The sequence below is a fragment of the Leptopilina boulardi genome, unplaced genomic scaffold (assembly GCF_019393585.1).
Source record: "Leptopilina boulardi isolate dan_hultmark-lab unplaced genomic scaffold, ZJU_Lbou_2.1 LbouV2_341, whole genome shotgun sequence".
Lineage (NCBI taxonomy): Eukaryota > Metazoa > Arthropoda > Insecta > Hymenoptera > Figitidae > Leptopilina > Leptopilina boulardi.
Genome location: NW_026137909.1, coordinates 5,615,966 through 5,760,144, shown reverse-complemented (window position 1 = coordinate 5,760,144; position 144,179 = coordinate 5,615,966). Strand labels below are relative to the sequence as shown.

Sequence of the window (144,179 nt, the reverse complement as noted above, 5' to 3'; positions counted from 1 at the left end):
AACATTGCAGTTAAAGCTTTAATAAATGTTTACTAAACTTTCAGTGCTGTGTGGGTGATGAGGGCTAAATAGCCGAAACATGTAGTAATAACGTTATGTCAATCAATAAATAAACATCTTAACTGTAAAAGGCCTCTAAACATTATTAACAATAAATAATTATGTTAATAACGAATCCGAGAACGAATCAATCATGTAATTAATGTTAAAACATATAATGAATGTTAAAATTATGATCAATATGTAAAATTATAATTTTCTTAAATTATATAAAAATGTTATATTCTTGATAGTTAATGTTGTGAAAGACGATCTACAAACACGGAAATCAATATACGGGAGTCACTACTACTAAGAAGAGGGCCATAAATGTTTTTCGTATCTGTGAGGTACCAATTTTTAATCGAATCCATAGAGGAGAGCTGGTACAGACGAGAGATATACATAGGAAAATATTTCTATATAAAGGGAAACCTTTCACATTAAAGGCAGTCCCAAATTAAACGCATGGAGTTCATCTTAGCGAGTGTCAAATACAGTTTTATGACATATACATCGAAGATACACAAGTGTTATCATAGTTTACAAGTTAAAATATTACATATTCAGAAGTTTTCGTCAATTACTGTCCAGCCTAAAATATATCAGTGTCAATGCGGTAATAAAAATTTTACGACTTAGAAAATATAATCTTAGGAGACCCGGTGTTCGAAAAAGGAAAAACTAATTAAAGAATCATCACACAGCTTATTTAAAGGTAAATAATATGAACATTTAAAAATAAGGATTGTTTGACTGTCTTTCTCTATACAACTTATTGATTATTATTAAAGAATAAACCATTGTTTATACTATTGTTTAAATAAATAATCTTTTATTTATATATCAGTCATTTAATACCTCCGCCCAATTTAGTTTATTTAACTAAGTTAAATTGAGGAATTAGAGAAGGGAATAATTATAAGTTAAGAGTAGATAAAATAAATAATAATTAAAAAATTTTAAAATAATTATGACATAACATCATATTCACTTCAAAATTTAGAAAAAATTAAAATTTTCAAAAGGACGAAAGACAAGATTTAAATTTTTAATTTATTAATGATATTTTAATGATGAGATCGATTCTAAAGGAAACGATTCTTAAATCAAATAATAGGGATTCACTGTCCGAATTTACATGATGACGATGATCAAAGCCTCGTTTGAGTTTTACACTTAAAATTTTGAAATATTTCACCAAAATAGAATGACACTAACTCGACGAACACCAGGATGAGAATGAAAGTAAAATGACCGACGAGTCAAACTCGAAAGAGTCGCTAATCAGCGCCCTCTTTTCTCGGAGTCATTTAGATCAAATAATAATATTCAATACAATCCGCAATCGATAATAATCGATACGTGACCGTCAGTAACGCAGATTCTTGAACTATCCGATGTTGAATTGATTGATGTGACTCTCGCAGCATCGAAACTTTCCTAAAAATTAAGTAAATATTTACTTTTAATATTTGAAATATTTAATTGCAATGTTTTTTGAAGTTATGTAAAGATTTAAATGTCCCAGTTGAATAAATGTTTAGCGCGAAACTTTTCTGAACATTTAAATGAAATTTTCGCCTAATTATAATTATAAATGTCCATAGGAAAATGTCTGCCAGTAGTATTTTAACAGATTCTCAACGTATAAACACTAAATTCTGATGTTACGTCCAAAAACTTAACATAATAAATTTTACATTTTTCAGTCTAGACTCACGTCCACTAACTTGGGAATACTTTAATTCAAATATTTCTTTACTTACCAAAGCTCAACTGAATCTTTTCCAGAAATTCAATTCTTCTTAAAGAAAATTCCCTTCAACTTGTATCCTCTTTTTATTTAAGAAATTCAATAGTATGTCGTCTCAGGTAGATGTGCTGCAAATCAAAGAAATGAAGAGGGTTTCCTTTATACTTCAAAATTGTCTCGTTCGAGGAAGTCAATTTTGATATCGTTGCAGATTAATAAAATAAATATACATTAATTTAGATTTGTAAGAGGAGGAGGATGCTTATAATTTTTAAATTATTACCTTGTTAGTAACACATGAATGATTATCACATACATCAAACTGATAATGTCATAGAGATAATATAAATAGAGTGGAGATGGTCTGTATAGAGGCGTCCGTTTGATAGAAAGAGAACGCGATTTTAGCACCAGTAGGTGTCTCTCTTGCGCTGGTGCTTATTGAAGGACAGATACTGGTGTTAAATCTTTCTTCTCTTTCCAACCCATTCTGTTTATGTCAGGACACTTCCCTCTTACGCAGCCGCCTATACCTTGTCTACTCTATTTATATTATCTCTATGGATAATGTCAAATATGCTAACTGAAGTCTCCAGTGTGTGTGTGTCGATAATCAATATCGTCGGTTTGGCGAGTAACTTGCGTTGTGAGCGCAAGACGGGAGAGGGCACTTTACAGGTTGTAAACAATCGCCGGATCAGCTTGTCTTCCTGGTATTCTTGAATAATTAGGACACACATCCGATTATACAATGCGGTCAGTTGACTAGTGGCCTGTCCATAAGTAAATGTAAGTGAGACAGCGACAATTCTATATTACACATTTTCATTAGCACTAAAAATAACTGCAATTAAAATTCATAAAAAAAATAAATAATTTACAATTAAAAAAAAATAGGAAAATTGAAAACTTTATAAAGCATTCTAACTTTTTGGAAAAATACACCTTAGAGAGACATTTTGAAGACGGTTTTAGTGTGTATATCTGATAAAACAGGTAGTGCAAGATTAAAGCGAAAGAAGGAGGAACGTCAGACAGGAAATTCCAGGCAAGTTTGTGAGTGAGAGTGCTAGCTAGCCAACAGAAGTCGGTCGAGGAAATAAAGCGTTTGTCTCAGCGGCGGATTTAACGCTTTGCCGCCTCTAGGCTACGTTGAAGTGTCTTCCCCAGGAGAGTTAAAAAAAAAGGTGAAAAGGAAGAGCATTAAAGTGTTACTCGGAATATCGTTTATAAGATTTCGAGCGAATTCACTACTTAGCACTATACCACTTTATTTTTCTTTTTTAATATTTCCTCCCTTTCAAAATTGACTAAGTTTTTTTTTTAATCTCCCATCGAATTTAAATTAAAGAATGTTTATTGGAACAAAATGGAAATATTCTTTTTGGAATATATTGAGGACGCTAACAAATGATGATAAATTTTTGAATTTCCTATTACAGGCGACGATAAGTTATAATAAGATGATAACATCAAATACTGGAAAACGATGACTGTCAACACAAGGATGGATCATTGCTACGTAATAGGTCATGAACCCATTAACGTGGTAGGGTGCTGCCGTGCATGACAACTTCTGCAACTTGGAGCCCAACATCAATTAAGGTTCCTAATTGCCATTACCAACATCAAAGTGTTAATTAGTCTGGACCACGTGGCATTGCTTGCATTTGGGGTGACTATCGCCACCATTAAAAATAAGCACACAATTCCAATGATGAATGCCTTTAATCATATACGATACAAAATCACAATAAATTATGCCTTCAAATGAGATCAAACTTTTCCTATACAGATAAACAAAAAAAAAATTGCAATCATTAATACATTTATAATCTTTAAAAAAAATCCAATTTCAATTATACATTATTTCCATTTCAAAAATTTAATTTCAATTAGAAAATTCTAGACTTTTCCCTGTAATTAATAAACGCGCCTTTAATTTGAAGGGAAAAGAATGGAAGGCTTGATTAATTTTTCATAACGAGTTTTTAATGTTAACTTCATTGAATATGAAATTTTTTTATTACATAGCAATTATTAAGTTTTTTTTCCATCCCTTTTTTTTTGAACCGTTAGTTTCGCTTCGAATTTTGCCTAGTCGTAAAAGTTCCTTGGGAACATGAACGGCGCCGTCGGGTGCTTAAGCGTGGGGTAAGTGAATGTTGCTATTAAATTTCACTTCGTCTCGAAACTTGAATAAGGAAATTTCTATTTTCTATAGCCGCTGAAATAGCAAGGAGAAGGCACTTACAAGAAAGAGTGAGAGAGCCTTCGAAGAAACAGTAAAAGCGTTTCATATAAGCAAAAAAAAAAAAAATAACAGAAGCTATCGTGTTTCAAAAACCTAGTCGGAAAGAGTTATTATGGAAGAAAAACTTACTCTGTCACGTTAAACATTATCAATTCTTCTCGTTAAAAGTTAATCCCCGCCCGAAAAAAAAGAAAAAAGAAAGCCAACACCTGTTGCTTTGTCCTACTGTGATTGAATCGTTTATGAGAGAAACATGATAACCAGTTGTTTTTTCAACACCTGCTCGGTAAAGTGTGACTTTCGAGGTTAGTTGAGTGTATAGCGAAAGTGGAACTATTTTTTTTGATCCTTTTCATCGCGTCATTGAATTTTCACAAATGTTGATTGAAGTATTTATTTCTTTACACAGATTGTTTTTAGGTATTTCTCTATAGGCAAATTAAATTCGATTAGTAATCTTTAATAATGGATAAAAATTCTTAGGATCAATTTACCCTCACTATCGAGGGTAAATTCACTTCAGTAATCGCTAACGGTAATCTGTATCAGATTTTTATGTTGATTTCTAATATTTCTCGATATTTGTTTGGGATTACCAGATTTCTTTGCGATTACCAGGACCACCATGCGAATACCTGTAGGGATTACTACGCGATTACCTGAAATTTCTAGAGGGACTGCCAGCTTGATTTCCAGTCACTGCGTCTGTACTCATTCTATTGAAATTTAACTTCGGACGAGCTCGGTGGAAATAAGCTTTGATCGGCCTTTTCAATCTTAATATTTATTACTCGGGAAATATTCATATCAATAAAAATTATATATTAAATGGAAATATTATATTGATTACTATAGAAACATTAATATAAATATAATATATTTAATTTGAATATAAATATTAAATTAGTTTTTAACAGATACCCATTTAAGTAAATTTGAAAATTATATGATGTGATGTGATCGAGGATGTGATAATAATATTATATTATATTTGAATCTAATTTGTTATTAAAAATACAATTGTTACTTGTTTTTATAACACACAATCTTGTATTATTATAATTTTTATTAAACGAGATTACACAAATATATTGAAAAAATATATTCCATTGTTTTCATATAAAATTATAAGTTTCGCTTCATTATTTGTAAACTATATTACATAATATCGCCATTCTAAATATAAATGATACAATATATAATTCGAAATTAACATAAAAAGAAAATAAGATTTAATACAGATTTTGACAAGTATGTTTTGGTGTTTAGGCTGGCATCATCACACTAGACACTTCGTTCTATTAAAGTTAATGTTTTTTTTTTTTATTATAAGTAATTTGTCAAGTGACGCAATAGTACTCTTGTGCGTCCATTATTTTTTCAGCAGCTTCAAGAATAATATTAATTCCGTGAACAACTATAACAAATAAATACAGTGTTTTGTTTTTACAAAGCAATTTTACATATTCTCAACGTGGCTGAAAATTTTTCTAAAGGAGAAACAATTTCATGTTATGAGTCTTATTTTGTTTCATAAAAATTGTGCATATTTATAAATAAAAAATTTTATTTATATGGAAAATCTAAACAAGTTTGTTAATAATAATAGTAGATAATTTAATTAATTAATTTCAGCTGGAATTTTACTTTATATAATAAAATTATTATTACATTAATATTTATTCATAATTAATAATAAAGTCAGAGCATAAGATCGTATATTTAAATTAATTAAATTTTAATTTTGTTTTAAAATTATTAATGTTATAATTCCTTTGCGGTTTTACTGAAATGTGGTTTTCACATTTCTCTCATACGGAGTTTCATGAATGCCTTTCCACTTCTGTGCTTGTCTTACAGATAGAAACACATGCGTAAGACGAGCGTAGTTGAGTAAGGTATTCATTAAATTCCATGTATATATTCCCCAGGTGAAAAGATTTCACAGAAACCACTTCGTATATAGGAGCATGAGAAAAACTGACAATTTCCACAAATGGAAGAAAAAGAAGAAAGATATTTTTTCTTTTTTTTTTTGTCACATGGGTGATTCTTATTATTTTTTATAGATCATAAAGGAATTTCCTTTGGATGAATAAAGAAATTTTCTCTACTTTCGAGTGAATGAATGAATGAATTTCCAAAGTGTGAATATTTGCTTTATACAAATGGTTTTAACCAAAATGCCAGTAACTAATCTCTCAAACTCTGTTGAATGCGTATTCTGTAGGAGGACTTGATTTCCATTTCCACACACACCATATAGTTCTAAGAGTATTTCAATCGCAACTCGACCACTGAACAAACTGCAAACTACAAGCTCCATTTCAGAGCAACAATGACGGTTCTGAAATGAAGGTTCGGTAAGCATATGCAGATACTTTCAGTCATCGATAAACACTCGAGCTATCCACAAATACAATTCAATATATGCTGGACCATCGGACGATGAGAACATGTTTGTGTAATTCCTTAGTCTGCCACACATACGATTAGCTGTTAATCGATTTTCCACTCGTAAAGTCCTCGTAATCCTTCAAACAAAAGGGTGAAATAAAAAATAACTTCCTATCAAAAACATTCGAAAATTAGTTTTTTAAAATAATTTTTAAAAATTATAAAAACAAATCTTTTCGTAAATATTTAAAATTAAAATAGAAAATGAGATATTTTATGTTATATATAACTGCGAAAAATCTCATTTGCTGAAGTAGAGAGCATTAAATGTTAACTGTTTGAAATGGCTTTATGAAAAATGGTTTTTTATGCATTATATTCAGATGCATTACATTAGCATTTGCAAAACGATTAAGGCAAAGCCAATTATGGAACGCGTGCAACATTTATGTAGAAAATACATTACAGTTTATTGGGAAAAGCTCTAGATGTTTCAAGCTCGTTCAATTCACTTTATGGCGCTGAAGGTGTAAAACGGTAGAAGTGAAATAAGTTTTAGGTAACAGAACGCCTGATGTTTTACACTTATTTTTAACGACAAACAATTTACTCTATGTTGTGTTTAAGATTAACAAAGCAAATAAAAAAAAATATATCACAATTTCACTCTACTACTATATCATAATTGTGATATTAATATTTCTGATATAGAATTTTAAAATATTGAAATAATTATTGTAATACAAAATATGAATTTAAAAATATGGTATTAAGGTATATTGTTTATCAAGTGATGAACATGTTTATTATTTAGAAAAGCAATGAATGTATTTGTAGTTTAACCAAAAGCCTTTCACCTCGATGACTATAGTTTCCTGGTTGATTCGACGTAACAACGAAGCCTGGAATGGATACCTTTGTTCTCGCTGAACTGCAATAACGTACAGGAGGCAAGAGTCCGTCGAGCGCTCTGGCACGTGAACGATGTCCGAGATAATCTACTGATTGCCTTTGGATTTCGATTACATCCCTGACATGAGCCAACCGAGACCCTAAAGATTATATGCCCATGGTCTAAGCGAATGCCCTTAATATATACATTGTATAATACATATTTCTACATGTATACTGTTACGTATTTTTTGATTACTTTGTAACATCATCGCAAAATGAATAAAAATTCAAAAACCAATATAGTAACAGTAATTAGTACTGGATTCAAAGAACAAAAATTTTCATACCAATTGTCACTTCAGCGAGACATACTGTTAATGTATGTAACACGACATTTTGTATTTTATTTCCTTTAAATAATTAAATTATTTTATTAATAAATCAACTTGACAAAGTCGTCAGATTAATAGTCAATATAAAATAAATATCGGTTGTGATTTGTCCTTTTGTTTTGTTATGAAAAACTCTCGTGAGGTATTGGGAATTTTCTTCAAATATTCAAGAACACTAGGAAGACGAAAATGCTGTTTTGTTGATGATTTGTGAAAATACTAATGGAATCCTATGGATTTATCCCATTAATCAATTCAACATTGGATAATTCAGGAATCTGCATTACCGACTGCCACGTATCGGTTATCGATCGCGGATATTATATTGAATATTAATTAATTTTAATTATGAGAAGAGAGGGCGCTGATTAACGACGCTTTCGAGTTTGACTCGTCGGCCATTTTACTCTCATTCTCATCCTGGTGTTTGTCGAGTTAGTGTCATTCTCTTTTGGTAAAATATTTCAAAATTCAAAAGAGGCGATAATCGTCGTCATCATGTAAATTCGAACGGTTAGTCCCAATGATTTGATTTAAGGATCGTTTCCTTCAGAATCGATCTCATTAAAATATAATTTATAAATTAAAAATATAAATCTTGTCTTTCGGCCTTTTGCCAATTTTGTCATTTTTTTAAATTTTCAAGTGAATATAAATAGTGTAATTGATAAATTTCGTGTAATCCTCCCTCTTTGCGGTTTATTGTTGCTTCAAGGTAACAATTGAACTCCCGAGCTGGTTTTTCCTATGTAAAATTGTTAATTTTTTGGGTTATTTAACTATTTTCTTGTTTAGTTATTTTTCAAAAAATGGCTTTGCATCATATATTCTTTTCAGTAATTAATAAGATTCCTCTTGATTTGTTCTTTCCAAAAAGAGTAATTAATTCACAATCGATTTTTGCATCGGCATCTTATACGAATACTTCCCACGGATTATGCAAATCTACTAACATGATCAGAGATGGGTTATGTCGCTCACAGGATTATTCTCACCGTGTACGATAATCCTCTATACCGTTTTAGTCTAAACTACGTGTATTATGGTAAAGAATAGGTTCTCCTATATTTATTTTTTAAAAACGACAATTATTGATGAATTATAATTCTTTTATTTAAATGGGACTTTTAATTAATTTTACAGACCCAAGCAATTCGCAAAGACCAAAAACCCTTAATAAAGGGGAGACGGAAAAATTTTTTGCGAAAAAGGGAAATTGAAGCAGACTAAGAGGGACGAAAAAGACAGTAGGTTAGTGACAACATTTGATACAACAGCAAGTAAAATCGTATCAGACATATAAAAGCGTTAATCAAATAACTATTTGGAATTTAAATTTATTGCTAAAAGTAAAATAATCAAATTCTTTAATTATGTGGATTCTTTTTTGTGCTACCTCATTCTCATCTTGTTATTCGTCGAATTAAATTATAGTGTCGAAAATATCTAACTGATAAATTATAAAATAGAATCGGGAAATTGGTAGACGTTAAAGGAGATCGTTGGAGACTAGATTTTGTATCTCCCAAAATTATCAGTTGGAGTCGTTTCTTTCAAATTGAGTTCATTTTATTCTGAAATTCTATAATCGAATCTTGTTATTGGTCCTCTGGACGAGTTTCTATAAATTTTCCATCGTTGCAGTATATTCCAATAAATTGATTATTAATAAATTATAATTTGTGGTTTATTTCTTTTTCAACAAATTATAATTTCCATTCAACAGATTAATTATTTTCTTTTGGTGAGTTTTCAACAAAATTAATAAGGCTTCATGGATTTTAATAACAATTGAAATTTCCAATATGCAGATAACGTGTGAATTTTCATTATTAATAAAATATTCATTGAAATTATATAAACGTGAATTAAATTTAATGATAAATTAATTTAGAATTTAAAAATAAAATTTTAATATAATATTTTATAGGCTAATGTGAACAATTTCTAATAAATATCGCTGAAGAAAAAATATATCATTAGAACCTGAAGTCGTAAATCTAAGGTATTATGTTTTTCATCCAAAAAAAAACAGGAATATCATCCCTTATTCTCAGGAATCAGCAGTTGTAATCGTTCTCGACCTGCTTAGATGTAGTTTATTTCGCCCTGTTTAAGGTTCTACAAGCCTCTTGCACGATTTATCGTCTGTTAAGTGAGGCTGGGTTAACAACAAGACCACAGACTACACGATTTGTGTCCCCTTGCCGTAATCCCGTGATCCTCCGTGAATTCTCGCGCATTGCCTCGCTCTCTCTCTCGCGAAACCGATAACGCTTCTCCTGCATCCGCCGCTTAACAATTAACGCCAGACTTAAGTGGATTGCACACCATCCTTGCAATTGTACGCAATGCAAGCAAAATTTCTACACCTCATTTTCAATAATTTACTTTGCCAAAGTTCTCCCGCTATTGCATTTTGCTGAATAAGCCGGGTGTCTTAATTACAAATTTCCTCTCGTTTCTCCGAGAAATACATTTTTCACAATTCTTTAAGTATATTCAAATGAAAATAAAAAAAATTTGAATAAAATTAAAAAAATTGTTATAATAATCATAATAATAATAGTAATTATTATTATTATGATTATTATAAATTGTTATAATTTGATAAATAGAATATTCTTTTCCTCTTAAACTAAATACATTTTAAAATAATTAAAAAAAAAAAAATTCTTTATTGTTTTATGGAAAATTAAATTTTTTAGTACAGCCATTTGAGAATTTTTATCTCCGAGATAAAAATAATTATGAAAATGTATTAAAACAGCTTTAACAAAATTATTTTTTTTTTTTTTTTTTTTTACAAAAAACTTTCTCTCACAATTAGTTTACTCAAGTTTATAAAACTATATATGTAATATAAAAAGTATAAAAAATATATGTAATTAAAGAGGTAAAACAATTTTCTTTATTTTTATCTTCAAACATAATATACGTGATTTCAAAAATTAAATCCTGTTTTTACATATCAAAGAAACAAATATTTTGTTATTTACAGAAATTAAAATTTTATCTCTGAAATTGACAACTTATTCAAAAAAAAAAAAAACTGTTAAAATGAGAAACGAACATTTTTACCAAAGGAGAAAAAATATCCAATTATCGATCCGTTTACTTGAGTTAATCAGCTGTTTCGAAAAAGGGGATGATTTAATGTCCATTTTTCATCGTATTTCTCTCTCTCTTCATCTTTCGAGGAGGAAAAAAAGTGTCACGTTAATTAAATCTGTCTTTTCCACGTAAAAATCCACAACAAGCGTTACATACTTTTAATAAAGCTACTGGGCAACTTTTTATTATATTTAATAAACATCGCAAAAAAGTTTATAACTGTATATTATTTTTAGGGGAAAATTTGTAACAAGATTATTATTTATTTACAGGTAAAATTTTTAAATTTTCTATATAGAATCTATTGTCAGAAAAAAATGATTCGAAAAATATTTTTTAAAGTAAATAAGTGATGTGTTTGCAATAGCATTTATTACTTGGAGGATTTCAAGGCCATCCGTTTTTGTCAACAGATATTCAAAATTACAAATGGCGGATTCAATATGGCGGAAGAATTTTCCATTTATCGAATCACGTGAAAGGCAATATAAAATTGAAGGCAAAGCACTATAAGAGTCGTTGAGTAACTACAAAAATAATCGTACATTTGACTTTAGCAGTTTTGAATGTCAAATGAAGCGGGAAATTTAAATTTAGTTTCATTATTAATATTAAAAATATAAAATATAATATTTTTGAAATTTATTTACGTAATATTTTGATAGGACAATTTAAATTACATTCATTGATTTAAAAAGAAATAAAAGAAAAAATATTTTCTAACCTAAAAAATTTTCTAATACATGCAATGAATTTACAACCCTCACAACACAAGGATATTCAGGATATCCCTGGGACGTCCTGGGGATATCCATTTGCTTTTGGCGATTCGGATATCCCTAAGATATTCTCTGGATATCCATGGACATCTCTAAGATATCCCAGGGATATCCAAACCGCCGAAAACAAATCGATATCCCCAGGACGTCCCAAGGATATCCTGAATATCCTTTTGTTGTGAGGGAAAAATCGAATTATAAAATTGCTGCTTACTAACGATTTTTATCAATTTTGTCAATTTATGATTTTAATCTCACTTATTCCTTTACTTTTTGAATTTTGCCGGTATTTATTTAGAAAGATCGCTTTGTTTACTTTTCGTCGAAAATACAGAAGTACTCGTGTCACACGAAATGTCCCGATGTTGTCAAGTACTACTGGAGTCATAAAGAGACCATTAAAATTTAGAAAATAGTACCTTGCTATTCTGGAATTTTCAAGGTCAATAATTTTAAGTATGATAACCGATTTTCAAAATGGCAGATCCAATATGGCGGAGGAATTTTTCAAAATTGATCAAATTTTTAATGAAATTTGCTACTTAAGGGTAGCTGATTACGAATTTCACCAGATTTTCAAAATTCAAAATAGCGTGATTTTTTTAAATTTCTCTACTATTTAAAATTCTTATTCTATTTTTTTTTACTAAACAATAGTTCCTAACCTAGTTTTGTGAACCAATATATATATATATATCATGAATTTGACTGTTAATTCTGAATAAAATAAATACTGGAGAAAGTGTATTCTACTTTTGTCAAGAAGGATTAAAACCGTACACAGCACTGTTAATTTAGTCCCTGCTTGGAATACTGAGAATATAAAGCAGTCCAAGCTCGGCAAGAAGTATCTTATACCATAGCGAAGAGAAGGTTCTTTGTTTCGCTAATCTCAACGGTAGCCCACAGATAAAGTTGGGAGGACTTCTCTCTCTCTCTCTCTCTCTCCTCAGTTGAGCCACTTCAGTACTTGTGAACATTATGTCAAGGGACGAGAGCCAATGCGCTTTCAGTGTTTCTTCTTACAGTCGCCGCACTACTCTCACACAAGTTTGCGATCCCTCAAATCTCACTCATAATACATATGAAAAGGTTAATTTACCATTTCTCAACAGAATATATTCTTTTATAATATACTTTCTACCAAACAACTTTTGCGTTAATCTTTTTTTATTTTTATAGTCAGAAGGTGATTTTTGGAAATAATTGTAGTTTCCCTAACAAAAAAATTACACTTGTAATTACATGTGTAGATTTGGCCACGAGTAATTTACACGTGTAACAAATTCTTGAAATATAAAAAAGTTCCAAAGTATGAATTACACGTGTAATTACATGCGTAAAAGTTTACAAAATATTCAAGAAATATCAAAGTATCAATTACGCGTGTAATTACACGTATAACAAATTGTTGTAATTTAAAAAATATTTTAAGGCCAGGTCCAAGTGAGGCAGCGCCATCTACATTGATAATAAAATTTCGGAAAATTTTCAACAGCCTTTTCTCGAAAACAAGATGGTAAAATGCTTTTTCCTTTATAGATAATTGATTATTGGCAAGATATACACCAGCTAAAACTTTTTTTGAGTTAAAATAATAAAAAAAATTTCATGTCAATAAATTAAATATGAGCACTTTTTTCACAAAAACTGTAACAGTACTTTCTCAGAAATTACAATCAAAAATGCAATTTCCATTTGGAAAATTAATAAACGCTAAAAAATACACGACCTAAGATTTACCAATCACGAAAATAAGAAAAAAAAAATTTATTAAATATTTAACATATTGATACTGCTTTACTGATTGTGACAGCCCTTTGGTAGACTATGTATTTCAGGTGGTTAGCAACAGCGCCAATCTCCTCCTTTCGGCAAAACTGCGAAACGTCTGGTGACATATATAACCTGCCAAACGGCTGTCATAATGAGTAAAATATGTTATGTTAAAATACTTTTTTTTTGTTATTTTCGTGATTGGTAAATCTTAGGTCGTGTATTTTTTAGCGTTTATTAATTTTCCAAATGGAAATTGCATTTTTGATTGTAATTTCTGAGAAAGTACTGTTACAGTTTTTGTGAAAAAAGTGCTCATATTTAATTTATTGACATGAAATTTTTTTTATTATTTTAACTCAAAAAAAGTTTTAGCGGGTGTATATCTTGTTAATAATCAATTATCCATAAAGAAAAAAGCATTTTACCTTCTTGTTTTCAAGAAAAGGCTGTTAAAAATTTTCCAAAATTTTAGTTTCAATGTAGATGGCGCTGCCTCACTTGGACCTGACCTTAAATTAAAAATTATTATTTTCTTAACAAAATTTGATATTTTGTAGCATTTAACTTGTGTCGATCGACTCTGGATAAACTACTGTAATCAGCCAGGCTGACCATAAGTTTGCTGTACTACTTACTATAGGTCTCTCCACCGCGCGTGTCCCCGATATTCTATTGTATGTACATCAGGCGTATTATTGGTTTAATTGCTTCTACGAATTTCTTTTTTTAGACACAATTCAAAAACCCCTATTAAAAAGAGTTGAAAATAATAAATTAAAAAATTAATGAGAAAGAAATATTAAAATATAAATTTTAATGTGTAATGTTTTTTATATAATAGAAAATAATGTGTAAACATTTTCAACATATATATATATATATATATATATATGAGGCAAAATTCCTGAAATGTCCGAACAAAAAATTAAAAGTTCTCGAATTTAATCCATACTTTTCTAAAATGTTGTTATTGTTGGTGAAAGTCTAAAAATCAATTATTATTGAATTTAATAAAATAGTTTTTGAATTACAACGTTTTTAATTTTTGACTTTTGAAAAAAAAATTTTTTTTCAATGTACAATATTTATAAGTAGAATGCATAAAAGTTAACATATATATAATGATTTTTAAAGCTTTTTTGACGAGCTACACGCTGTTAATAAATTTTTTTTTTTTTAAATAACATTTGACCTTGAAATTCAAGGTCAAAATGTTAATTTACGTTTATCTCAAAATCGGATTTTTTAAAATTATTTTTAACTATCTCAATGGAAAGCTTGACTAATTTCCTACAAAACATGTAATTTTCAGAGTGGGATCTTTTAAAGTTTTTGAGATATTAATTAATTAATTAATTAATGTTTATAACAAATGAAATATTTTACAAACGAATAAAGTTACCGTAATTCTGAAGTTAGTAATTGAAAGTTAACGTAATTCCGCATCCAACGAGCCCTATATGAAGTATTTTGGATAAGTAGATTGTTAATAAACAATTAGTTAACATTGCAATTGTTTATTAACAATCTACTTATCCAAAATACTTCATATAGGGCTCGTTGGATGCGGAATTAGCTTAACTTTCAATTGGTAAGTTCAGAATTACCATAACTTTATTTGTTTGTAAGATATTTCATTTTTTATTGTTATTTAACTAAAATTGAACAAAAATACTTCATATAGGGCTTTTGGATGCTTGTTGTTAGTAAAAAATAAAATATTTTACAAACAAATAAAGTTATGGTAATTCTGAACTTACCAATTGAAAGTTAAGGGAATTCCACATCCAACGAGCCCTATATGAAGTATTTTGGATAAGTAGATTGTTAATAAACAATTGCAATGTTAACTAATTGTTTATTAACAATCTACTTATCCAAAATACTTCATATAGGGCTCGTTGGATGCGGAATTACGTTAACTTTCAATTACTAACTTCAGAATTACGGTAACTTTATTCGTTTGTAAAATATTTCATTTGTTATAAACATTAATTAATTAATTAATTAATATCTCAAAAACTTTAAAAGATCCCACTCTGAAAATTACATGTTTTGTAGGAAATTAGTCAAGCTTTCCATTGAGATAGTTAAAAATAATTTTAAAAAATCCGATTTTGAGATAAACGTAAATTAACATTTTGACCTTGAATTTCAAGGTCAAATGTTATTTAAAAAAAAAAAATTTTATTAACAGCGTGTAGCTCGTCAAAAAAGCTTTAAAAATCATTATATATATGTTAACTTTTATGCATTCTACTTATAAATATTGTACATTGAAAAAAAATTTTTTTTTCAAAAGTCAAAAATTAAAAACGTTGTAATTCAAAAACTATTTTATTAAATTCAATAATAATTGATTTTTAGACTTTCACCAACAATAACAACATTTTAGAAAAGTATGGATTAAATTCGAGAACTTTTAATTTTTTGTTCGGACATTTCAGGAATTTTGCCTCATATATACTCTAACTCAATTTAGTTTAATCAACCGATAGCGGCTTTCAATGTTCGGTGACAATGGTACAGTTTGTAAAAACTTACCAACCATGCTGTTTCAGTATTACACATACCCATTATTCCTGGAAATTGAACTGTAGTACATTCTACATACATTGTTCAGGAAGATACTACAGCCGATAATGACAAACAATTACTTTATGCAAAAAGGTTATATCATATAGCAAAACAAAATGTCAATAAAAAATTATAATATGTAAATTGAGATTAGAATTATTTCTTCGATTTTGAAAGAACTTAATTTTTATTTATACATCACTCTTATATAAATTTACATAAATTACTTATGCTCTTTTTTGTATCTTAGAAAAAAATTTTAATTACAGCTTCTTTACATTTTTATATTTAATTCTACATGGTTTTTTTTTTTTGTGAAATCTTTATGCCATGTTTAAGTATTATTTCCTTCTCTTTTTATACGGAAGTTTAAAGTATACTTTTTTGGATCCTTTTCACATTTTTTTTTAATAACCTTCATCTTTAGATTCTTTTTAATCTTCAACCCTCCTTGGTATTTTAATTTTCGTCAAAAAAAAAGAATATTCTTATACAGCTTACTTTCAAGCTAAGAATATTGAAGCCCATGGGCCGTTTAAAAAAAAATTTCAATTATAACCTAAATATTTCGAATTAAATCAGACAGAACGTAATTTGAATTTTATCTTAATAATTTAGAAAAAATAAATATATATATATATATAGTTAGAAATTTTAGAATTAGAGAATTTAGGAACTGAAAATCCAAAAATATCTTCTTATTATGATGAGATTTTAACAATATTATTTTTTAATTTAATTAAATGGATATAGAAACGATGGAAAATTAAAATAAAAACAAAAATGAATGATTATTTATTGCAAAAACGTATATTTAAACAAAAAAACAATTACTCTTGCCCATTCTAACCTCTGCGTTAAAAATATTGTTAAAACAGTGTACTATTGGTAATTTTACCTATAGCAATTTAAAAAATAAGGTTTTGTACCTTACCGACACTGGACATTAATTTAACGCGGGTTTTCCCATTTTTTCAATTTCAAAAGCAATCCAAAATTATTTAATTAAAAGGGGGAAAGGAAATTAAAAATGAGCACTGTACCCTCATAACAAAAGGAAATCCCTAGGATATCCATATCAATGGTCGATATCCTATAATGGTCCCCAGGATATCTTGGGATATCCCTAGGATATCCAAACCGCCGGTCTGTGGGACATCAACAGGACATCCATAAGATATCCACAGGATATCCCTAAGACATCCACAAAATATCTATTGGATATTATATCGCAGGATATCCATGGGATATCCTCATGATGTCCGTGGGATATTCTTAGGATATTCACAGGATACTTAATATCTCAACATATATTTTTAAAGGTTAAAATTGTTAAGCTACTATAATGAATAATAATATAATAAAAACAAAAATCTTATGAGCTTCTAATTTATTTTAAATGAAGATTTGAAACGTATTTTTCAAAGTTTTTAAATTAACTCATGCACTTAATGTATAATTAATATTAATAGTTATTCGTTATTTGCGGGGAAGAATTTATATTGTTTAAAGCCAATTTATTTTCTGACAATATTAAGCATATAAATAAAGGAATGAATCACGAATGAGAAAAAAATTAGTTAATAATTTTTCAAATTAAACAACTTTCTCGAAAAACAAGTTGCATTTTATTTTATTTATATAAAATTTAATTCACAGAATATTCTCACTCGTAGTCTCATAATGACTTTAAAAACAGTATCCTGAGAATATATTCTTGACATCCAGAAGATATACTGAGAATATCCTGAAAATATCTGTGGGATATCCTGACGATATCTATGGGATATCCTGATGATATCTATGGGATATCCTGATGATATCTATGGGATATCCTGATGATATCTATGGGATATCCTGATGATATCTGTGGGATATCCTATAGATATCTATGGGATATCTGGAGGACATTTATGAAAGTCTATAGAGATATCCAGAAGATATCCTGTGGATATCCTCAGATATCCATGGGATATCCAAACCGCCGACTTTTTGGATATCCTTAAGAGATCTTTTGATATCCATAGGACATCCCTAGGATATCTAAGGGATATTATCAATATATCCCAAGATATCTTGTGTTATTAGGGATATTATGATTAGTAATATTTTAATCCCAACAAAAACATCTTCGATGCAAAAAGTTACGCCAAGCAAAGATTATCTTGACCATCGAAACAATTCGTAAAATGAAAGTTAGACAAGTTTTTAGGATTATCATAAGTTTTAATTAATTTTTATTAATGTAAATAATTAAATTTAAAAATAGGAATTTATATAAATTGTGATTTTAAAATATGCGTGCAATGTAGAAAAAACAGAATAGTTTTGGTCCACATATGAAATAGAGTTAATAATTACCAAAATAATTAATTGAAATTAATTTTTTGATTAAGAAAAATTTCTATCGTAGGCGCAGTTATGAAAACTTGGTGTGAATTATTTATTTACCTATACCTATACCTATACCTATTTATTTCCGATAGGATTCCGACGGAGATCCGATTAATTTTTTAAAAAAATTTAGAGTCCTAATTCCGTCGGAATCCCATCGGAAATTCTTCGGAACTCCGATGGAATTACGACGAAATTACGTTGGATGTTCCGGCGGAATTCTGATAGAATCTCCAGGGGGCACTTTCCGGTGAATCTTTCCAAGTGGGTTTTTATTAATTTTTTCTTTTTCCAAATTAATAATTATTTCTTCTATATACTTATGTAAAAAAAAAGTAATAATTTGTTATTAAAAATTAAATTCATTATTTCAATCCGTTATCATTTGAACAGAAAATGTTTCCATCGTGATTTTTTTTTTTCGTTTTTAACAAATTCTTCAGCTTTAAAGGAAGAAATTTTTCTTTCTAGAATGTAATGTCATATATATCTGGGAAGCTATTTGTATTTCTCAGGTTTTAGCGGGTTTAAGATATCGACGTGAGCTTTCAGGACAAACTGCCTGGACATTCTTTCTCAAAAAAGAAGCTCAGATATACGTACGGGATGTGCAAGAGAGAGAGAGAGAGAGAGAGAGAGAGAGAGAGAGAGAGAGAGAGGTGCACGTGTGAACTATGGTAGAGTGGAACGGTGGAATGCAAATATGCGAACCACTTTTCGCTTCTTTACCTTGAACGTATCTTCAAAGTTCGCAGTAGATTAACAGCTTGTGTTACCATATAGGATAGACGAGAGAAAGAGTGATGACACACTTACAAAAAAAAAAAAAGGAAAACAAATTTCAAGAAGATCTGATTAGGTTTTAAATTAAATGTTGCTGGTAATATTTTAATTTTTTCCACAAAATTTTACGACTATTGCGAAAAATAAATATTTATTTAAAAAGAAAAATAGGACATGTACATCCAATGATTTTTTGTTGTTGAACAAGTTTCACTTTAATGAGAAATAGGACTTGAGGAGTTGAAATGAAGAAATTTTCAAAAGACTTGGCAGTAGATCTGATGATGAGAAATTAGTTTATTTATTTTGCGCTAAGAGCGAAATGCTTTTTAGAGAGATAGAGAGAGAGAGAGAGAGAGAGAGAGAGAGACTGAAGCTCCAAACGATGAGGAGTTCTCGAGTGTGGGGGAAAGTTGCGAAGACATGCCGATTGATCCAAGTTTAGTGGAAAGTTGGCAAGACGTACTACACGATCAGCGCGAATCCTCAGGTGATCAAATTTAAGGTTCTTTGTCCCTCGAGTCATGCTTTCGACAGTAAACTTAAGAATTTCATTATGTTGTGCAAAAAAAAAAAAAAAAAAAAAAACTAGATAAAAGCAAATTTATCTGTGCACGTGTTTCTTGAACTTAAAATGCCAAATGAACTTTTCCCTTAGATCAACAAATGCGTTCACTTATTCCCATTGAATGATGTGATTTACTTAACCCAACTGTAATTTAATTACCAAGTAAATTTACTTTTATTTAATTGAATTTTAGAACAAACTAATCGTATCTTTCTATACGGATTTGTCTTCAGCTTTTTTTTTTTGTTATTCGCTAAATAATATTTGATTTACATTAAAAAGCATTAAATTGTTAAAAGTAAAATATGTGTTTTTCATTTTGTTTAAACGTCTTTTTTTTATTATTTCCTTTCCGTTACCTTTATGCGTTCTATGCGTTTGAAACTTTTTTCACTGTTTTCTGTTTTTTTTTTTAGTTCTACAATTTTTTTTATCCGTGCTTATTTTTCCATTTTTTTTTTTTTTACTTTTTGCTCTTGTGTTGTTCTACTTCGTTGTTTTTAATTCATCTTTTAGTGAGTGACCTGGTTATTTTTATGCGAAACATATTAAATAAATAGGGGTATTATTTATATTTTGTTAGATATATATTTAGAGAATAAAGAAAACATTTTAGAGAAGAGAATTGGAAGTTATTTTTAATATATAGAGAAGAAAGCTTCAATTCTTAACCAAACATTAAGAAATGACGCTACAATAGTAATTACTGCAGTGAAGTGCAATCGGAGAATATATACGGCAATAAAGAAATTCTGCAATAACTTCCGCTTGCTCTTGAACAAATAGACTTGAAAGCAAAATATACCGTTATTATTATTATTATTTTTTTAAATCTGTTGTGTCTTAAGTTTCCTTCGATTTTAATGTGAATTTTATTGTTTGGAATAATACAAGAGAAAAGTTGAACTTCTCTTTAATTTTATTTTTTCCTCCGACAAGAAATTAACGGAAATTATTGTTTTTTTTGAAAATTTATTGGAAGCTTTCGAGTAATCGTTTAAATAATTATTTGAATTTACGAAATATACCAAACGTGGTATTGCTGAAGTCAGTGAATTACGCTTAAAGTGTTTAAATAGTTCTTTACTTGACTTCAGCAGTTTTGCATGGCAGTGACGTCACACAAGAGGTTCTCATTCCCCAACTACTGCTATAGAGGCCCTCTGCGCATTTCGAGAGACCCCTGAGAGTTGACAGTATCGGTAACTTCCGTGTTAAATTGTAATTTTTTATTAGCAATTATTAATTAAAAACTGAATTAATAATTAAAAACTGAATTAATAATTAAAAACTGAATTAATAATTAAAAACTGAATTAATATTTTGACAAATCATCAACAAAACAGTATTTTCGTTTACCTGGTGTCAAAATGTTAAAAAAATATATTCCGTTCAAATATTATACATGTTTTTTTCTTGCGTTGATAGTTGGTATATACTTTAAAGTAGAAAAATAACGATATTACTTCGAAGAAAAACCATTGCTGCATCGAATGGTCTGCGCGCCCTATTCTACGAAGAATTCGAGAGGGAAGTTATGAAGTTTTAAGTGTTGACTCTAAGGTACAAAGTACACTTGAGATTTATTACAACGGTACTTTTTAAAGCTGTGGGAGAGAGGAAAAAAAAACCGTATGGAAGAAATTACCCGCTACCTTTTGCTTCGTCGCTAAGCGAGCTTCGAGTTTATGTTACCTTTCAAAGTTAAATACAGAAAGAACCAGGGAGATAAAGCAAAGAAAAAAGAAATTCCAATATCAACAGGATCTATTTGTACCATAGAGGGAATTTATATATATATATATATATATTGACTTCACTTTTTTACCTTTACTTTGTTATGTCTTATTTGCTACAGAAAACATGATAAAACTTTATTCATATATTTTCATTCCTGCATTTATTAATTATACAAAATTTTTTATTGTAGATATATAATTTTTCCTAATAAATTTTCATCAGTATAAAAAAGAATGCAAATTGATAGCAAATTAATTGCATATTTAAATAATGGAAATTAACGATAACAGATTGTCATTTACTATTTGAATTTTGTGTTGCATTAATAACGATAAAATATATACATATTTGCTTTATTCATAAAGATGAATTTATTATTTTGAATTGTATTTCAATGCGGATGAATTGAGAATGAAAGTGTCAAACATAAATTTTCAAGAGTTGCTTTCGAGGCAAGACAAATGCAGAGCTGGTTCACTGGTTGCTTGCCACCCATCGCGCACTACTGAGAGGTAATTGAGCTTGTTTCCTAGGAAGCTGGGATTACGAGCTCGCCAGACCTTCGTGATTTGTCTTTCTTCAAAGTTTCGACTTATCGAATCAATAGTGAAGTCACGTAATGCCGCCTGCACACGTCTCTAGATTGCACTCAACCTCTAATAAAAGCAGCTGTTGTCGCTAACCAAAAAGTACACAATCTACACGTACCTCATGAGATGTCGAATGAGACAAAGAATAAATAAAGGCATACATTTCTTGTCAACCATTTTCAACCATCAAGTTTTTTTTTTGCTTTTTATATATATTGTGACAGAACTGTTCGAGATTTTGTTTGAATTATTGAAATTATTCAAACGATAACGTTGGTATCGACTCAATTGATACAAAATGCTATGGGAGAAACGGCCATCTTGGAGTTTAGTATAAGTAGAAATTGTGGCGTGCAAGTCAGTTGATTAGTGACAGTGTATTCTAACCCAAAGAGGCGAGCTGGTACCGCCGCGAAGAATACATAGGAAAATATACCTATATAAAGGGAGACTTTTCACTTTAAAGGCAGTCCCAAATTATACACACGGAGTTCGTCATAGCAAGTGTTAGATTCAGTTTCCAAAATTATCATATTTCTCAGTGGTTACGTGCGTTAATAAAAGTTTAACGACCAAGAAGATCCAATCTTAGGAGGTCAATACAACAGGTGCCAATAGAAGACTCCTCAATATAAACATATTAAAGGTAACCATACCAAATATTCAAACAAAGAATTATTTGATTGTACAAATTGTTAAGAACATTTTATATTCTTTAAAATAAATAATTTTTATATTATACTCATTCATTTAATAAACCTCTTCCCAACTTAGTTAATTTAACTAATTGTACGTTAAATAGAGGAAATTAGAATAGGGAACAATTATAAGTTCAGATTAGTAAAAAATAATATTTATGACATAACACTGTGATCAGCCGAAATTGATCTCGATCGATCGTGGTTTTCTGTTGTCAAGTGTTTTTTTCACTTATTTGTGAAATTGTCTTCATTTATACAATTTGATAAAATGTTGCAGCTATAAAATTATTTACATTTTTATGTAATTATACATATTTAATTAATTCATATTTCTTGATCGTTGCCAGCATGGTTTTGTCTGCTAATATTTTATCGCGCCATCTACAACTCACAATCTCATCAATACCGCGAAATTCAATTTGAATTTTAAACAATATTTTTAAAAATAAAACAATTTTTTCTCTAACATTCTGCTTTTTATACAATTTTTTAATTAACTAATTTGTAAATATTAATAATATTTATTTTATAATTTCAATAGTACAGAAATAGAATTGTGACAAATTGAAAATATTTTCATTTGTCAGTGTAAAAAAAAGAAAAATTTTTTTTTCCTGACTGGATATATTTTACATATTTTCAGTTTGTTTTATGTATGAGGAAGTATATTAACTAAGTAACCACACCCAGCTCACTCCCTAATAAAAAAAGCTTATGCTATGCTTTTAAGCTTTTCTTCCACAATTATATACTTTTATATACACATATATACGTGTGTGTGTGTGGCACTTCAGTTAGACTATCCATTATTTTAATTATATTTTTTAAAAAAATGAACCAAAGAGAAAATGGAACTTTGAAAACAGTTTCAGTTTCACGTACATATAAGCTCCAGGAAGACTATAAAGTGCAAAAAGTTTAAATTAAAATATCCTATTCTCACTTTACGCCTCAAAATGCATTCGACTTTTTTTTCCAGCCGCTTAATAGAAGTGCTTAATTGAAAAATGTTCTCTCTCAACATTATTAAAAACTTTTAACTTAATGTATATATAACTTTTTATTTTAACTAAAAGTTGAATTTATTCTGATATTTTCTTAAAGATTATTTAAATATAAATAAAAAAAAAAGGAATTCTTTTTTTTTGCCAAGTGAAATTCTCCCCCTGAGAGAAAAATGAAATGAGGCAGAAGGACGTCATCATTCCGAAAAAAATAGAAACCTTAATTATTTTTCTTTTCTCTAAAAAAAAAAAAAGAAATCACAACGTCTCTTTTTTCTGTCTGTTGCTCCCCCCTGTACTTTCCCAACGCCTTTTCTTTTCACGAAAATGGTTAATTACTCCAGGAAAAAAGCATTTCTTGTTTTTCCTTTTCACAATTTCGTACTTCTTTCTTTCTTTCCGACGCGAAAAATTTGGTACGAAAGTCTCTTTATCTTATCCCTTGTAAAACTTTCCACGCTGTATTTAATTAAGCACTTAATTTCCACCATTTCTCTTGAAAGTGGAGATTTCATAAAAATATACAGTGTGGCAGATTATTCTTCCTTTCAATTATACGAAAAAAAAATTTTTTTAAAAAAAGGTATTTGTAGCTTTTTAATTCTAAAATTAAAAATCAATTATTTCTTAGAATGTAAATTCAGAACTTCATAGTTAAGCATCGTAATCAGGGGGACAATAACGTAATTTTTTCCGGATTCCACATTCAAAATTTCATATTCCACATCCCGGATTCTACTTTCCAAATTCCGTATTTCAGATTCCACATTCCGGATCCCACTTTCAAAATTCCGTATTTCAGATTCCGCATTTCACATTCCGTATTTCGGATCCCACAAGCCGGATTCACTTTTCAAATTCCGTATTCCAGATTCCACTTTTCACATTCCAGAAGGTCAATTGCTTAACATTTTCTGGATCCCACATCACGTATTCCACATTCTAGATCCCACATTCCGTATCGCACTTTTAAAATTCCCTATTTCAGATTCCGGATTCCACTTTTCACATTCCGTTTTCTGGATTCCACTTTCAACATTTTGTATTCCGGATACCACATTTCACATTCCGTACTACGGATCCTACATTCTGGGTTTCACTTTTTACATTCCAGATTCCACATTCTGGATCCCACTTTCCGGATTCCACTTCCAAAATTCCGGATTACACATTCAACATTCCGAATGTGGAATCAGGAATGTAGAAAGTGGAGTACGGAATTTTGAAAGTAGAATCCGAAATGTAAAAAGTGGGATCCCGAATGTGGAACCCAGAATACGGAATGTGAAAAGTGGAATGTGGAATCCGGAAAAAATTACGTAATTGACCCCCAGATTTCGAATTCCACATTCCGGATCCCACTTTCAAAATACCGTATTTTATATTGCATATTCCGGATTCCACTTTTTACATTCCGAATTTCACATTTCGGATTCCACTTTCAAAATTCAGGATTCCACATCCCACATTCTAAAAGTGGAATGCGGAATGTGGAAAATAAAATTCGTAATGTGTGATGTTGGAGGTGGGATCCGGAATGTGGAATATAGGATCCGGAATTTGGAATCCGGAATGTAAAATGTGTAATTCGGAATGTGGAATCCGGAAGACGGAATTTTGAGAGTGGAATCCAGAATGTGGAGTATAAAATACAGAATTTTGAAAACAGGATCCGAAATGTAGAATTCAGAATGTGAAAAGTGGAATCCTCAATACGGAATTTGAAAAGTAGAATAAGGAATATGGAATCCGGAATTTTAAAAGTGGAAACCGAAATGTGGAAACCGAAATCTGAAAAATGGAATTCGGAATACGGATTTTGAAAAGTGGAATACGAAATTTTGAGTGTGGAATCCGGAATTTGTAAACCGGAATATGGAATCCGAATTGTGAAAAGAGGAATACGGAATGTGAAATTTGGGATCCGGAAAAAGTTACGTAATTGACCTCCACGGGGTCAATTACGTATCTTATTCCGTATTCCATATTCTAGATTCCACATTCTGGATCCCACTTTTCACACTTCGAATTCCGGATCCCACTTTTCACATTCCGGATTCCACTTACAAAATTCCGTATTCCAGGCCCTTTATTCTACATTCCATATTCCACTTTCTACATTCCGGATCCCACATTTAGGTTTCCACTTCCGAAATTCCGGATTCCACTTTCCATATTCCATTTTCAGACTCAGAATCAAAATCAATCAAAATCAGAAAATGTGGAATCCGAAATGTAAATAGAGGAATGTGAAAAATGGAATCCGGAACTGGAATGTGAAAAGTGGAATACGGAATTTTGAATGTGAAAAGTGAAATACGGAATGTGGGTTCCGAAATTCGGAATGTGGAATCTGAAATACGAAATTTTGAAAGTGGAATACGGAATGTGGTAAATAAAATTAAAATACCATTTTATGTATTGTCTTTTGTCAAGAAACAAAAAAGCTTTTCCACTCTATGAAAAAAGGAATCACAAATTTAAAAAATTAGTACATAATGCCTTAATTAGAGTAACTATTTGACAATCAGCGCACAGGTCAATAAATTCGAATGGCAGTTAAAACAGTCAAGCGGAAAATAAATCGCAGTGCATCGAGTTGTTTGCTCAATCAGTCGTCATAGAAGAATCAATTTTCAACTTTGCAAAAATTCCAAGAATTTCCTAATTAAAATCTTAATTTATTTTTTTTCAAAACCCATTCAGCAGTTAAATAAAAAAAAAATTCTTTCTTATGGCAAAGAATTTTTTTTTGTTAAAATGACATTTTTTCGATTAAAAAAAAAGGTTACATAAACACCATATAAAAAAAATGTTTCTGTGCAACGAAGCCTTCAAATTTTGTATATAACTTTTTTTTTCACGACATATCTTCTTTTTGTTTGTTTACCAAGTTTACAAAATGATTCTTCTCTTCGGGCGAAAGTATAGCGATGCTTCTTCCTATTCTGAAAATTGCCACTTTCTCTCGGTGGAAAACGTAAATAGAAATCTGCAAAAAGGATTGAAACGAGTAACGTTTTCTATTTTTCGTACATATTGTAGTATTCACGACAACAAAGACATATTTTTCCAAGTTTCTACTTATTTTCTTCAGTTATTACAATTTTACAAATATAAAATATGTAGTATAAACTCTGTATATATATATATACAATCTTGAAAATAACCGTGATATTTCGACAAAAAGTTATTATTATAGTTTAGAAAAATTTTTCCAATAACTGAAAACTTTCAAAAGCTTTAAAATTTTTCCTCTAAAAACTATTGGGACAGTTTAAGAACGAATTGAACAGAAAATAGGTGTATAGTAAAATAAAAGTTAAAAATTTGATATTTACTAGCGTTTTTAAAATATAAAAATTATTTCAGTTGTGGCAAACCATATAAGAATTAATTAGTTAAAATGGGTCCGACTTATACGGATGGCACAAAGTTAAGAATTCTTCCGGAATAACAATTATAACTATTAGTCATTAGTTATATGACGGTTGAGGAGACATATTTAAAAGAGAAATATAACCATTTCGAAAGGAATAAGTAAATTGGACTTATCTTGATTTCTCGATGTAAGAATCAAAATTGCGCTATGGTCCTTTATTATTTAATTAATATTATTTTATTTCAATCGAATAAATATTGCGCTGATATAATTTGAATATCCTTTATTTATTTTGATTTTCTTTTATAATCTGAATACTAATTGTTGTATTTGCGCAGAGACAACTATTAATATTATATCTTGGTTAACACCACTTAACTATGAGAACGCTATTCTCTCTCTGAATATAAATTTCCGGTGGCCGGATACATGTGCGTTTATCGTCTGCTAATTTTTCACGCGTACCACTCAAGCATATTTAAGTTGGTAGTAGCGCGGGAATACTATTCAAATTCAAATTATATATTATTTGGGAAAATCACCCGGAAGGGCAGCGAATAATATTTAAGTAACAAACTGGTTCGTTACACAGTGAAGTGAGGTATAAAAATTGTTATCACAATTCATATTTTAAAAAAATTGATATTTAATTTAATCGAATTTAATCTCTAGTAATAATTTTTTTTTTTGTAATAGTACATTTTTCTTATCTCATTCTTTTGTTACAATAAAATGTTTTTTTCTTTTTCTGAAGTAAAAAAGTTTATCATCTTTTTTACAACGGTCAAGTAACGACAGCTGCTTTTATCTAGTAAACATTACCTTTCGGAAGTATAAACATATCATTCGCGTTCGTAGCTCGATAACACTTAAAAAAAAGTCTTGTGAAGCCTCGATAAAGCGCCACGTGTAAAGAACTGCTCCTGTTTTAAAGGCTCGTTTCCACAGAGTTAGAATGAAAAGAAGAAAAAAAAGGGCAAAAAATAGTGGAAATGAGAGATTGCAAAAGCTTAAGATCAACACGTGATCTGGTTTTTTTCCCCAGGATTTTCTAAACATTTGGATCTCGAATTTCACATACTCGAGTGTGACTCAAGTTTTATGGTTTGCATTTTGTCCTTTACTCTATATAATATACTGTCTCTTTTTCGTAGTACGAGAATTGCAAGATAGATGCCACTTGCATTACAAATTTACTCAGAGTGGATGGAATCAGATCCATCCAACAAATCTCACAACTACTGGACAAAAGTGATTTTATCAAGCGACGTGATCAGAATATATTTTTATTTAAGTATTTAAATATGATGAAATAATGCAAATTTTTTTCACACTTTATTTCATCGTTATTAAATACCTTATATACTTTGGAAACATAGTTTTGAATTTTTTGCATTTTTCACTTCGTTCTACTTTACATGTAATTCTATAAATATTTATAATATTGTGAAGGAAGAATTTTTTTTATTATTCAGGCTGGGTTAATTAAAGGAAAATGATAAAATACTTATAAGAAAGAAAATTTATTTGTCTATAAAAGAAATATTAAATTGTTACTCCACAAAATCTAATTATAATTGTATATAATTAATTAATGTAATTAATTTTTCGTTTCATAATTATCAATTATCTCCCCACACTCTGAATAAATTAATACTTTTCGCTCATCGGGATCGTTAGCCCTATCTATCGGCAATTTTAATAAACTGATTGCCACGACAATATTTGTTAAATGAATGTTTACTTTGTAAGAATTAAATGTATATGGCACACTCACACTTGTTTGGCTGCCTGCAGGTTACCATGGCAACGCACGGGTGTGAATGAGATATTCAAATTTTCTGTCGCACTCATTCTCATGCGTTGACATGGTAACCTGCAGGCAGCCAAAAAGATGTGAGGGCACCTATATTTAACTTCAGCAGTTTTGAGTGGCAAATGAAGCGGGAAATTTAAATTTAGTTTTAATATTAATATTAAAAATATGAAAATTAAATCAATTTAATCATTTTTAATATTAATAATTATTTTAGCCAAAATACCACACAAAAAAGCTAAAACACAACATCTTAGACATTAGTCAATGATGAAAAAAAAAATTATATTTTACTTTAATTCTTATATTTTCCTTAATATATATTTGCGAATATATTTTTGAAATTTATTTACGTAATATTTTGACAGTAAAATTAAATTACATTCATTAAATTAAAAAGAAATAAAAGAAAAAATATTTTCTAACCTACAAAATTTTCTTATTCATGAATAAATTTACAAAAATCAAAATAATAAAATTGATATTTACGGACGATTATTATCAATTTTGTGACTTTTTGATTTTAATCTCACTTATTGTTTTACTTTTTGAACTTCGTTGGTATTTATTTAGAAAGATCGTTTTGTTTATTTTTAGCCGCAAATACTCGTGTCACACGAAATGTCCCGATGTTGTCAAGTACTGCTGGAGTCATAAAGCAACCATTAAAATTTAAATTCATTAAATTTTCCTTAATATTTATTTGCAAATATATTTTTTTAATTTCATTACGTAATATTTTGACAGGACGGTCGGGCCACCCTTACGGTTGGGCCAGTATCGTGTTTAAAGCCCTTTCATATTAGCGCCATCTACCATTGTATGCAAATACTTACTAGCGATGGTAATAAACTTTTCACGATACTTTTAGCAAGTCTTAGTGAAATGCTGCAATTTGTACAGACTTGTTTTGTAAAAGTGCGCTAAAGATTAAAAGGAAAACTGGTTTGTGGTATCCGAAAAAGTTAATTCAACAAAAGAAGAAAATGCAAACAATAAAGTAAGTTGACTAAGTTTGTTCGTTAGAGTGTTCTTTGAAAATGTGGTGCCTTATTTGATGTTTGTTTCATGCGTTTTTTGTCTGTGTAATAAAAAAGTAAAACGACGTGATAGTGATGGTTGGGCCAATAAATGTAGTGTTAGTTGGGCCACTTAAAATTTTGCAATTATGATACGTCCTGACATCATAAATTCATTTTTCGACGTAGCGATGTGTCAAAAACGTTTCTTTAAAGTAAATCAATGGATTTTAATGGAAAAATTTAAATATTATTAATTTTTGTCATTTTTCTTGAATTTTCAGACCAACTGCGAGAAGAAAGAGAAAAACTAACCGCGGGAATTTTGATTTGCTTTACGTAGTACAAGCATAAACTTTATTGCCCAAAAAATACTATTTTAACAAATGCTAGTTCACATAGACTGTGACGCCCTTAATTAGGGTAAAAATTGTTGCAGACAAATATTATACAGATTTAAGGATGAAAATAATACTATGTTTCTTCTGTGTCGGGACATTTTTAATCATTTTTCTTCATATAACATTGATTTTGTACGGTGGCCCAACCGTGAAGAGCTGGTCCGACCGTAACGACGAAATTTATTTTTTTTAAATGCCTATCTTCTTTGAAAATTTTCCCGTCTCCCTCCATTGAAGGATTTCGGCCTTGTGAATTGTTTGGGTCCCGTACAAAGTTAAATAAAAATAACAAAAATACAATATACTAAGTAATTTTACTAATTCCCTATAATTAACGAAATTATTTAAAATTTTAGTAAGAATTTATTACAATATTTCTAGTTATAAAAAAATTAATAACAGATATTTTTTTATATGAATTAAAGCGCCAAATGTGATTAATCAAAACTTTCCTAATCAACTTTTTTTTAAATCCGACGTTATTCCACATTCTGTAGGTTCACAATCCAAGAGTTGATATTTAAATTTTTGAACACAGTGTCGTATATATATTCATTGTGACGTCTTTTTTTCTGACTTTCTGAGCGCGTCAAGGATATAAATGCCTTGAGAGCATAATCAAGACTAAAAGGGGGAGTTAAAAAAAAAAAGTTGTCACATCGACTCAACCCATTTGGCACTATTTTTGAAACTTGACGTATTCTCATGTTTCTCGTATATATAATCAAGAATAGAAATAAATATTCTATATATATATATGAATCTTTTTTTTCTATTCGTTTTTACTTTTTCTGGGTCATAAAAAAAAGATAGTATCGATTCAACTCAATGTATACATATTCTCCGTATCTTTCTCTCCACGAAAAATATAAATTTTACGTCTCTATGCAAAATCAATGCTCCAATTACTGGAGAATGTTTACCATTTCACAAGATAAAAATTTCATTGCAAATAAAAATGAAAAAAAATTTTCTCTTCATGTCGGTTTTTATTTCGTTAATTCGTTTTTATATAAAATATTTGATTATCCTTGACAGATCACTAATTATTACATTGGATTGGAAAGAAAGACTTTTTTGATACAGAAAGTTTGTAGAATTCATATTTGTAAAAAAGATTGAATAAATGGAATTCTTTCTACAATTTAATTTGATGATATTTTGTTGATTGTAGAATCCATTTCGATTGATGGCGATAAATAATAGAAAATTGTGTAGTTTTATACGTTCGAGTGAGATATTTCTATTTCTAATCAGACTGTATAATTATTTAGTCTTTAATTAATCTTTAATTAAAGATAGAAACGTGCTATAAATTAATTTAGTTTAGTTGTCGTAACTCGACCCACTTGGGTACAAATAGTCACAATAGATGAATTCATTTAGAGTATTATATGTCTTTATTTGCGGAATCGTTTTTCCCATAAACTTACTGGTATTAAATAAAAGAAATTGTCAAATGAGATTCAAATTTAATTCTTATAGTTTATTTAATTAAAGACAATAAGAAAGAAAATTAAAACACGATACAAAAAAAAGAAGATTTTGCATAAATCATTTTAAAAGGAATCAATTCCTGAAAAATTACAAAGCTTTTAGTTCTGTTAGGTCAGAGTGCAATTGTTTGAGTGCAATCACTCTTCACACCGAATACATTTATAGCTTTGAAAATAAAATCGGACACGATGTTAACACCGTTTGGCGCTTTATAAATAAAAATAGACATAGTGGATTATTAGTAGTGCCAAATTACTTTCGTAACGGAATGGCAGTAAAGAGGTGATGAAATTGGGGATATTTTTCGAAGATTTGGTATTAATTCAATCAATTTGAAAAAAAGGAACCAGAATCTAATTTCTTAATTCCTTTGGAATATTCTTGCGGATTATTAAATGGATCGAGAATTATTAGAGAGGGTTATTTGGCATATATGATTCTAAGCATTGCTCTCCAGTTTCATGTGTACCTTGTAACGTTTGTAATTGTAAGAATCAATGTTTTAGCTCGCCGAGCCAGGGTTTGTTTTGATTCCAACAAAAATAATAACAGAATAATTACGGGTTAATTACAAACTGAAACAAATTATTTATTTACAACGGTATTTACAGGTGACGAAAATATACAGGCGTACAAATAAATCGCGGAAATCGGTTTCACACAACGATTGCGTCGGCATCTATCGCTAAACGTTGAGCCGCGGAATCGAGAATCGGCATCAATCTGATAACGTCGCTTATTTGAACCGCGCATTAACGAAATCGGCTTCAAACTCGCAGCGAGGAGCCGTGAAATCAATTGCAATACTGCCTAAAAATTCGCGATATTCTAGTGAACTACGAGTAAAACTTGTTCGTTCTAATTATACGAAGAGTAAAACTCTAAGTATATCTAAAAACGGTAAAAAGAACGGAAAATCTATTTCAAACTACGGGAATACAATATTTCTTTACTATACATTCGTTACGTTACTTTACATATTGATACGTTACTTACAATTCTTTACTATACGTTACTTTATATCGCGACACATTATTTTACAATTCGTTACTATACACTATATACATTAAATCCGATAAAATGTTCGACGGGTCAAACTCGACGAACGAGAGTAAAACTCCTAGTCAAGTGGGTAAAACCCACCCGGACTCCGTGTAGCACGAGAATGACGGTCCTCAGCGAGAGCGCAGCTTATATAGCCGATCGGTGGGCTGGGCGTACGCGAGTGAGCTTTGGCGATGCGGCCCGCGCGGCGAAATCGGGTACTACGTCTTTGTGCTCCGCGGTCGGTAACATGTTTATCGACGCACGATAATATTTAGTACAAATATTTACCGGACGATTTCTAACTATCATTAATTACATCCTCAAGGGCTAATTCTACTTCTTATTAATATTAATGACACTAATTACACTTTCCAAGTTGCTCGTAAAAAAATTTTCATAAAAATATAAATTCATAATGAAAATTATTTATTGTTTGTCCTACTATTTATCCGCAAAAAAAATATTTAAGTGTCAAGTTTGGAAATTGAATATAGTCGAGGTTTGTTGTTTATGAGCAGCAACAATCTCCGCTCGGAAGTCAATGTCGCTTTATAGTTGTATGTATATATATATATATATTTTGGTTGGCGTTTTGGCGTTTACTTGTCAACGGTAGAACTGAGTATACACCTGAGGCAATTTTGGGACGAGTGGATGCTTGAGATGGAACTTTGCTGCGTTATAATATGCCCTAATGGAATTATTGGATTATCCCGTGGACCACAGTCTGTTTCTGGAGAGAGAGAGAGCCGCGTGTGCTTCTATATATATATCCGAAGAGAAGTGTTGTAATTGCCTCAGCGCCAAATGCGTTAGTTGCTGCACAAACTGGTTAGTTTAACTAAGCACTGAATAAGACCAATCTGCGAGACCATTTAAGTGGTTGGGCGCTAAATATGAATTAACATTTTATTTTAATGTTCACTGTTCTAAAACAGCATTTACCAAAACTCCGAAACATTACAGATAGGGGAGACCGAGGAGGAAAGTAACAAAAATCAGTTTTTTTTATGCTAGCATTAAAGATATTTGTCGGATAAATTTGTCCAATATATTAAATGAAAGCTTGGACATTCACCTTTTAAATAAAATTTGAATTAAACATTTATAATAAATTGACAGTTCACAGTATAACTTTTACGCAAGCTCTTCATCTGTTACTTTCCTCCTCACCCCCGAGGAGGAAAGTAACAAGCTCCTAGGAGGAAAGTAACAGTATCAAATTATGTAAAATTCTTTAGACTAATGACTATTATTAATTAGAAATATTTTTATTAGGAACACATAAATGTTTAAGTACCCTTTATACTTATTTGGCACATATTTGGGACATATTTCGAACATTTTATGAATTTAGCTCATTTTTTTTCTTAAACATATTTTATGCTTACCTAGATCACAGGTTTTTCTTAAATAAATCTCTGTTATTCGTAAAATTAAATACGATTTGCTTCAATCATTAGTTAAAACATGGACAATATCGACAACTGGAGAAAAGTAGCGTGTTACTTTCCTCCTCGGTCGCTTTTTTCTTGTATGTCAACAAAAAAGTTAAAACTACACAAATGTTAAATTGTTTGTTTAAGCACAACTTAAAGACAGATAATAAGGCTACAAAATAACGAAAGGCACATTTTGAAAAACAATAAAATTAAAGAAATACGAGACTTTGAAAATTTGAACGAAAACTTACTTTTGACGTTTTTTCTTCACGTCACACCGGAATCAGACCTAACCTTTCCTGTCAGGCTCGGACACACTATGGAGGAGGAAGGGGGAACAGTGCCGTCTAAAAATATGTTTGAACCATGTCTATCCGATAATTTGTTTAAAAGTTATAAGCTTTGTTACTTTCCTCCTCTGTTACTTTCCTCCTCGGTCTCCCCTACTATTTCAATAACAGTATCAAAAGCTTACTTGTTGTTAGCTATCTTCAAATAGCATTAGTGCAGGTTGCCGCAAGTGCAATTCCAAATTTCTAACGACAAAATCAAAATTGATATAGGAATTAAATAATTAATATTTATTTCATTTGTAAAAATTTTTTTGTTAAAGTTTAATTTTCTTCTTCCATTATTGTATCGAATCAATTTTCATTTTTTTCAATCCAAATTTTTTATCATATAAAACAACATTCCTCAAATAGAAATACGTGTGGCCTCTTAAAAATTAAATAAATTTTCTTTTATTACTAATATTTATAGTTCCTAAAGTCTGTTAAAATCAACTAAAAATATTTTTATAACTTCTTGAGATTTATATATTTTTGCAATTTAATATTAAATTATTATTTACTGCTATAATATTATGAGTTTTAGTTATATAATTAATTTTCGGAAAATTTTATGACTCTATTTACTTTATAACCTTCCACTGTAAGCGTCAATACACCAAAAATTAATAACATTCTGACACGTAATGAAGTATAATAAATCAATATTGGAAAAATTTTAACATTGCTCTTGACTTTTAAATCTTTTTTTTTCTACATACAGTGGAAATATTAATTAGAATTATATATTTTTGAAATTATTATTTAAAATCAATATCAGGTTATTTAAATATTTTTATCTCTGTAAATTTGAAATTATTTAGTTAATTTAAAAGAGAAAATTAATTCACCGTTTGTTAAATTGAAAATATGTATATATAGTTATGATTTTATATTTAATTAGATTTTTAAAGGTTTTTAATTTATTAATTAATATTAAATAAAATTCAAATCCGATAATTTATTTCAAGGGCTAATGAATTCATAATATAAATTGGTATTTATGTTACTAATTTTAATTTACGTTTCTGTATATTTTAAATTTAAATTAATTACAATTAATATTATGGGTAAATAAATTTTGTTATTTAATGCATATTTCAAATAAAACGACCCCTTAAGATTATTATTATTTAAATAATATTCTAAAAGCCAATTGTAATTTTTTAAATTAATAGTTTCGAAATAAAATTTATAAAAAATTGTAACAAAAAAAAAACGTCACACTTTTGTCATAACCACATTTTTTGACATTCGTTTTATTTATTTCGAACAAAATTCTTTGGTTAAGTTTTACTAAAAAGAAAAAAAAATATTAACTTATAATATAATTTCTCCCCGCACAGAAAAAAATAAAATGTTTCAAATAATTAAATATTAAAATTAAATTCCTCTATCAATGGAAAAAAAATCTTTACCTAAAAATTTTAAAGAACTTGCTCTTCGTCGATATTCAGGAAAATTGTTAGAAAAAAAACGTCAATCTAAAAAAGCAGCAGATATTAAATTTGAATTATCAAATCATTCAAATACAGAAAATGTACGAAAAGAAAAATTTGACAATTTTTTCTATTGCTCCATCTATCAAAATGGAAATAGATCACAATCAAAGGAACTTCTGTTTAGGTAATTGAAGACAATTACAAATTATTATTATTATTATTATTATTTTATTATTATTTTTATTATTATGTAGGTATTTATTTAATTTAATAATTTACTTTAAAAGCAGTTTTAGTATTAACGAAATTATATAAGAAATTTAATTCTATTTGTAAAGTTATAATCCACTTTTTTTTTGTAGTAATATTCTGCTTCATATTTGTTAAAACGGAATAATTATACAAATATCAAATTCAATAGAAATGTTTTTTTTTTGGTAGAATATTCTGAGTATATTGGAAATTTAACCTTCAATTAATAATTAGGAAAACCTCAAATAACCTTTAAAATCGTAGTTCCGTAATATTTAAGTTCAAATGGATCATCTAGGGTCAATCTTTAATTATTATTTTAAGTCTCATTTTAAGGACTGCATATTATTTATAAAGTAGACATTTTTTTTTATTTAATACGATACTTTATAATAGAATTTTTCACCTTTTTTTGCGGAGATTAAGAACATTAATTTTCAATAGAACTCCATGGATGAGTGTTTATTGCATAAACATGCGCCACTACTGTTTATCGATGAGATTGTAAACAAACAGAGGATTTGTACATATTGTCCCTGGGATCAAATTCAATAGTGTATTTGGTTCAGGATATGAACTTTAGGTGGAGAATATTATGTATACTTTCATCAAAAACTTCTTATTGTTTGTTTTGTCTTAAAATTTAATCTTTGAATTTATAATTTGTCCATTAAATTGGGAAAATTGTATAATGTTACCAAAAAAAAATTTTATAAAGAATCAAAGAAAACGGAACTAAAAACTAAATTCAAAATTCATTAAAACATGAAAATAACTCTATGGGGAATATTTTTAAAAATCATTCCTTATTTAAAATCTCATCAGATTCATAATTAAACTAAAAAATATCAATTTTCAAATTAATGTAAATTTATATTTAATCTTTTTTTGTGTTTCTTGATTTATTGTATTTGAAAATTCAAATCTCATGCAAAAAGAGGAAAGTTGTCCTACTTTGATGGTAATAAAATTCTATCAACATTAAGACATGTTTATTTTAATATTCAATATTGAAAGGTTTTTTTTTTGTTCTGACTTGTCAAGAAACAAATTGACTAGATTTATCATCTATATTTATTTTAGCTGCTGTGACAATCAACTGAGTGAATGAATCTTGTCGAACGTTGTCGAGTTTTAAAAGCTCTATTGATTTATCCCACTTAAAGACTCTCTGTATATAAAGCGGTCACGTGACGTTTTGCAATATCTAAATCGACATCGTGAATTCGACATTTACATTTTTAAAATCTTCATAATTGTTGTACTTAATTCCTTTAGCTTTTGCCTCTTTATTGCTAATCTTAGTAATTATTATTAACTGTTACTTGTAATTAGCAACTTGGAAATTTTACATTGTATTTTATATTAACATCGGAATTTATTGGTTTAAATTATATATAAAATTTTCCTATATGCCGGTAGAAGATTTTTTGATCTTTTTTCCTTATTAAATTTAATGCGTTATGAAAATGATCCACTAGGACTCTGAAAAGTTATCATTAATTAACAAGGAGAAGGATACAATTAAGGAATAATTACGAGGGAGAATACTAACTTGTAAATTAAGATGTACACTTGTGTTGAATTATCCTGAATTATACTAAATTAATTGAATTATACTAAATTAATTGAATTATCATGAATTGCCTTGAATTACTTTGGTTTACTTTGAATTATTTCGAATTACTATGAATTATCTTCAAGTATATGAATTATCCTGAATTATCTAAATTATCGTGAAATTTCATGAAATACCTTGAATTACTTTGAATTATCTCGAATTACTATACATTATTTTGAATTACCTTGAAGTATATGAATTATCTTTTATCTGAAGTTTCGTGAATTATCATGAATTATCTTGAATTTGAATTTTCTTGAATTACTATGAATTATCTTAAAGTATATGAATTATCCTGAATTATCTGAAGTATCGTGAATTTTCATGAATTAAATTGAAGTAGGTAAATTATCTGAAGTATCGTGAAATTTCATGAATTACCTTGAATTACCTTGACTTACCTTAAATTACTTTGAATTATCTCGAATTACTATACATTATGTTGAATTACATTGAAGTATATGAATTATTTTTTATCTGAAGTTTCGTGAATTATCATGAATTATCTTGAATTAATTTGAATTATCTAGAATTACTATGAATTATCTTAAAGTATATGAATTATTCTAAATTATCTTAAGTATCGAGAAATTTCATGAAATACCTTGAATTACTTTGAATTATCACGAATTACTATACATTATTTCGAATTACCTTGAAGTATACGAATTATCTTTTATCTGAAGTTTTATGAATTATCATGAATTATCTTGAATTAATTTGAATTATCTCGAATTACTATGAATTATCTTAAAGTATATGAATTATCCTGAATTATCCTGAAGTATCGTGAATTTTCATGAATTAAATTGAAGTAGGTGAATTATCTGAAGTATCGGGAAATTTCATGAATTACCTTGAATTACTTTGAATTATCTCAAATTACTATAGATTATTTCGAATTACCTTGAAGTATATGAATTATCTTTTATCTGAAGTTTCGTGAATTATCATGAATTACCTTGAATTAATTTAAATTATCTCGAATTACTATACATTATTTCGAATTACCTTGAAGTATACGAATTATCTTTTATCTGAAGTTTTATGAATTATCATGAATTATCTTGAATTAATTTGAATTATCTCGAATTACTATGACTTATCTTAAAGTATATGAATTTTCTTGAATTAACTTGAAGTAGATGAATTATCCTGAATTATATGAAGTTTTGTGAATTAACATGAATTATATTGAATTTCTTTTAATCACCTTGAATTACTGTTAATTATCTTGAAGTATATGAATTATCCTTTATCTGAAGTATTGTGAATTATAATGAATTACCTTGAATTACTTTGTTTGAATTATCTCGAATTACTATAAATTATTTTGAATTAACTTAAAGTAGATGAATTATCCTGAATTATATGAAGTATTGTGAATTACATTGAATTTCTTTTAATCACCTTGAATTACTATTAATTATCTTAAAGTATATGAATTATCCTTTATCTGAAGTATTGTGAATTATAATGAATTACCTTGAATTACTTTGAATTATCTCGAATTACTATCAATTAATTTGAATTAACTTAAAGTAGATGAATTATCCTAAATTATATGAAGTATTGTGAATTACATTGAATTTCTTTTAATCACCTTGAATTACTATTAATTATCTTAAAGTATATGAATTATCCTTTATCTGAAGTATTGTGAATTATAATGAATTACCTTGAATTACTTTGAATTATCTCGAATTACTATCAATTAATTTGAATTAACTTAAAGTAGATGAATTATCCTAAATTATATGAAGTATTGTGAATTACATTGAATTTCTTTTAATCACCTTGAATTACTATTAATTATCTTAAAGTATATGAATTATCCTTTATCTGAAGTTTCGTGAATTATCATGAATTACCTTGAATTACTTTGTTTGAATTATCTCGAATTACTATAAATTATTTTAAATTAACTTAAAGTAGATGAATTATCCTTTATCTGAAGTATTGTGAATTATCATGAATTATCTTGAATTAATTTGAATTATCTAGAATTACTATGAATTATCTTAAAGTATATGAATTATTCTAAATTATCTTAAGTATCGAGAAATTTCATGAAATACCTTGAATTACTTTGAATTATCACGAATTACTATACATTATTTCGAATTACCTTGAAGTATACGAATTATCTTTTATCTGAAGTTTTATGAATTATCATGAATTATCTTGAATTAATTTGAATTATCTCGAATTACTATGAATTATCTTAAAGTATATGAATTATCCTGAATTATCCTGAAGTATCGTGAATTTTCATGAATTAAATTGAAGTAGGTGAATTATCTGAAGTATCGGGAAATTTCATGAATTACCTTGAATTACTTTGAATTATCTCAAATTACTATAGATTATTTCGAATTACCTTGAAGTATATGAATTATCTTTTATCTGAAGTTTCGTGAATTATCATGAATTACCTTGAATTAATTTAAATTATCTCGAATTACTATACATTATTTCGAATTACCTTGAAGTATACGAATTATCTTTTATCTGAAGTTTTATGAATTATCATGAATTATCTTGAATTAATTTGAATTATCTCGAATTACTATGACTTATCTTAAAGTATATGAATTTTCTTGAATTAACTTGAAGTAGATGAATTATCCTGAATTATATGAAGTTTTGTGAATTAACATGAATTATATTGAATTTCTTTTAATCACCTTGAATTACTGTTAATTATCTTGAAGTATATGAATTATCCTTTATCTGAAGTATTGTGAATTATAATGAATTACCTTGAATTACTTTGTTTGAATTATCTCGAATTACTATAAATTATTTTGAATTAACTTAAAGTAGATGAATTATCCTGAATTATATGAAGTATTGTGAATTACATTGAATTTCTTTTAATCACCTTGAATTACTATTAATTATCTTAAAGTATATGAATTATCCTTTATCTGAAGTATTGTGAATTATAATGAATTACCTTGAATTACTTTGAATTATCTCGAATTACTATCAATTAATTTGAATTAACTTAAAGTAGATGAATTATCCTAAATTATATGAAGTATTGTGAATTACATTGAATTTCTTTTAATCACCTTGAATTACTATTAATTATCTTAAAGTATATGAATTATCCTTTATCTGAAGTATTGTGAATTATAATGAATTACCTTGAATTACTTTGAATTATCTCGAATTACTATCAATTAATTTGAATTAACTTAAAGTAGATGAATTATCCTAAATTATATGAAGTATTGTGAATTACATTGAATTTCTTTTAATCACCTTGAATTACTATTAATTATCTTAAAGTATATGAATTATCCTTTATCTGAAGTTTCGTGAATTATCATGAATTACCTTGAATTACTTTGTTTGAATTATCTCGAATTACTATAAATTATTTTAAATTAACTTAAAGTAGATGAATTATCCTTTATCTGAAGTATTGTGAATTATCATGAATTATCTTGAATTAATTTGAATTATCTAGAATTACTATGAATTATCTTAAAGTATATGAATTATTCTAAATTATCTTAAGTATCGAGAAATTTCATGAAATACCTTGAATTACTTTGAATTATCACGAATTACTATACATTATTTCGAATTACCTTGAAGTATACGAATTATCTTTTATCTGAAGTTTTATGAATTATCATGAATTATCTTGAATTAATTTGAATTATCTCGAATTACTATGAATTATCTTAAAGTATATGAATTATCCTGAATTATCCTGAAGTATCGTGAATTTTCATGAATTAAATTGAAGTAGGTGAATTATCTGAAGTATCGGGAAATTTCATGAATTACCTTGAATTACTTTGAATTATCTCAAATTACTATAGATTATTTCGAATTACCTTGAAGTATATGAATTATCTTTTATCTGAAGTTTCGTGAATTATCATGAATTACCTTGAATTAATTTAAATTATCTCGAATTACTATACATTATTTCGAATTACCTTGAAGTATACGAATTATCTTTTATCTGAAGTTTTATGAATTATCATGAATTATCTTGAATTAATTTGAATTATCTCGAATTACTATGAATTATCTTAAAGTATATGAATTATCCTGAATTATCCTGAATTATCCTGAAGTATCGTGAATTTTCATGAATTAAATTGAAGTAGGTGAATTATCTGAAGTATCGTGAAATTTCATGAATTACCTTGAATTACCTTGAATTACTTTGAATTATCTCGAATTACTATACATTATTTCGAATTAACTTAAAGTATATGAATTATCTTTTATCTGAAGTTTCGTGAATTATCATGAATTAACTTGAATTAATTTAAATTATCTCGAATTACTATGAATTATCTTAAAGTATATAAATTATCCTTTATCTGATGTATCGTGAATTATTCTTTACCTTGAATTATTGTGAATTATCATGAATTACCTTAATTTACTCTGAATTGCTTTAAATTATCTCGAATTTACTATGAATTATCTGAAGTATCGTGAATTATCATGAATTATTTTAAAATATGAAGTACATGTACACCAATGTTAGTTACTTGTTTCCCCCTCAAATAATTATCAAAATAGGAATCAATAACAAATATATATATTAAATATAATAATAACAATCAATCGGAATTAATTTTTGTGTAATCAAACATGGTGCTATTAAATTTGATTTAAATGTTACCGACTGTGGATGATACTTCCGTAAGCGGAAACCCGCTTGATATACCAGGAATTGTAACTATGTTACAATTAACTTTTTCCCCCTTTGTCGAAATCGCTATAGGCACAAACGTCATAAAGTTGATAAAAAAAAAACATATGAAAAAAGATAAATTGGAAAAACCTATCGTGAATGCATAATTGTTTTTTCCAATTTTGCAAGATCCGCTAAGCGCCAACTTGAAATCGATAAAATAAAATAAAAAAAAAAAAAAGAAATTGAAAACCCATTTATCGGGAAATTAATATTCGAACTGAAGCCGGAATTAGTTTTTCTTCGTGTTTGCTTTAAGAAACGATTTTAAATCCTCTGACGCATTGTAGAAATTATTTTCTCGGTTTCCGGGAGTGAATTGAATATTATTTTTCTCCTCAATACTATATTTATGTCAGTAATAAAAATTCTGAAATCTTTATTTTTTTTTAAAAAAAGAAAACGTTTACATTTTTTTTTCTATTAGAAACAATAGATGTCTTTTGAGAAAAGAAAAATCGTCCTCGAATGATGAATGGAAAAAGGATATTAAGAGTGAAAGTTCGGAAAATTTGTCGATAGAAACATTGGACAGAAAAGAAAGTCCCATCAATCCATACAATCGAGTTGAGTATCCTCCAGACCAATGGTTACCAGTCAATGAAAATACAGATGTTGCGATCTCCAGCTTGGAACATGAATTCATTCTCAAGACACACATGAAAACATGTTCGAAAGAATCGCTAAAAACAGAAAATTTCCTTTCCTCTTGCAGGACAGATGAAGCATGCTCTAGCGAGGATATGTTTCAAAAACAAATTTACAAAAAAATAGAAAACAGAGTTAAAAAAGCTGTTAAGGTATTGTTTTTTAGTTTTGAAAATTTTTTAGAAATAAAAATTATTATCTTAATAATTTTTAATGTAAAAAAAAATGATTTTTTCCATAGAAGCATAAAGTCTTTTTAATACGTGGAGAACTACCAAAATTGAGAGAAGCTTTAGAAAATAGAGGATGGATACAGAAGTATGAGAGCATCAAAACAAGATCACTTCCATATGGTTAGATTTTGCGCTTGAAATAGTTTCTTGAGTGGACTTTTCCGTTGTCCTTGGGAGATACTCGAGCATACCAAATGGGTTGTTATTTTGTCTCCTCGTGCCATCCTTTTCAATTCAATTTAAACGTTCTCTTTTGGAAAATTTAAATGCTACATTGAAAAAGTTCCTCACATAATTTCAATCCAATTGGATGTTTAAATTTCTCCCATATTTGTAACGGTTTTGCAAAATCTTTGTTTTGTTAAAAAAAACTTTTATGTAGTAAAAAAAATTAACGTAATTTAATAATTTCTTTTCAGTTTAGGTAATAATTTACAATTACAATAATTGTAGGATTATAAATATAGTATTAATAATTAAAACATTAATTAGAAATCATATCGTTGAAATATATTTATTTACAAAATTATTTCATCTTTCACACAGGTCAAAGTCAACCATGCTTGGAGAGTAAATCTCTAGGGGATATTCAACAATCCGATGGTACATTGAATGAAAAAGCATTAATTTTCTCTATGTTATGTCACATAGATCCAGACTTCATTTGGGATTGCCGCAATAATTTTACTGAATGGGACAACAGTATAAAAAGCAGTACACTTTTGAATAGATTACAGAATTCAATTGCTTATACATCAAAAGTATAATTTTTCTTTTATTAAAATTAATTTTAAACACCCTGCTGAAAAAGAGAAATTAATTATATAACAAAAGTTCACAATGAATATCGGAATATTCTGAGCAATTAACTTTTTCTATAGTTAAATAATTCCATTGAACATTCATCTTTCGTATTTAAATTTTTACATCAATCAGAATTAGTGAAATGACTATTAATTAATGGCATTAAATTTACGATTAATTAATAAAAATTTATAGAAATCAATAATGAGAATTAGAGTTGTTTTTCACTAATTGTTTATTTGCAGATGTTTACATTGATATCAACAAAAATTCTTTATTTAATTCTCATTTTTAATAACTAGTGCAAATCTAAATTGAAATCTAGTTCTAATTTAATGCCATTGTCAAATTAAAATAGAATTCAAAATTTTCTACTATAATTCTATTCTGAATTTGAAGCGGAATAAAAAGTTTGGTTTAGTTCAGTTACTTTGTTACGGATTTTATAAGCATCATTTAATTTGGTAGAATTAGTGTTTGAAATAGAATCAAATATTAGGGTTTTAAATTCTTCTTCAAGTCTTCAAAAGGAATTAAATTCCTAATTTTAATTCTGTTTAGAATTTTGAAATTAATTTAACATTGCATTCTGCTTTAGATTTAAAACGGAATTAACTAAGAATTTCTGAACTTAGTAATTGAATTAGATTTTAAATTTTGTTTCATGTTTGCAATTCAATTAATTAAGGTTTAAATCAAAATTAAATTAGCCTCTTATATCCGTTATGAAACTAAATTATTATTTACTATATAATGTAACGAAGTAAATAAAACAAAAATTTTGGTCAGAATTTTCCTTTCGTTTCCGCGTCATAGTTATTTTTTTGTTAATACTATTAATTACGTTGAAAACTGTATTGGGTAAGAAGTTAACTTTAAAAATGAATAAGTCGAGGGGGAAATAACTTGTAAATTAAGGTGTACACTTTTGTTGAATTATCCTGAATTATCTTGAATTACATGAATTATCCTAAATTAATTGAATTATTCATTATCTGAAGTATCATGAATTATCATGAATTACCATAAATTACCTTGAATTACTTTGAATAACTCGAATAATTACGAATTAGCTTGAATAAACTTGAAGTAGATGAATTATACTTAATTATCTTGAATTATTATCTCGAATTACTATGAATTATCTTAAAGTATATGAATTTTCTTGAATTAACTTGAAGTAGATGAATTATCCTGAATTATCTGAAGTATCGTAAAGTTTAATGAATTACCTTGGATTATCTGGAATTACCTTGAATAACTTTGAACTATTGCGAATTATTATAAATTATTTTGAATTAACTTGAAGTAGATGAATTATCCTGAATTATATGAAGTATTGTGAATTAACATGAATTACATTGAATTTCTTTTAATCATCTTGAATTACTATTAATTATCTTGAAGTATATAAATTATCCTTTATCTGAAGTATTGTGAATTATAATGAATCTTAATTCTGTTTAGAATTTGGAAATTAATTTTACATTGCATTTTGCTTCAGATTTAAAACAGAATTAACTAAGAATTTCTGAACATAGTAATTGAATTAGATTTTAAATTTTGTTTCATGTTTGCAATTCAATTAATTAAGGTTTGAATCAAAATTTAATTAGCCTCTTATATCCGTTATGAAACTAAATTATTATTTATTATCATGTAACGAAGTAAATAAAAAAAAAAATTTTGGTCAGAATTTCCCTTTCGTTTCCGCGTAAAAAAAAAAATTAAGTATTCGAATAATGTAATCGGTGCATGGTTATTTTTATCAATAATCGTTAAAAGATTCCATTATAATTTTCTATTATAAGAGCAACAATTTCTGACAAAATAAATAATTGGTTTAACTAAGTATAATTAGATTTCAAATTAGATTTTAATATATAAAATTTCTTAACGCTTCTTTTGAAATTTATCCAATTGAATGATCCAGCGACCTAATGATGATTCTGAAATACATTTGGTTTTTGTTTCCCGTCGATGTTGTTTTCTACAAGGGAGACAAATAGTATATTTTGAAAACGTATCTCATCTACCATATAATTTTTTGTAGTAATTCAAAAAGAACAATCTTGTTGCAATAACCTTAAATTTTTTTTTTACTCTCCACAGTACATTTATCTATCTATGCAGTTAATAATAATTGATGACAAGCATTTGTCACGGATTAAAGGGGGAGACGAAAAAGAAGCACTGAAACGAATGAGTTTCAAATTTCGTAGCTTTCTAGCAGGGTGCAATTGAGCTATAAAAGCACTATAAAAGTAATTGGATTTTATGATTGTAGCTGGGAATGGCGAACATTTTACAAGACTCTCAGTGGTTATACGAGAAGGACGTAGCAGATGTCAACTTTCCACGTAGCTACAACCTTTCCAGAGAGCTGACCGACTTCATAAAAGATTTTCGTCAAACAGCCGCAGCGGGATTTCTGAGATGGTTCGTGGAGATGTTTAAAGATGAAGAGATGGACAAAGATTGGGATACACTTGCCGTGAACATTGGTCAAGTGGAATTTGCACGAAAACGCTGTGAAGAATATATAGCCGAATTGAAACAGGAGAATATCGATAATTCTGATTTAGATATATCTGAAGACGATTGGAATTGCTTTTGTGACGATTACAACTCTCTCCAGCATAAAGTGGCCGAGATTTCCAACAGTAGAAGTAGTAGTAGCAGCAGCAGCAGCAGCACGAGCATTCAATCTCGATTCAAGGTGTGGATCTCTCGTTTGGGATTATTCTCTTCTTGCTAACCTTGTTGCTGCGCTCTCGTCCCGTTTCTTCCGATTGTTCAATTATCCAATCTCAGACCAGCTTAGGAGAATCTGATCCGTTGGATGAACAAGTTCTGTGGTTTCAACTAACACCTTACTTGTTTGACCTAATTTCCATTTATCTCTATTGTCACGAACCATTGTTTTCCCTTCGTTTCAATCTATACTAAATATAGTTTACATTTTCTCACCACATCAATGTTTTATCATTCATAGATTTAATGTTATAAATTTTTTTGACAAAAATCTACTCTCTCTAAAATTTTATATTTCTGAATCATATTCCTTTGGAATTCATTGGTGGGGGGGAAGTTGAATATTTCTGAAAAAGAAAAATTGAAAACCAATAATTTCTGATGTGGAATCGACAATTGAAAATATTTTTCATAAAATTCTATATTTGAAATTATTTTCAAGAATACGCGCAGGATACATTAATTATTTTTTTTGTAAATTCCTTAAATTCCAAGTATGGAGAATATTGAAAAAGTATTTTTCCAGGAGGTGTACACGCAAGCTGTTTCTGTATTGGAACAATTGAAGGAAATCGATTGTCAGTATAATTTAAATGGAACAAGAAATATATGGATTTTAAAGCCAAATCATTTATGTTGTGGAGTTGGAATCAGTATTTCGCACAATTTACAAGAAATTCAACACCGTGTTGAAACAAAGCCAAAAGATTATTTTATCATTCAAAAATATATTGGTATGTTTAGAGTGTACACGTGAAATTATAATGAAATTATTGATGTTTAATAATTTTCAGAGGATCCATTGTTGGTAAAAGGGACGAAATTCGATATTAGACTATGGTATCTCGTGACGTCGAGTTTTCCACTCTCGATATGGATTTTCAAGTAATACTTCATATATCAAATAAATTTTTTATATTTCCTTCGATACATTTTTACAATGTGGTAATAAAAAAATTAATTAAAATTTTCAATCCAGGAGATAAATTTCACTTTGGTTTCTTGCTCTAATGTTGTAAATTCTAAAAAGATTAAAAAAAAAAAAATTCTTGATTAAAATTAATATTGGATGATTTTTTAAAAAGAATATTTTTTGCATTAAGTTTCTCTAAATAAAGAAAAATTTATTTTCTATCAAAAAAAAAAATGTGAAATCTTTTTTGTTAAAGGGAAGCTCTTCTTCGATTTAGTTCAAAACCCTATAGCTTTTCTTCATACCATGAAGTGATTCACATCTGCAACACTGCCATTCAAGAGAGATATGACTACGAGAGACGAAGAAGAAGGAAAAGAGGTGATGTCGTCGAAACCACAGAGACTGTTCGAGATCAAGGATGGGATTGCGAGAAGCTCAACGAATGTTTGAAGTAATTCTGAAAATCGCTATTCTTCTTTTACCAGTCGAGGGATACTTGCTTAATGGCACGTTTCGTTTGCACGATTCCCCAGGGATGCTTCTCAAAACTCGAGGACTTCACTCGAATCCGTCCTCTTTAATAATATAAAAAAAAAAGAAAGAGGAAGGCTCGCTCTTTCCAGCGAACGAGACGTGCAAGCTCAACTCTTAATGTTTCCCGTGAGAATTTTACAAGGCACAAGCAATTAGATTATTTTTATCTATTCTCTTTCTCTCTCTATCTCAAATTGTGTCAACTTTCAAATAAATTTGTAAATAATCTATTGCAATGATTAAACATTTTTTTTTTAAATAATTTTTAAATAAAATTCATTTTCCAGAGAAATGGGTTATGATGGAGAGCCTTTCTACGATACGATATATCCAAGAATGTCACAAGCAATCGTGATGACAATGTTAGCTGCCCAAGAATCAATGGATAAACGTCGTTGTAGCTTCGAATTATATGGTGCTGATTTTATGGTTATGGAAGATCTCTCCGTTTGGCTCATTGAAATTAACACCAATCCCCGAATGCATCCACCGAGTTCGAAAATCACTCAACGACTTTACAACTCTGTTTTGGACAGCCTTGTCAAAGGTGAATCGATACTCTCGAGTAAAGTCCCTTATAAGCTTAGTTCTCTCCTCTTTAATGCTCCAACGATTCGAATGTAATTTGTGGGATGGTGTGAGGGTTTTGCCAATGCTTTGAAAAGCGCCCTAATCCTAGTCAAAGCAGTATATAGGAACTTGAGATGATTTCCGAGGGACAACATTTTAAATCGGTTTTCATTGACTGGAGGGTTGCGGATTTCTAACATGATTGTTATCAGACTTAGGGCGAGTTTCAGAAAGGCAATTTATCTCTCGTTTTTTTACGCAATGAAAATACGACGATCGACTTGACCTTGAAAAAAATTATAGATTTAGTAATTTTTTGTTAATTTAGAAAATTTTTTCCATAGAGCGAGAGAAGAGAATTTAGTCATATTTCAGAATTTTATTTTCACTTTTCATTATCTTTTTTTTTACTCGTAAACTACTATTCATTGTAAATTTAATGTTTTTCTTATTTCCATTTCCTTCTTTAAACACATTTTTCGCCTTAAATTCTCTCTCTTTTTTAAATCCTCGTCTTTGCTACATTCCTCACCTTTCACTTTTTTCTGGATTTTAAGTTTTTTTTGCTTCTATCCATAACTTTTTTAAGAAGACCTTTAGTTTTTACACATTTTTACTGCTCTCTTCTTTCTATTTTCATCTTTAAATCATTTTTCTTTTGCTCCTCAATTTTGTTTTTTTTTTTAAATTCCATGTCTCCTATTCTAATCTTCATCTCTTTTTAGAAACTTCGCGATACGAATAAGAATTAATTCAATTGGAATTATTTTTTTTGTTAATACAATTAATTTCGTTGAAAACTGTATTGGGTAAGAAGTCAACTTTAAAAATGAATAAGTCGAGGGGGAAATAACTTGTAAATTAAGGTGTACACTTTTGTTGAATTATCCTGAATTAACTTGAATTGCATGAATTATTCTAAATTAATTGAATTATCATGAATTATCATGAATTACATTGAATTTCTTTTAATCATCTTAAATTACTATTAATTATCTTGAAGTGTATGAATTATCCTTTATCTGAAGTATTGTGAATTATAATGAATTACCTTGAATTACTTTGTTTGAATTATCTCGAATTACTATAAATTATTTTGAATTAACTTGAAGTAGATGAATTATCCTGAATTATATGAAGTACTGTGAATTAACATGAATTTCTTTTAATCATCTTGAATTACTATTAATTATCTTGAAGTATATGAATTATCCTTTATCTGAAGTATTGTGAATTATAATGAATTACCTTGAATTACTTTGTTTGAATTATCTCGAATTACTATAAATTATTTTGAATTAACTTAAAGTAGATGAATTATCCTGAATTATATGAAGTATTGTGAATTACATTGAATTTCTTTTAATCACCTTGAATTACTATTAATTATCTTAAAGTATATGAATTATCCTTTATCTGAAGTATTGTGAATTATAATGAATTACCTTGAATTACTTTGAATTATCTCGAATTACTATGAATTAATTTGAATTAACTTGAAGTAGATGAATTATCCTGAATTATATGAAGTATTGTGAATTACATTGAATTTCTTTTAATCACCTTGAATTACTATTAATTATCTTAAAGTATATGAATTATCCTTTATCTGAAGTATTGTGATTTATCATAAATTACTTTGGATTTCTTTGAATTATCTCGAATTACTATTAATTATCTTGAAGTATATGAATTATCCTTTATCTGAAGTATTGTGAATTATAATGAATTACCTTGAATTACTTTGTTTGAATTATCTCGAATTACTATAAATTATTTTGAATTAACTTAAAGTAGATGAATTATCCTGAATTATATGAAGTATTGTGAATTACATTGAATTTCTTTTAATCACCTTGAATTACTATTAATTATCTTAAAGTATATGAATTATCCTTTATCTGAAGTATTGTGAATTATAATGAATTACCTTGAATTACTTTGAATTATCTCGAATTACTATAAATTAATTTGAATTAACTTGAAGTAGATGAATTATCCTGAATTATATGAAGTATTGTGAATTAACATGAATTATATTGAATTTCTTTTAATCATCTTGAATTACTATTATTTATCTTAAAGTATATGAGTTATTCTTTATCTGAAGTATTGTGATTTATTATAAATTACTTTGGATTTCTTTGAATTATCTCGAATTAATTTTAAGTTTATTTGTTATTCGGAATTATCTAAAGTTTCTTGAATTGACATGAATTACTTGGAATTACTTTGAATTTTCTCGAATTATCTCGAATTACTGTGAACTATCTTAAAGTATATAAATTATCCTTTATCTGATGTATCGTGAATTATCCTTTATCTTAATTATTATGAATTACCTATTGAATTACTTTGAATTATCTGGAACTACTATTGAATTACTTTGAATTATCTGGAATTACAATTAATTATTTGAAATATCGTGAATTATCATGAATTATTTAAAGTATAAAGTAGGTGTACACCAAATTTTTTACTTGTTTCCCCTCGGAATAAGTTAATATAAAAAAAGGTTCCGGTGATCCTAAGTAATAAAAAGAGATTATTTAATTTAGAATCTTCTTGCAATATTTCTAAAGATCCGTTCATGCTTTCAAATCAGTCAAAGTTATTTTAACACTTCTTTGATTAATTTTATAACAATGTATATATTAATAAGCCAATTTCTGAAGATCTGTTCAATCCCCCACAGCAGCGGATATTCCTAAGATGACCCATTATAACCATCTTTTGTTTTTAGTTTCCAAACTTTTGAAACTAATTTTCTTTGTTTTTTTATTATATGACAACAAATCGATAAAAAGGAATTACCTCTCTGGTAAATATTTTTGTTTTCTTTATAAATAAAATTCATTAAAACTAATTTTCCAAGTTTGCGAAAACCTACTGGTCAGTGGTAGAGAGACGAAAGGAAAAGCATCTTGTAAGGTGTCATGATAAGAGGAGGAGGTGAAGGAAGAGAGAATCTGGCTTCGGTGAAGAGAGGCGAACTGGAAACTAGATGTGCGCTATCAATAGGGAGGAAACCCAAACGTCTTACTCCGATTCAAGACGAGGATCAAGTCTCTTGAGCTTTTCGTAACCTCGGTTTCCCGGCCCTTTCAACGTCTTTTCCAAGATTGACTCATCGGAAATCGCGAGACTTGGGAGTGAAGTTAATTTCAGAGTTTCGCCAACTATATATCAACTCAAGAAAGTGTATGAAAAAAAAAGAGAAATTGAAAACTGAAACTTTTTTAAAAGCACTGACGTTTAAATTTTTTTATGCAAATCACTTTTAAGAAGCGTTTCCTTATATAGAAAGTGATAATTTAAAAATTATATTCCCTCTAAGAAAATGTTATTCAAAGGATAAAAATTTTTTTATTATTTTTATCAACAAATTTTTTTTCTTCGTTTTTTTTGTGCAGTAATCCTGGATCTACCTTTGAACCCAAGTGCCGACACGGGAGGATTTGCTTTAGCGTATAAGCAAACTATACCAGAGTTGAGGCCATATCTCGGGCCATGTTTGTTTGCCGTGGGCAAGTCGATGAAGTTACATGAGTGTCCTGAGAAGAAACAGGATGATAGTCGGGCAATCATTTGTAATTCTTGGAGCAAGGAAAATCGTGCTCGGACCGCCCCGCCAAGTGTCTCTCGCTTGAGGGATCCTCAGGTCGTTGACTTTATCGACTATTTAAACTCTGAAGGCTGAGCTGCTATATGACTTCAATATCTTCAAATATCAAAAGTAAGTCAAAATTTCAAGAATATTTGAATGTAAATATTGTGACAATTTTCTTATATATATGTTTCAACTATTTCTAGATGTTTCTACTAGATCAAAAATATTATTAGAAAAAAATCGAAGCATATAAATTTATACAAAAAAATATAATTTTATAAAAATTGGAAAAATAATTATTATTTTCAATAAAAGTTAATCAAGGTTCAAGCAATAAAGATATAAATAGCTTGTAATAAAATGGTAGCGCGTTTTAATTCGAAAAATCTAAAAAGCATTTTGTAATACAAAAACAATAAAAGGTGATATTTTGACAGAAATGATAAATTTTTTTTTTTAATGAATGGAGAGAAAATAATTATCATTGGAACTTTATTTGATATTTTTTAATGTTACCAGAATTTCTTTTTTTTGGGGAGAAAATTTTGCCAAAGTCTTTGGATTAATAGTCAATTTGTAATAAAATAAATATCGGTTCTGATTTGTCCTCTGGACTTCTCACATGAATCAAATCAACATCGGATAGTTCAGAAATCTACGTTACCGACGGCCGGTAACGGTATCGATTATCGATCGCGAATTTGAAAAATTAATTAATCTAAATGTCACCGAGGAGTGAGGGCGCTGATAAGCGACGCTTTCGTGTTTGACTCGTCGGCCATTTTACTCTCATTCTCATCCTGGTGTTCGTCGAGTTAGTGTCATTCTCTTTTGGTGAAATATTTCAAAATGTAAATTGTAAAAATTCAGACAAAACGATGATCGTCGTCATTATTTAAATTCGGACCATGAGTTCCAATTATTTAATTTTTGGGTCGTTTCCTTCCGAATTGATCTCATTAATATTATGATTAATGAAATTAAATATGAATCTTGTCTTTCGGCCTTCTGTCAGTTTTTGACTTTTTCTAAAAGAATCCTTTGCAGATAGCAACGAACTGACATTTTTGTCATTGGTAAATAATTGGAGGACTTATAATAATAATTAGGAATCAATAATTACTTTGAATAGTATTTAAATATATATATTTTTTTAATTTCAACTTATTATTTTGGCAATAAACACGCTAGGAGAAAATTAGTTGGTAAAAATAGTAGTTGTAGTTTAAATTCGCAGATATAATTAAATCATTGAAATAAATAGTTGATGAATTGGATTTACAATCATTCAATCAGACGGCATTCAGACAATAAGAATAATTAATGAAAAAACAACAAGTGAGGAAGTCAGTCGATCAGTTGGAGAATCAACTTATCAATCAAGTTAATTAACTTCTTTTCAGTGAATTATTTAATGAGTCTGTTTATCAATGAGATATAATTAATCAATTATAAAATCAGTATCAATATTTCTAATTTCAGAAATGATATTAATTTGTTTGAAACACGCGTGAAATTTTAATCACGTTGCTGGATTGTTTTGAATTATGAAGAGTAAATCAAAACATTCTTTATAAAATAAAATTTTGAACAAATTATAATTTTTACATTTTAAAATAATTCGATTTATTATCTTCAGCATAAAATAAATTCATTTATATAAAAATATATTTAAAAAAGATTCAAATACATTTACTAGTTCTTTATTTTAACATAAAAATCTTGTTAACGACATTCGGAATAATTTTAATGATTTAAATTGTTTGTCAATATTAATTTTTAATTTTCTAATGCATAGAATAGTACTTTTTTATATTTCCCATAACGACTAAATATTCAAGTTTTTGTTTCGTCAGTAATATTTGAAAAGCAAAATAAACGAATCGATTTTATTTTTTTCACCAAACTGTTCTTCGAATGAAATTTGTAATTCAAACCACCACTTTTCAGAATGAAGCAAATGTACAAACCAAATAAACTATTCAATTACGAAACCTTTTAGCTTGTTAATTTTAAATTGCTTTTTTCTCCATTTTTATTTGAGTGTCGTTTTGGTTTTTTATTTTTTTTTTTCACACGCCAAGGATTTCAATTTGTTAGCAACACATTAACGGAGACAAAAAAAAATTTTTTAGTTTAATTTTATAGAATTTCGTATTATATACACTTCATAACAATAAAATTTCAAATTATTGATAACATCGCAATGTGCTGCTTATATATAAATATTCGAAAAGAAAAAGATCTTTTTAGATTTTATCAGTCTTTCAAGGAAAATCGCAACAGTTGCGAAAGGAGTCTTTTAGTTTAACGAGACACTTTTGCCGTGGTGATCATGAAAATGCAAGCGACTGCTGTGTCGAAAGAGAAGAATTCCACGTCGAGTCTTTTTACCCCTGGAAATACCTGTATTGGGAGCATGAGAGAGAAAAAAAAATGAAAGAGAGAGAGAGACCAGCGAACTACCGAATCGTAAAAGTTTGCCACAAAATTCCTGAAATTTCCCTCTAAAGTGCGATTCTGAATTGTGGAATTTCCGCGCACCAATAAAAGTAACAAGTGAAAAGAAGCCGCAGAAAAGTCGATTTGCAATTTTCAAACAAATTGCGGTTTCGTGAACTTAATTCTCGATCAGTTTCCAAGGACTAGGAATTTCCTGTTGATAAAAATTTGAATTTTTCTTTTAATTTCAAAGTCCATATTATTATTATTATTATAGCTTTAAATATTCTGACCAAAAGAATGAATGGTGCAAAAGATGATCAAATGTGATTTGAACAAGAAGCAAAGTTTACCCGACGACGCTCGAGTAAATCCCCATTTAGCATCATGGGCTCCTCTACTATAATTGATTGAATAAGAAGTAATAATTGCTGCATAAATTAAATAATAAATAGAATAAACATGACAGAGGGGATTTGGTGACGGTAGTTACATGATAGCAATACTGAAAAAGTTGTGTATTTTTGTGTCAGTTTGTTATTAATTGTAAGTGATTACAGTGTTTTCAGTATTCAGGATAATTTTTTATAGTGAGAAAATATGAAGAATATAGTTTGTAATTAATTGTCAGTGATTACAGTGTTTTCAGTATTCATGATAATTTTTTTGGTGAGTAAAAATTGAGAGTTTTAGTTTGTAATTAATTGTTATAACGATTTCAGTATACATGATAATTTTTTTATGGTAAAAAGTTGAGTGATCATTTGTAACTAATTATCAATAATTACAGTGATTTTACTATTAAATTTAATTTTTCATATTTTTACAGTGATTTCAGTTTTTGTGTTAAAGAAGTTATGAACTGGGCAAGAAAAATGTATTGTATTCTGTTTCTTTGTTATTGTGATAGTTAATTGTAATCATCTGTTTACTAATTTGATAAGCAAACTTTTGAGATTAATGACTTGATCTACGCAAAGATGTATTTAATCATGGTCAATTATATGTTGCATTTTCACGAACTCGGTCTTGGGAATCTCTCAAATTTTTCTTGGAAGTCAACAAACATAAAATATTGTCAAAAATTATGTACATATACAAAATTATACATTTAAAATTAATAAATAAACTAGCGATGTATTCCTCGCTCGCTAACGCACGCTCGGTTAAAATTGTACTTATTGTTGTTTACTTAATGTAGTTTATGTATATTATATATATAATTTATGATTTAAATTAATATCTTATTAATATTGTATAAAATTTATCTTAATTTTGATCAGTTTCATTGAAGGATGAAATGACAATTGTTAAATATTAGATTTTTTTTATTATAATTATGACAACAATATTAATTATATTATATTATAATATAATTTTTTTATCTTAAATTATATTATATTATATTGATGTAAATTGTCCCACAAACACATGTAGATTTTGCAAATTTTTGAGAAAAATATTCGTAATAAATCGAAATACTTTTTAAAATATCGGTTTTTATTTTTATTATCTATAGTAAACCGTTATAAAGAGATTCTTCTTTGATTTTACATATATTACTAGTTCTCCGGAATAATGATGTATTTGAATTAAATAATGATGTTGTTAAACGAATGACAGGTGAACCTAGAGAATATTTAAGTATAGATTCATCTGAAGAAGATGAAAAGTGTGACACAATAACTAACTTAATACCAATTGAAGTATTAAATATTTTAACTCCAAATGGACTTCCTCCTCACAAATTAATATTAAAGATTGGTGCAATTGTGATACTTTTAAGGAATATTAATTTAGAAAGAGGTCTTTGTAATGGAACAAGACTAAAAGTTATTAAAATGGGCAGTTTTTCTATTCATGCACAAGTAATAACGGGAAATTATAAAAATGAGATTGTAATTTTGCCACGAATTACATTGTCACCGTCTAACGAAGAAATACCATTTCAAATGTCAAGAAAGCAATTTCCAATAAGGCTTGGATTTGCTTTAACAATCAACAAATCTCAAGGCCAATCTTTCCAAAAAGTAGGCATATACCTTCCTTCACATGTTTTTAGTCCGTGACAATTATATGTTGCATTATCAAGAGTAACTTCAAAATATAATCTTAAAGTATTATTATATAAAAATTCAAGTATTACACTTAGCGAAAAAGGAATAAAAAAAAGATAGGCAATGAAAAAGAAATTTATGTAAGAAACATTGTTTACCAAGAAATATTACAATAATATTTAACACATGTTTTAAAAAAATTCGACTACGAAGAAATCTACTAACTCTACTTTATAAATAAATTAATTCATTGAATTGGAAATGGCTGCGCTGAACTGTAACGGCAGCGCCATAAAAAAATATTATAATTATTATTATACTGATCATATCGCATAGAAAGGATTAAAAAACCATTTAAAAGAAAAAAATATATAAAATATAATCAAGTAATAACAAAAACTGTAAACTGGCTGCGCTGAGTAGTAACGGCTGCGTAACATAACGAAAATAATATAATAAATTATAATAATTTATTAATAACATCACTCATATGAAAATGAATTATAAAAAATTAATTTAAAAATTAATAAGAAATAAAACAACTTACGATAATTGCAGAATGGATGCGATGAATAAGTTAAAACATATTATAACTTTACATTATTGTAAATGAAAATTAAGTATTAAAAATAAAAAAAATCAATATTTTTCTAAGTCCCTAATTTTTTTGGACTTATAAAAAAAAATAGTTTGTAAGATTTTCTAACAGCATATATGCAAAGTATTTTAATTTATTTGAAAATAATTGAAAATAGATTTTTCAAGGACGGTGTCGAGGTCACAGGGTCGGTGACGTTTTTCGAAATTTGTTAACTTAATATAATAGAAGATGTTTCGTTTTAAATTAAGAAACGTTAAAATTATTAAGTTAAAAACATTTGATTTTAATGACACTTAAAATTAGACACAATTTTATAGGTTACTAACTAAAAATTGAAAAAACAACAATAAATAATAAAAAATAATAATAAAAAATTGAAAAAATCAAAAAATTCTTAAAAAATTGCAAAATAACCCTTTTTCGGGTTAAAATTGAAAAAAGATGTTACATAAAAATAGTTTGTAAGGTTTTCTAACAGCATATATGCAAAGTATTTTGATTTATTTGAAAATAATTAAAAATAGATTTTTCAAGGACGGTGTCGAGGTCACAGGGTCGGTGACGTTTTTCGAAATTTGTTAACTTAATATAATAGAAGATGTTTCGTTTTAAATTAAGAAACGTTAAAATTATTAAGTTAAAAACATTTGATTTTAATGACACTTAAAATTAGACACAATTTTATAGGTTACTAACTAAAAATTGAAAAAACAACAATAAATAATAAAAAATAATAATAAAAAATTGAAAAAATCAAAAAATTCTTAAAAAATTGCAAAATAACCCTTTTTCGGGTTAAAATTGAAAAAAGATGTTACATAAAAATAGTTTGTAAGGTTTTCTAACAGCATATATGCAAAGTATTTTGATTTATTTGAAAATAATTGAAAATAGATTTTTCAAGGACGGTGTCGAGGTCACAGGGTCGGTGACGTTTTTCGAAATTTGTTAACTTAATATAATAGAAGATGTTTCGTTTTAAATTAAGAAACGTTAAAATTATTAAGTTAAAAACATTTGATTTTAATGACACTTAAAATTAGACACAATATTATAGATTACTAACTAAAAATTGAAAAAACAACAATAAATAATAAAAAATAATAATAAAAAATTGAAAAAATCAAAAAATTCTTAAAAAATTGCAAAATAACCCTTTTTCGGGTGAAAATTGAAAAATAACCCTTTTTCGGGTTAAAATTGAAAAAAGATGTTACATAAAAAAAGTTTGTAAGATTTTCTAACAGCATATATGCAAAGTATTTTGATTTATTTGAAAATAATTGAAAATAGATTTTTCAAGGACGGTGTCGAGGTCACGGGGTCGGTGTCGTTTTTCGAAATTTGTTAACTTAATATAATAGAAGATGTTTCGTTTTAAATTAAGAAATGTTAAAATTATTAAGTTAAAAACATTTGATTTTAATGACACTTAAAATTAGACACAATATTATAGGTTACTAACTAAAAATTGAAAAAACAACAATAAATAATAAAAAATAATAATAAAAAATTGAAAAAATCAAAAAATTCTAAAAAAGTTGCTAAATAACCCTTTTTCGGGTTAAAATTGAAAAAAGATGTTACATAAAAATAGTTTGTAAGGTTTTCTAACAGCATATATGCAAAGTATTTTGATTTATTTGAAAATAATTAAAAATAGATTTTTCAAGGACGGTGTCGAGGTCACAGGGTCGGTGACGTTTTTCGAAATTTGTTAACTTAATATAATAGAAGATGTTTCGTTTTAAATTAAGAAACGTTAAAATTATTAAGTTAAAAACATTTGATTTTAATGACACTTAAAATTAGACACAATTTTATAGGTTACTAACTAAAAATTGAAAAAACAACAATAAATAATAAAAAATAATAATAAAAAATTGAAAAAATCAAAAAATTCTTAAAAAATTGCAAAATAACCCTTTTTCGGGTTAAAATTGAAAAAAAATGTTACATAAAAATAGTTTGTAAGGTTTTCTAACAGCATATATGCAAAGTATTTTGATTTATTTGAAAATAATTGAAAATAGATTTTTCAAGGACGGTGTCGAGGTCACAGGGTCGGTGACGTTTTTCGAAATTTGTTAACTTAATATAATAGAAGATGTTTCGTTTTAAATTAAGAAACGTTAAAATTATTAAGTTAAAAACATTTGATTTTAATGACACTTAAAATTAGACACAATATTATAGATTACTAACTAAAAATTGAAAAAACAACAATAAATAATAAAAAATAATAATAAAAAATTGAAAAAATCAAAAAATTCTTAAAAAATTGCAAAATAACCCTTTTTCGGGTGAAAATTGAAAAATAACCCTTTTTCGGGTTAAAATTGAAAAAAGATGTTACATAAAAAAAGTTTGTAAGATTTTCTAACAGCATATATGCAAAGTATTTTGATTTATTTGAAAATAATTGAAAATAGATTTTTCAAGGACGGTGTCGAGGTCACGGGGTCGGTGTCGTTTTTCGAAATTTGTTAACTTAATATAATAGAAGATGTTTCGTTTTAAATTAAGAAATGTTAAAATTATTAAGTTAAAAACATTTGATTTTAATGACACTTAAAATGAGATACAATATTATAGGTTTCTAACTAAAAATTGAAAAAACAACAATAAATAATAAAAAATAATAATAACAAAATTTAAAAAATCAAAAAATTCTAAAAAAATTGCTAAATAACCCTTTTTCGGGTTAAAATTGAAAAATAACCCTTTTTCGGGTTAAAATTGAAAAAAGATGTTACATAATAAAAGTTTGTAAGATTTTCTAACAGCATATATGCAAAGTATTTTGATTTATTTGAAAATTATTGAAAATAGATTTTTCAAGGACGGTGTCGAGGTCACGGGGTCGGTGTCGTTTTTCGAAATTTGTTAACTTAATATAATAGAAGATGTTTCGTTTTAAATTAAGAAATGTTAAAATTATTAAGTTAAAAACATTTGATTATAATGACACTTAAAATTAGACACAATATTATAGGTTACTAACTAAAAATTGAAAAAACATCAATAAATAATAAAACAAGGAGGGGGTCCTTTATGTTTATTTCATAAACATTATGCTTCCTCATTGTGTGAAGCAAAAAATTCGCTTCCTCGTGAAGGAAGCAATGAATTTGTCCAATTCAATTGATTGATTTAAAAAATTTCGAGTTAAAAATGTTTTAAATTAATTAAATTTTTTGAAAAATAAAGAAAATTTTAATTAATTTTGAGTGTAACATAAACTTTATATATACGAATCGATTCGTTTTAATGCAAGGAATACAATTATTTTATTCATCAACTTGAATTTAAAAAAAACACAAAATTTTTTAGCTAAAATATGAATTTTCGATTTTTCAATTTTTATTAATTCTCAAATTTTAAATCAAATCTATACTTTATATATACCAACCAATTCGTTTCAATGCAGGGAATAAAATTATTTCATATATAAACATGAATTTAAATAAACACATCATTTTTTAGCTAAAATGAGAATTTTTGATTTTTTAACTTTCTTTAATTGTTTAAATTTCAATCAAATCTATACTTTATATATATCAATCGATTCATCTTGACATAAAGAAGACGATTATATTATATATTACCTTAAATTTTTCGATTTAAAAATTTTTTCAATTAAAAAAAAATTTTTGGAAAAAAGACGATAAAATTTTTTTTTTGGGGTATTTTTAAAAATCCTCTCGTTATTTCTTAGAGATTAATGTGTTAAATAAGCCTACCAAATTTTATCCAAATCCATTAAAACCTGTTAAAGATATCGTGTTCACAAAAACGATCCACACACACATACACACACACACACACACACACACATACACACACACATACATACATCCGGACAATTGATCAGGATCTCATATAACATGTTTCTATATAGAGGAAAATTTGTTTTCACCATTTTTAAAAAGTTTATAAACGAAAGGACTACATAGCTTCCTCCACGAGGAAGCAAAATAATAATAAAAAATTGAAAAAATCAAAAAATTCTTAAAAAATTGCAAAATAACCCTTTTTCGGGTAAAAATTGAAAAATAACCCTTTTTCGGGTTAAAATTGAAAAAAGATGTTACATAAAAAAAGTTTGTAAGATTTTCTAACAGCATATATGCAAAGTATATTGATTTATTTGAAAATAATTGAAAATAGATTTTTCAAGGACGGTGTCGAGGTCACGGGGTCGGTGTCGTTTTTCGAAATTTGTTAACTTAATATAATAGAAGATGTTTCGTTTTAAATTAAGAAACGTTAAAATTATTAAGTTAAAAACATTTGATTTTAATGACACTTAAAGTTAGACACAATATTATAGGTTACTAACTAAAAATTGAAAAAACAACAATAAATAATAAAAAATAATAATAAAAAATTGAAAAAATCAAAAAATTCTTAAAAAATTGCAAAATAACCCTTTTTCGGGTTAAAATTGAAAAAAGATGTTACATAAAAATAGTTTGTAAGATTTTCTAACAGCATATATGCAAAGTATTTTGATTTATTTGAAAATAATTGAAAATAGATTTTTCAAGGACGGTGTCGAGGTCATGGGGTCGGTGTCGTTTTTCGAAATTTGTTAACTTAATATAATAGAAGATGTTTCGTTTTAAATTAAGAAATGTTAAAATTATTAAGTTAAAGACATTTGATTTTAATGACACTTAAAATTAGACACAATATTATAGGTTACTAACTAAAAATTGAAAAAACAACAATAAATAATAAAAAATAATAATAAAAAATTTAAAAAATCAAAAAATTCTAAAAAAATTGCAAAATAACCCTTTTTCGGGTTAAAATTGAAAAATAACCCTTTTTCGGGTTAAAATTGAAAAAAGATGTTACATAATAAAAGTTTGTAAGATTTTCTAACAGCATATATGCAAAGTATTTTGATTTATTTGAAAATAATTGAAAATAGATTTTTCAAGGACGGTGTCGAGGTCACGGGGTCGGTGTCGTTTTTCGAAATTTGTTAACTTAATATAATAGAAGATAATAGAAGATGTTTCGTTTTAAATTAAGAAATGTTAAAATTATTAAGCTAAAAACATTTGATTTTAATGACACTTAAAATTAGACACAATATTAAAGGTTACTAACTAAAAATTAAAAAAACAACAATAAAAAATAAAAAATAATAATAAAAAATTGAAAAAATCAAAAAATTCTTAAAAAATTGAAAAATAACCCTTTTTCGGGTTAAAATTGAAAAAAGATGTTACATAAAAATAGTTTGTAAGATTTTCTAACAGCATATATGCAAAGTATTTTGATTTATTTGAAAATAATTGCAAATAGATTTTTCAAGGACGTTGTCGAGGTCACGGGGTCGGTGTCGTTTTTCGAAATTTGTTAACTTAATATAATAGAAGATGTTTCGTTTTAAATTAAGAAATGTTAAAATTATTAAGTTAAAAACATTTGATTTTAATGAAACTTAAAATTAGACACAATATTATAGGTTACTAACTAAAAATTGAAAAAACAACAATAAATAATAAAAAATAATAATAAAAAATTGAAAAAATCAAAAAATTCTAAAAAAATTGCAAAATAACCCTTTTTCGGGTTAAAATTGAAAAAAGATGTTACATAAAAAAAGTTTGTAAGATTTTCTAACAGCATATATGCAAAGTATTTTGATTTATTTGAAAATAATTGAAAATAGATTTTTCAAGGACGGTGTCGAGGTCACGGGGTCGGTGTCGTTTTTCGAAATTTGTTAACTTAATATAATAGAAGATTTTATGATTCGTTGAAAATTTTATGTTATTAAATTAGAAAAAATTAACACGCGTGCACAAGCGCAAGGCCGGTCTGGTTATAAATAAATAGTAAGTCACAACGTCATTTTTAATTCGGCAGTACTGGTTAATAACAGAAAAATATATAAAAAAATATGATTACAATTTTTTTAAGACAATCTGTTTTATTGATATGTACATACAATAAATTTATTTACAATTCTCGATTTTGACCAATAATGAATGATATCATTTAACAAAATACTACACACTCACCGACCACGCGTTGATATATTTGAATTTTTGTTTTTGGTCAGAGCTACGTGAACGTTGCTGTCGATAAAACTGCTATACCCTGCACACTTGTCTTGTTTTAATTCGTAAATATATCAACTGTCGTTATAGGTGATTTCGATCATTGATGATCGACTTTAATTAATTTAAGAATTGGATTTAATTATGATTTCATATAAACATTATAGTAATTATCAAGATTATAAAACACATTGGATTTTCCCTATGGTAAGAAGTTCTCCCTTCACCGTGATGCATTGCAGCTGGATGTTCCTCTGAAAACATATTTTAATTCCTTATTCATAAATTTACTTGTATCTAACAAAAATGATGATATAATTAACTTTGCAGAAAATTTTAATATCAAAAAAAATTTCCAAAATATTTTTTCCTATATATAATTATTTTAAATTAAAATTGTGTAACTTTCATCCTTTCCTTGGGAGAAAAAATATAAAAAAGATGATTTAGTGGTGGATATTAAAAAAGAAATATAATGTGAAACTACAACCTATGAATAATGGAGTACATTATGTAGGGAAAAAAAAAAATATATATATATATATATTGTAAAAAGAGAGAAGAAGAAAGAAAAGTTGATTTTCAAGACCGCTATACTTCCTTGTTTGCTTCATTGGACATTTACATTGTTATTCGTAAACGATCGATCATTCCATTACTGTTCTTTTCTGAGTTTCTTAGTAAGTTAAGCAAGTTCAACACGACTAAAGGATGTGGATGTCCTTCAGGATAATAGATTTTTAAAGTAGACGACTTGAAAAATTGAAGAAAAGGAAAATAGAAAAAAAAGTGTCGCAGATGACCGGAAATAAATGACATTTAACCACTGACGTAGATAAATTGTTCTTTTCTTTAAGTCATATATAAACTTTTTTGTACAATTTAAAAATACTACGATACCCTGTCCTTAGCTTGTTACTTAACATCTCGTTTCGACTTTTTTTCCAATCATAATAACCATTTTTTTTTATTTCTTTAACTATTTATACTTTAGATATACATAGATTTTTAATTTTAACTAAAGCAATATATAATTATAAAAATAAAATTGTAAGTTTAAAAAAATAAATTATATAAAAAGAATATTACCATTTACAACGTGGACCCTAATGGTGCTGGGATTGGCGTTGCTTGGCCCGCAAGTATATTTGCCCGAGTCACTTGGCATAGCTTTCTGAATCATCAGGCGACTCGTTGTTTCAGGTCCTTTTTCCGTAACGAGGCTGATGCCACCGCGCGGTGAGTCAAAATTTATTTCCTGCAACCGATGAATTATGTTACATAATATTTTTTACTTTCTGTTTTTCTAGACCATTACACAAACATGTAGATTAATTTTCACCATAATTTTCTTCTACGTTTATTATTCACATAATTCGCGTTTGTAAGTGCATTTATAACTTTGCGAGTGCAATTATTTTTTATTACCAAAAAAAAAGAAGAGAATCAGTTTAATCATTAAAAATATATAAATAAAAAAGAAAATTGTGATTTGTAATTCAGGAAGCATTAGTTGAATTTAGGTTTTCCATTAATAATTAATTCCGTTAATAATAAATAAGATTCAGTATTAGCTATTTAATTCCGTAATTAATATTCAGGATATTCGAGGTAGTCAATCAAAATTATTTCATGATTAGGCCTACTTATAAAATTTATCTCTAAATGATGATCGTAAAATTTCAAACGTGGAGGAAAATATATCAACTGGGACATTTCATCTGCATTGATGTATTTGACACCCTGGAGCGTATAGCCAGAAGCTACAATTTTAACACATAGATGATAAGTTTCTAAACTCCGATAGCAGATAATCATAAATTCTATTTTATCTTCATTGCTTATAAATTCTCAACACTTTTTCAGCAAGTTTTCATAGCAAACTTACAAATTTTGCATGACGAGTTTGCTGCAAATTAACAATAATAAAAAATAAATATAATCAATGAGAAATGGGTATAAATCGAAGCGTGGAAAGCCTCCTAATGACTGGTTAGTCAGTATTTTTTATAAAATGTTTTCGTTTTTCTATTAGTTCCCTACATTCTATTAAAATATGCAAAATATAATTCTTTTCGTTTAAAGTCACCATACATAAATTGCAGTAATCATTTCTTTTAAAACAATAAGATTTTTTCATCCATACAAGTCTCGGTTGATATTTGTTCAATAATTTAAGTTGAATAAACAATCTGTAGTCATCAAAAGGAATTCTTTTGTTTTTCAAAAAATGCGGCTCGTTTTTCATTTCAAGGTAAGGATAGAGGAGTAGTGAGGAGGAGGATTGCGCCCTCCGAAAGTCTTCTTGTTTAAGGTGACTTTCATATAAATTTAACCAACGTGTTTTAAATTTTTGTAGTGTTTCAAGACTTAGAGACTCCCAAGCCTCCCTCTCACCAAACTCCTCAAAGATGTTGTTATCAAAGATGTTTGATATGATTATCAAATTGAGCAATCTAGACGTTTTTTTCTTGCAGCCTTAAAATTCCATTAAATACAGTAAACCAATTGTTAGCCAAAAAATTAAATATAATAGTAAATTTCTTATAAGATAAATATTTCATTTGTAATTTATAAATAAGTTGCCTCTTCCCAAGGAAGAATTCCTTTTCGGTGATTTTTGAAACGATTGTCTACACAGTTATTAAGATTTAACGTTTCTGAGACTGGGTTTTGTTAAAATTAGCTCTATATCTGTTTCGCTGAGCTGACTTCTCATTTACGTCAGACCCGATGATTGAAAGCTCTTTTGCAACAGTCTTGATAACTTGTCACGTGTTCCTTAGACTTGGTTAATGTTCATGTCTATTGTTTCGAAACCTAGTGAAACCCGTCTAGCTGTTTACGTTCAGAACAGATTAAATAGAAAACAATTCATCTGGTTTATTTATTCTTAGACTCTTTATATCCAAATGTGATTTTTTTGGGGCAGCTAAGGAAACGTGTTTTCCACTGTTTTTAATAGATTTGGATTACAAAATTCAATTCAGATGGTTGTGTTCTTGTTTTTTTTCCAAATTAATAGAAGTTTCTGATTACAAATTTTACTGCTGTAAATTTTATAGTACTATTTTACTACTATACTTTCAGATTATATGCATGATATCGGAGTTGATGTTCGTTAAACAGTCATTTCCTCTTTATACAAAGTGTTCACTTTCCTAGATATCTAGATATCCGTTAAAAATAGTATTAAGATTACATCAAATATTGTCACCACTGATAGACACTTTATTCAAGTTCCAGATGTATTTTCTGTTGAATTTTACGATTTTATTTTGACGCTGTTAGACACATTGAATTTTAATGATCGCGAAGGTTTGAATACTAATTACAGTTACTCCATTTGATGAGACACAAATTTTATCACTTGACATTAAAACTTTACACTAAAGTGACTCAAATACAGGAAATTTAATTTTTAATTCATCATTCAGTGTTCATTTAAAAATTTAATCAAATGCCTAAAAATCTGTTTTCTAATTTTGATTTTGTTCTACTAAATACTGAATTATCGTTAAATGTATAGTTTCATAGCATCCTAAAAAGGGGTTAATTAAAAAAAATTACATGGTTTTCTAAACCCTGATTTTTGGCTTCATAAACTTTTGAGGCTTTTTCAATTAAATTTTCTTCTCTTTTACTAGAATCGATCCAAATGGGTATCTTAGTTTACAAAAATTTCCTTCCTTGTGCCACCTTACTAAAACCAATGGATAAAATGGTTGAACATTAAAAATCGTTTAGGAGAATAAAATCTATTTACAACAAATAATGCAATTAAGTTCATATTGTTCATTAGATCACTTCTTATCCGTAATGAAACGTTCGTTAAAGTAAATCAACTAATCAATACTCCAATCAGTATACCCATCCTTAAAAAAAAACCGCTGAATGAAATAGAAAAACGCAGCAGAAAATAAAAGCTGTAAATATACTAAAAAAAAGAGGTATACGAATAAAAAGAAGAGATAAATAAATAAAAAAAAAATTGAAGTGACCTTTCTTGCACAAGGTGACATATGCATCACGTGTCGAATATTGTCTAGAGATAGGTTAATTGATTGCAATGGGCATTGAACATGAATAGTTTATAGATGTGCTAGTGAAATACGTTTTGCGACCGAAACGCAGGTACACATCACAATAGGACATTTGACTGAGCGTAGCACTCACCTCACTATTATGACTCCAAACCATCATTGGAGGCGGCTCGGGGGCATATTTGACGAGACAGGTTAGGTTGATGGTGCTTCCTTTGTTGACGAAAAGATCTGGAGCTCCTACTATTATCGTCACTGGTTCTAAAACATCATTAAAATTCCCTAGAGATAAAATAATTCCCTTTCCTCGTTTTCATTTATTTCATTTACCAAAATTTAATAAACTCTCTCCATTATCCTATCTCTATACGGATAGGATAATTTTAAAACAATGAAAAAAAATTCCTGATATATAATTTCATATTATAATTTTTATTCATTAGAATTTCCTTTCATTAAAAAATTTATTATAATAGATATATATATGAAAATAATATTCTTACAGTGATTTCCTTTTTGATTTTAACTTTTATTGTTTTTTTTTTAACCGATATTTTAAAACAGATTGCACATTTCAGTACTGCAAACACGTTAAAACTTGGGCACATGTAATTTCCCAAATTGAACCTAATGTACACAAAATTATTCAAATTTATTCAATTCCGCTCCAAATGTACACTACAAACAATTTTATTGGATCAATAAAGAGTTTATAATGTTATGATACGTTGTTATGTAAATGAAGGCATAAAGTTTTTTCTAAACTAGTTACTGTTTTTTTAAATAGAGAATATCAAAATTGACTTTATGAAGAATTTATAATATATAGTTAGAATTATTTCATACTTCAATCAACTGTAAAAAAAATATTTTCCAATTATTTTGGAAGAAAACTTATTTTTAGATTTCGAGATTAGAAAAATAAAATGAATCTTACCAACTACTGTTAGATAAACAGGATGACCAATAGGAGGAGTTGTGGATATTTGGCACTCGTAAGTTCCCGAGTCTTTTCGTTGAGGATATTTTATCCTCAATGTCCATTCTTCGGAGTGTGGTGAGTGAAGGGCTTCGAAACGTTGATCGCTTGTGTATGTGTATCGACCGACAGTTAGTAAGTGAATATCTCGATGTCTTATCCACGACACCTGTAAATTAAAATTAGGTAAATTTAAAAAGTTGAAAGTAATTTTTAAATTAAATAATCAAAGTGCTAATGGAATTAAGGAGCAAATACCAATAATTTCACTTTGTTATTATGATCTTCTTCATCTAGTTCTGAATTTGCCACCAAACCTGCTAATCTACTTTTGGCGAGAATTAAAATTAATCTTTGACAATTAGAACTCCGGAACTCTGGTAACTGCTGTTATCCAGAGGATTTAGACAAAATCATAAAACTTCAACATTATTTGGGAACTCTATTGTTACCTTACAGTAATCATTGCAATACTTATTAATATTATAAACGACCCTAAAATTAAATAATTGGGACTAACCGTCCGAATTTAAATGATGACGACGATTATCACCTCGTCTGAATTTTTGAAATATTTCATCAAAAGAGAATGACACTAACTCGACGAACACCAGAATGAGAATGAGGGATCAACAAAACAAACAGCATTTTCGTCTTCCTGGTGTTCTTGAATACTTGGTACTCAATAAATGTAATAATTTATCTATTTATTAAAATCCCATTCCTCCTTCTCCCTGTACCCTTAGCTCAGATCCTTCTGCTCTGTAAATGAAACAGGAAATATCACTGAATCACCGAAACGGAAAAAATAGATTCTATTTATTTATTTCACTATTTTTTGAGACGGAACAAATTCTAGAACACAAGTTTAGATGTCCTGATGCAAAGACAAGAGAGGCCATATTAGGTAATGGCTTACGCAAGCCGAACAATGATCAAAGGTGTAGCTAAATTACCAAACAGATTACAACTGAAATGTAATTTGTGTGACAAGGAAATTTCGATCCTACCTTGAGAGGTTTCATTTCACGGTCATTACCGAATACAGTTCATTGCGTTGGTCACATCATCTCCATAATCCAAGTGGTTAAATGGGCGTTAGACCTCCTTACATGTGACTTTGATGTAATACACCTTAAAGGTGAGCACGTGATGCCAAATGCCTTGCAGTAAATGTATTAGACGTTGTAGGAACTAGGCACGTTTAATTATACTACCGGTGCAAAGTGTTGGGAATTGATGGAAGGGGAACGAAGCAGTACATCGATAAATCATTCTTAATATTCTCATGGTTTGTCAAAGACGTCTGTCCATTGGGAGATTAATGATAGCAAATGTATTGTATCAGTATTAATTCTACGAGATCATTTGGATTATTTTTCACGACTTATAAGGAAAGCTTTTATGATTTTTTAATGATTTGATTATTTTTCAGATTCATCAAAGGAATTTCTTTAATCGGAGACACCACATCAATATTTGACTTTCTTCATTGTATCAGCTTTTGTAATTTAGCATGAATCAGTATGATTAAATCCCAATTAGAAATAAATGATGATTTTAGGTGATATATACTTTCAGTATTATGGGATATTCCTAAAGGAAATCGAATGGAATTATTTGAAATTGTTATCCACATATATTTTGCAAATTCATGATCTTGGGAATTATTGCGCAGAATTGAATAATATTAATCGCATATAAATGATATGAGTGAATAAATTGTAGATTAAAATTTAGTCAATTCATTGACGAAACTGTATAAAAGCAGAAACGTCAATTGAAATCAAAATCCTCGAAATTATTATCCCTCGATGTTTAATAAGATTTGTTTCCCTCTATTGCTATATAAAGAATTCCATACACAGAATTCATATCTCGTTTCAACTAAACAATAATATTGACATATAAACAAAAACGGAAATAATTAAAGAAGTCGAGATTCAGGCGGAAGTGATTCAGTGTCCTCTTTAATCATTTAAATAAATGAAACTCGTTTTTCTAAAATTCAGAAAACCCACAAACTTATTGAATTTTCACGAATTGTTTAATGATCAGAAACATAGAGACAAAATAAATAACTTTGGAAATTTCAGTAATTCAATTAAATCATATTACAATCAACTGTAATTAGGTTTTAATTCAACAAAGAGAGATTCTCTAAATAACATGAGGAAATTTTATTTAAAATTTAAAATCAGTAAAACCTTTAACAAATATTATTACATTATATATATATATAGATATTGGATTTGTAGTGAAATGCTTGTGTAACGCGTTTGACCCATTTACGCCATTTTGATGATACAGTGAAGGATATTAAAAAGAATTTTTTTTTTTTATCAAATATTTGAATATTGTTCGAAAAATTCTTTTTATCATCACTTTTTTTTAGAATTACAAACAACAAGGGATAATTGCTTGTTATAAATAATACAAAAACTTATTATTCTTTTTTTGGTTTTCATGATTCATCCAGGCTTTGGTTCTCTTTTTAATTTTTCTTCCTTTATGTTTTCCCCACTGACGTTATAAAAATATGCACTTGCACTCTCGAGAGACGGGAGGAAACTCACATTTTTCAATTTCCTTCATTTCTCTCTCTCTCTCTCTCTAACAATTGCATAAAATCGAGCATAATCCGGATGCCAATAACGTTGAAATTCAAAGTACAGTTACGCTTATAACTAATTTACATGCTCAGAAATTGAATACACGAGTCAAGAGAATAACTGATTTGTTACTATGTTATTTTTATCTATGAGCTCTATATCAAAAATAATTCGCATAGTTGGAATTTTTATTAAAGTTAATTATTAAATATTAATTACATTCAGAATTTATATAATGTAAATAAATATTTAAAAATTTTTTAAATTTAAAGAAAAAAATATATTATTATTTGGTACATGTTATTATAAATTCTTCAGTGAAATTTTTTTCTAAAAGGATTTTAGTATCAGTTTAGTCTTCTTTGAATTTCATAAGTAAACATGGTTTCCTCTTTCAATTAAATTCAACCCTTTTATTTACAGGTCGACAGTTATGATGAAAACACACATTCAATTTAGAATAGAATTATTCGATTCAACAGATATTCACATTTCTGGAAAATGCATGAAATCGTTATTGTTGTTGCTTTCACAATTCATCTTTTGAGAATATTCACCACATCTATATATATATAGTAATGCGCAACTACAATGACAAATTGTCAAAGAAATAAAAAGTGTTACAAATTTTATATGATGTGTATTTCAAAATGCAATTAAATTGTTTTATCATTTCAATAAAAAAAATCTTCACAGTAGTAAATATATATATATATATATATATATATATATGTATTTTTTAATAAAAGAAATTGATAATTTTAGAAACGATATATGTATAGTCTAGTATAAAGGATATATAGAATATTACGAATAACAAAGCTTGAATAAAAATAATTTAATAATGAAATAATAAGAAAATACGATACAAAAGTTTTGTTGAATATATAAAAAAAATATATAGTTTTTGCCCTAATTTATGTCTATGACCCAGTTTGGATATTTGATAATAGTTTATATATACCCCGTCGATGGAAGTCCACTACCTAGTATCAGGTAAATTCTTGATAAACCGCGGGGTAAACCATGTTATGGTGGCGAGGACACCATAAATTTTTCACTAAAGGACATCCAAAAACCAAGATGTAAGGTAAGAAGAAAAAGAGATATGATAAGCAAAGGTTTAAGTAAAGACGTTTACTGTGCAGGGGAGGGATACCTTAGTGCCGGCGATACTGAAAATAAGCAAGTTGGCTTAGAAATCCAGTGACAACAGTGTTGCAGTATTGGACATCTTGGGAGTATTACAACATCCAATGCCACAAAGACGATGGACCATGAAGGCATTCAGTTTCTTAAGGTTCCGCAAGTCCGGTTGGAAAAACTTGGAAGTAGAAGATGAAGCGCTTTAAGCGTTAGGCTGGAGGAAGTTGAGTCTCTTCAGAGGATCGACGAGAAGATCGTCAAGATGATAAAGTCTTGCGAAGTCGAGATGAATGTCAACATGACTTTTAAGAACGAAGTTAAGACTCTTTTTGCGAAGGTGACGGTAGCACAGAATCCAAATCAAACCAGTAAGAAGAAAGCGAACAGTGGATCTACAATAGTGATCCGAAACAGGTCATAACGAATAGTTGCAAGAGGTTCTTGTACCAGCCGGACTATACTCATATGAAAGCTCTCTACTCTAGAAATTGTTAATTAAATCAAATTGCGGGTTTAAATAATTTATAAAGTGCCTCTAACTCTTAGAACTTCTAACGTAAGTCAGTAATTAAATATTAAACCCCATGAATAATCCCGACGACTTCTAACTTTTAACCCTTTGAACGTTATAATCTATTAATTCTTTAATTAAAACCATTAACTATTTACCCATCTTATAACCAATCCTTTTGGGGAAAAAGAAAATTGTTTCGAGTCTTTTACTTATTCTTATAATTTGGGATATCGTTCATCCTCGACTCTAATTATCATCTTCGATTAATTAAGGGATCTGCATTATTATGATCCACAGCTACTATTTTTAAATCTGAAATTATTGCAATACTTATGAGGTTCTAGAAGATAGGGAAATTCGTATTTGTTAATTGGAGATTTCCAAGAGGAACTCAAGATTGAAAGTAGGACCATCATTTTCTTCTGGATCTTTGACAGTGGATTCAAGGGCAGATAAATTAGCTGAAACAGAAACTAGAGAGCTATTTATTAAGCCTACAATTGGTGTTTCTGTTCTTGGGATTTTAACAGTTTGTTAATAACAGAACACCAGAAGGAATAGACTACGAGCTGTAGATTATCAAAACACTTATGGGAATTATTATAATCGTAGTGGGAGTAACAGATACGCATAACACGCCCTCGGAATGGATATGGCAACTTTGGTGGCGAAGGTGCAAAGGCTTACAAGAAAGGGAGAGCTCCTGATCAAATTTGGAGGAGACTCCAATAAGGAGGCATTTACTGCTGAGGTCACCAAAGTGGTTGGAAGCATGAGGAAGGTGCAGATCTAGATCGACAGGTCACACTGGAGATCCGCGACCTGGATTGCCTTAACCAGGAAAAAGAGGTCCATCAGGAAAGTGAATGTGCTCCAGAATCCAGGAATGTGACGGTCCTAGGACCCAAACGACAAGGAATGAAACTCGCGGTTGTAGTGACCAACCCAGGAGAGGCGGACAGGCTGGAGAAATTGGGACGCATAAGTATTGGCTTTATTTTATTGCACAAAAAAAAGGGCGATGGTCCTTCGGTGTCGCTGATGCTTAGTGTACGTCCAGATACGAAAAGGAGAAATTGTTCAGATCAATAAATAGCCGTCCGAATTTAAATGATGACAACGATTATCACCTCGTCTGAATTTTTACTTTTTGAAATATTTCATCAAAAGAGTAATGAAACAGGAAATATCACTGAATCACCGAAACGTAAAAAATAGATTCTACTTATTTATTTCACTATTTTGAGACGCAACAAATTCTAGAACACAAGTTTAGATGTCCTGATGCAAAGACAAGAGAGGCCAAATTAGGTAATGGCTTACGCAAGCCTGGAGAGCTCCTGATCATATTTGGAGGAGACTCCAATAAGGAGGCATTTACTGATGAGGTCACCAAAGTGGTTGGAAGCATGAGGAAGGTGCAGACCTAGATCGACAGGTCACACTGGAGATCCGCGACCTGGATTGCCTTAACCATGAAGAAGAGATCCATCAGGAAAGCGAAAGTGCTCCAGAATCCAGGAAAGTGACGGTCCTAGGACCTAAACGACAAGGAATGAAAGTCGCGGTTGTAGTCACCAACCCAGAAGAGGCGGACAGGCTGGAGAAATTGGGAAGCATAAGGATTGGCTTTATTTTGTTGCCCAATAAAAAAGGGGCGATGGACCTTCGGTGTCACTGATGCTTGGTGTACGTCCACATACGAAAACGAGTAATTGTTCAGATCGATAATTATATTTTTATAAAAGAAGCCACTTATCCTTAAAATGATAATAAATATTTAAATTAATTCAATACATTAAAAGAAAATAATCTCTCTTGATGCAGGTAAATTTAATTAGTTACAGCAATTACTAAATATTCGCTACGTATAACTAAAATTATACGATTAAAAATTTAATAACGATGTTATCGTAGTAAAATTTTCAGTGCAAAAGAAAATATTTAAAATTATTCACTGTAAGTCATATGGTCGATTGAACTCGAGCTCAAACTTAGAGACGAAGCCTGAACTATGTCGTTGGCATTAACCGCTTTATCGTTCGATGAAATCGGACCAAAATCTATGTGACAGGGCTGGGGTGTAAATCGCGGTCACTCGCACAAGTGCGAGGGCGTTGGGGCGATTGTCGGAATTACACAATCGTGCCACCATGCGGGCATGGTCACCTAGATCGATTTCCGCACATGCATTGCACGCTCGTTGCTCCTTGCTTTCTCTCTCTCTCTCTCTCTCTCTCTCTCTCCCTCTTCGTATGTGTACACCTGCACCAGCATTAGTTCTGGTCCTGTAGTTTTATCCAACTCGCGTATAATCTCGACCAGTAAAAACACGTGGGAGAAATTCTATTAAACACACACCTTTTCACATGTTTTTTTTTCCTTAAAGCACCAAACATAAAAAACTATTTTACCTATATTATATTAAAATTAGAAAAATTTATTGATTAAATTATTTTAATTTTGAATAATATGAGTAATATTTAATTTTATTTTTCTATTAAATAATTTTATTTGAAGGTTGTAACGAATATTCCGAGATTGAATAATGTATTATAATTAATTTTGTATTTTTTGTAAAACTTTGTTTCCGATTCCTGTTTCTATTTCCTGAGTCAACGTGGGATTATTATTGACTAAATTAATGGATAAATTGGACGCAATTCATTTATTAATAGACAAAAAGGTTTGATGATAATATTAAAGAATTAATGTAAACGAAATAAGAGGACGGAGAAGGATGAAGAAGAGGGAACTCGGAAGGAGAAGGAGAAAATTTTCCACGTGAAGAATAATGTATTAGTTAGTGTTTCATGTAATTTTGTATATAAGTAATTTAGAAAATATATTATGCCCAATATCTGTTTATAAAAATTGTATTTTTTTTTTTGTTATTTATTTTTCTTTTTCGAAAATAAAACATTTGTGATTAAATAAAAGTTAATTTTATTAATAAATTCGTCATTCATTTTAATTATGTAATTTGTTTTCACAATTACATTCGAGTTATTTCATGCTCGGGGTTTATTACTATTTCATAAATTAGATTGTTCCCTGTATGACGTCATAGAATGTATCCAGCACTAACCACAAGCGAATATTGAGCGGTTACCAAATCTTGCAATTTCACAATTTATTCCACTAAATATCCTTAAACTCGTGACCTATTATTATCAATGAACAATTGATTGTTAACCAAATAATCCACAATATTCAAATTGTGGTAAAAGTTTTTCTTCAACTTTTTAAATTATTGATTAAAAAAACTTTTATATGGTCTGTATACAATATAAATCATATATTTTTATTAAATCTGCTTCTATTTTTGGAATACATTTTAAACTTTCTTTTTATCATATTAAATGTTTTTCTTTCAAAATTTTTTACTGAAAATTTTGGTTTTTTCACATAATCGCAATGTCCCATCCAAACACAATAATTGATTATCTCACTCTTGAATCTCCCCCTTTTCTTGTTGGCTTTTTCCCTAAAGCTGAAATATACTAGAGTGAATTCCAGACAAATTCTTGTGGCATGAATAAAGTGCTTCTTTTTTTTTCATTATTAATTTATGTTTTTTTTTTTTGGGTTTTATCTTCTATTTTGTCTTCGGAAATAAATTTCATCCCCCACGGGGTTATCAAGGTACTTTTAGAATAGAATTGATATTCGTGGAGTTATTTTAATAAAGACGTCCTTTCCGCAAGCGCTGATGTATTTTCAAATTAATATAGAAGGAAATTTTAGGAATATTCGAGCAAATATTTCTACTATACGTGAGAGCATTTACTTTTCAGTGGTTTTCATTTCGGAAATTGAAATTTTTCTTTTGAACAAAGAAAATTTTATTAAACAAATTACAAAAATAAATATTATTAATATAACAATTTCATGAATCTAAAATATTCAGCTAGAATTCATTTTTTTTAACATAAAGAAAGTTTACTGAAAAAGATTTATTACAATGTTAATATCATAATATGAAAATATAATATAAACGGTGGCTTCGAAGGGGAAGTGTTATATTTAAACCCCTTTTAACACGCAATTAACCCCTTTTTACGATAGTCCTAATCTTTTTCTTTACTGGGGATAGATTTATGAATTAATAGTGGTTTTTAGAGCGTATACAAGTTTTCAAAACTCTTTTCCATCTTCTCTGTTATTAAAAAGTTTTTATGCTCCCAAGAGCGCCGTATGATTAGACCGTTATGATTCGTTATGATAAAATTCAAAGTTTTAAAAAAAGTGTGTGCCAAGCAATTTTTCAACAATGTAATCTAGATCAACGTATTTTGATTAACAATTATTGTATATTTTTCAAAAAAATAAATTTTAATTAAAATTATTTCTTTGAAATTTTAATTGCTTTGTCAAATTTGGTAAAGGGAGAAAATTTTTATTTTGAAAAATATATATTTCGAATGAAGGAAAATTCTCCATTAACTTATTTTCCATTTCTACTTTCATTAATTTTATATTTTGTTTTATATCTCCATTTTTATATTGAAAGCCTTGGAAGGAAAATTGCATAGTCATTAGTCATCGTTGTCAGGTAATTTTGTTTTAAACCCAAGAGAAAATATCTATGTTTTACAGCTTCCAAGGCAATGTACAATGTAAGAACACACGAGTTCGACATTTATCATGTTCAATGTTCTATAAAACAGTAAAAAATGATTCAATCGGAAATGTTATTTTCTTTTGCTTTTTTTATTTTTAAAAAATTTGTAACGCAAAATTTCAACTATTTTATTATTATCAATTATTAATTTCCCTAAACCACTTGTTTATAGTGGCAATAAATCCAACAAATTTTTTACTAAATATGAAAAATTTCGAGATTTTGTGATATTTCAAAAATAGTTTATAATTGCTAAATATATAATTGAGAATTTGTTAATAATTGCTATAGGTAAATCTGAGTCTTATGAAATTTCCTTGTAAACTACAAACACATTCTAAATTCTCAGCAAATAGATGATAATGTTAAAGGATGATCGAGAGATATTTAGACAACGTGAGCTGCAGGGAAAATGGTAAGCCTCCATTAAGCTCCAACTCATTACTAGAATGGGATCATGTACTTAACGAAGAAGATCGTTTACAAGGTTCTATATATGTGTCACAGTTCCTTTACAGGAAGTAAATAATACCTAGAATTGATTATGCGAAACCGGAATATAATGTTCATCTTTAATTAATTCAGGTTCAATAAACCCAATTTTTTTTAATTATATACAGGGAAAATAATTCAAAATTAGTTTTGTTCAGTCGTTCTTATGATTGGAATAATTTTTTCTTATTTAAAAAAAAAAACAAGCAGTAAGAAACCGATGAGAAATAACTTTGTGTAAATTGATTCACATACAATCCATTTTTCTTACTTCTTATTTGCCCCGATTTTAGTGTCTCATTTTATGAAGCTTAGACTCCCTCTGCGCTAATTGGAAAGGGTCTTAGGTGCCAGGAGACCCAGGGCAATTTATTAGGAAAGAGATTCCACGTAATGGACTGCGACGAAGATAAACCCCACTTCAACGTACTTAACTGAGTTCGGAACGTTTAATTTGTCTTTCGTCCTTCGACGCGTCCTTCTCCTGTCTTGGTGAGACTTAAGATTTCACGCGCCCTCCAAAAAAGAGGTAAGAATTCAACGGCCTAAAAGGAAGAAATTACCACTTAAGCTCCTGATGATTGAGTTCTAAGTGAACGGAGTAATCTTTGATAACTATTCGGATAATTAATATGGAAAAATAAGATGAATAATAGAAACAATAGAGTCAACAATTAAATTATAGTAGATACTAATAATTCATAGTTTAATTCTACTAAATTGACCTACGATATGAATTTATATCTAGAACATAGAGTAAGTTAATAACAGGGATTTATTACGAATTAGGAAAAAAAGGATTTAATTCATAAATCAATGTAGAATTTCTTGAATTGAACAAGTAGAATTTTTACGGATTCAAAAGAGACATCTTCAAAAAGCGGAATATTTTGTTCTGAAATAAATTTTACATGTAAAAAGAAGCTGATTAGTAAAGGCAAATCTGGAAAATGATACAATTAATTAATTCCCAGAGGCAAGATAAAATCATCAAAAGGTGATTTAATCATTATGAAAATATTTGGAAATGATCCAAATAATAAATGAGGCAAAATCAGAATGTCCAACCAGTAAAAACAGAAGATAATCAAACATGAATTTCTCCCTTGGGGATATCTTTTAGTAAACGGAATGATAAATTGTTTGGTATTTTTAAAACAATAAAAATTATATCCTAATTTGGAATTTCTGTGTTAATGTGAAGAAAGATGATCTTACTATGAGAGGACTCAAAGCACAGATTAGATGAAGCACCTGTGGAAAATACACCAGGCTTTCAAAATTCATATTGTCCATTTTGGTAATTTAGTATCGCAAGGTATAGAATGGTCAAGAGAGTGAAATTCAAAACTCGTTTCAAGATTATTATTACACCTTCCGGAAATGTGTAAGGAATTTATATATTTAATTATGCGGAAAAATAAATTTGCATACCAAAACAATTTATTAAAAATTTTAATCGAAAATTAAACAAAAAAATTTTGATAGAAAACAATTCAGAGAAATATTTAATTTATCTAATTTATTCAAAAATTAGTGATCTCCCAAAGTTTATAATTCCGTTCCCTTTGATGTTAATCACAAATGCAAGTTGTCCTAACGTGACATATTGAACGTTTCTAATTCTAATTTCTAATTTAATTCTAATCAATTATTTCCCGAATACAGAATAAACAGCTACTCTATAATCTTTTCCACAAAATTTTTGAATCCCTTTGCAAAAAAAACTTTATTGTTAATCGTAGGACACGAATTTTTTATTTAATTTTATATAAATATAATTTCCAAATAGTTCTTTGAATAACGATTTTATATCAAATACGACTTCATTGCTGTTATCAGAGGTTGTTAATTGGTGATTTCTATATGATCTTTAATTAATACGATGTTCATCAGATTCATTTCTTTGTAGTCAAAACACTCACCAAGTGAGTAATGTCAAATTTACCCATCACGTGGATATTCAAAAGCCCAGTTTGTCAATCACTATATGAGTCTTCTTTTAATTCTCGAAACATTAATTTATATAATTAATTAATTAGATTAATTAGAAACATACGTTTCTAATCAATAATTTCTCATTCTAATTTCTAATCTAATTCTAATTATTGATTTATAATTATTATATTATTAATTATAATTAATATAATTAATTATACTATTAATTTTTATTTTCATTAATTATTACTATTAATTATCTAATCATATTAAATTATAATCTAATCTAATTAAATTCTTGACTTTTAATTAATTGCGATACGATACTTAATTTTCGAAATTATATGTTTTCCCATCGTTTTAAACTTTTAAATATTTATTTCGTTCCTGTCGTTCCTTTCGAAGGTCACTGCTCTACCGGCTTTGCCGTTCCTCTTAGTTTTCTTTGATTTCCCCTTCCTCGGAAATTTCTCCGTCTCCCTCTATTAAGGGATTTCAGCCTTGTGAGTTATTTGGATTCGTAGATTTGTTTCGTTATTAATAATTTCACGATCGTCGAGATAATATTCTTTTTGAGGACATACGAATTTTCGTCACGGGAGAAGAATTCACAGATGCAAAATTAAATTTCAGTATTTAAATTCTATTGTTAAAATATATTATCGAAACTAATAATATATTTTCAATTATTATTTATCCAAATAAAGTTCAAGCAATAAATTCCGTTAAATTATCCATCAAGTTAAAATTGAATTATCTTTTTGAGTTTCAATTTCATTTTTGAAAATATAATTTACGATCTCTATTTCATACGATGACAATTCGGTGATTGTAAATCCCGAATAATAAATTGAGAATAAGTTAACAATTTTTTTTTTATTTAAATTAAAATCTAACTGTAAATTTAGAAGATAATATAAAATAACACTTGACGAAGAGTTGTCGAGGGAGAAATAAGGCGAAAATTCAGTACACCAAGTTGGTTGAAAATCAATTACAGGAAAGTCTTCTTCATGCTGAACAAATTCCCATATGAGATGTCCCTCGTCAAACAATGTGAAAGTCTGCACGGTAATTCAATCACATAGGGGTAAAATCACATTCGTCACTGTTACGCTCTGGAAAATCGAAAATATTCCAAAGAATAAAAAAATAATTTATTTGTATTCACAATAATTTAAAATAACAAAATCGCTTGATTAGAATTTAGATGTTGTTCATTGATAAATAGCAATGTGTTAGATATTGTTAGAATCAGAATATATTACCTATTTGTTAGAATTAGATTAGAACTAATAAATTAGAATTATTAATTCTTGACTTCTGGAGAAGGACAAGTCTCTAAATAGGCTGACTATTTGCAAATTAACTGGAGGTCATGTCCAACGGGAGTTGACACCTAAGTCGTAAATTAGATGCCAACTCCCGTTAAAGGGAACTCCGAATTAGACTCGCATCAGATTAGATTATATATATATATCTTAATTTATTTTACTAATTTAATTTCCATAAAAAATTCATTAAATTAAATTGAAATACAAATTTGAAATCATTTCTTAAATAAATCTTCTTAAATAAAATATAAAAAAAAAAAATCTTGTATTATATAATCTCATGTTCGTATCCGGATATCTGTTGTTAAAAGCAAATCCGCTTGCACATAATGGGCTTCGATTGCTTAAAGTTTGAGCAGTTTCCATTTATCGCAAACATCGTTTTCGACATTTGATCCTTGAAAGTTTCTTGTTGAATCGCTCCTTTTCTCATGTGAAATGCGAACGATTTGTTATCGGTTCCAATTCTTTGGAACTTGAGAAGTAGTTTGTATAAGAGATCCCTCACATTTATTGTACACAATTTAAATTAATCCAACTCTGCAAATTGTTTTCTTAAAAGTATAAAAAAGAAATTTCAAATTTTATATTATATAATTTTAAAATTATTGTCATTTCTTCAGGAGAAATATATATAAACATAGTTTTGAATGACGCGCATTGAAAATTTTGATGGCTGTCTTCAACGAAACACGTCTCTCGTGTCGAATTCTCTGTGGCTTTTTTTTTTCAAATGAATTTCCCACAAAAAAGAAGTCAGTGACAGTAAATACTGTCCTGATTGAAGTTAACTCTTTGTGAAGATAGTAGGGATGGTGTCAATAAAAATTCAAGACCTCAGCTTTACAATTTCATGGTAGATGTAACCTACGTGAGTAACATTCAAGCTTCGAGCTTTTCGATTTCGATAAAAATACGTCAAACTTGGATCCACACACACACATTCAATCGCGTTTGGTTTCTACCTGAAAAATATATTACCTCTTTGTATGAAAATACTACAGATTCTTACTTCCTTTTTTTTTACAATGTTATAAACTATTCTTGTAAAATTTTATGATATGTTTCATCAAATTTCTCATGGAAAAAATACAATGTGTTTTCAGTAAAAAATGAAAAATTTAAAATATGCCAAAAATAAAATGCTCATTGAATTTTTGCTGAAGAAAATAGTTTTTTTCTGTTATTTAACATAATGAAGAAAAAAATAAAAAAGTTTTAAAATGTCTAGAATTTTTTTTACCTAAGGAACTCGAATTGGAATTTAGTTCCAATTTCTGTCTTCTTCCTCTATTTTCTTTATATCAAAATCGATATACAGATTTCTTTTTTATAAATATATATATATAAAAGACGAGCAAAGAAGGAAAAGTAGAATATGAGATTCTTTATTAGTTGCAGATTACTCGTCAAAGTTGTTTCCTTCAAGTTCTTTGATAATAACAGAGTTTGCAAAACAAATTAGTAAAAGCCGATTGCGACAGTTTAATTACAAAAGCCTTATTTGAGTTTCTTACTTTTAGAAGTTAATTCTTATACCATTATTTGTAACACATTTTTCAGTTAAAAAAATTATTGGTTTTGTTCCTTATTTCCGCAAGTGGAATTTGACTTACTTTGTCAACTAAACCCTCATAACAAAAGGATATCCCTAGGATATCCATAGGATATCCATATCAATGGTCGATATCCTAGAATGGTCCCCAGGATATCCCTAGGATATCCAAACCGCCGGTCTGTGGGACATCAACAGGACATCCATAGGATATCCACAGGATATCCCTAAGACATCCACAAAATATCTATTGGATATTATATCGCAGGATATCCATGGGATATCCTCAGGATATTCATGGGATATCTGGAGGACATTTATGAAAGTCTATAGAGATATCCAGAAGATATCCTGTGGATATCCTCAGATATCCATGGGATATCCAAAAGATATCCTCAGATATTCATGGGATATCCAAAGGATATCAAAACCGCCGATTTTTTGGATATCCTTAAGAGATCCTTTTGATATCCATAGGACATCCCTAGGATATCTGCGGGATATTATCAATATATCTCAAGATATCTTGTGTTATTAGGGAAATGTTAATTATTATAAAATTTTGTATTTACCGTTCGATTTCCTAAATTTTTCACTTTGCAAACAAGATGAACAGTTTGTCCCACTAATCCAGTGAAATTTGACGGCATCACAATGTCGAAATGGGGACCAGTGCCAGGTGTAGGCCATTCTTCTAAAAAATCCGTGCGAAAGTTCCTCAGAGAATTTGTTGAACCACCTGCAAAAAAAAAAAAAATTATTATTTTTAAAAATTCTAAAAAAAAGTATAAAATTAAGAATCGAAAAAACGATTTAAAAATCTTTTTTGAATAATTATCCGTTAGTTTTTAATTTTCTAACTATAACGAAACTTTTCGAAATGGTAAAATACAAGAATGCACGGAATGAAAAGTTAAATGAGAAAAAACAGGTCAAGAAATTATATAGGCGGTAATTTTCATTTTAATTAGAAAAATGGACTGCGCAAAATAATAGTTTGGTTTATGAGATATATATAAAAGGGATTATGTTTTTTTTTTTCGTTGGTTCAGATTTCTAATTATGTTTTGTGGAAATATTTTTATAAAAAGAACTGAATAAAATGCAATTAAATAAAATTTCACTTTTTATATTACATTGTTATATTTTTTGTCAAACAAGACAACCATGTTTTTGAAATTAAATCTTTTAATTAACTAAAATGACTTTTTCGGAAAATTACACAGATTTTTTTTGATAAATTGTGAACAAATATATTTTATTTCCACCAAAACATTGTTAACACAACAAAGAAAATAATTATTTTTATTTTACTATCAAACTTTATTAGAATTACCAAAAATTGATGATTTTTAAATTTCATGTTTGGCGAACCGTCCCATAGGGGTATTGATATTACAAGGCACACTAGTTTAGTGGATTCATGCTTTTAGCTCATGTTTTGTAGAGTATAGTGGTGAATTGTTTTTTGCTTTCCGATTACATGGTGGTTTTAGTCTCCATATAATATAGTGTTGGAGGAAAATAGGCAAACCTCGTTCCATCTGTCGTTTTAGCATGTACATATCGCGAGTACATACGCGTTGAAATCTGCCTCGTTTTTGCGCCACGATATCCAATGCACTACGCGCGGCGAAACAATACCTCGCTGAACACAATTTTAACGACAATTGCTTTACACACTTGTATGTGTATCGAGCGGTAATTACATGTTGCAATCGTCCCTGAAATCGACAGGATCAACCAATCTAATAAAGACAACTAATCCTATCCGAACTTTAATTTATTTTCCCCAACAACTTGTTTCACATTATAGAAAATCACTTTTAAAGGCTTTTACAAATAAATTACAAACAATTATATATCTTTTGCAGTGATGAATTTGTTATAGTTTAATCTTCTCTAATTCTGAAATTAATTTAAAAAATGATTTTAAATCGTAATCTTTTAGAATAATTTAAAAATAAAACAGATTATAAAAATCCACATATTTGTGTACTTTCTGATAACAATTAGAAAAAAATTGATTCACTTCCATATTCTTATTTGGAATCCAGAGTTGCAAAAATTGGTATTTAGTTCTAATTGAATCATCCATCACGAATAGTTGCAAGAGGTTCTTGTACCTGCCGGACTATACTCATATGAAAGCTCTGTACTCTAGAAATTGTTAACTAAATCAAGTTGCGGGTTTAAATAATTTATAAAGTGCCTCTAACTCTTAGAACTTCTAACGTAAGTCAGTAATTAAATATTAAACCCCATGAATAATCCCGACGACTTCTAACTTTTAACCCCTCGAACTTTATAATCTATTAATTCTTCAATTAAAACCGTTAACTATTTACCCATCTCATAACCAATCCTTTTGGGGAAAATGATCCACAGCTACTATCTTTAAATCTGAAATTATTGCGATGCTTATGAGGTTCTAGAAGATAGGGAAATTCGTATTTGTTAATTGGAGATTTCCAAGAGGAACTCAAGATTGAAAGTAGGACCATCATTTTCTTCTGGATCCTTGACAGTGGATTCAGGGGCAGATAAATTAGCTGAAACAGAAGCTAGGGAGCAATTTATTAAGCCTAGAATTGGTGTTTCTGGTCTTGGGATTTTAACAATTGTTAATAACAAACAACCAGAAGGAATAGACTACGAGCTGTAGATTATCAAAACACTTATGGGAATTACTATAATCCTAATGGGAATAGCAGATACGCATAACACGCCCTCATAATGGAGATAGCAACCTTGTTGGCGAGCAAACTTCGGAGGGAAGTGAATCCGGACGTCAGACACACGCAGATTGTGGGTGCAAGGCCTACAAGAAAGGGAGATCTCCTGATCAAAATCGGAGAAGACTCCAATAAGGAGGCATTCACTGCTGAGGTCACCAAAGCGGTTGGAAGCATGAGGAAGGTGCAGACCTGGATCGACAGGTCACGCTAGAGATCTGCGACCTGGATTGCCTTACCCAGGAAGAAGAGGTCCAACAGGAAACCAAAGTCCTCCAGAATCCAAGAAGCAGGAAAGTAACGGTCCTAGGATCCAAACGACAAGGAATGAAACTCGAGATTTTAGTCACCAAACCAGAGGAGGCGGATAGGCTGGAGAAATTGGGACGCATAAAAATTACCTTTATGAGTTGCCCAAAAAAAGGGTTTCCCAATCATCTCAATTTTAATACATTGCGATGGTTACTAATTGAATAAAAATTTGCCAATCAAATTAAAATTTTAGTCATATTCTCCTTTCCCTTTGATTTGAAGGCTATATAAAATCCAGGGAATGGTTCACAACCCAATATTCCCAAACAAAAAAAATAATTCCATCCAAGTAAACTATTTCAAAATTTCTTCCAATATTGAATTCACAATACAAATACAATGTAATTTAAACAATTCACTATATCATTTAAACCATTAATGAATATAAAGTTTGTAGGCCGACAGTTAACTGTTTAATCAAGCATTCACTAAGGTCCGGTTTTCGCCAATCTCGCTTAAAATTTAATCAACGAATTTATAATCAATCAACTATTTATAAGCGGTCAAACTGATTTTAACCAATTAAATTAAAAAGACAAAGTTTTAATTTGTCTCCTAAAATTTATCAATAAATTATATAAATCTATTTATATTTATGACATAGTAAATTAAATAATATGTGTATTCATATTATACATAAATACATTTTAAATTTTACTCATACATATTTAAAAAGTTTACTCGGTTATTTTTCATAAATGTTACTTTCTGGACACATGAACACCGGAACACGTACTAAAAGGGATCTGCAGCAGAATATATAGTGGTAATAATATTCCGCTTCCCTTTCTTTAGTCCCGGCTATTTCTTCCCTACTTACTAAAAGAAATGGTGGATGTTTTACAAACTCTTTAATATCTGTCAAATCCAGTCATGCTTTTGAGGGGTTTAAATTTAAGAGGGTTGAATTTCATTATTATTACATTGGTTGTGAATGGATAATAATTTAATAGAGAAAAATTTTTCATTATAATGTGATTTTGACAGAAATTATTAGTTGATTATTCATACAGGATTTTTGCTACTAATGGATACATTTATAAATTATATCTTAAAATCATTGTAAATTTTTAAATACATTATCGTCTTTGTTCTTAATTCTTTTTATAGAATAAATTTTTCCACTACGGGAAATTTAAATACAAATTCAATGAAAAAAAATCTTTTTATATTTCGAAACGTTTTTAATTGAAAATTATTTACTATACTTTTAAAAGACTATCGGACCCAAGAAGTTTTCCAGAAGCTTCTATACGAAGTTTTAAGTTGGTGACAAGTTCAATCACCCGTGTCTATTGATTGATCGAAATTTCACAATATTATGGCATCACGTGATTCTTCTAAGAATTTTCCTACAACTAATTTTTCCAAAAAAAATTCGATAAAGAAAGTTAAATATTTTTTAATAATAGTATCTACGTAAATGGTATGTGAAATTATATTTATAAATGCCACACGTTCCTTTATTCGAAGTGTCTGACGCGGTTAAATGTATTTTTGTAAAATTTAATTTTATACCCACTTAATTCAACTTTAATTATTACTTTGAATTATTCTCTATTCTTGAATATATCTACAGCATATTTCCATCTCCATTGATATGTAAATTTGGCAACATTAATTTTTAATTACTATTTTATTTTACATTATCCTGTATTTCTAATTAGAGAATTTTTTTTACTTCTTTCATGATACAATTTTGATTTTTATAAAATTAACTGCCTTATAAATTTTATCAATGAATAATTTATTTATGAAACAATTACTTTTTTTACTGCACGATTTGACAAAACGTATTATATGAATTATTCTTTAATTAGCATAGGGAGGCTAATAAAATTTATCGATTTATAGCGAGATTCACCTCATTATTAAACGCAGACATCTATTGGATATTCTAACTATTATAAAGCATCAACCTAGTTTTATTTCTACTATATTGTTATAAATATGTTATCATGTCTTTTAGTTTCTAGAATTATTTATATACTATATATTTAAATCGTGTTAATTAAATAAATTGTAATGGAAAAAATTTAAAATACCACGGAAAGAAGAGAGGAAAAATATTAAGTTTTAGATATTTCTAATTATGGAGGATGTGACTGAATGTCCTGACTTTTGGAGAGAACAATTCTTTTGGGATGTCGCGCGGACAATTCTCAAGCGAGTATAATAATTATTTCAGTTTTACAAGTCTCTCGAGGGATGTGCCAGAGAGAGAGAGAGAGTCCACTGTCCATTACGAGAGCTAGCGTCATGGGACTCCCTGAGTCGACAGTGACGAAGACTGGGTGGTTTTGCTGGTTACCACAAAATCCTATTTCGCAACTGCTGTCCCGCCGAAAGGTAACTTCGTTTTAGTTCTCAACTCTTACGCCAGATACGGTTTTATGCTCGGATAACCGCACTGAAAGCTAGGAGAAGTTCTACGTCGTCTTTTGCAAGTTGCAGGGTGCAATTTACAGTGACTCACGCGACGACGAATAACTTGAGATTTGTGTATAAGGAATACAACAGTTTTGCACAAATTAACTATTCGCATTCTTTAATTCTTCGCTAACAAATCAGATCACACAGAAAAAAAGGTGGGCAAAAAGTTGTAAAGATAGAGGATAAAAGTCGTTAGGATACAGGGTAAAGGATAAATTTGTGATGGATAAAAATGTTACTAAAATATTACTAGAAAAATGGATGTCATATTTGAGTAAACTCTCTAATTTTAATAAAAATATTAGTAATTTTACACTTAACTTATTAAATCCACAAATTTTATATAAATAAGTAATTGCATGTGGAAATATTTTGCCTATAATTATGGTCTATTAATAAAAATATCTTTGACTAATACAACTGACAGCTGACGACAGTGCGTAAATAATCAGAACTGGAAAATTACAACTCAACGTCTGTATTGTTGCACGAAAGCAGAGTTGGGTAGTAACTGAATTTTTTGTGCATATTAGGCTGTGTCAGTTCATCGAGATATTTCGAGTTCAAGATATGACGTCAGAGGCCTGGAGAGACAACAAACAGACGACTCAATGTTATTCTTACGGGGAAGAAAATTTATTTCCACTTTCATTAATTTTATTCATACTTTAAACACGGAAAACGCTTGTTGACATATAATAAAATTAAAATGTGTGTTGATAATTAATTTTGTTATATATTTGATGTAATTGCATTTATAGATTCTCTGAATTCGTGATAAAATATAAATTTTGAGGTTAGGGGTGTTTGTTAACTAACTTGAAATCTTTTACTGCTGCGGTAATTCCCACTTAAAATATATATTTTATATCTTTTTTAATAACATGCATACTGGATATTGTTTAATAATGTTAAAATGTAAAATGTGATTAGTAAACAATGTAACGCTGTAAAATTAAATTCAATTTTACACGTCACAACTTCTTTATGAATTATTTAATTATAGATTGAATAATCTTCAATATGAATATTTAAATAAAAATCTATTTAATTTTCTATTAATATTTCTGTTTAGAGATGGTAACGGATATTCCTGGATTGAACGTTAGGTTTTGTTTAATTTTAAGTAAATTAATTATGTATTTTGTAAAACTCCGATTCCTGTTCCTGTTTCCTGAGTCAACGTGGGATCTTATTGACTAAATTAATGGATAAATTGGACGCAATTCATTTATTAATGGACAATATTATTCTACAAGATTTCTTTGAATCATTTCAAGTTTACCGCCTTATATCGCCTGAATTCTGTGTCAACCAATCACAACGCTTCAACAATTTTTGATTTTCTTCTAATCCATGGCCCAAGGATTTATATTGTTTGTTTGGAAATTATTAAACAAACTATTGTGTTATTGCCTATTTATATTGGATTTTGCATCTTTAAGAAGATTATATTTATATCCTCGGTAGAATTTATTGAGCCTTCCGTCTCCTATACGCGAAGCTCCTATGCCGGTGGCCCATTAAAATCGTCATACGAACCTGGTGCTAAGGGATACATATAAATGTTGGAATTTGATTCCCATTGTGTTTTTATATTGTGATTTCTACATCAAGATCTGTATTAGAGGATAATGGAGGAGTGTCTAATAAATTATTTATAAATTTAACATCTGGATTAAACAAATATGAAGTTTGTAAGAAGATATCAAGAATTAGGGTCCACAATTTTATTACTACGATACTGTTGTTTTTGATTTTGAAGAAGCAGACGACAAATGAAGATCGTCACTATGGAAACGAATAACACGAGGAAGAAAATTTCATGAAATCATTCATTCGTTTGTCAACAGCCTCTAAGTGAAAAGTGAAATTTATTTAATTTAAAATCATTTAAATTTAGTTTCTTTTCTTGTGTTTTGGAAGACTATTATTCTTTTAATTTCGGTAAGAAGTTTTATTTAATAAGGAATTCAGTAAAGATTCTTTTTAAGATTCTTTAATTTAATTTAATAGATGTGATTTTTGTGTGTCCATCTTTGATTTTTTTTTATTTTGTAATTGATTTCCTTTACTGAATTCTTTATTCAATTTTCTTATGTTAATTATTAAATTAATATTGTGACATGTTTTAATTGTGATTTTTGTGATTTTCCCAATATTGATTGATTTTTGTGATTTTTATCAATATTGAATTTCCCCAAAATATTGTTTAGACCCAACCTAGATAAATTTTGATTTTTGTATAATTGATGAATGAATAATTTCCTTTTTGTCGTGTTTCGATTTAATTTTATAATTTGATTAATTCAATCTTGGAATTCGGTAAGACAAATGAATACTTAAATTATTATTGTTTTTGATTTAATTTCTTGTATTGAAACTTTTGTAATTTAGAATTATTTAATTAAAATTTGTGATCATATATAAATCTTGTGTCTAAATTAATTTTTCTTTTGATTTGAAATAATTAGTTTTCTTCTTAATTTTTATTGTAAAGACCACCCCTCTCTACCGTTTAGTTTTTGAGTAGCCGAGTAACTTTAAAGTCGTTGCATTATTATTTTTTTTATATTTAATTTTTTTTGTAATTTGACTCAGTCTGGCGCCCAACAATAAATTATGATTTAAGTTTTGATTTTTGATTCTATTTGTTATTGCAACGCCAGTGTAGCCTGAAATTAATTTATTATTTGTTTAATTTTGAGATTAATATAATAATTGATTTTACTTAGCTTGGTAGCCTCGTGTAATATTAATTAGTTAATCTCAAAGATTTATTTATTGATTAGTACTTAACCTGGTGATCTCGTGTATTAATAATAAATATTTCATTTAGGAATACATTTTTTTAAAGGGTTACAACAAATACCCCTAACCTCAAAATTTATATTTTATCACGAATTGAAAGAATCTATCAATACAATTGAATCAAATATATAACAACATTTATTATCAACACACATTTTAATTTTATTATATGTCAACAAGCGTATTCCGTGTTTAAAGTATGAATAAAATTGATGAAAGTGGAAACAAATTTTCTTCCCCGTAAGAATAACATTGTGTCGTCTGTTTGTTGTCCCTCCAGGCCTCTGACGTCATATCTTGAACTCGAAATATCTCGATGAACTGACACAGCCTAATATGCACAAAAAATTCAGTTACTACCCAACTCTGCTTTCGTGCAACAATACAGACGTTGAGTTGTAATTTCCCAGTTCTGATTATTTACGCACTGTCGTCAGCTGTCAGTTGTATTAGTCAAAGATATTTTTATTAATAGACAATAATTATAGGCAAAATATTTCCACATGCAATTACTTATTTATATAAAATTTGTGGATTTAATAAGTGTTAAGCGTAAAATTACTAATATTTTTATTAAAATTAGACAGTTTACTCAAATATGACATCCATTTGTCTAGTAATATTTTAGTAACATTTTTATCCATCACAAATTTATCCTTTACCCTGTATCCTAACGACTTTTATTCTCTATCTTTACAACTTTTTACCCACCTTTTTTTCTGTGGCAGCGATTAATAACTGCTTTAAACATATTCACAATGGAAGATTTAAACAATTTACATCGAATCCAAATTTAATCAGCATCAGATTATCTAAATCGTCCAGAAAGAACGAATTATTTTATTTAAAGAATTTCACATCATTGAAAATTTCCCATTTATGTCAGCTTTGAATTCTTGGACTCCAAAAATCCCTTCTATTAATCTATCTAATTTAGTGTAATTTCCCAAGAATGTAAGTTAAAAAAAAATTCTGATAATGATGAAACGTTTGATAAAATACAATTCAAAGTTTTTGCTATAACAAAGAAAATGACAATTTTAATATTCTTTTGTTGAAAATAATTAGAGATCCCATTTCTCATTATAAATGAAAGTCATTGAAAGAGATAAACAGATCAAAAGGTCCTGTTGAACTTATGGATCTTGACCAATTATTCCTTCCTTTGTCAAAGTTATTCTCAATCGATTGCATCAACTATGAATAAATGAGGTTAGTAATTACGGAGAACGCATATTCAAAGTGCAATATGATAGTTTGAAAATAAAAAAATATTAAAAAAAAAAAATGAGGAAATATCAAAATTAATTTGTGGGAAAATTTATTTCTAAAAGGAAAAGAAATTCCATTAAACTATTTTTAGCTATACGTATATGTAAAATGATTATGAAATTTACAAAACAGTATAACATTTTGAAAGCAATTTCCGGTTTTTGTAGTCTGCACTTTCATACAATTATTATTGGAGATTTCATTGGTTAAGCGATGATAAGTGGATAATTTAATGAAAATGGATTGTCATTCATGACGATATGAAGATATAGAGTAAATTCTCGCTGTTTCCATACAAATAATAGGAAAATGGAATTTACCATATATATATATATATTTGCACTCAACGTTTGCAAAATCAGCTTATTCTACAATCCCTAACCAAAAGTAATTCATATTCCATGACACAATCTAATAGTGTGTCAAGAGAATTCTCGAAAATTGTGAGAAATATAAATTCACAAAGTCTTCCGAAAACCTATTAAGCAATTTCTTCATTTTAGTCAATTTTGTTAATAAAATTTTTTATTGAGTGAATTTTAATTAAATTTCTTTATAAATATCACAACCATTTATAAGCTAAATCAATTTGAACATTTCCAATATTGTTAACTATTTGTTCAAAGAGGAGAATCTTGTATCGAATAATCAACGACATATAGTCAAATAGGTCATTTGGGGCAAATGTTAACTACCGTCAACTGAGGTGGGAGAGAGAGAGAGAGAAATGAGAATTGGAGCAATCGAAAAGAATTTAGAAAAAGAAATTACTGATTAAATTTTACAATTTTTTATTCATAAAAATATACTGAAAATTAAAAATAATTATTTTCAATTTTTCCTATTTGCATAGGTAAAAATCCCTATACCGATAAAGTTTACCTAATATTGGAAATGTTTTGGATATGTAAATTTAAAAAATCAAATTCTATATTGCAAACACTAGCTAAAAAGTTTCATACACGAAATTCATTCAACGGTTATAAAATACGTATGAATTTTAATAAACAAATATGCTGAGTATAATAGCAACAACAATTTAGAAATTCAATACAGTTTATATAGAAACATTTATTTTCTATTCAATAACAAAAGGAATTTAAATAACAATAATATATATATATTTAAATGAAAAAGCATTTCAATTTCATCGAAACCATTAAACATGAAATGAAATGCTTTTCATTGCATATTGTGGAATATGTTTTTTTTTTTAAAAGGAAATTTCAAACAATAGAGTAAATTAATAAACGCCGGGAAATTGGACAATTGGGGAAGATGAGAATAATTGGATTATACGTGAATCGTGTATATGAAGTCGATAAGAGGGGGGTGAGTTCAATTGGCGGAAGTATTTCTTCTTCCTTTACTGGCTTAGAGCCAAACAGCTGGCCATCAACCGAGTGCAGAGGTAAATTGGATTCAGCTGAAATAAATTCAGTTACTTGAAAATTGATGGTGAAGAGACATGGTGACATCAAGTGCGGGTAAAGTTGCGATATTTCTCCTGTTCTGTTAATATATTGTCAAGCATCACGATTTCAACAGATTAGGTAGATCAGTAAGAGTAATCGTATTAAGCAAATTGACATCAAATTTCTGAATAATAGCAATTTGCTAATTGGAAAACCAAATCGGAAGAATTTATTGTTAGTACTTTTCAAAGATAAGATATTAACGTTAAATTATATTTATAATTGTAATCAACAATTAACAAAGAATTCCTAACAGCATCTGGATATTCAGGATGTCCTACTGAAGTTCTGGAGATATTATTTTGTCCGCGGAATTTAGGATTTCCTTAGAAAGTCCACGGATATCTAAGTAAGGATATAATTCATTCCACTTTATGGAAGGAATGAAAAAAAAATTTTATCTTGAAGGTATTAAATAATTTTTGAGATTGCAACTTAGGATCATCAGCGGATTAGTACTAGAAGTAGAGCTTTAAATTAGTGTGCCAAATAAAATAAAACAATAATAATCAATATCCTTCATTGAAGGGTAGAATCACACGACATCGTGACAAATATAAATATTTATTACACTCCACTATATGGCGAATATGAAAATCTGAACTTCAGAATCACACGACAATGTAGCAAATGTAAATATTTGAGGGACAGTATCGTACGTCTGTGTGACAGAACTAAATAATATATTTATATTCCTTATATATTGAAGCAATCATCGATTTTCTTTCTCTGAATATTTTTGTATTTGCCCCTATTCATCTGATACTAACATTGATTCTACTTACATTTCTTGTTTAAATTACTTTCCCTAATACTCATTGTCAGCCCCTAATTATGTTCTAAAATTAAAAAAAAAATTAATGATAACTATATCAAATCAAGTTTCCCAATTAATTTGCCTTGCCACTAAAATTGTGTTACCAAATTAATTGTGTTACCTTTTATTATAAAAATTCTATTATTGATAAATTATTATTTATCTTGCGATCTTGTTATAAATTAAAAGATGATTTTTATTTTAATTTATATTTATATTTAGCGGTGCCTCAAGCTTGGGAATTTTTTTTCTCACATTTCATTTGGAAAAAATATATATTTTTATATTTTACATTATAAAATAAAATTATCAAAAGCTCTTTCTGTGATTGCAACTATACTGTTCCATTTTCCATTCGAGATCAAAGCACCCTGTTAATTACAGTCGTCACGGGAAAATTTATTGAACTTTTTTTTTTCTTCTTCCCTTCAAGAAGGATAGAACATGAAAGATATAGTGAAAAAATGTGATAACAGAAAAAAAATAAGATGAACAAAGTCTAAAGGCAACGGTATTAAATCTTCTACTCTTGGATGTCTTTTCCTTCCGGCTAAAGGCGACCTTTTCTCTTCACCTTCATCTCCTTCTCTCATTTAACATTACATTCAGTAATTTTTACTCAAATAAAAAAATGTTTAAATATCACTTTTTTTAAAATTATTAAAAATAATTATATTATTTTTATTTTAGTGATTAATTGTAAATATTTCTAGGAAAGGATTTCCCTAATCAGTATTAGTGAGTCTTCTCCTTCGTAGTGGTTGTATTATTATGCAACTTTTTAGAATTCTTCAGCATTGTTAGGAGAAAAATAATTATTGTTGGTGAGGTAAAAAGGGTTCAATTAGAAATTTACACCTAATGTGAAGATAGCTTTGTTGGTTGACAACTTTTCTTGTATATACAAGGAAAGTCTTTTAAAGTCTATTCAGTGAGGGAAAGGGAGACGAGGAAGGATGGGTGGGCAAAAAAAAAATAGCCGAGGCGCAGAACGCTTACCCGAAGGGAATTACGGAGATTATCTTTCCACCATTAATATCCGCAATTATGCTGGTTTCGCCCTCTCACGGCGGTAGCGCGTTGCGCTCTATCCGCATAACGTTAATGCAATTACGTGGAGCTTCAAATGTATTTCTTTCTGCGGCGCGCGGGGTTAAACTTTGATTACGTGTCTCTGCCAAGTCAGCGGATCAGTTTGATCTTCGCCTTCTACGATCATCAACACATCGTGCGCGACCGACTTGTTTATTATAAATCAAATATTTAATTTTCTCCCTTTCAAACTAAACGTACTTTGCCAGTTTAATTAAAAAAATCTAATAAAAAAAAGTATATACTGGAAAAAAAAGAGAGAGAACTTTCATGCTGTAGGTTTCATTTAATTAAACATCAAGCAGGCAAAATGTTTCGATTAAACAATTTTCCCGAGATGTTTCAAAGAATACGTTTTAATTTTTTTTTTTGTAAACTTTATATTTACCTTCTTTTGTTACTTTTTTTTATCTAAAATTTAGTTATTTTTCGTAAAATAAAACTTGTTCTTTTAAAAAATTATTTTCGTTTAATATATATATATGGGAATCACAATTTTTTTTTTGGGTTCAAAACTCTGGTAATTACAAAACCGTGTGGAAAAGGGCAAACTCATGAGTTTTAGAAAAGCTGCTCGTATTTTTTCATTTTAGTTTATAATGTTGTTTCACAGTTACAACGATTTGAATGTATATGAGAAAAATTTGTTCCCATTGTTTTCGAAAATTCAGTATTACAAATGAAATAGATAACTCGTTTTTTTATTTTTTTAAAAGCCCCATTAAAATGTTTTTTTTTTTTTAACTTTTTACTTTCCAAATAAAACTAAAATAGGATTGTTCTCCATTGAAATAAAATGCACTCTTTGATGAGAAAACTTTTTTTCTATTTAAAAGAAAAACTTCCTTTTGGACATATTGGTCTAATTCAGTATAACTTTTCTATATCAAAGTATGTTAAAAATTATTTTCTTAATTCGTTATTTTAATAAAAATATAATTACATCAACTTTTTTTGATACGAATAATGATAAGCTGTTATGTGACTTTGATATAAAAAAAATTTTATCATCAATTTAGCTTCTGTCCCTTTGTAAGCGGATATGTCCACTTACGTGGCAAATTAGAAATCTGACTTATCTACCATGGCTAAAAGCTGATTGGTCACGTTTGCTTCTCAAGTGTCTCTTCAACCTAAAAGACGAACATAAATCCTATCGTTAAATATCTTGAAGATTTTAGAGGGTCCAAAAACCACTTGAAATATATATCTTTCAATATCACCTTAGAACAATCTATTCGTTGTTCCCCCCTTTTCGTTCTTGAAAATTTCCCAACGAGTATATCCGGGTTTGGAAATAGCTGTGGAAAACGAGAAGGGAAAAAAAGAGAATCCCTATTTCCCCTTACCCTCGTGAAAATGAACTGCTCGCGGGAGAATATTATCCTTCAGGCCACACACTTTTCTTCCTCGTTCAATAAATTTCCCACACACCCCCAAGAATCAAGTATATGTCAAACCTATTCGATGAATCGTTGAGTCCAGTACAAGATTCAAAAGAAATGGAAGAGTAATACTTCCAAGGGAGTCCATTTCTAATTCTCACTTCCATTAATTTCAAAATCCAATTTTTTTTCTCCAATCTTTCATTATTATTTTTCATCCACTGATCTATAATTCCCTCAGATCATTTGAGTTAATCTTTTTTGGAGGTAGTTTCTTTCAATATTTCCCTAATTTGATTTTATTTTTTCATAGGCGGAAATAATTAAGGTGATTTTATTAAATAAAGACTAAATAATATCCAGCGATTCGGATCTCCCTTTGAAGAGGTCGGAGCATTTTCAATAAATAATCAAAATCCTTTCTTATGTGTAACAATACGCTAACATAATTAAATAGAATGAATAAACAAGAAAACTTTAAATATGCAATTACGAAAATTCAGTATGTCTGGATAAGACGAGTCTATAATTAAATTGATTTTCCGCTTTTCTCTAATTACGAGAAATTCTCGATGTTCTAACTTACGAGCTACCTCCAATGAACGATCAGAATCTAATTAGAACTGCAACCTTTAAAAGTTGCAGACACTCATTAATATGATCTAAAATAATATGCCTCGTGGTAATTGACATTTCTGTTAATAATGATTTAGTTCAATTAATATCATCAATGAATCTCGTTTTGTTGTATTAGAAAATGAAAAAATAAATGAAAGTTTAATTATATTTAAATTTTTTTCGTTTCGAATGAATTAATTTTACTTTAAGTTGTCTTATTCTAATTCACAATTGGTATGTAGAATTATTTATTCTTAGTTTCTTCACAATGTTGAGGGTTTATCGCATTGTTAAGTAATTCCTCAAAGTCCTCTCTTTAGTCACCTCCTTACGTCACGCGATGGGTTACGGTTGAACTATTCTCACATCAGTCTGTCCCGAACACCTCGACGCCCACTTCATCAGTTCTCCTATAGAGAATCTCGTTCATCCATAAGATCAAACGTTCAATGATCGGATCCAAACCTACAGCTACTAAACTGTCTTGACTTTCATTGAAAATACCATATCGTATACAATAATTAGTAATATAATTAGTAACATAATTACTAATTAATATGTCTAATTATATTATTTTCCTAATCGGAGTTCCATTTTATTTTGTTAAATGCATTTATCTATTTGTGATGAAACACTTCTCGCTTCATTGTTATTCCTCCCTTTAGTTGTTTCTTACCGATCAATCGGTAGGTTTTGGATTACAGACTGATCGGATTTCGACGACAATTGACGGTAAAAAAAATATCTTGCATTCGCGTAAATTACACATGAAATAGAATTCCCATTTGGAAAGATTCCTTGGAAAGTGCCACCTGGAAATTCCAGCAGAATTCCGTCAGAACTTCCAACGGAATTCTGTCGGAATTTCAACGGAGTTCCAAAGAATTTCCGATGGGATTCCAACGGAATTACGACGAAATTCCGTTGGAATTCCGATGAGATTCTGTTGGAATTCCATGGGAAGTTCCAACGGAACTCTGATGGAATCTCTAGGGGGCACTTTCCAGGGAATCTTTCAAAGTGGGAAAGAAAATTTTGTGCACTTAAAGTGAAACACAGAAAAAAAGGTGGGTAAAAAGTTGTAAAGATAGAGAATAAAAGTCGTTGGGATACAGGGTAAAGGATAAATTTGTGATGGATAAAAATGTGACTAAAATATTACTAGAAAAATGGATGTCATATTTGAGTAAACTGTCTAATTTTAAGGGGAGGTTCCCATTGCGGGAGTAAAAAAAATATTTTTTTTTATTGCATTTTTTGAAAACTATATATCGACGCCTCCCGTTGATAAGATGCCCGTTCATTTGTCAGAATAATAAAATGCCAACTCGAGCTCAGTTCAATATGAAGCTAGTTCAATTGTCAAAATAATAAAAGGCTAACTCAGTTTCCGTATAATATAATCCTATCTCGCATTAAATTCGAATTCAAGTTTTCGTAAATTAAAAAAGAAGTTTAAGTCGATCAGAATATTAATTCATACTTTTTAATGATTAATTAGTGATTAATAATTATTAATAAAATAAGAAATAGAATAAAAAACAAATAATAAAATAAATGAAAATAAAAAATATTATTAAAAAAGAAAAAAATTAATTTAGCCTTGAATTATTTATTACTAATATTATTTTTTTTATTATAATTTTTTTATTTTGTTAATCATTAATTAATCATTAACATTATATAATAATATTATATAATGTTATATTGAGTTTAGTTTGAATTCAAGTTTTCGTAAAATAAAAAATTTTTAACTCGATCGGAATATTATTTAATATTTTGTAATGATTAATTAATGATTAACAAAATAAAAAAATTAATAAAAAAATTATAATAAAAAAAAATATTAGTAATAAATAATTCAAGGCTAAATAAATTTTTTTCTTTTTTAATAATATTTTTTATTTTCATTTATTTTATTATTTGTTTTTTATTCTATTTCTTATTTTATTAATAATTATTAATCACTAATTAATCATTAAAAAGTATGAATTAATATTCTGATCGACTTAAACTTCTTTTTTAATTTACGAAAACTTGAATTCGAATTTAATGCGAGATAGGATTATATTATACGGAAACTGAGTTAGCCTTTTATTATTTTGACAATTGAACTAGCTTCATATTGAACTGAGCTCGAGTTGGCATTTTATTATTCTGACAAATGAACGGGCATCTTATCAACGGGAGGCGTCGATATGTGTCGAATGTGTGTGTAAAGCGATTTTTTGATCCGAAGAATATTTTCGTTTTCATAGCGTCTTGAACTCACCGATGTTCCGAAGCTGAGAACCGCTGAGGTCGTAAGTCTTCCTCCATATTTTATCCGCGTTTTTAATTTTGAAAATCTGATATCATATTCGTAATCAGCGACCCCAAAAACTCCCGAGTAAGGAATTTCAGACATTTGAATCGCTTTTTAAGAGTAGACAAATATTACACATAAAAATGCTTCAAAATTTTCCCAAAACTTTAAACGCGTTTTTCTCGAAACAAGATTCTTGAAACTGGTGGGCATCGTAGCGTCTAAACTATTTGACCAATCAACTTCGGGTTTGCGGCTAATTAAACGTAACTAAATTCTGCTGGGGTTATACCTTTAATATGATAAAATTGTTAACAATAAAGATTTTTTACAAGAGGTCAAACATGAAAAAATGCAGTGTTTTCAAAAATTGGCCGCCATTTTGTCATTTGTTTAACTTTTTAACTATTTTATTGGTATAACCTATTCTTTAGGATGTCACCTTTCTAAAAAATGTTAAGTTTTTGTTTTAGACTTAAAATTGCGCATTGTAGAATGCCCACCGTTTTCCCTATTTAAAAAAACATTGTTTACTAGGTGCGCCATATTGGTCGCCATTTTGTTATTTTTTGAAAATGAAATATATGTTTTAAAAGTTCAAAGATGTACCTTTATTAGAGAAAAATCTACATCACTAAGTCTTAACCGTTCCCCGTAAAAAATTGTCAAAGTTTTTGTTGATTTTGGCCTCAGCAATGGGAACCTCCCCTTAATAAAAAAAATTAGTAATTTTACATTTAACTTATTAAATCCAAAAATTTTTTATAAATAAGTAATTGCATGTGGAAATATTTTGCCTATAATTATTGTCTATTAATAAAAACATCTTTGACTAATATAACTGACAGCTGACGACAGTGCGTAAATAATCAGAACTGGGAAATTACAACTCAACGTCTGTATTGTTGCACGAAAGCAGAGTTGGGTAGTAACTGTATTTTTTGTGCATATTAGGCTGTGTCAGTTCATCGAGATATTTCGAGTTCAAGATATGACGTCAGAGGCCTGGAGGGACAACAAACAGACGACACAATGTTATTCTTACGGGGAAGAAAATTTGTTTCCACTTTCATCAATTTTATTCATATTTTAAACACGGAAAACGCTTGTTGACATATAATAAAATTAAAATGTGTGTTGATAATTAATTTTCTTATATATTTGATTCAATTGCATTTATAGATTCTCTGAATTCGTGATAAAATATAAATTTTGAGGTTAGGGGTGTTTGTTTACTAACTTGAAATCTTGTACTGCTGTAGTAGTTTCCACTTAAAATATATATTTTATATCTTTTTTAATAACATGCATACTGGATATTGTTTAATAATGTTAAAATGTAAAATGTGATTAGTAAACAAATAACCCTAACCTCAAAATTTATATTTTATCACGAATTGAGAGAATCTATCAATACAATTGAATAAAATATATAACAAAATTTATTATCAACAAACATTTTAAATTTATTATATGTCAACAAGCGTTTTCCGTGTTTAAAATATGAATAAAATTGATGAAAGTGGAAACAAATTTTCTTCCCCGTAAGAATAACATTGTGTCGTCTGTTTGTTGTCCCTCCAGGCCTCTGACGTCATATCTTGAACTCGAAATATCTCGATGAACTGACACAGCCTAATGTGCACAAAAAATTCAGTTACTACCCAACTCTGCTTTCGTGCAACAATACAGACGTTGAGTTGTAATTTCCCAGTTCTGTTTATTCACGCACTGTCGTCATCTGTCAGTTGTATTAGTCAAAGATATTTTTATTAATAGACAATAATTATAGGCAAAATATTTCCAAATGCAATTACTTATTTATAAAAAATTTGTGGATTTAATAAGTTAAGTGTAAAATTACTAATATTTTTATTAAAATTAGACAGTTTACTCAAATGGGACATCCATTTTTCTAGTAAAATTTTAGTAACATTTTTATCCATCACAAATTTATCCTTTACCCTGTATCCCAACGACTTTTATCCTCTATCTTTACAACTTTTTACTCACCTTTTTTTCTGTGTAAGTGGATAACCTAGATTTGGTAATTAATTTGCAATTTCAGTTTCTTTTCCCCAATTATTGTAAAGATAGCAATTTTGCAACTGGAGAATAGCTAAATAGCACTAAGAGATTTCTGATGCAATTAAATAGTTTTATTGTTAGAACCCTCTAAATACTAATTTAGGACGCATTTAATTTTGAAACCATATCGAATATTTACATCAAGAAGGTGTTTAATGTTATGAGCGTGTTTATTAGAAGATATTTAATTTCCTAATAGGTAATTTATATCTACAACAAAATATTTAAAGATTCTTGGAAGATGAAATATTATTCACGAGGGGGAAAAATATATACTCTATATTATTCGCCGTCTTAGTATAAATATGTGACGCAACATTCTAATATGGTTTTTGCTGAATAGGGGACAAAAATAGGTCAAGCTTTATCTAAAACTTCGTTATAAGATTCCGTCTATTGTTATCCACTAAATTCAACCTTTCAATGTTTGCTTATAATACAAAAAATTAGAAGTAAATGAAAACAATGAAGAGGAGATTAATTGATGATCATTATTTCTATGGAATTTAAATCAAATTCTGAAAATTGTAATGAACTATATTAATTTTTATATTATTATAAAGATTATTCGATTTGGACTTACCAAAAGAAAATAGTAAACAGACGAGGATGGAAAGAGAGGCAGACATCGCTTGTTTGGCCCAACGCTAATTTGTTCGCATGCTGTCTTCACTATCTGGCTTGAATTCCAAGTCCGACGGTGACGACAAATGTCAAATGCATCCCGCTTCTTTGCTCATTGTCCCAATTCCCAAAATGAGGTGGGAATTTTCTCAAATTTTTGAACAAATCACTTGAACACAATTTTCCTCAACTTCCAGAAAACTTCCACCCCTCATCTTTTGGCAACATTTCTTCCAATCTTTTCTCTCTCTCTCTCTCTCTCTTCCTCACTATCTTCTTTGGATTAACGGAATTAATTAGCGTCACTGAATTCGTTATTTAATCACTTAACTTTAATCGGTCGCAATTTATTCATTCCATTTTTTTGTTCTCTTCGAGTTCTCCCGGACGTCCTGCAACTCGATCAGAGTAAGTTATCCGGCATAAACTTCAAAGTTAGACACTCATAATTTAAATATTCACGAGAGTCGACGATTTTAATTACCTGGGACATGCCGTCGAATATCTCAATTATGACTACGGCTCTTAACGTTCATCGCGACGTGAATAATTCGTAACTTGATTCTCAAAACCTGGCACAAGCTTCATTTATTCCCGCTGAATCTACATTGCGACTTTGAAGGAAACTTTGTCCTGCACAACAATGGAATTCCAAAGATTTTTTTCCCTACCTTTTGAAATTACCTTAATCTTCTTTTTTTGTATCATTATTATTATTATTTTTTTTTAACTATATGAAAAAAATCATGGAATTTTATTCTAAATTTTTAAAATTGACTATTGTTTGAAAAAAAAACATTGCTCGGAATTAAAATATTTACCACTTTTGATGTTTTGAAAAAATTGTTTTCAATGAATGTTTTATAACGGTTGTAGGTAAATTTTTTAAAAATGTGTTTATAAAAATTGCAGTGGAAGGAAACTAGTATTTTTATTTAGTTGAACGAAAAAAACTCGACAAGAAGAAAAAATGTTTTTTTAGCAATGAAAAATATATTTTTTGTTGTCAAGATACGTTTTCGGCTTCATTAATTATGTTCCCTAATTTTTTATACGACACTTGAACGATGGTTAAGAAAAATAAACTAAAAATAGAAAAAAAGAAAAAATAAAGTGAATAACAAAATTAAGATACCAATAATTTCTATAAATAGAATGCAAACAATAAATCCTTCTAATCTACTTGAATGATGACAACCACGGATTGGTATAGAATCATTCAAAATCAAATATCACTAATCCTAACAATTTCCATCATGAATCCTCTAGATTATTGTCAGTAAATAGTACCTATGTGAGGATCAAAATTTAACACTTTATAACCTGGTTTTTTTTAAATTATCGAGAATTTTAACCCTTAACTGGCACAATTCGAACGTAAATAGCACAGTGGGTCTGCTGGACCCGACGTATTCAAACGTGTATTGTACAGCCAGTATTAAATATTTTTGCACAAAAATTTAATCTGAGGTAGCTTATAATGTGTTTTTTAAAATTTCATTAGTTTTACAGGGATTAATTTATTCTAAGTTAGTTGAAAAAAATTGTGAAAAATAAAAACCAAAAAAATTGAGCGTTTTTACTTAAAAATTCATGAGTTATTTAAATTTTAATACTATTACTTAAAAATTTAAGGTTATATTATTCTTTAAGGAAAAAAAATTACCACAACAGCAAGACTTGCAAAAAAGGTATTTACTTTGCAGAATAAAATGCTCGGGTCTACTGGACCCATGGTGCAGGTTAAGGGTCAATTCAGGTAATATTAACAAATAATTCTAATTTTTATAAATTTTTGTTCATTCATTCAAGAAGAAAAATTTTCGATTCTTATAAATTTTGTGCAAAAAGAGAAAAAAAAATTATTACAAACTTGAACTACAATGTGCAATTTTGATATTTTGCCAAAAAAAATTTTTATTGTTAAGAAATCGCATATTTATAAGGAAATGCAGCAAAATTATTTGTCTGTCGTATAACACACAACATTTTTCTCAAAACTACGTTTTTTTCGAACATTTTTTTTCTTCTTTGGCAAAATATCAAAAAACAGTCATTTTTATACCATTTCAATTTTCTGAATAAAATTTAATTTCTATATTTTATATTTTTAAACTTTCTGCGAATATTTATGATTCGAAAGTTTATTTTAATAAAAATTAATTTCCACTAAATGGTAAATTATAAAAAGTGAAATATAAAAAGTTTTTTCATAAAACTAAAAAATGTTTTCTACAATTTTATCTTTTAATCTCTCAAGACTTTGTTTAAATTAAAAAAAAAAAAACTTTTTTTTTTCTCAAAAGTAACAACATCGTTATTTATAATTATTATGAATTCTACCTTCTCTCCGGGATTTTTTTCACTAACATTCATTACATATACATTTATACCTTATCTTTACATATTACATGCTTTCATTATGTATGTACATTTCTTATTTTTTTTTTTTTTTTTTTTTTATTTTCTACTTTCATTGCACATTTGTATAACAATTTTAAGTAATTAATTATTATGTACATTTTTTACACATTTATTTTAATATCTTTTTTTTGCATTCTTGTGAATTTTTTTTTTTTTTAAAAGTTGTACTTTTATATTTATGTTATAAAATTAACTTTATAATGAAAACTCAATAATTATAATAATATGTAATGAAAAAAAATTTTTGTAATTATATTAAAATAAATTAAATTACTAATTAATTAAATGAAATTATAAAGTTAAAATTGTTGAAATTAAATTACAGTTTTTTTTTTAATTAAATAAAAAAAAGAAGAAGAAAAAACAGCAGAAAACTAATAGCAAACTCAAAACTAATTGTATCAAGTTTTTCCTTAATTATTGTTAAGAAAAAAAAAAGTGACAAATTTCACAGCCAATTATATTACTTTTTTTTTTTTTACTCCACTTATCGTGCATTGAAAAAGTGGTTAACTTGAAAACAATAGGCACTTTTCCTGTGAAAAATTACAGTAACCAAGTTTCACTTATATGAGTCTTTTCATGCATAAGAGGTGATTATTTTGTCGAACAAAAAAGAAAATGTGTGTTTTTTTGTGTTCCAATGTTAAAAAAAAAAAAAAAAAATTAAGGTAATTCCATGAGAGGGATTGCTAATTTTACGGTTCACTTATTTTTACCATTGTATATGTTTTGGTATATTGTTAGAAAATTTATTTTTCTGTATTATTATATAAAATAATTTTTATTATTATTATGATTTTTATTATTACTATTATTATTATTATTATTATTATTACTATTATTATTATTATTATTATTATTATTATTATTATTATTATTATTATTTTATTTTTTTTTTGCGTAAGGGCAAATTATTATTATTATTATTTTTATTATTATTATTATTACCCCAATAACACGTAATATTTCATTCACATTCCGGGAATATATCATTGGAATATTCGGAATATTCTTTTGGAAGATTCCATCCATATTCGAGGAATATTAAAATGTCCAATCTTCGGAATATTCCACTCGAATATTGAGGGAATATTCCATCGGAAAATTAATGGATTGTTCCACTGGAATATTTGGGGAATATTCGTTTGGAATGCTGGAGGAATATTTCATCAGAATATTAATGGAATTTTTTAATGGAAACTTTTTACGAATATTTGTTATAATAATGAAAAATCAAACTATTATTACTGATTTTATAATGTTTCTACCTTATATACTTATGAAATTTTTTTATTTTTTCTTCATTGAAATAAAATACGTTTAGTTATGTATTTATATTAATTTAATTCTGAAAAATAAATTTTGAAACAATACAAAAATAGTTTTTGCATTTAAAATTTACAAAAATATTATTGATTAATTTTTGATAAATTTTAAATGCATATTACGAAAAAAAAATATTCATACAATGTTTCAATTAAATATTCCCTCAATATTCCAATTAAATATTCCCTCAATATTCCAATGCAATATTCCTCTTATATTCCAACGGAATATTCCTTCAACATTTCAATGAAACATATCAATATTACAATGGAATATTCCCTCAATATTCTAATGGAATATTCCTTCAATATTCTAATGGAATATTCCTTCAATATTCCAATGGAATATTCCGAAGGTCGGACATTTTAATATTCCTGGAATATTCCCGGAATGTGAATGGAATATTCCGTGTAATAGGGGTATTATTAGTCCCTAATAACATTTGGATGTTTTGGATATCCTACGGACGTTCTGAGGATATCATCTGGTCCGGGCCAATTAGGATATCCATAGGATGTCCCAGGGATATCCGTTGATATCCTAAGATCGTCCGTAGGATATCCGGAAATATCCGTAACTGTTAGGATTGTTATTATTATTATTATATATTATTGTATATGAAAATATTTTATCTATTTATGTGGAAATATTTAAATTCTTTGTATTTGTAGTTCATTTAAATTGTTTAATAAATTATATTCATTTGTGAATATTGATATTAATTCCAAATTTTTTTTTAAATTATCGTAAATTAATTTTTTGCTGTACCAATTATTTTTAGTTAAAGTAAAAAAATTTTTTTTCTATCTTTACGGTTTTTCATCTTCTACTATATTTGGTAAAAATATAGTTTTTTTTTCAAATAAAAATTGCTGATCCTAATCTTTTTACAACATTTAAATAATTTATTTAATAATAATAAAAATAATTTTTAATATTATCTAAAATTTTTCAAAAATCGTATTATCGTATTATGTCACACCTTCAATATACTCGTGTAGAAAACGTGTTATATGATTGTTTTTGCACTGACACACCAATTTTCACATTCGCGTATCGAAAACTTATTGTGCACCAAGGTATTAAACAGATTAAAAAAAGAACGTGAAGAGAAAACTTATTCCAATAGTTGAACACCGGTTTCTTTTTTTTTTTTTTTTTGCTTTTCTTTTTCTTTACTTTGCACTTTCAGTAAGGAAAAAAACTTAAAGATTTACAGGGACGGATGGGGTAAAAATGTCAGTGACACTCGTTGAGTGTTTTTTTTTTTTTTTTTTTATGTCTCCAACCAAATGGAAAGTAATTGTTTCCAGTGTGTGTATGTGTTGGACAATGCTAGGAACGAGATTTCATTAATCACTAGGAAAGAAAAGTGCGACGAGAAGAAGAACCGTTCGAAAAGAGATCCTCCCGCGTCAGGGTTGGCGGAGGAACTACATTGCGCGAGCGCCACGGGGTTCCAAGCACGCAGCCGCTACGGTGCTGATATAATACACGTAAAAAAAAGTGCAGTATTCGTGTGCTGCGACCAATCCGTGCGCTCTCTCTCTCTCTCTCTCTTGTTCATCCTTTCTCAACCCACCCCCCCCCCTCCCCTCCCAATTCGGGAGGAGAAACACCGTCTTGATAAAGAAGCGAAAGAGCGTGAATCCGATTATAACTTATGGCCCAGATAATTAAAAGAAATTACAAAGCGCGCCATTGAACAGGCACGCGATTGGTCGTAACCGCGTTTCGCGAATCGTCTTCAAAAAAAGAGAGAAAGAGAGAGAGAGAGTGAGAGAGAAAGAGGGAAAAATACAAAAGGACACAAGCTTCCAACTGAGTTATTGCTATCATTTGTGGTTTGGGTGTTTCGCGACCCAATGGGAGCACTGAAAAATACCTCTCGCTGTTGCGTTGGCTAAAAGTTAGATATCACTGAAATGGTCAAACTGACGTTTTATTTTTCTTTCTTCTTTTTGTTTTTGATAGAAACACTTTGCTATGGAAAAAAAATCTGACCAAATGACCCGTGAGATGGAAAGTTGTCTGTTATTATCTTTCACGAAATTTTGAATAAAAAAGAAGGTTCATACTATTATCAACTCGTATAGAGAAAAAAAAAATTATAAAGTTTTCAAAATTAAATTTTATTACGACTATTGAAATTTATATGTGATGTTAACAATTTTGTTACACGGCAAATTAATTTTGTGAAAAAAATTATGAAATTAAGTTAAAATAAATGTGGAAAATAATTTTTACTTAAATCATTACTTTATTAACTATTAATACACATAATATTATCATTGAAGAAAATATTCGTAAGGTAATATTCCCTTATGTACAAAAACGATGTTATAAATTTGATTTGATCTTGAAATAAGCTTGCTTTTTAATTTAAAATGACCTTCGGATGACATTTAATGACATATATTTGACCTTTAAATGACCTTAAATGCCTTTGACATGACCTTCAAATGATATTGAATGACCTTTACTTGACCTTGAAATGACCTTTAAATGACCTTGAAATGACATTGAATAACTTTGAATTGACCTTGACTTGACATTGAAATAATATTGACTAACATTAACCTCAAATTAATCTTGAATATTCTTGACTTGACCTTGAAATGACATTGAATGACATTTACTCGACCTTAAATGTCCTTGACTTGACCTAAAATGTCCTTGAGTTGACCTTCAATTGACCTTGAATGTACTTGAAATGACCTTAAATGTCTTTAACTTAACCTTCAAATTACATTAAATAACCTTGATTTGACCTTGAAATTACATTGAATGGCAGTTACTCGACCTTAAATGTCCTTGACTTGACCTTGACTGGAACTAAAATGTCCTTGAGTTGACCTTCAAATGACCTTGAATGTACTTGACTTGACCTTGAAATGACCTTAAATGTCTTTAACTTAACCTGCAAATTAATTTAAATAACCTTGATTTGACCTTGAAATTACATTGAATGACATTTACTCGACCTTAAATGTCCTTGACTTGACCTTTACTTGATCTAAAATATCCTTGAGTTAACCTTCAAATGACATTAAATGTCTTTAATTTAACCTTCAAATTACATTAAATAACCTTGACTTGACCTTAAATTAACCTTCAATATCCTTGACTTGACCTTGAAATGATCTTGAATGTTCTTCGGTTGACCTTGTAATATCCCTGGCTTTACTTTAAAATGATGTTGAATTGAATTGAAAAAATTTCACTTTAAATGACCTTTAAATTACTCTAAATGTCTTTGACTTGACCTTTAAACTACCTTGACTTGACCTAGAAAAAGTCTTCAATATCCTTGACTTGACCTTGAAATAAACTTAGCTTTTTTTTAAAATGACCTTAAACTATTCTTGGCATTACCTTGAAATGACCTTGAATGTTCTTGAACTAACCTTGAAGTAAGCTTGATTTTACTTTAAAAATGACATTGATATATCCTTGGCTTTACCTTTAAATAACCTTGAAACGAAATTTAATGACCTTGAAAAAGCATTGAACGATTTTGAATTAGCCTTGAATATCCTGGTGTTGACCTTGATATAACAATGACTGACCTTAACCTTAAATTAACCTTGAATATCCTTGACTTGACCTTAAAATGTCCTTGAAATAAGCTTGGTTTCACTTTAAAATGACCATGAAAAATTCCTTGGCTTTACCTTGACATGACATTAAATGACCTTGAATGTCCTTGACTTGAACTTGAAATTACCTTGCAATGACATTGAATGTCCTTGATTTGATCTTCAAATAACATTGAATCATTTTGAATTAGCCTTGAATGTCCTTGATATTGAAATAATATTGACTGACCTGAACCTCAAATTAACCTTGAATATTCTTGACCTGACCTTGAAATGAGCTTGGCATCAAATTAAAATGACCATGAAATATCTTTGGCTTTTCTTTGAAATGACCTTGAATGTCCTTGACTTGACTTTGAAATGACATTGAATGACCTTGACTTGACCTAGAAATGACATTGAATGACCTTGAATTAACCTTAAATGTCCTTAGGAAAAGGAAAACTTTATGTGTTAACTGTGGTAGGAAAATGAAAACTTTATGTATAATTGTCTAGAGTTAGCGAAAAAATGAAAAACATTACCGAAGCGTAAACAGCAAGAATCAACTTGTTTAGACGAAGCCATTAATTCAAAAAAGAAGATGTAAGTTAAGATGGCTCACAAAATCGAATTTTATTTATTCCCTAATGCAAAAATATGTCAAACTATGTAAAATTTTGCTACTCTTTTTTATGATCCACACCTTTTAAAAGATGCTGGTGACTCAATAATCTTACAATACTGTTCTTCGAAAAAAGAAGAAAGTCGTACAGGTGACTCGTTTCCGATTGTGGATTTCAATGACGTTTTCCGTCTCGTAAAATTTATGAGCGTTAACACAACACACACTGGAGTTTGGTATTTCCGTGAAAATATATAACTCGAACTGAATCCAATTCGTCTGCACTGACCTATGATGTAACTCATTGAAGAATAATTCCGACTGGATTTTCTTATATGACTTCGACAGTAAACTTGTACTCACTTTTATTGACTTAACTTTATAGTTTAATGATTAATGAGAAAAGAAAGAAGAAAATTTAATTAAATCTCGAACTTATTTAGAATTTAATAATAAACAAAATAATATTTAGTCGAAATCTACTGACTCCGTCAACAAATCAATATAGTATTTCCTTAAATTTAATGTTTCTTTTTCCTTAACATAGTCAGACATATCGACTTACCAATTCCTCCTCGAATATTGTTTTCAATTTCATAATAAACTTTGTTAGCAATTTTATGACAAAAAATATTTTCAGTCGCACATATAGTATAAATTTGAAAGAAGTCTCTAAAAGTTCGCCATTCAGGTTGATGATTAAAAAGATGTTTACGGTGATGAAACGAACGATGGAGCATTTCACGTGACGTCACTGCCACTCAAAACTGCTGGAGTTTTAAAGTTACTATTTTCTAAATTTTAATGGTCGCTTTATGACTCCAGCAGTACTTGACAATATTGGGAAATTTTTTGTGTGACACGAGAATTTTTGACGAAAAATAAACAAAAAGCGATATTTCTAAATAAATACCGTCGAAGTTCAAAAAATAAAGGAATAAATGAGATTAAAATCAAAAAATGACAAAATTGATAATAATCGTAGATAAGTAGCAATATAATTCGATTTTTGTAAATTCATTCCTTTTAATGCATATGAAGCATGCATCCCTAATAACACAAGATATCTTGGGATATATTGATAATATCCCGCAGATATCCTAGGGATGTTCTATGGATAACAAAAGGATCTCTTAAGGATATCCAAAAAATCGGCGGTTTGGATATCCTTTGGATATCCCATGGATATCTGAGGATACGCACAGAATATCTTCTGGATATCTGAGGATATCCACAGGATATCTTCTGGATATCTCTATAGACTTTCATAAATGTCCTCCAGATATTTCATAGATATCGTCAGGATATCCCACAGATATCATCAGAATATCCCATAGATATCGTCAGGATATCCCACAGATATTTTCAGGATATTCTCAATATATCTTCTGGATGTCAAGAAGATATTCTCAGGATACTGTTTTTAAAGTCATTATGAGACTACGAGTGGGAATATTCTGTGAATTAAATTTTATATAAATAAAATAAAATGCAACTTGTTTTTCGAGAAAGTTGTTTAATTTGAAAAATTATTAACTAATTTTTTTCTCATTCGTGATTCATTCCTTTATTCATATGCTTAATATTGTCAGAAAATAAATTGGCTTTAAACAATATAAATTCTTCCTCGCAAATAACAAATAACTATTAATATTAATTAAGTGCATGAGTTTATTTAAAAACTTTGAAAAATGCGTTTCCAATCTTCATTTAAAATAAATTAGAAGCTCATAAGATTTTTGTTTTTATTATATTATTATTCAATATATTAGCTTAACAATTTTAACCTTTAAAAATATATGTTGAGATATTAAATATCCCGTGAATATCCTAAGAATATCCCACGGACATCCTAAGGATATCCCTGCGATATAATATCCAATAGATATTTTGTGGATGTCTTAGGGATATCCTGTGGATGTCCTGTTGATGTCCCACAGACCGGCGGTTTGGATATCCTATGGATATCCCAAGATATCCTGGGGACCATTCTAGGATTAAATATCCCGTGAATATCCTAAGAATATCCCACGGACATCCTGCGATATAATATCCAATAGATATTTTGTAAATGTCTTAGGGATATCATGTTGATGTCCCACAGACCGGCGGTTTGGGTATCCTAGGGATATCCTAGGAATATCCTATGGATATCCTAGGGATATCCTATGGATATCCCAAGATATCCTGGGGACCATTCTAGGATATCGACCATTGATATGGATATCCTATGGATATCCTCGGAATATCCTTTTGTTATGAGGGTAATGTCTGATGTGTTGTGTTTTAGCTTTTTTCTGTGGTATTTTGGCAAATGGAAAATTTAATTCCAAACTTATTTGCAGCTATTATTGTAAGTAATATAATAAAATTTTGTCAATAAATAAAAAATACATTCTTTTGTATGATTATTTTTATTACGATTTTAAAAACCATTTAAAAATAAAAGCGAGATATACAAAAAGCATGACATAAAAGAAATAAAGGAAAAATGAATCTCCTTATGAAAGGAGATTCGTGTTTCTTGAGTCTTTCTTTTTCAATTTCCAATTCATGCCGCATGTTTAGTGCCTTATGTTTCCAGATTTTTCGTTTCTCCTTTTGTACATGACACGAGACGAGAATATAGATCTGTTTACTATATAATCGGAAATTTTCTCTCCATTCTACAAAATGTTACATATATCTATATAAATTGTAAAAAAAAGCTATTTAATTTTATAATAATCAATTGACTTATCTATAAATACTAAAATAAAGTTTATTAATATTAATTTCTCGAGAAACTTGAAAATAGAAATGACATTACTTTTTTTTATCGACTTAACGTCATCTAGAATTTTCCAGGTGAAAATATTTACAAATATTTGTATATTAATAAATAATTATTATTATATCATTATTTATATGAAACAATATTTAATAATTCATATTTGATACCAAAAAAAGTAGTTTGAAGAAAAACAAATATTTAATTTTAGGGGAAATTAAAGCGTAAATTTGTGTAATTAATAAAAGTATAATGATGTTTGTTATTTTGATGCTTTTTATAGGAAACTCAATCCAAACAGTTCCTCTTGAGTTTTTGTGTATGACGTGTAATCGATCAGAGGCGAAAGGGAGAAAAAAAAAGCAGACAGTGTTCACTGGTCGTCACAATGGAAAAGTGGACGTATCCTGAGTTGGGGGAGGGGGGGGTTTTATAGCTCGCGTGAAGGTATGAGATGCCAGACACGAGAGTTGAAGCTACTTAAATATTGACGCAACGAAAAACGGTAAGCAAATAAACGACCTCTCCTCGTATATACCTATTTTACGTTGATACCGAGTTTTCAACGAAAAAGGTCGTTTCTACTAAACTTTATTTGAAATTTTTGAGTAAAGTTTACGGTTCCTGTATTTCACACTTTTGGAAAAAAAAAATTATTTTTTTCTAAACATAACAGATACATATTTACATAATTTTATGATATTTTTAAATAGAAAAAAATTATTAAAAATTTTTTAAAAATTATTTTTAAACTGAACATAAAAAAAATTGGTTGATCCAATTCTGGTGTCTTCTGTTTTTATATTTTCCATTCATTAATAATTTTTCATTTTTTAATAATTGAGAAGTTTTTGCAAAATTTTTAGATTGCCAAAAAAGATTATCAATATATGACTGAAAAGTATGCAGCTGGAAAAAATTTAGCGAATACCATATATAGTTTACATAGCAGGATGGGAGATTTAAAAAAAAGGTCTAAATTTCGACTTTGGGAATTTAAGACATTTTTTTTGGAATTACTTGTTTTCAAATTGAGTGTAAGTTCGAAATTTAGTTCATTGAAGAAACTAAATTCCACAGATAGAGAAGAAATTTACATAAGTTTTATAAGTTTTAAATGAATTCCTCCTTTATTTCAGTTACGGTCAAATGAAACGACCACTTTTTACCAGTACTACAAAATTTAATTAAAAGATAAAACTTACCCTAAATTCATCGTTCGCTTTAAAATTTTCTCCATTTCAACTGTATAATTTCGTTTTGGTAGACCAATTAATCAGCAATTAGTTAAACTTATTAATTATATTTTAAAAGAAACTAAAAATAAATAAAATAAAGAAAATTTATCTTCATTTTCACTTTCTTTATTTTAAAAATAGTATGAAATTATTTTTAACAAAAAACTTGAATTCATAATTTTATTCATCATAACTTGTACAATATAATAAAAGAAATGATGAAAGTTTTTTTTTTATCGTTTACAGGGGAAAAGATAAGGGGGAAAAAAATTTTTAAATACAGATTATTCTCAACGTTCAAGTTTACAGCTTTATTATCTCATATATTTTATCACTTTTGCAAAAAGCGCGAAACAAGCTCTTTGCTTTAGATTCGTGGGCAACTTGGCTCATTACCGTATATAATAAAGAGTCGTTATTTCACTGCTCTTATCTCTGTGAAATAAAGAGATGAAGGGTGGCTTCGCGTCTAGACTAAGTAGCTCCAAGGCCTCTAAGCTAAACATTCTCAAACCACACGCTCGGCACGGTGAGTCGCTTTTGTTTCGTTACATTCACGACAGACACATATAAAAAAAGGAGACAAAATCAACCTGCAGGAGGTGTCAGTCGAATTAAAAAGAAACTTTTTTTAAAAAAAAAAAACTTATTTCATACTAGTTTTTAATAAACCTGTCATCAGAAATTCAACAAGCGATAATAATAGTCTAAATTTTGAAATGGAAATGACCTTCAATGTTTTTTTTTATGAATTTAATAATAAAAACCACATTTATTCTTGTTCTGGTCAACCCACTAAAAGCCACACCCTTTGGATGGATATATCCTCATCCTACGTAATTGACGTCTGACTTTAAAGTTCGTAAGTTCATGAACGAAAAAAATTTCTCTTAATACGGTAGCACATCAAACCAATCTTTATCTGCTTCAGATTCTCCAGCCTGTCCGATTCTTCTAGGTCGGTGATTACAATCACGAGTTTCATTCCTCGAGGATTGGATGCTAAAATCATTATCTTTCTGTTTCCTAACTTACCGAGTTAAAACAATTCAAGTCACGGATCTCAATTGTGACATACCGATCCACTGATTCCACTTTAACAAAGTCTCCGAATGCCTTGGTTCATCTCCACAGAAAAGATCTTCTCATTGGAGTTGTCTCCGATTTTGATCAGGATATGCCTGTTTTAATTCGCTCTAGCAACTACTACTCTGGACTTCTTTTACCTGCGTAAGACAATCCAAATAGCGCATTTCTAATCCTAGCTTTTGTTCCACTGATTCCTCTTTACCAAAGACTCCGATTGCGTTAAGCAACATCAGCAGTAAATATCTCCCTATTGGAGTCGTCTCCGATTTTTATCAGGATGTCTCCCTTTTTCATAGCTCTAGTAGGTACTATTTTGAGCCTCCTTAAGATAATCCAAGTTGCAGATCTAAACTGCTGCAATTCGTTCCACTAAATGTATCTAACCAAAGTCTTCGATTGCTTTAAGTAACTTCTGCGGTGAGAATCTTGTTATTGGAGTTGTCTCCGATTTTGATCAGGATGTCTCCCTTTCTCGTAGCTCTAACAGCTACAACTCTAAACCTCCGTTACCTGCGTAAGACAATCCAAATCGAGGATTTCAAATCCTACCTTTCGTTCCACTATTTCCTCTCTACCAAAGACTCCGATTGCGTTCAGTAACCTCATCAGTAAATATCTCCCTATTGGAATCGTCTCCGATTTCGATCAAGATGTCTCCCTTTTTCGTAGATCTAGCAGCGACTACTTTGAAGCAATTTTACCTAGGTAAGACAATCTAAGTCGCGGATCTAAAACGCTACAATTTGTTCCACTGACTCCACCTGACCAAAGTCTTCGATTGCTTTAAGTAACCTCTGCGCCGACAATCTGGTTATTGGAGTCGTCTCCAATTTTGATCAGGATATCTTCTCTTATGTAGCTCGAGCACTTACTCCTTTGGATCTCCCTTAGCTGAGTGAGACAATCCACATCGCGGATCTAAAGTTCTACAATTTGTCCCACTAACTCCATCTGCCCAAAATCTTCGATTGTTTCTGGTCACTTCTACAGTGAAAATCTTGTTATTGGAGTCGTCTTCGATTTTGATCAGGATGTCTCCCATTTTCATAGATTAAGCAGCGAATACTTTGGAGCAATTTTACCTAGGTAAGACAATCCAAATCGGGGATCTAAAATGTTACAATCCATTGCACTAACTCCACCTGATCAAAGTCTCCGATTGCTTTAGGTAAGTTCTGCTATGAAAATCTTGTTATTGGAGTCGTCTCCGATTTTGATCAAGATGTCTCCTTTTTCGTAGCTGTAGCAGCTAATACTTTCGACTTTCTTTAGCTGCGTAAGACAATCAAAGTCGCAAAACTCAAATGCAACCTTCCATTCCACTTATTCCACCTGACCAAAGTCTCCGATTGTTTTAGGTAATTTCCACTGTGAATATCTCCCTATTGGAGTAGTCTCCGATTTTGATCAAGATGTCTTCCTTTTTCATAGCTCTAGCAGCTACTATTCTAACATCTTGATTGACTTTCATACAAAGCTTACCCAAAACATCCGAATACAAACTTCCCTAAACACTCTAAATATATTTTAAAAATTACTTCAAATATTCTTTAAACTGAAGAATTTGTGTCGTTGTTGATGTAACAAACAGTTTTAAAAAAACAATAGAAATTAATGACATAATAAGTAATTCCAGAAGAAGGCAATTAGAGATTTTGAAAATATGATGAGCAACGAGAATAAATGCAGATTAGCTTTTACCGGTTTTATGAGAAATGCGAAAATGTTAAGTACTTACGTTAATATGCAGTAAATACAAAAAGCGGGAGTGCTGTTCCGGAAGAGCATAATTAATTTTCTCTCAAACCTGCAAGCTCTTGCTTAAAATATCTACTAAATGGATAAAGTGGACAAGACAGTTAAGAATTTCCTGTGTCGTTCATCAATTATAAACTAAACGCGGAGAATTATGGCTATTAATTATATTCAATTGCCTTTCAAGTCTATGAAATGTTCAATATAATAGAGGGAGAAATACGCTCATCAAATTTTCAATTGTTATTATTTTTATTATTATACATATTTAATAAATATAAAATTACATCTTTTTAATTGTTTTCCATTTGCTATATACCTCACGATAAAAAGTGATCAAAGTTTATATAAATTTTCTTGATTTCAGTATTTTTAATTAAAAATGAATTTTGTAATCTGCAAGAACGTTGTTCAGGGTTTTTTAGATATTGTTAACAATTTATATACCTTATAATTTATTCTTTCTAGTATGAGAGAAAATTATTCTTCTTTCATATTTACATGTAAATAAATGTTGATTATAAAAGATGGTTTTTTGGTTTCTCATTCTTTTGGGGGTTTTTAATCCACTTTGTGTTGTCTTCCCGGGAGTGAAATATCTAAATTCATACTCTGTCGCATGTTGCATCGTTATTGTTATGATTTTAGAATTGTAAAATGCAACGCTTGATAGCTAAGAGGATTGAGAAAGATAATTGCTTATATACAACAACGACGCATGAGTTGAAATGTAGCGTCGCGTCGCTCCACAGAGAGAGAGAGGCTGCTGCAACTATACTGTCCGACTGAGTTTGTTTTCGTACTACTACTGTCCGATCAAAGATAGACCGTCGCTACTGGCAGTCAGGCGCTTTGCTATATCGATTGAACCATCGTTTCACAACATCTCCTCTGGTCATATAATCACAATAAATTTACACCTGATATCAATTAAAATTCAACCAATCTCTTACAATTAGTTTCAGTATTCTGATTGTTAAAAAGTCATCATGACGTTAAATTCAAGTTATCTGCATAATTAAATATTTAATATGTAAATTAATATAAAATTGTATTAATTAATTGTTTTGAATATAAATACTATCAAATAATAATAAAAATTAAATTTGTTAAAAAATTAAAATAATTTTTAATTTTACCTAAGCTGAACTTATAATTGTTCCCTATTCTAATTCCTCAATTTAACTTAGCTAAATTAACTAAGTTGAGAAGAGGTTTATTAAATGAATGATTAAAAAAATACAAATATGCAAATTATTTATTTAAAAATGCTGAATGTTCTCAATTATTATTATTACAAGACAATCAAACAATTATGAAATCTATTTCATAAGATTTGGTAAGGTTATCTTATTTTGTGTAGTGCTGGAGTTTCCAAATTTTCTTCGTGAGTTTTGATGTTTCGGTATTCTATTGAGTTTTTTGTACGACCGCTCGTAAAAGTTTGTTATTGATGGGTGTCACTGTTGAAACTTAGACTTTTAACTTCCGTATATATTAGAACTGTATTTTAACACATGAACTCCGTACGTATAATTTTTGGGACTGCCTTCGTAGTGAAAGGTTTACCTTTATATATTAATATTTTCCAATGTATTTCTCGCGGCGGTACCAGCTCGCCTCTTTGGGTTAGATTCAAAATCGGTACCTTACAGACACGAAAAGTGTTTATTGCTTTTTTCAATGTGTTGGTGACTCTGTATGTTCATTTCCTTGTTTATATATTGACTATTTTTAAATATTAATTACATAATTATTTATTTATATTTTCAATATTTGTAACAATTGTTTTTTAAGTATAAATTATTATTTATTTATAAATACATTTGTTTATTTATTTAAAAAAAATTAATTTTACATAAATATTTATTTATTAAATTTCTTTATTGACATTAATTATTAATAATTATTATTATTATTATTTTTTTTATAACAAAAATGTTACGATGACGTGACAAATTATATTAAATTAAATTAATATTTAAATATTAAACAAATATAAATTATTACAGTTCTTAAAATTATGTGTAATCTCTTTTGTGCTAATCCCTTATAGCATGGGATATCCCGCGGATAGTATTTTCATCCCGTGATATCCTTGGCATGTCCCACGTGTGATTTTTGACCGCGCATGCGTAGGAAGCAAACAGGTGACTGCATTTCAAGATGGCGGACAATACATTAAAGTCTTGACATGAGTCAGTCAACACGTTGTTTATTTTAGAATGTGACAATTTTGATCCACGGAAGGTATTTTAAATAACACAAGTTTTATGTCATTTTTTAATTTATTGCTAAGCAACGTTTCGATGACATGGTTTTGTCATCCTCTTCAGGCTGGTAAAGAAATTTATACACCAATTAAAATAAAAATAAAAAATAAAAAAAACAACTAAGTTACACAAAATCACAGTATTCACAATAAATTAAATAAATAAATAAGACAATTACCAAGTATAAAAATTAAAATTACATTTTTTGTAATTAGTCAAATGAATATAAAATTTTGTGTCCTATCATGGCAAACGAATTTTCGAAACTAACAATAATTATTATAAGTTTGATGCGAATAGTGACGATGACAGGGTGAATGAACTCAAATATAAACAATGCGACAAATGAAAGTGAAGACAAGTCATGAATCTAATCTTTCAATTATAGGAAAGTAAATTTTGTTTAAGTATAAAATATCATTTTTTCTATTAATAGTATTTTTGTTATTTTTTATATGTAACATTTCAGAAAAACAGCGTTTTTTGAAATCTGGTTCTCGATCGAGAATAACAGTATTAGACCAATCAAATTCATGACCTGGCTCAGATTGATGTTCATTCACTACAGTTTTTTTAGAATTATCAATCTTTTTATGTTCATCAATACGTGTTTGCAATGTACGTTTCGTTTCACCTATGTAACAGGCTGGACATTTTTTACATTTAAATTTATATACTACATTAGTTTCTGACCATTTTTCGGTTTTATCTTTGCCTAATTTTACAATTGTTTTTAAATTTTTGTTAACTATTGGAATGCTCTGAATATTGTAAGATTTTAAAATATTGGATAACCTAATAAAGTCAGGATAATTAAAAGGGATACAAACTTTTGGGGTTTGTTTATATATGCGTGAGCGAATATTCTTTAAATTTTGATTGTTAATGTTACGAGATTTTAAACAATTTAATCGGACTTTTGTATGTTTTTTAATGAACTCAATAGGATAATCATTGTTAAGGAGAATTTGTTTTAGCTTCATTAGGTTATCATTGTGAAACGACGAGTGTGAGAGTAAAATTGCTCTGTCTACTAAGTTATAGACTATATTTACTTTTTGCTGTACAGGATGATTTGAAAAGTAATTGATAAGTCTCCCAGAAGAAATAGATTTTTGATACCAGTTGCAAATAATATTTTGATTATTATTAATTGTCAAAGTGACATCTAAAAAATTAATTTTTTCATTTTCTTGAATTTCAAGTGTAAATTGTATATTACTATTATATGAATTGAAAACATCGATAAATAAGTTAATGCTATCTTTGTGAATACATAGAATGGTATCGTCAACGTATCTGAAATAAAATAATGGGATGCAATTATATTGATTTTTTAAAAATAATGTTTATTTTGTTGTTGTTGTTTATTTTCTTTAATTTTGAATGATTTTCAGTCTAAATAACGATATTCATAACCTGGTCGAAAATATTTCTAAGGGATAGACAATTTTAGGTTATGGAAAATGTTTTATTTCATCAAAATCGTGCAGTATATTTGCAAATAAAAATTTCATTAAAAAAAATAATTTCAAAATAAATATTTTTAATGAAAAATTCACGAAATACAATTTAAACAGTGCCAAACAATATGTAAAAGTTTGGAAATAATTCCAATTCATCTTTTGTAAAAAAAACTCGCTTTTTACACGTATATCCCATAACATCATTTTTGACACGTGGTTTAATTCATTATAATGAAATATTGAAAAACAAAATATTTTTGCTTTAATTAAAATAGAAATCATTATTTAATACAATTTTATACAAAGGTTATGTTTTTAAAATTTTTGAAAAGAAAGTTATTTTTGGGGATGTAAAAATTAATTCCTGTTGAATGTTTCGTTTTTATGAATACGCTGCATGTGATGGAATTTTTTTTATTAAAAAAAAAATTTCATCATTAAAATATATATATACATTTTATTTAGTAAAATTCTTTTCCACACGATCGTTATAAATGTCTTTTATTGTTTTTAATTGGCATTGCATTTGTAACGTATTGAATAAACAAAAATGAAACAAGTGGAAAATAAATAAATGAGGAGTAAGCAAACAAAACCTGTCAAATCCATTTCAAAAAAAAAAATTTTTTTTTTCAAAAACATTATTACCACGTAAAATACAATATATTATTCATAAAAATCATGTTTAAAAAATTGTATTTTAATGGAATTATCGCTGGGTTTTCTCGTCGTGCTCAAATATTCAAAAGAAATGAAAAATAAAATACAATATAGAATTCACTAAAGTAGAAAATAAAGTATGTTCTCTTTTAAAATGCTACATGAAAGTAAAGAAAATACATATACAAACATTAGTTATATTTACAATTTTGCTTTTTCCCTTTAATAAAAATTTTTTTTTTTTTTTTTAAAAAGTATAAACATTAAAGGAGATGATTTATAGTTAAAAATATATGAAACAAAATTCAGATACATATCATAAGAGAAAATAAATATTTATATTAAAGTTTTAAAGATACTCTCACCGAGTTTTAACGTTAATGACGTCATTAGAGTATAATCCTTTTTGGGCAAATAAATTAGTATTAAGTACGATAATATAAAATAATGTTCAAAATAATATAATGATCATAAAATAAAAACAAAAACTAAATTCATACAAATTACTATATTTGTCAACTTTAATGCATTCCAAAATAAAATCAGAATTTTTTTCTAAATTATGCTTTTTGAGAAAAGTTTTCAAAAAAAGAAAAATCTGGTTCTTAAGTGTAAGAAATGAATTGAAATGGAAAATGGTATTAAAAAACAATTAATGAAAGAAATTCACACGTCTTTTTTTTCAACTAAAACAATTAAACGAAAATAGAAACGTACTTTAAAAGTTATTGCGATTTTGATTTCCCTCGGCAGACGTGTTTTAAAATTAAAAAATAGAGAAATTTTTTGTAACAGTGCAAAGGCGAAGCATGTACAGGATAAAATCAATGGTGAATTTAGCAAGCTTCGTTTCAAACTAGTTTAATTCCAGGAATAACTCGACCGTTTCAAACTTCCTTCGCTGGATAACAACGTCTGTAAAGTACCTAACATTTTCCTACACGTGTATAACATCTGCATAACTGCAATAGAAAAGTATTTTCTTGGATTCCAGAAAGATCATTATCACACCTTTATTCAATTAGTATTTCTTAAATATCAAAATTATGATCATTTTAATGAAAATTATTATTAATAAACTTATTATTATTATTAATAATAAATAATAATATAAACATTATTTAACTGTGGATTTAATATGGCGGAAATTTTTTTTAAAGTAATCTTTAAAAAAAGTTACTTTTTAAAAATTATTTTTATCCGTACGTTTGTTTTTTTTTGTTCCTAAAAAAATCATCCGGATCAGTCTCGATTACAATATGGATGGGCAATTGGTAGTTAGTGAAGATAACAATTTTTAGTTGCACATAAAAAAAATAATAGGTAATAAACAAAAAAAAAAATTCGCAAAATCAAATCGACTATCGGAGGTGAATCACAGTGCACAGATTTCTACGCTGTTTTTTATATAATGTTGATATATGTGTTACGTCACCGTCACCAAATAATAGTAATCAATTATAAATATTTTAATTATTTCTACTTAAAATTATTAATCATTATTTAAATTTATTCCAAAATTTTTATGTTTGAAACACACGGTGATAATCGAAAAAGAAAATATTTTGCTCCCTTTCGAATCCAATGCTGACCAAAGGGAGATCCAGCCAAATAATCACTGATGCAAGGGAGATTGAGATTCAATTCAACAATAAAATAAAGATAACAAATAAATTGTATATTAAACTCAACTATTTATTAAATAAAAATATAACAGTTTTACATAAAATAATTCCAAGACAACACATAATATTCCGAAACGCGTTGATTCAATAACAATCCTCTCATCGAACTGAACAATCAGACGCGGACATTTCCTAGATTCCAAATTGACAGGTGAGGTGCGTTTTTAATAAACTTTGCATGGAAATGATGTTGGAGTAGTAGCTGCTAGAGCTGCAAAAATGGGAGACATCCTGATCAATCAATCAATCGGAGACGACTCCAATAGGAAGATTTTCATCCCAAAGGTTTAACAAAGGCAATCGGAGACTTTGGTAAGGTGGAGTTAGTGAAAAAAATTGTAGGATTTTAGATCCGTGACTTTGATTGTTTTACCCAGCTAAAGGAGGTCCAAAGTAGTAACTGCTAGAGCTACGAAAAAGGAAGACATACTGATCAAAATCGAAGACGACTCCAATAAGGAGATTTTGACAGCGGAAATTGCGTAAGGCAATCGGAGACTTTGGTCAGGTTGAGTTAGTGGAACGAATTATAAGACTTTAGATCCGCGACTTGGGTTGTCTTACCTAGGTAAAATTGCTCTAAATTCTTTGCTGCTTGATCTACGAAAAGGGAGACATCCTGATCAATATTGGAAAATACCCAAAAGAGAGATTTTCATGGCAGAGGTTACCTAAGACATTCGGAGACTTTGGTAAAGTAACATCAGTGGAGCGAAAGGTAGCGTTAGAGATCCGCAACTTTAATTGTCTTACGGAGGTAAAAGAGGTACAGAGTAGTAGCTGCTGGGACTAAAAAAGGATTAAAATCAGAAACGACTCCAATAGGAAGATTTTCACAGCAGAAATTACCTAAGGCATTCGTAGATTTTAGTCAGAAAAAGTTAGTGGAAAAGGGAGTCATCTTGATCGAAATCGAAGACGACTCCAATAGGGAGATATTTACTGATGAGGTTACGGAACGCAATCGGAGTTTTTGGTAGAGAGGAAATAGTGGAACGAAAGGTAGGATTTGAAATCCTCGATTTGGATTGTCTTAGGCAGGTAAAGGAGGTCCAGAGTAGTAGCTGCTAGAGCTACGAAAAAGGGAAACATCCTAATCAAAATCGGAGACGACTCTAATAACAAGATTTTCACTATAGAAGTTACCTGAAAGAATCGGAGATTTTGGTCAGATGAAGTTAGTGGGACAAATTGTAGCATTTGAGATCCGCGACTTGGATTGTCTTATGCAGCTAAATGAGGTCCAAAGTAATAGGTGCTAGAGCTACATAAAAGGAGACATCCTGATCAAAATTCGGAGACGACTCTAATGACCAGATTTTTGCCGCAGAGGTTACTTAAAGGAATCGGAGTCTTTAGTCAGGTGAAGTCAGTGGAACGAATTGAAGAATTTTAGATCCGTGACTTGGATTGTCTTACCCAGATAAAAATGCTCGAAAGTAGTGTCTGCTAGGTATACGAAAAAGGGAGACATCCTGATCAATGTTAAAAATAACTCAAAAGAGAGATCTTCACCGCGTAGATTAATGAAGGCAATCGGAGACTTTGTCAGTGGAACGGTATGTCACATTTGAGATCCGCGACTTGGATTGTTTTACCCAGGGAAAAGAGTTCTAAAGTAGTAGTTATTAGAGCTAAAAAAAGGGAAACGTCCCGATCAAAATTAAAGACGACTCTAATAAAATTTCCACCACAAAGATTTAATGAAGGCAATCGGAGACTTTGGTAAGATGCAGTCGGTGTTTCTGTATGTCACATTTGAGATCCGCGAATTGGACTGTCTTACACAGGTAAAAGAGTTCCAGAATAGTTGCTCCTACAGCTACGAAAAAGGGAGACATCCTGATCAAAATCGGAGACGACTCCAATAGGGATATCTCTACCGCAGATGTTACAGATTGCAATCGGAGACTTTGGAAGGTGCAGTAAGTGGATCGGTACGTCACATTTAAGATCCGCGACTTGAATTATATTATGCAGGTAAAATAGCTCCATAATTGTAGCTTTTAGACCTAAACAAATATGGGAGACATGCAGAACAAAATTGGAGACATCTCCAATAAGATTTTCCAAAGGTTTAACAAAGGCAATCGGAGACTTTGGTAAGGTGCCTGTCTTAGTTTTAATTAATTTACTTTTTTAATTTTTAAACCTACCTTATACAGTGTTTAATAAATATATTTTTTATGCCTCTCTCCTTCTAACTAAATAATTTTCCAAAAATTGCTGTTAACAATTTCTTTATATTTATGTTTTTTTACTAGCTTAATTATACTCGAAAACAGTTTCGATTTCAAAGTTATTATTTATCCTCGTCATTGTAAACATATATATTTATTTCTATTTTTACGTATACATAATATTTGCATGTGGCTCTCTGAATAATTTAAGCATTTTCTTTTATACGTTTCTGTAAAACACAACCTGTGTGCAAACGTTTCTGCACGTTATATTTCTTTTAATTTCTGTGGCACGTTTGTATATACAAAAAAAGAAAGGAAAAGAGGGTTAAAAAAAACATTGAAACCAGAGTTGTAATATAAAAATTTTTTTAATTCATATTATAAATTTCTCTCGGTTGCAGATTTTATTTTTTTTTTTTAGCACAAGTGTGTGGCACACTCGACACAACCATGCAATGTGAACCAAATAATAGTAGTGGTCCTTTGGGATTAAATAACAAGGCTGCTTCTATAAAACCATCGATATAATAGATCTCTGGAGACTGAAAAGCGGCACACCGAGCAAAGAAGCTCCAAGAGAGAGAGAGAGATTCCCTTTGCGGATGTAGGACCTCGAAGCTTCTCTCAAGAAGAGAGAGGAGCTCATCTTCTCCTTCGAATCTCTCCAGAGAGGCGTTCACTTTTCATGAAATATATTGCCTTCACTAAAAATTGCTTTTTTTCCATTTCTCGACATCGATATATGCAAAACAATTAACTACCTGTTGTTTCTGCTTTTTTTTCTCTTTTAGCCTAATTTAACAATTTGTCTTAATCCATTAAATAAAATTTAATAATTTAACCCTCAGAACAAAAGGATATCCCTAGGATATCCATAGGATATCCATATCAATGGTCGATATTCTAGAATGGTCCCCAGGATATCTTGGGATATCCATAGGATATCCCTAGGATGTTCAAACCGCCGGTCTGTGGGACATCAACAGGACATCCATAGGATATCCACAGGATATCCCTAAGACATCCACAAAATATCTATTGGATATTATATCGCAGGATATCCATGGGATATCCTCAGGATGTCCGTAGGATATTCTTAGGATATCCAATCCGACGATTTTTTGGATATCCTTAAGAGATCCTTTTGATATCCATAGGACATCCCTAGTATATCTGCGGGATATTATTAGGGAATTATCAATTCGTCACTTTTTACATAAAAATTTTAATAATCGCAAATATAAAATAAAATTTTCTACTTTTAGAGAACTGTAAAATGCAAATCCTCGAAATCATGTTTTAATGAGGAAAGCAGACAGTCGAGACGGAATTCGAAATCCAACCTAACGTGGGGCGTTGTTGTGGGAACTAAATAAAACATAGCCTTTATAAATTAGCAGTTGTCAAGTTTAAGGGTCAATGAATCTTATATTTTTAGAAAGTTCCAGAAGTTGGAGAATTGAGTCATTACATATAAAAAGAGATAGACGCATAGAAACGCGTAAATCGTGGAAGATCGTGATATTCTTTTCTGATCATTCTACTAAATAACTGAGAAAAATAAGTTAGATATTTTGTGGTTTCAGTTGGTTTACTACCCGAGTAAGCAATTTAAAATAAAAGTTAATCTATAATTTACAAAACTCATGTAACCTTATAATTTCTAAAGTTCAATTAATCAATTTTTCCAAAGTTTGTAAAATAAATATTACTCCACACATGAAGAAGATTAAGATAAAAATAGATAAGACATTGAAATATTTCAATTTTTGCAGTATAACATTTTTAATTCAGAATTAATTTTTTGAATTAAAATAATTTTTCTAAATTTTCTTTAACATTATATTAAATTTTTTATTTAATTATAATTATATAAATATAAAAAATGTGTTTTTAAAATTATTATTTTTTACAGTTGAGGTGTAATTTTATAAAGCACTTCAAAAGAAACAAAAAATTATTCGGCACCAAGCTTAAAAAGTGTGAATAACATATTTCTACGTCAAGGATCCACTAATTTAAATAAATAAAAAAAAAAATTTTAAATACTTATTTTAAACTGAGAATAAATATAATTAATTAATGTGTTATTATTTCAGATTAATTTTAACGGTAATAATACATATCGTATGAACCATATCAACGTAATTAAATTTTGATTTTAGAACAAGAATCAGATACTCATTCTATTGATATTGTATTTATAATTAATATTGGCGTTAACAAATAATATTATGCAAACTATTTTAGATTTTCTCTCAAAATATATATATTCATTTCCTTAATAATTATTTGACGTTAAATTGAAAATGGTTAATTAATATCGAATTGGAAAAACAATATTTAAATTTAGATAATTTATAAATTTTTAATTTTAGATACATACACAATTGAAATATTTAAAATTGCTTTTAGTGGTGTAAAATAATTCACTATTTATTACAAAAATAATTTCAGAATTATCGACTGACAAATATTGTCATTTCGGAATGTGGAATCTCCTGTTCCAAAAATATCAAAATTTATTAAATTAATTAAAAGAATTATATTTTTATGGTGTTAAATTTTATTCGACAAAAAATAGTATTATTTTTGGATTAACTACTATATATGTAAATATTCATTCACTTGGTTAGAAAAACAAATCTTTTAAAGTATTATACTTTTTGTATTTCATCTTAAGAGGAAAGCAGTGTTAAATTAAAATTTCATCGAAAGTGGAAAAAAATATATATATACATATACGCGAGGGTGAGTGCTGCCTGTAGGATCATTCAGCGACGACGTCACGTGACAGGATATTATGTGACATTTGACGAAGAAATCTTTTTACCAACTTGTAGAGAAAGAGAGAGAGAGAGGGAAGAGAAAGATGAACAGAGGGTTCGGATCATCTTTATAAGTAGAACTCAGTATTCAAAGTCTTGGGAGTTTTTCTCATCATCCTTCAGGATAATGTTTTTCTTAGAAACCTAACCCGAGGGCAAGAACCCATTCATCTTATATGGAAGGTGCCTGCGCCTTCTTCCTTCGTGTCGATTCATACTTTTGGACCAACGATGAATTCTAAATGTGGGCTTTTACTAATGGACACGATTTATAGATGACCTCTGCATTTATGTCTGACGCTTTTTAGTTCTTCTTTTATTTATAGTGAATTCCGGCTAGATGAATTTATACTTTCAAACAAAGCTTTCTCTCTCTCTCTCTCTCTCTCTCTCTCTCTCTCTTTCCCTTTAAGAACGAATGATATGTGATATTTTGATAAATCGTTATTGTTCACGATTTGGCGAAATACAGTGATTGAATGCAATATAATATATATCGACTGAAATAGTTCTCAATTATTTGGATAAATAGGAAACAAAATATTTAAAAAAAGTTTTGGATATTTCTAATTTTAACAAAAGTTATTTAAGAGTCGGGATTAATTTAGGTATTCAGATATACTCCCTAATAACACAAGATATCTTGGGATATATTGATAATATCCCGCAGATATCCTAGGGATGTCCTATGGATATCAAAAGGATCTCTTAAGGATATCCAAAAAAACGGCGATTTGAATATCCTTTGGATATCCCATGAATATCTTAGGATGTCCACAGGATATCTTCTGGATATCTCTATAGACTTTCATAAATGTCCTCCAGATATCCCATAGATATCGTCAGGATATCCCACAGATATCATTAGGATATCCCACAGATATCATCAAGATATCCCACAGATATCATCAGGATATCCCACAGATATTTTCAGGATATTCTCAGTATATCTTCTGGATGTCAAGAATATATTCTCAGGATATTGTTTTTAAAGTCATTATATGACTAAGAGTGAGAATATTCTGTTAATTAAATTTTATATAAATAAAATAAAATGCAACTTGTTTTTCGAGAAAGTTGTTTAATTTGAAAAATTATTAATTCCTTTATTCATATGCTTAATATTGTCAGAAAATAAATTGGCTTTAAACAATATAAATTCTTCCCCGCAAATAACGAATAACTATTAATATTAATTATACATTAAGTGCATGAATTTATTTAAAAACTTTGAAAAATGCGTTTCAAATCTTCATTTAAAATAAATTAGAAGATCATAAGATTTTTGTTTTTATTATATTATTATTCATTATATTAGCTTAACAATTTTAACCTTTAAAAATATATGTTGAGATATTAATTATCCCGTGAATATCATGAGAATATCCCACGGATATCCTGCGATATAATATTTAATAGATATTTTGTGGATGTCTTAGGGATATCCTATGGATGTCCTGTTGATGTCCCACAGTCCGGCGGTTTGGATATCCTAGGGATATCCTATGAATATCCCAAGATATCCTGGGGACCATTCTAAGATATCGACCATTGATATGGATATCCTAGGGATATCCTTTTGTTATGAGGGCAGGATTTCCTGGGTTAAATTAAACATATTGAAGGTTTACAAATTCATTAATTCATAGATAAGTTTCACGTGGAATAATAAATAAATAAACATAATATAATTACAAAAAGAAATTAAGCAACGTTATTTCGCACCTAAAATTTGAGAAAATATTTTTGTATTGTTTAAAATGAACTTATCTATTTGGAAAAAATAAATTAATTTTTAACACTAACAAATAAAACTGAAAAAAACTATCAATAATAAAAAAATAAATATGTGTCCTGACGCGGTGAAAGGGACCTTATGGTCCAATTGCAAATTGTACTTTAAATGTTCATAATAAAAAATGAATTAAACAAAATAATTTCTAATTTTTGGAAATCATATTATTTGAGTTGCTCTTTCATTTCCAAAAACTAGAAATTATTTTGATCAATTCATTTTTTATTATGAACATTCAAAAATACAATTTGCTATTGTACCATAAGGTCCCTTTCACCGCGTCAGGACACATATAATCAATGAGAAATGGGTATAAATTAAAGCGCGGAAAACTTTCTAATGACTGGTCAGTTAACGTAAAAGTAATATGACAACGTCGCAAGGGAATAATGACTAGAAGTTTCCCATTTGCGAACTTCAGTCTGTTGTTATTAAAACTCCGTGAAAAATAAAATGGAGAAGTGAATATTATTCAACTTTATTAGTGTCAATATTTTAATAAGGAACTTCTGCCATAAACATTATGGTAAAATATGTAATATAAAAAATGACGCTATACCTAATGATTGATAAAATTAAATATTTTCTTAATTTTCTATTTTTAAAATTGTACATTAATTGATTATTAATTTATTATATTTTTTTGTTTGAATAAATTTTAATTTGCTTCAAATGCCAAGTAAATTTTATAAATATATTTTTATATTAATTTAATTTTGTCTATTAATAATTATAATTTTAGTAATTTCTTAATTTATATTTATAAATTTTTAATTTAGTTTATAAATTGATGTATAAATTTTGCTAAACTATTTATTAATATTATAATTTTTATATTTATTAAAATATTTTTATTTTACTTTTCCGTAGAAATAAATGATTTTATTTTGAAATTTTTTTGACAGTTATAGTATGGAGATATTTTTTTAAATTATCGCACAATTAAAATCAAAGTAACTGTATATATTTTATTTGCAATGCTGTTTACAAATTGCAGGAATTGTAAGAAGAAAAAATTTCTTAATTAGTACAAAGAGTGATAACAAAAAAAAAAAAATTTCAAAAATCCCAACCACTTTTCTTCCATACGGGAAGCTTTCGTGAGAGTGAAGGAAGATGAGAGAATTTCTAGAACTAGAATTCTTTTTCTACACCCAAGACAAAAGTTTTTTCATTAACAAACAAAAAGTCAAAGCCCTCATACAACTTTTTTCTTCCCTATAAACTCTTTTTTGGGGATTTTTCTTTTTCTCCTGAAGGTCCTTAATTTTTTTTTTTCCCTCGCATTTCCAAATCCCTAGTCATTTTTGGAAAGCCTTTTTTATTTGTCGCATTACGATTTGTATCCTCTGTATTTTTAACTCTGAAAAGAGTGTGCGTTATGTAAAAATTTAGAAATTCTAACAAACGATCCGTTAAAGATTGACAAGAACTGGAAAATGGCCTTTGGAGACGGTGTAAAAATTCAAGGAAGGGAGAGAAAACGCCAGACTTGGTTTTCGTTTATATGTGGTTTTTCATTTTACTTCTTTTTTTTTGTGTGTAGAGAGAGACCTGGAGCGATAAGTACGCCGGAAGCAAAGTTCCGGGCCACCCATTCCAAGCATCACGTTCCCGGGACTTACTCGGGGAAAATGTGGAAAGCAGCGTGCGAAATTTCGGTTGACGCGACGTGCATAAAAAGAGCCATCTGCAAGGCTCGCTCTCGGGTAAAAGGGGCTTGGGTTTCAGTGGAAGAGAGAAAGAGAGAGAGAGAGAGAGAGCATAGCATGACAAGGGGAGCTGAAGGGAATGTTTCCATGAAAGAGAAACAGAGTCACTACACCGCAAATCTTTTTTTTTTCGGTGTGGCAGGGAGAGAAACAATCCCCGTGTAAATTACAAAGTCAACGTCGCGCGCGCAAAATGCTGCGGCATTGAAAGAAAGATCCGACGAGAGTTTTGTTTCCACTGAAAGCCGAGAAGAATGAACTAGATTTGTCCGCATTGTTTTCTAAAGGGTCACGGTTAATGACAAGGAGGGCAATTAGGAAAACGGACGCGCGTGACGAAAGAACCATTTTACTTCATTCAAATAAGACACTTATAAAATTGTTACAGAATTTTGTTTTTTTTTTCATTATTTTAATGAATGCAGAACTTTTGTTTTTAAAAACCCTTTTGGGAAACATTGTCACCTGATGGAAGGAAAAATTATAATTGTCAGCGATCCGAGAATTTGGTGCTTCTTTTAAAATCTTCATTTTGCTTCAACTTTATCCCAACAAAGAAAAAAAGGTGGGTAAAAAGTTGTAAAGATAGAGTATAAAAGTCGTTAGGATACAGGGTAAAGGATAAATTTGTGATGGATAAAAATGTTACTAAAATATTACTAGAAAAATGGATGTCATATTTGAGTAAACTGTTTGATTTTAATAAAAATATTAGTAATTTTACACTTAACTTATTAAATCCACAAATTTTATATAAATAAGTAATTGCATGTGGAAATATTTTGCCTATAATTATTGTCTATTAATAAAAATATCTTTGACTAATACAACTGACAGCTGACGACAGTGCGTAAATAATCAGAACTGGGAAATAACAACTCAACGTCTGTATTGTTGCACGAAAGCAGAGTTGGGTAGTAACTGAATTTTTTGTGCATATTAGGCTGTGTCAGTTCATCGAGATATTTCGAGTTCAAGATATGACGTCAGAGGCCTGGAAGGACAACAAACAGACGACACAATGTTATATTTACAGGGAAGAAAATTTGTTTCCACTTTCATCAATTTTATTCATACTTTAAATACGGAAAACGTTTGTTGACATATAATAAAATTAAAATGTGTGTTGATAATTAATTTTGTTATATATTTGATACAATTGCATTTATAGATTCTTTGAATACGTGGTAAAATATAAATTTTGAGGTTAGGGGTGTTTGTTTACTAACTTGAAATCTTTTACTGCTGCGGTAATTCCCACTTAAAATATATATTTTATATCTTTTTTAATAACATGCATACTGGATATTGTTTAATTTAAAATGTAAAATGTGATTAGCAAACAAACTTTTCTAACCTCAATATTTATATTTTATCACGAATTCAGAGAATCTATCAATGCAAATGAATCAAATAAATAACAAAATTAATTATCAACACACATTTTAATTTTATTATATGTCAACAAGCGTTTTCCGTGTTTAAAGTATGAATAAAATTGATGAAAGTGGAAACAAATTTTCTTCATTGTAAGAATAACATTGTGTCGTCTGTTTGTTGTCCCTCCAGGCCTCTGACGTCATATCTTGAACTCGAAATATCTCGATGAACTGACACAGCCTAATATGCACAAAAAATTCAGTTTCTACCCAACTCTGCTTTCGTGCAACAATACAGACGTTGAGTTGTAATTTCCCAGTTCTGATTATTTACGCACTGTCGTCAGCTGTCAGTTGTATTAGTCAAAGATATTTTTATTAATAGACAATAATTATAGGCAAAATATTTCCACATGCAATTAGGGTAACGGCACCAGTGAAGGAACTGACACCAGTGAAAGAACAAATTTCATGTTTTGCATTCTAATTAGTGTAATAAGCAATTTGGTATTATAAATTATATATTTTTATGTTCCTTATTTAATTTACGTCTTTAGTATCTAAGATACCTAGAGAGTTAACACGTAAATTTTATAAAAAAAAATTTTTAAAAATGTTGTGTTGCAAATTTATCTTTAACAATAAGAACTCTTCTCTGACACGTTATTTCTTTTTTCACATTTAACTAATTTAAACTGCCTTAAATCGTCGGTCTTCTTTAAACTACATTTATCTTGTGTATTAGAAATACTTCTTTTCATTTAAAAGCTAATAAAATATTAATTTGCCATAAGAAAAGCAAATTCCGTCATTGGGTTTTTTTTTTTTATTTACTAGTGAAAGAACAGAAATGTTTTTTCACTGGTTCCAATGCAATCCAATGAAGGAACACCTTCAACGAATAGTCTGAAGTCAAACAAAAAAATGACAAAATCAAATAGGTTAACACTGTTAGGTTACAATAATATTGTCAAAATAAATTGCAAGTAGATGATTGATTGTAGGTTATAAATGCATTTTCAATTAAAAATAAGATTCTGCAAACTTAGTTAAAAAATATTCATAATTATCATTAATTTACCTTTATTTTAGTATATTACAAACATTTTATTACTTTATCTTTGTTTTAATATATTTTTTAAATATATTTTAAATATATATTTCACATCGTTCTTTCACTGGATGCAGAAAATTCTTTCATTAGACAATTTGTTCTTTCACTGGTGAAATAGGTATGTTTTACTTATTAATTAAAATTTTAATTAACATCTTATATTTATGAAAATTAAATATGACCTTCGCATTCTACACTTAATTAGCTATCGAAAAAAAATTGGTAAAAAAATTTTCAATAACTGCATTCAAAAATAATAAATGATAAAAGTATGCATTTCCTTAAATGTTCTTTCACTGGTGCCGTTACCCTACTTATTTATATAAAATTTGTGGATTTAATAAGTTAAGTGTAAAATTACTAATATTTTTATTAAAATTAGACAGTTTACTCAAATATGACATCCATTTTTCTAGTAATATTTTAGTAACATTTTTATCCATCACAAATTTATCCTTTATCCTGTATCCTAACGACTTTTATCCTCTATCTTTACAACTTTTTACCCACCTTTTTTTCTGTGATAATTGTCAGCGATCCGAGAATTCGGTGCTTCTTTTAAAATCTTCATTTTGCTTCAACTTTATCCCAAAGTTTCGAATCGATTTGAAGAATTCTGATAATAAATTAAAAATCGTATCCTTTGAACAGAAAGAAAATAATAGAAATTGTTATTGCTTTCGAGGGAAGGAAAGAAATTTGTTAACTATACGGAAATCGAATGGTGACATGACGATGTTTAAGGTAAAGAATTGGCTTGTCAATTTCCTGAAGAATATGAGAGAGAGAGAGAGAGAGAGTCGAGACTTTTTGATTTAACGCTCATGTATGTGTATAAGTGAACCTCCGGATGAGATGGCAAGAGTCCAGTAGGTCGAATGCATTGTGGAGCATATTGCAACTATTGTGCTGCACTTGAAAACTATTGTTAGAGTTCTAAAGCATCAAGAACTGTTGGATAAACTTTAAATTCTCTAAGGTATATTATCTTCTCAAGTAGTTTTCCTCCCATGAAGTTTGTATGAACTTCGACAAACTGTAATTCTTACGTCAAAAATAATATATATAACAATTTAGTAATTCCATTTCATTTTGATCATTATTTAATATTTTATCATATTAATTTCAATCTCTCAGCAAGAATTTGAAATTAGAATTTTTCCTTGGATTCGTTTAGACAAAAATTATCTCCGAACACAACCGATTCCATTTATTATGGTGAAATGCCGAGTTAACGATCAGTTAATCTATCCTGTGAATACGGTATGTTGAGCACGTATTAATGTTCTCGCAAAGATTTTGTTAATGGAAGTAGGAAATTATACATTTACGCCGTACTACGGAATCAATAATAATTTTATGTAACGGAAGTTGAAACTTATTTACTCATCAGTCAGTTTATGAAATTTTAAAATTATAGACTATCGATATGATTATTATTGGCTAATGGAAAAAAAATTATTTAACAATTCCAGTGTAACGTCCTCCGTTATTTCGTTATAATTTATTTTTTCTTAAATTTCTTATCGATTCTTTAAGAACAAACATCTGAAAATTAATAAGAATATTTTATGCGATAATTATTTCTGATAAAGATATGTAAAATTTATAGAGTGAATTATATCCGTGATACCTAAGCTATATGTAACGAGGAATATTTAATTGTTACTATGAAATCTTAATGCTAGCAAATTGGAATTAAAATTCTTCACGAATGTTCGATTAAACTTTCTCTATAGATATCCAAAGTAATAATTAATGAAATCTCTGTAGATTAATTTTAATTTATTTATTTAAATCATTAAATTTTCGGACTGATTTTAGTTTAAATACAGATAGATCATGTCTGGATGTAAAGATAAATTCAAAATCAGTCTGGAATTTTTACCAGTATTTTGTAATATATTTTATTTCTAGACATAATGTCAATTAAATTTCAAAATAAAGTATTCCATAGTTAATATCGGCAGAAGTTAGCATAATAATGAGGTGAAACTTTCAATATTAACTTCAAAGAAATCGATATATCAGAAATTTCATTAGACTCCCTACTAATTGTGAGTATAATAATTAAAGAATGACTTTCATAATAAGTTTCTTGAAATGTATAGAAAAATAAAAAGTTATTCCAAGTTACGATAACAGTGTATAGGACAGTTAATAAAACTAATTAAGAGTTTTATATAAATGAAAAATAAAATCAATTGTACCAGATATCCAAGAGGCAATAAAAAGTTGCTAATGCAACAAAATTTTCGATTAAAAATACTAACAAACTAGAAATTTAAAATCAATGTCACTAAATTTAGTTTATTAATTAAAGGAATTCTAAAAATTAATTTAATTTGTTGATTGTACATTTTTTTCCGACTAACAGGTAAAAATGTAATCTCTGTTAGTGAGGGGTATTTTTTTTTTTAGTAAACAATTTACTTTATACCAGCAGTGAGTATGCATATTCAAAGGCCTCTCACTCTGAAATCATTATATATACTATTTTAATGAGAAGCTTCCGGTCAAGAATTTCCGAGCCCATCTCAACGCGTAATGGTATGTAAATATTTTTAAATAGGCGAAAAATAATTTTTAATAATTTAATTATCATTAAATTGTTTTTCACATTTATATATAAAAAAAAATAATTATTTTAAAAATTCTATTAAATCAAATATTATTATGGAAATTTTTTTTTTTTTCAAAAATATATAATAACTTAATTTAAATATTTTCTTTCTTTATGGATCAATAACTATCTCTCTGATATTTGAGAGTATAATTCCTCGTGGGTTAAATTTTCTTGATATATCTGACCTAGAAATGCATCATTGCTTGAAGTACTGTGGATTTTAAAGGACGATAACCCGAAAAAAATTTTTTTCTTCAACATTCGCCTATATATTTGCTTGCTTAAACAATATTTTTCTCTCAAATATAATAAAGTGAAACTGTCAGCCTTTAATTTAAAGTTTTTGATTGTTTTCCCTAAAGAAAAATTCCCCCCTTATCAAAGTAGAAGCAGGCGTCGAGATCATTCGACTGGTAAGTCTAACCAATAATTCTCCCTCCGTTATCATTTCTTTTCAATATTTTGAGTTTGTCAAACTCTGAAAATAGGTCAAAAGTGGTTGTTTTAATACTTTTCAGTAATCGATTAAAAAATTTTAAATTAATAAATTTGGAAAAATACAACAAACTTTTATTATATTTTCTTTGGTCAAAAATTAAAGCAATAAAAATAACTACAATTATTATCGAATTTAAGTATATATAATCAAAAGTGTGATAATATTTTTTCATGGAGGAAAAAAAAAGTAGTACAATTGTCATAACAGAACTTTACTAACGAGAAGTAAATCCTTGTTAGTCAATTAAAAGTTTAAAATATGAACGAGAAGTAATAATGATTATACTTTTTTTTATAAGTATGAGTGTAACATGAAATCTGATCTGATGCTATAAAGTTTAGAATAGACTGTAAATACGAAGGGAATAAGAATTCGAAAAAAAATTCAAATTAAAAATAACTTTTTTAGTTATACAATTTTTTCTGAGGTGCTATTCTATAACTTTATTTTTCTCAACAGATTCCTCTCATTTTCACTTTACATTCACTTCCATATTAATATGTTTAATTCACATTCACTTGATGTTTAATTAAAATCATTTTCATTTTACTTTCTGAGATTAAAAATATAAACTGTTAGGGACGGAATTTCCGTCACTTTATCATTTTTTTATATAATTATAAATTAATAATTTTTATCCGAATATTTATTATATTATAAAACACATTATTATTCTCATTGTGAATATTTTAATTATTATTATTTCGAAATCATTTAATAATTATGCCAAAGGTCTTTTCATATACTTTATTTATAATGAATCGTTAAATTGAAATAAGTTACAAAATAATAACATGATCTAAATTATTATTATATCATTTAAATCTGGGTCTTCAATATATGACAGTTACTTAATCCATTTGGAAGATTAAGTAATATTAATGAAAATTATAAATAGAGTAGGTGATTGAATGTATCACTACCCCAATTAAATATGCAACGTTGTTGAAATTGCATGAAAATAAGGAGAAGTCGGTTGCTAAATCAATTCTCCCTCTACATGAATCTGGAGTGAACGTTGTCACCAATCTTATTGTTGTAAGGAGTTTAAATAGGGGGTCTTTCGACAACCAAAGAGTTAAAGTGTTTAGTATAATTTCCCGCAGAGCGGATGTTGTGTTGATTCCCGCAAAAGGCGGATGATTATATATTATTGAAGTCCCACAAAAAGTGGTTGAAAGTATTGAATATTCCCCGAGTCAGGGTTGATTTTGTTATTAATATTAAAAAAAGTGCAAGTGCTTTAAGAATATAAAAAGTTAAATAGATAAATTGAGAAATTCATTATAAATAAAATAAATAAGAGAAGACTTCCGCATACCTAAGTATCAAGTGACAAACAACGAGTAATACGATACTTTTCTGTAACGATTATAATTCTGGTGAGTCTATTTAAATAATTGACTTTAATAAAACATTTTCTTCTTAAATAAAATTAAACATACACAAACACACTAATATCATACATAACAATCAGAAATTTGTATTTTTAAAGATAGAATCTTCCTTGTTGCTATTTGTGAGACTTGACGTAAGTCAAGTAGCTTAATTAAATTGATTATTGAGTTTTGTAATAAACCTTTCTTTTCATGTATAAAGCAAATATATTGAGAATTAATTGTAATAAATTGAGTGTTAATTTAATTTGACTCCATTTTATATATAAAGAAAATAATGTTTAATTATAAAATACATTGCATTTATCTACAAATAAATTTACATCGCAAATTACATTGCAGCTCGTTAAACTTTTCCTCTTTTAAAGTGATAGTTCCGGTCTCAAAGGTAATTTGGTCCTAGAAACTATTCTTGCTATATACGTATCTTTATAGTGGCACTTACTGCTCGAGTATATGACTATTTTATCACAATTCTTCGAATAACGAACCATTCTTTTCATTCATTCGAAAGGCGTTGATGGCCTACTTGAATAGGCGTCATATCGATTTCAGTTGTACGGCTTCACGCTATAATCTCACGTTAGATGGTCATTTGACATTGCTATTCTATTCAAAGATTTAAAAAAAATAAAACGATAAATTACCCTATTAGCATTTGTCAATGGGAAGCTTGAAGCTTTTTTTTTTCACTAAAGCTATAGGAGTAAATGACATCTTAGAGAAAAAGGTTACGTGATTGCAAACATCAAGGTCTCAAAGTGCTTGACGTAAAATGTAGTAATGAAAACTCGTTTCCTTGGAAAATTTCCCTCCTTGATCTGATAGCACTTTGTAAGTAATGTAACAGCTGTATACGCTCAAACACCAGTATAATTAAGTGTCATCAAAGCAAGCTTCTTACATACTCCTCATTTTAGAGAAAATTTATCAAGTGCACTTTAAATTAGCTTCTTTGTAAAATTTTTATAATTAGAAAAATTTTTAATTCTACAGAAACAGGTCACTTTGCTTATTTAATTAAGTGTACCATTAACATCTATCATTAACGTTATTATTCACAATTGCATTAAAATCAATTTATGGAAGATTTTCCTTTTTAATCAAATTCGTTTAAATTTAAATGAAAATATGGAGTTTTTAATGTTGTATGACATTAAATTCGTAATCATTGACCTTAAAAACTTTCTAGCAACAAATTTCAAAAAAAAATTTTAAAACTTGGATATCATATTGGATCAACCATTTTGTATTTTTAAAAACTAAGGTCATATTTGCAATCAGCGACCCTAAAAACCTCCTGAGTAACGATTTTCAAGTGATTTTGGATAATTTAAAAAAATTTATCCGCCATATTGCATCCGCCATTTTGAATTTTTGAAAACCACTGTTATATTTGTAATTAGCGATCCCAAAAACCCCCGAGTAACGATTTTCAAGCGAATCCAACTATTTTTTAAATTTCTTGTCCGACATATTGAATCCGCTATTTTGAATTTTTGAAAATCAAGCTTATATTCGTAATCGGCGACCCCAAAAACTCACAAGTAACGATTATAAAAATTTTGTACTTTCCGTCCTTAATGGGATAAGCTTGCAATCCGAATTTAAAAATTTATTTAAACCTATTATTAATTTGTCAGAATTTAATGATATATAGTTTTTCGATAGCATTTGTTATAATTTATTATTAAAAAACAAATAAATTTTAATACTCATTTATATAATTATACATATTAATAAATTCTAATGTAGAAATCGGTTTGGAAACGTTAAAGATGTTTTTTGATATACCATTTTTGAGAGTCAATTTCGTCACTTTTTCCGGATTCCACATTCCGAATTCCGAATTCCGGTTCCCACTTTTCACATTCCGTATTCCACATTTCGGATCCCATATTCCGGTTTTCACATTCCGGACTCCACTTTTTACATTCCCTATTCAGGATTCCACTTTTCTAATTCCATACCCGATTTCCACATTCCGTAATTCATTTTTCAGATTCCGTATTTCAAAATTCCACATTCCGGATCCCACTTTCAAAATTCCTTATTTCAGATTCCATATTCCGGTTTCGAGATTTCGAATTCTACTTTTCAAATTCCTTATTCAGGATTCCACTTTTCACATTCCGTATTTCCAGATTCCACATTCCGGATCCCACTTTCAAAATTCCGTATTTCAAATTCAACATTCCGTATTCCACATTTCACATTCCATTTTCCACATTCCGGATTCCACTTTCAGAATGTGGGATGTAAAATCCGGAATTTTGAAAGTGGAATACAAAATGTGAAAACCGTAATGTAAAAATTGGAATCCGGAATGTGGAAAATGCAATCCGGAATATGGGATTCAGAATGTCGAATCCGGAATGTGAAAAGTGGAATCCGGAATATAGAATGTAAAATGAGGAATCCGGAATTATTAAAGTGGAATTTGGAATGTGGAAAGTGTAATCTGGAATATGGGATTCAGAATGGCTAATCCGGAATGTGAAAAGTGGAATCCGGAATATGGGATCAGGAATACGGAATGTGAAATGAGGAATCCGGAATTTTGAAAGTGGAATTCGGAATGTGGAATCTGAAATACGAAATTTTGATAATGTTATCCGCAATGTGGAATTCGAAATACGGAATATAAATAGTGGAATCCGGAATTCAGATTGGCGAATCCGGAACGTGGGATCCAGAATGTAAAATGAGGAATAAGAAATTTTGAAAGTGGAATCCGGAATGTAGAATCTGGAATACGGAATTTTGAATGCGGAATACGGAATATGGGATCCGGAATACGAAATTTTAAAGTGGAATATGGAATCTGAAATACAGAATTTTAAAAGGGGGATCCGGAATGTGGGATCCGAATATAGTTACGTAATGATTGATAATTGACCCCCTGTCCTAAATAATTTCAAAAATTTTAATGAAATTAATTATTAATTGGAACAAAACATCAATGAAGAATTAAAATCATTTTTTTTCTATTATTATCAATAATTTAGATTTAACACCGTTCTACGTAATAGATTCCAATTAATGCTTTTAAAGTTAAATGAACTTGCCGGAAGGTTCTAAAATGTTTCCAAACTCTTAGATTATCGTTTACTTAACTGGGATGTAAACAAAAATTAATAATTCACTTTTATACTAAATCTCGTACTCTAAGTTTGAAAACAACGAGTTTACTGTTAGTTTCACCTAACACAGAATCTTAAATAGTTTATTGGTACCGTTAAAAGCCAAGGAAAATACACACAAAGAGAATATGTTAATGATTTCATATCGCAAGCAGGTTAAGAAAATATTTTCTAATACCATGCAAATTTTAAGGAATTGACATTTTAGAGAATGTCAGTTATTTACCAATGTTACACTAGTCAAACTTGAGAGTCAGGAGAGAAATAAACAACAAAAGGGTCGAATTCAGAGAGATAACGTAAACCTCGAATTCTATACGAAAAAGAAAAGAGTATAATCCCGTCCGCTGTTTCTCCCAAGGGAAAATGCTATTTGATTTCCTGATCGGATTTGTTGTTACAACTCTCAGAGAAAGAGGAAAAACAAGTTTTTGCGTTTTGTAAATAATGTTAATTATCAGTTTTAATTATTTACTGTATTTGGAGATAAACAGAGCAGTATTTTTTTTATTAACGGTTTAATTTGTGAATTAAGCCTAAAACTTGTAAATAAAATATCTTCTAAAATGTCAATTTTCAAAAAGTTTTAAGGTATTAAAATTTGAGGCTAAAAGTTTTCAAATTATTAGGAGACGCCCTTCAATGTTCAACTCAGTCTTTTATGGTTTTTCTATAAAATGTGTAGCAGTTACTACAAGTAGAGGAGTCGAAGGCGCGCGTGTTTTTCGATAAGTTAGTTGGAACTTGAACAATTTATCTTTGATGTTTGTTGCTACTGGCTCTGCTAGGCACACACAAGTGGAGCAACACTCAGCAAACTCTGACAGGGCGGCTGATCCATTAATTAAGTTAATTAACTCGAGACAGGTAACACGTTGCTCCTATGGGCAGGGTGTAAACTCTCTCTCTCTCCCTGTGCCTCTGAAGTCAGCTTTGGTTCGTCCATTGAAATACGAATCTACGCTCGGAACTTATGAGGGGATATGATATTGCGACTCTCTAATGTTCATCTGACAAGCGAATAATTTCATTATGTTGCCTTAGCGCGTGTAACGGTCTATGAAACTTTACGACAACGACCAAACGCAGTTGACATTCACAGCATAACTGCTTCTGTCGACGTCAATTAAGCATTTCCAATAATCCTACTTTAACTGTGTGCGCAACTGTAAGATTTTCAATTGAAACTTGCCTCTGACCGCACGATCTTTGGAATTAATTAATGGAATACAAACTTTGGATGCTACTCTATAAGTTTATTCTACATTCACATTTGTACTTCGATTTTGTTTTCATTTTGAAGTATTCATAAGCTCTCAGTCCGGGGATTATTAATATATTATATAACTTCTTATTCTTATTTAATTAAATTTACGTGATACATCGATTCTGAGAAGCAAATGAGTTCAAACATGTG

General features: G+C 28.7%; 2 protein-coding genes and 1 long non-coding RNA gene across 12 annotated transcripts; 2 read left to right on the top strand and 1 right to left on the bottom strand.

Annotated features, from left to right (window-relative positions):
• Positions 1–27,975: 27,975 nt before the first annotated feature.
• On the top strand, positions 27,976–53,233 carry LOC127285830 (tubulin glycylase 3A-like). 3 transcript variants are annotated; one of them, XM_051312032.1, is made up of 12 exons: positions 27,976–28,247; positions 29,707–29,959; positions 43,169–43,541; positions 43,631–43,742; positions 44,169–44,383; positions 46,714–47,145; positions 47,707–47,914; positions 47,975–48,065; positions 48,350–48,547; positions 48,918–49,177; positions 52,614–52,936; positions 53,014–53,233. In XM_051312032.1, the coding sequence occupies exons 2-11, from the start codon at positions 29,946–29,948 to the stop codon at positions 52,898–52,900; spliced, it is 2,190 nt and encodes a 729-aa protein (XP_051167989.1). In that variant the 5' UTR covers positions 27,976–28,247; positions 29,707–29,945; the 3' UTR covers positions 52,901–52,936; positions 53,014–53,233. The 3 variants fall into 3 exon arrangements, with proteins under 3 accessions (XP_051167989.1, XP_051167990.1, XP_051167988.1); XM_051312033.1 differs by lacking the exon at positions 29,707–29,959; XM_051312031.1 differs by lacking the exons at positions 27,976–28,247; positions 29,707–29,959 and adding an exon at positions 35,977–36,320.
• A 5,246-nt stretch (positions 53,234–58,479) lies between these two features.
• LOC127285854 (uncharacterized) lies at positions 58,480–63,667 on the top strand. 7 transcript variants are annotated; one of them, XR_007843646.1, is made up of 5 exons: positions 58,480–58,746; positions 59,146–59,366; positions 59,737–59,885; positions 62,792–62,871; positions 63,252–63,521. It is a non-coding gene; the product is annotated as an uncharacterized LOC127285854 (long non-coding RNA). The 7 variants fall into 7 exon arrangements; XR_007843650.1 differs by lacking the exons at positions 62,792–62,871; positions 63,252–63,521 and adding an exon at positions 63,542–63,667; XR_007843648.1 differs by lacking the exons at positions 59,737–59,885; positions 62,792–62,871; positions 63,252–63,521 and adding exons at positions 62,244–62,472; positions 63,622–63,665.
• A 173-nt stretch (positions 63,668–63,840) lies between these two features.
• On the bottom strand, positions 63,841–108,395 carry LOC127285844 (zwei Ig domain protein zig-8-like). Of its 2 annotated transcripts, XM_051312056.1 has the most exons (8): positions 107,930–108,395; positions 103,679–103,827; positions 103,154–103,586; positions 83,800–83,966; positions 68,971–69,181; positions 68,167–68,294; positions 65,080–65,248; positions 63,841–64,244 (listed from the first exon to the last, which is right to left on the bottom strand). In XM_051312056.1, exons 3-8 carry the CDS (start codon positions 103,197–103,199, stop codon positions 64,141–64,143), a joined length of 825 nt encoding a protein of 274 aa, XP_051168013.1. In that variant the 5' UTR covers positions 103,200–103,586; positions 103,679–103,827; positions 107,930–108,395; the 3' UTR covers positions 63,841–64,140. The 2 variants fall into 2 exon arrangements, with proteins under 2 accessions (XP_051168013.1, XP_051168014.1); XM_051312057.1 differs by lacking the exon at positions 103,679–103,827.
• Between the last annotated feature and the right edge of the window lie 35,784 nt (positions 108,396–144,179).

Bases quoted from the DNA above. Each gene is read 5' to 3' on its own strand.
- LOC127285830 (XM_051312031.1), top strand. From the start codon at position 36,094: ATGGAAAAAAAATCTTTACCTAAAAATTTTAAAGAACTTGCTCTTCGT. The intron at 43,542-43,630 runs GTATTGTTTTTT...TTTTTTCCATAG, and splicing joins GAGTTAAAAAAGCTGTTAAG to AAGCATAAAGTCTTTTTAAT. The intron at 43,743-44,168 runs GTTAGATTTTGC...TCTTTCACACAG, and splicing joins AACAAGATCACTTCCATATG to GTCAAAGTCAACCATGCTTG.
- LOC127285844 (XM_051312056.1), bottom strand. From the start codon at position 103,199: ATGTCTGCCTCTCTTTCCATCCTCGTCTGTTTACTATTTTCTTTTG. The intron at 83,967-103,153 runs GTAAGTCCAAAT...TTTTTTTTGCAG, and splicing joins CTGTTTACTATTTTCTTTTG to GTGGTTCAACAAATTCTCTG. The intron at 64,245-65,079 runs GTAATATTCTTT...ATATGTTTTCAG, and splicing joins TAGGGTCCACGTTGTAAATG to AGGAACATCCAGCTGCAATG.